This window comes from Amaranthus tricolor, chromosome 15 (genome assembly GCF_026212465.1).
Source record: "Amaranthus tricolor cultivar Red isolate AtriRed21 chromosome 15, ASM2621246v1, whole genome shotgun sequence".
Classification (NCBI taxonomy): domain Eukaryota; kingdom Viridiplantae; phylum Streptophyta; class Magnoliopsida; order Caryophyllales; family Amaranthaceae; genus Amaranthus; species Amaranthus tricolor.
The window spans coordinates 2,900,219-3,044,397 of record NC_080061.1 but is presented as its reverse complement, the minus strand read 5'-3'; the positions used below and the strand labels follow the sequence as shown (position 1 = coordinate 3,044,397).

The 144,179-nt window shown below is 31.8% G+C and overlaps 14 protein-coding genes, 1 non-coding gene and 2 pseudogenes across 22 annotated transcripts in view; 7 read left to right on the top strand and 10 right to left on the bottom strand.

Moving 5' to 3' along the window:
• Window positions 1-4,152, top strand: part of LOC130800612 (histone-lysine N-methyltransferase, H3 lysine-9 specific SUVH6-like) — a 6,665-nt gene extending 2,513 nt beyond the window's left edge. The window contains exons 2-3 of the mRNA XM_057664154.1: window positions 1-2,030; window positions 3,763-4,152. The exon at window positions 1-2,030 is cut by the window's left edge and continues 277 nt beyond it. Of these exons, the coding sequence (XP_057520137.1) occupies window positions 1-2,004 (2,004 nt within the window). The 3' untranslated portion in view covers window positions 2,005-2,030; window positions 3,763-4,152. The remainder of the gene's footprint in view (window positions 2,031-3,762) is intronic.
• Window positions 4,153-6,267: 2,115 nt separating this feature from the next.
• LOC130801394 (expansin-like B1) lies at window positions 6,268-8,843 on the top strand. Its single transcript, XM_057665236.1, has 4 exons — window positions 6,268-6,462; window positions 6,850-6,962; window positions 7,652-7,963; window positions 8,508-8,843. Exons 1-4 carry the CDS (start codon window positions 6,330-6,332, stop codon window positions 8,715-8,717), a joined length of 768 nt encoding a protein of 255 aa, XP_057521219.1. The 5' UTR covers window positions 6,268-6,329; the 3' UTR covers window positions 8,718-8,843.
• Window positions 8,844-16,201: 7,358 nt separating this feature from the next.
• On the top strand, window positions 16,202-17,365 carry LOC130801774 (uncharacterized). The gene is made up of 2 exons (XM_057665651.1): window positions 16,202-16,487; window positions 17,028-17,365. Exons 1-2 carry the CDS (start codon window positions 16,202-16,204, stop codon window positions 17,363-17,365), a joined length of 624 nt encoding a protein of 207 aa, XP_057521634.1.
• Window positions 17,366-25,932: 8,567 nt separating this feature from the next.
• Window positions 25,933-27,956, bottom strand: LOC130801773 (expansin-like B1). The gene is made up of 5 exons (XM_057665650.1): window positions 27,815-27,956; window positions 27,205-27,311; window positions 26,602-26,910; window positions 26,391-26,450; window positions 25,933-26,136 (listed from the first exon to the last, which is right to left on the bottom strand). The coding sequence occupies exons 1-5, from the start codon at window positions 27,954-27,956 to the stop codon at window positions 25,933-25,935; spliced, it is 822 nt and encodes a 273-aa protein (XP_057521633.1).
• Window positions 27,957-30,109: 2,153 nt separating this feature from the next.
• LOC130801323 (expansin-like B1) lies at window positions 30,110-33,534 on the bottom strand. The gene is made up of 4 exons (XM_057665150.1): window positions 33,318-33,534; window positions 32,782-32,888; window positions 31,354-31,665; window positions 30,110-30,548 (listed from the first exon to the last, which is right to left on the bottom strand). Exons 1-4 carry the CDS (start codon window positions 33,451-33,453, stop codon window positions 30,345-30,347), a joined length of 759 nt encoding a protein of 252 aa, XP_057521133.1. The 5' UTR covers window positions 33,454-33,534; the 3' UTR covers window positions 30,110-30,344.
• Window positions 33,535-36,759: 3,225 nt separating this feature from the next.
• On the bottom strand, window positions 36,760-60,806 carry LOC130801373 (ATP-dependent Clp protease proteolytic subunit-related protein 4, chloroplastic). Of its 3 annotated transcripts, XR_009039577.1 has the most exons (9): window positions 60,387-60,805; window positions 58,540-58,743; window positions 57,199-57,254; window positions 56,724-56,850; window positions 56,507-56,584; window positions 54,154-54,267; window positions 53,930-54,042; window positions 37,050-37,188; window positions 36,760-36,959 (listed from the first exon to the last, which is right to left on the bottom strand). XR_009039577.1 is itself a non-coding variant. In XM_057665214.1 (8 exons), the coding sequence occupies exons 1-7, from the start codon at window positions 60,636-60,638 to the stop codon at window positions 53,971-53,973; spliced, it is 903 nt and encodes a 300-aa protein (XP_057521197.1). In that variant the 5' UTR covers window positions 60,639-60,805; the 3' UTR covers window positions 36,760-37,188; window positions 53,930-53,970. The 3 variants fall into 3 exon arrangements, 2 of the variants coding, with proteins under 2 accessions (XP_057521197.1, XP_057521198.1); XM_057665214.1 differs by having other exon boundaries at window positions 36,760-37,188; XM_057665215.1 differs by lacking the exons at window positions 36,760-36,959; window positions 37,050-37,188 and having other exon boundaries at window positions 53,736-54,042; window positions 60,387-60,806.
• A 3,022-nt stretch (window positions 60,807-63,828) lies between these two features.
• LOC130801604 (light-harvesting complex-like protein 3 isotype 2, chloroplastic) lies at window positions 63,829-67,003 on the top strand. The gene is made up of 3 exons (XM_057665481.1): window positions 63,829-64,423; window positions 66,137-66,274; window positions 66,376-67,003. Exons 1-3 carry the CDS (start codon window positions 63,985-63,987, stop codon window positions 66,624-66,626), a joined length of 828 nt encoding a protein of 275 aa, XP_057521464.1. The 5' UTR covers window positions 63,829-63,984; the 3' UTR covers window positions 66,627-67,003.
• Window positions 67,004-67,133: 130 nt separating this feature from the next.
• LOC130801605 (subtilisin-like protease SBT2.5) lies at window positions 67,134-71,825 on the bottom strand. Its single transcript, XM_057665482.1, has 9 exons — window positions 71,666-71,825; window positions 71,180-71,330; window positions 70,275-70,681; window positions 70,012-70,107; window positions 69,655-69,724; window positions 69,244-69,526; window positions 68,819-69,147; window positions 68,482-68,749; window positions 67,134-68,083 (listed from the first exon to the last, which is right to left on the bottom strand). Exons 1-9 carry the CDS (start codon window positions 71,803-71,805, stop codon window positions 67,392-67,394), a joined length of 2,436 nt encoding a protein of 811 aa, XP_057521465.1. The 5' UTR covers window positions 71,806-71,825; the 3' UTR covers window positions 67,134-67,391.
• A 1,335-nt stretch (window positions 71,826-73,160) lies between these two features.
• On the bottom strand, window positions 73,161-75,806 carry LOC130801772 (delta(7)-sterol-C5(6)-desaturase-like; annotated as a pseudogene).
• Window positions 75,689-77,474, top strand: LOC130801327 (trihelix transcription factor ASIL1-like). Its single transcript, XM_057665156.1, has one exon. The coding sequence runs from the start codon at window positions 75,966-75,968 to the stop codon at window positions 77,013-77,015; it is 1,050 nt and encodes a 349-aa protein (XP_057521139.1). The 5' UTR covers window positions 75,689-75,965; the 3' UTR covers window positions 77,016-77,474.
• Window positions 77,475-78,347: 873 nt separating this feature from the next.
• Window positions 78,348-78,463, top strand: LOC130801979 (U5 spliceosomal RNA). The gene has a single exon (XR_009039700.1). It is a non-coding gene; the product is annotated as a U5 spliceosomal RNA (small nuclear RNA).
• Window positions 78,464-79,248: 785 nt separating this feature from the next.
• Window positions 79,249-82,410, bottom strand: LOC130801328 (uncharacterized). Of its 2 annotated transcripts, none has more exons than XM_057665157.1 (5): window positions 81,715-82,410; window positions 80,963-81,061; window positions 80,243-80,287; window positions 79,923-80,060; window positions 79,249-79,807 (listed from the first exon to the last, which is right to left on the bottom strand). In XM_057665157.1, exons 1-5 carry the CDS (start codon window positions 82,102-82,104, stop codon window positions 79,451-79,453), a joined length of 1,029 nt encoding a protein of 342 aa, XP_057521140.1. In that variant the 5' UTR covers window positions 82,105-82,410; the 3' UTR covers window positions 79,249-79,450. The 2 variants fall into 2 exon arrangements, with proteins under 2 accessions (XP_057521140.1, XP_057521141.1); XM_057665158.1 differs by having other exon boundaries at window positions 81,720-82,059.
• A 26,144-nt stretch (window positions 82,411-108,554) lies between these two features.
• On the top strand, window positions 108,555-112,853 carry LOC130801397 (calcineurin B-like protein 1). 2 transcript variants are annotated; one of them, XM_057665239.1, is made up of 9 exons: window positions 108,555-108,825; window positions 109,617-109,755; window positions 110,574-110,656; window positions 110,956-111,015; window positions 111,107-111,215; window positions 111,315-111,367; window positions 111,789-111,869; window positions 111,966-112,078; window positions 112,170-112,853. In XM_057665239.1, exons 2-9 carry the CDS (start codon window positions 109,674-109,676, stop codon window positions 112,231-112,233), a joined length of 645 nt encoding a protein of 214 aa, XP_057521222.1. In that variant the 5' UTR covers window positions 108,555-108,825; window positions 109,617-109,673; the 3' UTR covers window positions 112,234-112,853. The 2 variants fall into 2 exon arrangements, with proteins under 2 accessions (XP_057521222.1, XP_057521221.1); XM_057665238.1 differs by having other exon boundaries at window positions 109,590-109,755.
• Window positions 112,854-113,460: 607 nt separating this feature from the next.
• LOC130801771 (UDP-glycosyltransferase 91C1-like) lies at window positions 113,461-114,879 on the bottom strand. Its single transcript, XM_057665649.1, has one exon. It carries the CDS (start codon window positions 114,877-114,879, stop codon window positions 113,461-113,463), a length of 1,419 nt encoding a protein of 472 aa, XP_057521632.1.
• A 1,815-nt stretch (window positions 114,880-116,694) lies between these two features.
• On the bottom strand, window positions 116,695-118,494 carry LOC130801521 (UDP-glycosyltransferase 91C1-like). Its single transcript, XM_057665389.1, has one exon. It carries the CDS (start codon window positions 118,418-118,420, stop codon window positions 117,002-117,004), a length of 1,419 nt encoding a protein of 472 aa, XP_057521372.1. The 5' UTR covers window positions 118,421-118,494; the 3' UTR covers window positions 116,695-117,001.
• A 3,067-nt stretch (window positions 118,495-121,561) lies between these two features.
• On the bottom strand, window positions 121,562-130,411 carry LOC130801770 (protein DETOXIFICATION 33-like; annotated as a pseudogene).
• A 1,790-nt stretch (window positions 130,412-132,201) lies between these two features.
• LOC130801749 (uncharacterized) lies at window positions 132,202-140,406 on the bottom strand. Of its 4 annotated transcripts, none has more exons than XM_057665631.1 (4): window positions 140,309-140,406; window positions 138,419-138,847; window positions 138,193-138,300; window positions 132,202-132,688 (listed from the first exon to the last, which is right to left on the bottom strand). In XM_057665631.1, the coding sequence occupies exons 1-3, from the start codon at window positions 140,363-140,365 to the stop codon at window positions 138,220-138,222; spliced, it is 567 nt and encodes a 188-aa protein (XP_057521614.1). In that variant the 5' UTR covers window positions 140,366-140,406; the 3' UTR covers window positions 132,202-132,688; window positions 138,193-138,219. The 4 variants fall into 4 exon arrangements, with proteins under 4 accessions (XP_057521614.1, XP_057521613.1, XP_057521615.1 ...); XM_057665630.1 differs by lacking the exon at window positions 132,202-132,688 and adding an exon at window positions 133,151-134,784; XM_057665632.1 differs by lacking the exon at window positions 132,202-132,688 and adding an exon at window positions 133,151-134,784 and having other exon boundaries at window positions 138,211-138,300.
• Window positions 140,407-144,179: the final 3,773 nt, after the last annotated feature.

Here is a 144,179-nt window from a genome sequence, read left to right as displayed (position 1 = left end):
CTTTCTGGTCAAGAGTGTAAAGCACCTAGACTTGCTGAAACACAGGACATACAATTGGGTCAACGTGAAACCGATTTCACCATCCAAGCTGTTGTGACCGATGCAATTCAGAATGGAGGACAGCCGATCCAACATGATACTGTTTTTGGAAAAGTTGGGGACTTTGGAGAAGACCCTCTTAGATCACAGGAAGGTGCTTTTGCACAGACAACTATGCAAGCACCTTTGTTGAATAAATCATCGAAGATCAAAGGAAAAAACGGGAACTTTGAAGATAACGATGATGAACAAGAAAAGGGGAAGGAACAGTCAGAAAATAATAGAAAAGGGAGCACATCGGTCGTTAAGGATAAAAAGAAGAAGAAGAAATCAATTGAATTTTCTCATACTGACATGAAACTGTTTGAAGGTAGTCTTGCAGGTGCTAAAAAAGAAAGAAGCTCGCATCGTCGTAAAGTAAGGGATACGCTACGCTTATTTCATGGTGTACATAGAAAGCTAGTGCAAGCTGATGAAACAAAGACTAAGGGCCGAGTGGATTCTAGCATTAAGCTAATTGCTGCGGCAAAGATCCTTAAGGATAATGATAGATATGTCAATACAAAAAAAATATTGGGGCCAGTCCCTGGGGTTGAAGTAGGTGATCTTTTCAATTATCGTTTAGAACTTACAATTATCGGGCTTCATAGGCAAATTCAAAGGGGTATAGATTTTATAAACCAAGATGGAAAACTTCTTGCAATAAGTATCGTGGATTCTGGGCGTTATGATAATGGTAAGATTGATTCTGATATACTGATATATACTGGTCAAGGGGGAAATTTAGCTGGTGGATGCAAGCTGTTGGAAGATCAGAAGCTTGAAGACGGGAATCTTGCTTTGAAGAATAGTATCGAAAAGAGGAATTTGGTTAGGGTTATTCGAGGGTTCAAAGAGAGGAAGCAGATCGATTGGAAACGTACAACAACTGCAACATATTTTTACGATGGATTGTTTACTGTTGAAAGGTATTGGCTTGATCTCGGGCCTCATGGGAAGTGGATGTTTAAGTTTGAGCTGAGAAGAGCTCCGGATCAGCCAGAACAACTGATGAAAATGGTAAAGCAAGGAAAGAAAGCGAAGAAAGCAAGGAAATCTAAGAAACGGGAAACTCATAATATGGATGATATTTCAAAAGGCAAAGAGAAAGCTCCGATTTGTGCTGTTAATACCATTGATGATGAGAAAAACCCGCCATTTACATATATTACCGAAGTTATGTACCCTGATTGGTGTCGGCCTATGCCTCCTACGGGTTGTGTCTGTAAAGACGGTTGTTCAGATTCAAAGCATTGTGCCTGTGCCATCAAGAATGGAGGGGAGATCCCATACAACTATAGTGGGGCAATTGTTGAAGAAAAGTCCCTTGTGTATGAATGTGGGCCCTTCTGCAAGTGTCCTCCGACTTGTCACAATAGGGTTAGCCAACATGGTATCAAACTTCCTCTTGAGATTTTCAAGACTAAATCGAAGGGGTGGGGTCTCAGATGTCGTACTTCTATTGCATCTGGTAGCTTTGTATGCGAGTATATCGGAGAGCTCCTTGATGACAATGAAGCCGAACAAAGAACCGACAATGATGGATATTTATTTGATATTGGGCAAAATTACACTGATTTTACTCTTCGTGAAGGGCTTTCGGCACTTATACCTGACATGGCGCCTAGTTGTACCGATGTGGTAGAAAATGTCGGTTTTACCCTTGATGCAGCAAAGTATGCTAATGTTGGAAGGTTCGTCAACCATAGCTGTTCTCCGAACCTTATTGCGCAGAATGTGCTTTATGATCACGAGGACAAGAGAGTTCCTCATATAATGTTTTTTGCAGCACAAAATATACCTCCTCTACAAGAGCTTACTTATCATTACAATTATGAGATAGATCATGTTGTTGATTCTAAAGGGAATATCAAGAAAAAGAGTTGCTACTGTGGCTCAAGTGATTGCACCGGAAGAATGTATTAATAAAACTTGAGCAGATCTCCATTCAAGTAAGTCTTTCCTCCATAATTTTTCTATAAAATTTTACTAGCATGTTAGCGTTCTTGTGTTTCTGATCGACAACCTAGTTCCTCTAGGAATGTAAATATGAGGTGAAGCTCTTGTAGAATTTTGGGGGTCAAGGAAGCTTCTTATTAGCTTGCTTGCTGGGGTATAAAAGCTTAAAATTTCTCTTTGTATATAGTTGTATTTGTTCTGAACAACATGTGTCTTTTTCCTTTTCATTGGTTGGGATGTAATTTGAAAACATTGCGAGTGGGGTAGTTGGGGTGCTTTGAGGACGAGTTGGCTATTTAGCATCGTGTGATTAAGAGAATGTGTATCTTCAAGAGAATGTTCATTTCTAAGTCCTAGCCATTGCAATCGAAATCTTCGAATGGAAACGGTTGCAATTGGTAAAGATGGCCGTTTTGGAACATCAAGGCTAAGAATAAGTTTCAACGGGAGCAAAGAATTATATGGGTAAGAATGATAGAAATGGCCTTTGAAGCAAGACCTGTCGCAAGGGTCAAGGCGAAGAATTGTATGTTTAGTGTTGCTAAGTAGGTCCTAAGAAATTCAGCAAGACTGATAAATGTTGGGCATTTATGAAAGATCTTATTGACAAGATAGGTGTACTGCATGCATATGTCGGGTTTGATTTGTCGAGGAACCAACTCAATTAAAAGCTTAAGCTGATGGTTGAGACCCCAGAATATGTTATATATTCTAACACGCTCCCTCACACAAGAGCCCTTTGGGCTAGAAGTGTAGATGCGCAGAGGCGCTGAATATTTTCGCTTTAAATGAAGGGTGGTTGATATTGGAACCCGTGACCTCTTGTCACGTTGGCTTCTGATACCATGTCAAGGAACCATCTCAACCAAAAGCTTAAGCTTATGGTTGAGGCCTCAGGATATATTATATACTCTAACACGATTTACGGCTACATTTTAAATGATAGGAGAACTTGTAATGAAGACCTTTAGAAGTATGTTGGAGTTGCAGATACTAGTTACAGCTGCTGCTTGGTTTGAGTTGTATTGGTAAGGTGGTATAGAGTCGTGATGACTAGACGTAGGCTAAAGAATACTTGGATGGAGCGAGTTACAAATGTTAAAAAGAGAATGAGTTTGTTGGATTATACAACACTTGATAGAACTGAATACTGACCACAGTTGTTGAATTCATAGTTCAGGTAGACAACCCGTCGTTTAGGATATTAACTTCGGGAACTACAATCGAAAACATGTGAATTGGTTAGACTATATATTTTTAGATTAATTTCGCCCCTACTCCCTAGTGTCTTCATTGGCTATTGATTAGATATAAAGCTGAGATGAGTACTCCTTTGTTTCCTTAAGATTGCTCCTCGGGGTGTTTGCACAACACCCAAAAAATTGAGACAGTGGGTAGTTAGCGGGGGTACTGTAGGTGGGGTCTTGTCCTTTAGTGGAATAACTATAGATTTTAATATAACATCCCATCAAAAAAATATATACTCTTGTATTAAAAAGAAATATATTGTAGGTTTTAGCGAGAGTATGTATTATAATTTATAGGTGGGGTCATGTGGGGTGGACCAAATTAGTATATGGAGCAAAAGTAGTGGGCAGACTGTTGAGCGAGCGTAGAACTTTTTACTTGCTGTATATTGGCTATTTTTATCGATTCTATTCGTAGAAAATATGATTGTTAAATCTGCAAAAGGCAGTGCTCATCTCTTTCTTGTAATGAATGCAGGTAATTGAATTATGAAATTCTACACAAATAACAAAATTGGGAGTACGTCGATTCCCCAAGAGAGCTTCTAATGAAAGAAAATTCCGTTTTGCTTTATGATGGCTCCTTCGGCTGAAGCGAGGAGGAAGCTTTTCTTCTTGAATCTATACCTTTGATTAGTCGTTTACTCTTTTCGGTTTTGTAGAATGTGCATTGAGATAGTATTAAGTCGACTTTTGTCATCGACTCGTCGTTCTTGAGATCAGTTTAATCTTTACGTTTCATAGATTTAGTTCATTGAGATTAGAATAGCAGCTTCTTCTGTGATAGAAAATATTTATCCAAATTTAATTTTAGCCTGTAAAATAATAATATTCATTATAACATTACACATTTTAAAAATAATGAATTAAAAAAATAAAATAATTATATAAATTCATCTATCTTAAAATAAAACGGTCTGCTAGTTGAATAAATAAATAAATACTGTTCCCCTGAGAATTTCAAACCGCGTAATGGCCACTTTTAACTGTTTAACAATATCATTAAGTGAGGTTCTGGAAGCTAGAATTGTCTGTAAGACGACACTAGAAGCAATAACATTAACTCGTGGTAGGCCCAATTAACAAGTGTTACTACTTGTGTATATTGGTTGCCACTGTTTTTCCAATCTTGAAATTTGCTTTTTTAGAATTCATCTTTTCATTTTTATTTGTTATATGGAGTATTTAACTTTTTAAAAATATTTTACCCTTTAATTTTTAATTTGTTTTCTGAATCACATCTAATTCTTATTTTAATTGATATATTTAACATTAATATGTAAAGGATATGTGAAGACTGAAGTATACATACTTTTGAAGCTATAAACATCAACTTAAATTTTTGGTTGAATTAATTAGTTTTTGATATGCATGATTTTTTATGAATATAACATGTTAAATTATTATCCATTTGAGATTTTGTTAAATTTAATATATAGAATTTTACTATGTACTTTTTATAATTTTTTGTAAAACAAATTCATAAATATTAAGTCTCAAACACATATTTTAAAAACCGTAAAAAAATAAGTAAAACAAATAAAAACATAAAAAAGGAACGGAGAGATAACGGTAATTATGAGGTATAAGATCATAGTGATTGATTAAAGAATGGGATAGCTAGCTTGTATTAAACTAGGCTTTTTAATTGGGGTGTTTGACATTGCTTCTTTGTTACGTGTGTTGTATAGTTGTATAGATTCTATAAAGTTTTGTTTTAATTGTTTGTTTATATCTAAGTAAATCTCACAATTTGTTAATTATAGTAAAAGTTAAGAGTTACTTATTCTTGAAGTTTAAGAAATGGATTTAACTTGCTACTTTTACTTTTTTATCATACAAGTTTTATATATTAGAAGTTATAAACATTATATAATTAGTTTATGATGTATTTTTTTAAAAAAATTATTTGATTTTATTCTAAGATCGCTTTTTAAAAAATAGTAAAAAGTACTCCTAATAGGACAGGAAAAAAGAAAAATAAAATCATTTCATCAATTCTAGTAGTCTTCCTTATTATTTGTTTATAAGGGAGGTAAATTTATCCATTTATTTTAATTCATTCTATTTTTCACTTTATTTTTGTGAATTTAATTGAGCTATAATGCCAAATTTTCAATTGTTTTATGAAGGATTTATAAAATTATATGTATTTCAAGAAAGTATAAAAACTAATTTGTAACTATGGGAAATTAAAAAAGATATTTTCCAAACATTTTGTTTTGGAGCAAAAAATTTTCAGTAATAGTATTACCTTTGATTAACATATTTTCAACAATTAGTTTAAAATTTTCAGTAATAGTAATTCTAGGAGAACGTCGGAGGAACAGATTAAAAGTGACATGTATGAACTTCACCTCTCTAAGGACCTGATCAGGAATAGGGTTCGTTGGCGGCGCCTTATCCACGTCTTAGATTACATAACCCGTCCTTTTTACCCATCATCTGTTATTGTTCATTGCCTTTAATTATCGCTCTTTACCTCCTTCTTTACTTTTATCTTTATTTTTAGTTATTTGTACGTATTCTATTTATTCTTTTTGTAAGTTGTAAGTTTCTCTCTCTTTGAAAACCTTAAGACTCTTTTACCGCACTCTCCTCTATGAGTATGAGTTGCTGTCGTTCTACCCTCCCCAGAACCCGATCATAATTCTCAATGAGGAAAATACACCGGGTATGATGATGATGATGCAACTCAATATATAGTTGAATAATTGAATAACCAAATACTTTTAATAAAGGGAAAAAGTGATTATGATATTGTTCCTTTATTAAACACATCCCCAAATAAAAACAATATACAGTCATTTCTCTTTAAATTTGTTATATCGTAAATTTTTCAATAGCAAATTCAAAAAATAAATAAATACCTGAAAAAGAAACTAAACTGGCTCACTCAATTATGGACCTTTTAGTCATAAAAAACATGAAATACTCCACTAGGCACCAGCAAAATGCATTATAAATATAGGTTCCAAAAGTTACTACCTCAGAATAACCCCCCATATCTACACTTTCTTTATTCATTCAATTTCCACACAATTTATGGATTCCTTCCTTAAAAATGCTCCTTTTTTTCTCTTAATATTTTTTCCTGCATTGATATATTGCTTAGAAGATCCCATTTTCCACTCCAAGGCAACCTTTTATTATGCTACTGATGGCCTTGGAACACCAAGTATACTTGCTCATTAATATATATATATATCTTACTTTTTTGTTTATAATATTTATTTTCCAATTTTCTTAAAGTCATGTTTAAATTCAAAATGTCATATTTATGTTTCTCTTTTCTCGTATAAAATTTTCTAAATATTATAAATATAATGGAACATAAAGAGTATTTATGTTTTTTTATTTACGTTATAGTTTATACTTTTTATTATTTGATTTTTTTTGGGGAATTTTTATTAAGTAATTGTCGTTATTTTTTCTGTCATATTTTGTACGTTTCTTTGTTTTGTTATGTATTTTCCATTTATTAGTTGACTAATAATTGTATTATAAGATTTAAATGACCATTAATTAAGTTTATTGATGATTATTATTTATGTGTGAAAATTAGAGGGTGGGTGTGGATATGGTGAATATGGAAGGACTATCAATGATGGAGATGTAGCTGTAGTTGCTGCTACAAAACTCTTCAAGGGTGGCGTTAGTTGTGGTGCATGCTACAAGGTATGTAGTCTTCTTTAATTTCCTAATAAAATTAGCTAGGTTTATATATAAATATTATTGCAAATACATGCATGTTATTAGTTACTCCATATTAATTATTCATATGATAATATAATTAATTTAAAATTATGTAAAAATATTACACGTTAATTAGTATTGTAATAATTGCGTAAATATTTTTTCTTAAGCTTTTCATATACAAACCTTGTAATAATTGCATTTAATTTATTTTTCGCAAATAAACATCTAAAAAAATACTTCAATATGATTAAGTGCTATAATAATACTCTCAATAGTCTCTCATGTTTCTAATTAATAATAGCGGATACAAGTATACAACTGAGTTTCGTGTCTGCAACTAGGACTCTAACATTGAAAAATTAAAAGTTTGTAAAAGGAGGTTCTAAGAATTAAATTTAAGACCGACAATGTATATATATTATTATTCTCTCATTTTTTAACCAAGTGAGTTACGTACGTAATTTCTTTGAACATAAGTGTATTGTTAATAATCTTATATTACTTATTGGATATGAACTCGTCGAAATAGATCATAAAAATTAAGTATCTTATAGGGTCTTTGAATTGAAAAAAATAATTTTTTTATATTATATTATATTTTTTAAAAAAATTTTAATTATTGAATTATATTTATATTTGAGTCATGGATCCGCCACTGTTTGTTATAGGTAAAGTGCAAGGAGGTAGAATGCAACGGAGAAGGAGTGGTGGTGGTGGTGACAGATTACGGCGTATCGGACGGCGAAACAGATTTTATACTAAGCACTCATGCATTCAACAAAATGGCTACGGAAGGTGCAGAGAAGCAATTGAGAGATTATGGGAAAGTTCAAATACAATACCAAAGAACCTCTTGTCAATATCCCGGTAAAACACTAACAGTTCAGGTTGTTGAACATAGTCATTATCCTTCCTATTTGGCTTTCCGGTTTTTGTACCTGGCTGGTAATGCTGATATCACTGCTGTTGAATTGTTTGAGGTAATACCCTTTTTTTTTTCCTTTTAATAAATAAATATGCATAAATTACATGCATGTTTGGTTATATTTAATGTAAAAATAGCATGCAAAAGTTTTAAATTTATGGTTAAGCTTATAGCGTAAAATAAGGCTGTATTATATATTTTTTAAAATATTATAATTAGGTATTAAGAAGGATATAAGTAAACATTTAAGATATTGAAAGTAAACATTAAGGTTAAGTTATAGTAAGTAAGCATTAAGAATAATGTAAATAGGCATTAAGAATACGGTAAGTAGCCATTAATCTTTAATGGATTGGACTTGAGATATGTCTGTATCAAAGTGACGATCTCTCAAGAGACTGGCCGTCTATTTAGAGTTTCATTATAAAACCTATAAAGTTAATCTTAAAGTTATAATCAATAAAAAAATAATAAAAATGTTAAATACTCTATCACGAGCTGGTAAGTGGTATGAATTAAAGTCTCTTAAATTAAATTAGTTAATATAAAGTAATTTCTTATCAATAATTTTAGAGAATTAATTTAAAAATGTGATACAGGAAGAAAGCCTAGGATGGAGGACATGCAGGAGAGCATATGGAGCAGTTTGGGACATGATAAATCCACCAAAGGGTCCTTTAACAGTGAGGTTCTTCTTAGATGGAAGTTCTGCTTACAAAGTTAGAGCTCGATGGGTTTTGCTGCCTAATCTTATCCCTGCTTCCTGGCTCCCTGGATCTGCTTATGATACTTCCATTCAACTCCATTAATTAATTAATTAATTATGTACTCAATTAATTTATTAATTAATTAATATTATGTACTCTATCAATTTGTTGGATCTCTCTAATTAATTAATTAATTAATTATGATCAATGAAGCATTATATATTTTGTTTGGAATAATCTGTCTTTGCTTGCTACGTACTTGTGAGTGCAAATGCAAACAATCGAAAGTTTTTTTATTACGAATAGACCGGAAAAGTAAACTAGGTGAAAATTAAATATATTAGCTAAATTAACCTTAAATTTGAATTTATCACAAAATCATACTTCACATAACTTATTTTTCTATATATTTTTTCCTATATTACCTATGATAAAATACTCCCTCCTATTCATCTTAAGCGTTTTATTTACTTTATGCTCTTTATCCAATGCACTTATATTCAATCCTTAATATATTTAATTATGCATAATTAAAAATTTTAAAAAGTTGATATTAATAAAATTTACATTAAAACAAATCAAACAAGATCCAACATAACTATTTTTAACTTAAAATTAATAATAAAATATAATTTAAAAATGATGGATAAATAGTTACCCAAAACATCCTATAATGTAGAGTAGATATATCAAAATTTTAAACTGCCGCCACACTAGAAGTGTAGAAGTGGCCCGGTTTGTGTCAAAATTAAATGATGATGATGATTAATGGATAAGCATGTGCATATTATTTATCATCAAAGAACAAATCATTTTCTAAATAAATGCAATAAAAAGTTTCCACCAGCTTATGCTTTGACTTGATTCGGCCATGTCGTTATTTATTTTTAGCCCTAGAGTGAAATATAAAGAATCCAATAAAAAATAATATAATATTAGTTTTGTCTTTTATTGTTGATATTTTAACTATTTTATAAAAAAGCTCTAACAATTCATATTACATCGCAAAAATGTAAATTGTACTTAAATTTAATTTATGTTAATATCAATTTTAATTTGTACATAAGAATATATTTTTTGAGCCCTAAAAAATTTAAAACTAAACTCGAGCGGTAATTCGCTTTGTTTTTGCTAATCGAGAGTCATTGACTTAATTCAAACACTCTTGTGGACTTTTAATTTGTTACTGCAAGTGCACTCAATATCAAATACAAAGAAACAAATTAAAGAGAGTAAATAGTAATTTATATATCTCTTATATTGGTTATATATTTTTTTAATATTTTTATTTGAGTTTGTAGATGAAAATGTAATAAATGGGTATAACTAAAGAGTAGGTTATATGACCAAATTTATGGAGGAGCCTAGGCATTCGAAACCCATGCATAGGCCCGCTGTAGTAATCACCGTTGAAAATCATGAACACATGCTGAGATACGGGAGGATTAGTTTACCGTCCTTCCTGTTTGGCTCTGCAGGACAATTAATTAAAAATTTAATCCCCTGATTTATAATTTGTCAAGAGTCAATTACTGGTGGAAGTCTGTCTTTGTTATCTTACCAAGTTATGCAGTAAGATCACTTGAGAAGATGGTTGTGCCTGTAAAATGCAATTAGGAGCTAGCAGGGCCCGAAATTCTTCCGGCGACCTACTCCAACGCCCAAGTCAGTATCAGTCTGAAACAAATTGCCAAATAGGTCTTTCCAGGAGCACAATGGCTACAAGGTGGATTACTACTTAGGACTTATTTAGACGTAAAGTCTTTATGATAATCTAACAAATGCTCTTTTCAAAATTAATTGTAATTACTCTCTTAGATTTATGATTGTGCTATCAATATTCTTCTGAAAATCAATGTGAGTCTTTGAGATTTAGTTGTAATAACTCTTTAGCAAGAAATTACTTAGATTTCTTTGTATGTCTCTTAATAGTAGAAATTAGTTACCGCATTTATGTGCTCCTTTAAAGGTATTTATAGCCTATCATTGTGCATGTAGAACATTTCTTCTGTTATTTCATCAATCTCCAAAATTCCCTTACATGCCACTATTATTGTTCTTAACGTGTCAAGTTCTCCTTTACTTTGGTTATTTTTCCTTTATTTTATATGACACTCCTTGCTTCTTTTATTAATACGTGTCCCACTAGCTTGTAATAATCTTCAAAAATGGACAAGTGTCTTCCAATTGCATGTGACCTTCCAATGTACTAATACTCTAAATGCAAAGCTTCTACAATTTTTCCAGATAAATATTGCCAGATCTCCTTTTAATCTCATGAATTTCTCCCAAATTAACGTTAATTTAACCCTTCCAGATAACTTTCTGCCATAATTACTTGTGAGTAATATTTTGCAAATACAACCGTCATCAAAAAAACATTCAACTTTTATATATATATATATATATATATATATATATATATATATATATATATATATATATATATATATATATATATATATATATATATATATATATATATATATATATATTATATCACCATAGCCACAGGCTCCAGCTAGTAAATAGCACCATAGAGCAAGCGAAGTCAAAAGATAAAAATTAAGAATGTCAAATAAAATATTACCTTCAATTCGCCACTAATGTCCCATTTGCTTTTTGGACATTATTTATCTCTTACTCTTAATTTGTATTTTATTATTAATCTATAACTTAAAACATAGTCAAATGAGATCTTGTTTGATTCGTCTCAATGTAAAGAGAGATAGTAATAATTAATTAAGTCAAGGCAATGAATTAATACGAATTTATAGTAAAGAAATTTGGTAATAGTACATTGTTAAATAGATGGACTTGCTACTTCTAATTTCCACTTATTGTTTGAGGTGTTTAAACTGCATTACACTTACCTTAAGCATGGACAAATGCACGTACAAAGATGTTTTTCTAGGGTTATTTGGCAAAGGATTGTTAAAGTGTTACAATAAAGTTTAAAGGCTAGGGTTATAATTTAAAAGGTGGTGGATCAACACATCTAGAACGAGGATGATATGTTTTAGGAAATTGAATTTATGATAATGTATGATTTGTTGTGTGAAAGTTGTTTAGACACTGTTTGAAAAAATAGCTTATTCGGTGATTTTAGTTTATTCACAAGTAGATAATTAGGTGGTTAAATCATCTAGTCTTATTGTTTGGTAAATTTGTTGGTTGGAATATATATCTTATATTTATCTGAATTAATAAATTCTTTTGACACAAACTCCTACTAAAAATGTGATCAAAATCTGGTGATTAAATCATTTGGTAAAACCTGCTAGTCAAATCAATCATTTCAATCAACAATTTGCAGTTTGACAAACCTCAAATAGTGTAATTAGCTTATGAAAACTTGTAATACGTAAAGTAATGCATAGCTTGAAAAATATAATATAATATTCATGTTTTCGTCCATTCTTCCATCAATGCAAATTAAAGAAAATCAATTTTTATTTTTTCATTTTCACTTGAATTTTTTTTTATTTTAGAAAACTAGTTTACAAAAAAAGTTTTCTTTCAAAGCAAACACTTTTAAACGAAATACATAACAGCTTGTAAATTATATAATAGTTTGAGCAAGTACTTTCTATACGTTTCGTTTTATTTGTTATATCTGCCTTTTGCTCAACTTTCGAAATGCATAATAGCTTATAAATTAAATTGTCAAAGTTTCGATGATCGCAAATAGTAATTATAAGTCTATAATAGTATAATATAAAGTAGTTTATAATTTTATAATAATCTAATAATACATAGATTAATAGATAATATAATAGTTTATTTTAGGTTTGAGTATTGTCATGATACTGTTTTTTAATTAATTTATTTATTTATTAATTAAAAATCATATTACTAAAATACCCCTTGACCTTTCCGGATTGACTTTGACTTTTGGTCAATGGGCTTTCTGCTGGACTTCCCATCTTCCTTGGAAGGCTCATGGCATCTTACCTTCAGAATACTTAACTTCCCTGTCATCTATCTTCTTTGGCCATCCTCCTTTTTAGTTGAATAACTGCCCACCACCTTCCACTCTTCAGTCATGCTTGGCTCTCCTTGTTTCAAGGAGAATAACTGTCCACTTTTCCCATGGCCAGTCCACCTCCCATTACTCCCACTACTCCCATGATCTTCCACCTTTCCTCTCTGAAGTAACTTCCCCCTTCAATATTATAAATAGGGACAACCATCAGAGGGGAAGAGACATCAAAAACAGCTTTTCCTAGTATCCTTGCTTACACTACTTCCTCAAGCCTTCCCAACCACTAGCACTAGAACAAGCAATCTCAATCCCGACCTTCCTTCTTGCATTCATTCTACAATCTGTCATTCATTAATTTCCGATTTACGTTCTAACTTGAGCGTCGGAGGGGTTTTCCGGGAGATCACCCCCCGGACAAGGCTAACGTTATCTTGCAGGAATTCAGGTCACCTCCTATCATAAGTCGCTTCTCTTGATCACACTTCTACTTGTCTCCAGGTATTTCAAGCGTATCCCACTTCCTCGTTTCATCACCGAAACAGTTTGGCGCCGTCTGTGGGGAACTATACAAAAAGTCATGGCTCCCAAGAAGAACCCGACTCAAACCGCCACCGTGCATAGCACAGACACAGACACTTCAGCGGGTCACGCTAATAATCAAGCCGTGACTCGCCGTGATCTGGACATGCTAGCGCGAAATCTCACGGCCGCGTTCTCTGAACAACTCCGCGCCGTCATAAACAATACCCCTACTCAACAACGGGTACTGGAAGACATGGCGAACCAAATAAAGAACTTAGAGGAACGAATCGAGCCCCGTCAAGAGATACCAAAATCTCATGAATCTCAAGACGGGAACTCGAGGACTTCCCATTCCAGTAGACGCAATAAAAATAGGCGGGAAAGGTCCAAAACTTACCCGCACCATAGCAAGACAGATACACGAGATGGCGAATCCAAAACCGCCACTCCAGATGCCCGAACCTTCATAGAGAGCAAAAAGCGAAAGACGTCTGAGAGCGTCCAATCCCTGGTAGATAAAAGAAGGGAGGAAAGGAAAAAGGCACAACTCGCCGGGTCTAGCCGTCCCCTCACTCCCACCTCCATGCCGCGGAATGAGGACGACAAGAGTGTCCTTCCCGAAGAGCCCATATCATTAGTCTCTCCCCTGGCCAGAGAGATACTGAATACTCCCAATCCCGGGAAAATAAAGGTACCAAACATGGCTGCTTTCGATGGCACGTCATGTCCGCAGGAACATTTGACGGCGTATAAGAATCTTATGTTGTTGTACACCACCAACTCATCGTTATGGTGTAAGTTCTTTCCAACTACTCTTACAGGAGTAGCTTTGACATGGTACACCTCCCTTCCCGGAGGAAGCATCCACAACTTTGCCCAACTAGAGGGCAAGTTCCTAGGCCACTTCATAGCCTCAAGAAGGCAGGAGAAATCAAACTTCCACCTGCTTAGTGTCACTCAATTGGAAGGAGAATCCATATCCTCATATCTTAAGAAGTTCCATGAGGCAGTGCTGGAAGTGACTGATTTGGAGGAGTCGGTTGCCCTGAACGCCCTAATCAACGGAATGAAGGCCCAGCGGCTGAAGTTCCAGTTGGTTGAAAGTCAAGTAAAGACGTATGCAGAGGCCATGAAACAATGCCAAAGTTATGTCACGGCGTCAGAGATATGTCAAGCACATGATCCAAAAAGGCGAAAATTTGAGAAAAAAGATGATGGGCCCCCCCGTCAATCCTCACGAAGCAGGAAGGAGCATTCTTCGAGGAGAGAGAAGATTTACATGCCGCGTCATCCTACGCCGCCGTCTGATATGGGACCTCCACGAGCTCGACCCGTATATGTTACAGAAGGAGAAACTAGGACGCGGAATCTGGGAGATGGAGGAAACGACCCCTTATTCAATCGAAACAGGAGGGACATTTTCTTCGCTGTTCGAGATCAATTGCCAGCTCCACCTCCAGTTACCACCCCCTCTGATAGGCGCAACTATAATCTGTGGTGTGATTATCACAAAGAGCACGGCCATACTCTGGCACAATGTCGCGAACTAAAGCGCATCTTGCATCAGTTGGCTAATGAGGGAAAACTGTCCAGGTTCCTCAACAGGAGAGATTATGATGCTGGAAGAGAAGGGGAAAGGAGGCCATGGCAACAGAAACGCCGATCCCCCAAGCCAAACGAAGCAAGACGCGAAAGTTCCGACACTCAAGGAACGATCAACATGATTTTTGGGGGATACACTGAGGAATATCCCACTATCCGCGCGGCAAAAAACAGCGTCCACACTTTGCTGAAAGGACCTCCCATGGCCACATCTAAGGGACCGGTCATGAAATTCGATGCCACGACCTCCCAACCGCTGCAACAACCCCATACCGATCCCCTGGTGGTCTCTCTCAAAATTGGGCAAATGAAAGTCAGACGGGTGCTGGTAGATACGGGAAGCACGGCTGATCTTATTACAATGGAGTGCTTAAGAAAAATGAAGTTCGAGGAAAAGCACTTACAACCCCTAGACAAACCACTGATTGGGTTTGGAGGGAGTCAGGTCATTCCGTTGGGCACGATCATTCTCCCCGTACGGGTAGGGGAAAGAAGTGAAAGCCGGACTATGCCCATACGGTTCACAGTGGTAGATCTCAACTTCCCCTACAATGCTATCATGGGGCTCCCACTCATTAATAAGATCAAGGTTGCAATCTTTCCCCATCAACTCTTGTTGCAGTTCGAGACAGATAATGGAAAAGTTGGCATTCTCAAGGGAGACCAAGTGACGGCTCGCCAATGCCTCGTCAACACCTTGAAGCGCGGGTCCTCTGAGACACGAGCAAAAAGAAAAAGGGAAGAAAATGTCCCAGCTGTCATGAGCGTGTACATGGAAAATCTCAGCACGCATGAAAGGCCTCGCCCCATAGAACGATACGAGGAAGTAGACATGTTCGAAGGGAAACAGATCAAGGTAGGGAAAGATCTTCCTAGCACAGTCAAACAGGACATAGTGGCCACCATTGCTGAGTTCCGCGACGTCTTTGCTTTTTGCACGGAAGAAATGCCTGGCATCCCTACCAGTGTCGCGTGTCATAAACTTGACATCAAACCAGGCTATAAACCCATAAAACAAAAGCTACGACATCAAGGAAGAGAGCGGACTGAGGCCGCCAAAGAGGAAGTCGAGAAGTTGTTGAGAGCCGGATTTATTAAAGAATGCAAGTATTCTGAGTGGCTATCCAACGTTGTCCTGGTAAAAAAACCAAATGGCAAGTGGAGGATGTGCGTCGACTTCACGGACCTGAATAAGGCGTGCCCTAAAGACGATTACCCACTTCCAAAGATAGATCGTCTGGTGGATTCTACAGCAGGCCATGCATTATTAAGCTTCATGGATGCCAATGCCGGCTATCATCAGATTCCGTTGGCAATTGAAGACCAACCTCACACGGCCTTCATTACCAGCATGGGAGTCTATTGCTACAAGGTTATGCCCTTCGGATTAAAAAACGCGGGGGCAACTTATCAAAGGATGGTCAACAAGGTTTTCCAATCTCAGATTGGACGGAATTTAGAAGTATATGTAGACGACATGATCACAAAAAGCAAACAAGCAAGTCAGCACGCCGCAGACTTACGAGAGACGTTCCTTACCCTTCGAAAGCACCAAATGAAACTCAATCCTGACAAGTGTGTGTTCGGAGTTACCGGAGGGAAATGCCTGGGCTTCCTGGTAGACGAGCGAGGCATTGAGGCAAATCCCGATAAAATCCGGGCTATACAAAACATGAGATCTCCCACCTCAGTAAAAGAAGTACAAAAGCTCACGGGGTGCCTGGCTGCTCTTGGAAGATTTCTTTCCAAGTCCGCGGATAAATGTTTACCCTTCTTTAAAACAATAAAACAACAGAAGTTCGAGTGGACAGCAGAAGCAGAAGAGTCCTTCCGCCAACTTAAAGAGCACCTGTCCACCTTGCCAAAACTAGTTTCGCCCATCAAAGGGGAGAAGCTAGTCCTATATGTCTCTGTCTCCGAATATTCGTTATCCGGAGTACTGGTTGCGGAAAGAGAAAAGAAACAGCTTCCTATATACTACATAAGTCATGCATTCCGTGGCTCGGAGGGAAACTACGGTGAAGTCGAAAAAGTCATATTCGCAATCATCATGGCAAGCAGGAAATTGAAGCCCTACTTTCAATCCCACCAGATCATCGTCCGGACTGATCAACCTTTGAAAAAGATTCTGGAAGGAAAAAACAAATCAAGCCGCGTCACAGATTGGGCAAACCAGCTGGCGGATTTCGGCATCGAATATGAGCCTCGAACGGCAATCAAAGCCCAAGCTCTGGCTGACTTCATTGCTGAAAGCACTCTCCCCTATCATCCTGAACCCAATCAGGAATGGAAGTTGTATGTAGATGGGTCCTCTACCCAATCAGCAAGTGGTGCTGGACTCCTCATTGTGTCTTCCGCCGGGGTCCGTATGGAAAGGGCGGTCAGGTTTGAGTTCGCAGCATCCAACAACGAAGCCGAATATGAAGCATTATTGATGGGACTGAGAATTTGCTACGAAACGGGAGCCAAAAAATTATCCGCCTTCTCCGACTCCCAATTGATTGTTGGACAAGTGAACGGGAATTTGTTCAAAAATTCGACAAGTTCACGTTGGAGCACATTCCAAGATCCCAGAACGCCCAAGCTGATTCCTTGGCCAAGCTTGCCAGCTCAGCAGAAACATCCGCGGCTCGAGATATAATCTGGGAAGTACTTCCTAACCCCAGCATCAACTTCATGGTCGATACCATCGACAGATCAGAAACATGGGTGGAGCCATACATCGAATATTTGCGGAGTCAGACACTTCCCCAAGATGAATGTCAGGCCAAAATGCTCCGGAAGAAAGCCAGATGGTTCGAATTCCACGAAGGAACGCTCTACAAGAAGTCATATACACACCCCCTCCTGAAATGCGTATCCCCTGAAGAAGGAAACTATATCCTCCGCGAAATACACGAAGGGGGATGCGGTATACACCAAGGAGTACGGACTGTCATTGGGAAAGTCCTTAGAAGTGGATATTATTGGCCCTCACTCCGAGAAGACGCGGAGTATTTGATCAAAAGATGTCCTGAATGTCAGTACCACTCAAAGATAGGAAGGAAGCCATCTAATTACTTGACCGCCATGCAAGCCGTCCTGCCTTTCGACAGATGGGGCATGGACCTCCTTGGCCCCTTCCCTCCGGCAAAAGGGCAACGCAAATTCATCATTGTGGCCATTGATTATTTCACAAAGTATGTGGAAGCGAAAGCCCTTAGTTCAATCACGGACAAACAAGTCTGTCAGTTTATATGGAGGAATATCATCACAAAGTACGGCATCCCCCGGGTGATCGTAACAGATAATGGAAGGCAATTCGTCAGTAAGAACACCATCGAGTACTGCAACAAGTTTAACATCCAAATCAGATTCAGTTCAGTATCCAGGCCGCAAACTAATGGTCAAGTAGAATCCGCAAACAAAGAGATCCTGAATGGCATTAAGAAGAAGATAGAGGGGGTCAAAGGTAATTGGGATGAAGAACTACCAGGCGTCTTATGGGCAAGTCGAACGACCATCAAGGACGCAACGGGGCATACACCTTTCTCTTTAGTATACGGATCTGAAGCCGTGCTCCCAGTCGAAATAGGCGTACCCTCTACAAGGGTCACCTACTACTCACACGACGAAAATGAGGAAGGAAAAAGAGTAAACTTAGATCTGCTGCCAGAGACAAGAGGAAACGCAATGCTGAGATCAATAGCACAAAAACAAAAGATGATCCGTAGCTTTAACCGTCATGTCAAAACCAGACGTATTCAAATTGGTGATTTAGTCCTCCGAAAAGTAGAAGCTACGGGAAAGATCGTGGAGAAAGGAAAGTTAGGGGCCAACTGGGACGGACCTTTCAGAGTCACCCAAATCGTCAAACCAGGAACTTTCGAACTAGAAGACATGAAAGGAAAAAACTACCCCGTCCATGGAATGGAGACCACTTAAAGAAATTCTTCATTTAATAAAATTTGCAAGGGGCAATCAGTTACTAGTATCAGTGTTAGCAACATCAGTTACTAGTATCAGTGTTAGCAACATCAATCCGCGACTACAGTCCTTCCGCAACATAATTGCGTTGTAATTCAAAATTACTTCAATCATCGCTTGTATCCTTAACAATCATTAATAAACAGGTTCTATTTTCAGATTGTCCGGCTCTTATGTTCGCAAATGTTTGGTAAAATTCTTTTGCAAATCTTATTAAATCAATAATATCCATAAGTCGGACCCTTGAGAGGGGGCCCATCATCAAATCATTTTGTCACTAACGAACTTGCTATAATTCGGACCCTTAGAATAGGGTTCCAAAACCAAAAATCATTTGAAGCATTCACCATCTGTTCGTAGCATCGACAAGTCGGACCCCCAGTTTGGGGTAACTAGAGTTCAAAATATTCTAAGTTTTTTACGATGATGTTTCCCAACCGGGACATCGATAAGTCGGACCCCCAGTTTGGGGTCCCTATTGTTCAAAATATTCTAAGTTTTTTACTATGACGCTACCCAACCGAGACATCGATAAGTCGGACCCCCAGTTTGGGGTCCCTGAGTTCAAAAGAAAATCCCAGGTCTCCAACTAAGGTAACCCGCAACCGGAACATCTACAAGACGAACCCCCTTACTGGGGTCTAAAGGCTGAAAATATTTCAAGTACAAATTTCCTTGATGACGTCTGCGCGTGACATCGAAAAATCACGTCCTCCAAGTATTATTTCGCAGCCTCAAAAGAGAGAAGCCACGGCTCAACGTATAAAAGCATGGATACCACGAATAAACTCCATAATCAGGAATATATACATCAAATATTCAAAATACAGAGTTGAATGTTTACAAAAATCAAAATTACAAAATTACAAGATCATACATCCGCCAAAAAAGCCTCGACGTCTTGATCCGGCGGCAGAGGAGGCTCGATCCTTCCCTCTTCAAGACTGGCGGTGAAGCTTACATAATCTTCAACGTTAAACGGCTCCACCCCGATCTCGGACAGCTCTCGGGACAAGCCCTGGAGGTTCCTACCTTCGTCAATAATAAGATTCGATAAATCAAGGCACAAAACCTCCAGGTTGGAGAGCGTCAAGTTTTCCGGGACATCTGACGCCGGAGGAGAAGAGAAAGCCAGCTGATCCAAGTCTAGGCATAGAGCCTCCCTCTCAGCCTCAGCATTCATCTTTTCGGACCAGGCTCTCCTTTCATCCGCATCCCAAGCAGCGTCGACCAGTACCGCCGACTCCCCGTCCAAGACAGGAGCAAGGTTGGACAAGGCTTCACTTCCCTTCTGATCAGCAGTTTGCTGAAGAGATGTAAAGTCCATGCCCAACTCTGCGGCAGCCAAACGATACTTTTCGTCGCTGATCAGGGTTCCGGCTCTCACCATCTCCGCCGTCAGATCTCCAAGGAACTTCGACGCTTCCGGCTCATCCGAAAGAAGCCAATCTCGAGCCATCCGGGCCTTCCTGGTTAGACACAATTTATACACTTTGGCCGCGGATAGAATCATCTTGAAGTGGGCTGAATCAGTCGATACTTGCTGCATAAGTTGCTGGTTCTGATGAACGAGCTTGGCATGGGTATCCATCAGCAAGCCGACTTCATGGCCGAGGCTCGCAGACCAGGTGGAAGCAGCATCTAAGTTCTCGATGGTCTGGTCCAGCTGCTTCCTTGCCCTTTCCCGCCATTGTTCGGTCCTGACCAAGCGCTCTTTCAGCTCGGAACACTTGGCCAGTTTCTCTTTTAGGCCCGGCAGGTCCTCCCGCAATTTTGATATCTCGTCATTCAGCTCCTCACAGCGGGAGGTAAGGGCGGCAATGGTTTCCTGGTCCGCGGCACTTTGACGGTTTGCGTCGAGCTCGAAAGCCAACCGTATGAATGCCTGCAAAGAAACGACAATGGATGAAGTCCGGAGACCAAGTAATAACACTACTAAGCATAAAAAAGTCATTATCTCTGCCGCCGAAGCTTGTGCCTGACGCACCCTGTCACGGGGGGGCATGGATTCTAGTAGGTCGACGTCCACCTTGCTGATTAAGTTGGACGTCGCCCTGTTAAAACGAACAACTAAGCCCTTATGCCCCAACTCCGGAAAGGGTGTCTCGTGTCGAAAAGGAAAAACTTCCCGACGACGATAAACCTCCGCGAATTGTGATGAGGGAGCCGCGGAAGACTCCCCCACCTTCTCCTTCCCCTTCTTTGAAGATGGCCGTAGAGAGTCCGAAGGGGGAGACGCCTCCTCCTCAACCGACCCTATGCGGAGAGGTACGGCCGTAGGGATCGCACCCACAGAGGGCCGCTTGGCCGAGCTCTCCTTGCGGGAAGAAGAATCCCGCTTCCTCTTCTTCTTCCCACTCTTTTTCACCCCCCTTGTCTGTGGAGGAATCACCCTCTCAGATTCATCGGGGATGTGAACTTGTTTTCTCTCTTCGAGAAGTCGGAGAGCCTCTTGCTCTGAGGGCACGTCCTCCAGACCCTTCTCTACAGTCGCCGAGTCCTACAAAAGAAAAAGTTAGGAAGAATCAACAGGGATCTTTCATAACGAAGAATTTTGTGAAGTTATACCTTCGGAGGAAGGGGAAGAGGCTTATCCTCGGGTCGTTGTATGGCCCCTTGAGCAAGTCTTAGAACGCTGAATTTCTTCATCAGCTCTGTACTCTTTGCTCGAAGATTCTCCTTGGCTATCCCTGTAAAAATCGCGAGTTAGAAGCAGTTAAACATATCATAGGAAAGAAAAGGAAGAAACCCGGCCATTCTTACTCCGATCGATAGCCAAGCTGATGCCGAATGATGAGAGGAGGTTCTCGTTCTCCAACTCAGGGCGACCAGGTATCCAATTAAGTTGGACGTTCATTGGTTTCCTTCCCAACTGAACGTCCATCTTTGCGTACTCTATGATCACCGCGTCACTAAAAGAACACTGCGGGATCCCATTATTAAAACCCGTGAGGTTGGGTTTAATGTCAAAAGAGGTCTTGATGTTCCATCCCTCTGAATTATACAAAAATGCAAATTTCGTCCTATACCCCTTCTGGTTATCGGGGAGGTCTTGGACTATCTTCAGTCCTCGACGGTGTGTAAAAGTAATCCAGCCACAGCCGTATGATTGCGAATTACATAGGCGGGCTCTAAATATGTATCTAAAAGCTGTGAGTGTTGGTGGCACGGCCAAAACTTTGCATAGGATCAAAAAGGCCACCATACAACCCCAGGCGTTTGGGTATAACTCGGGCACTGAAATGTTCAAAAACTCTAACACCTCCCTAAAAAACGGGTGAAGAGGAAATCTGAGCCCTAATTCAAAAGAAGGAAAGTATACTGCTATACAATGTGGGGGAGGAAACCTAACGGTGTCATAATTCCCCGGGGTAATAATGTTTATATTATCCTTCAAACCCCACTTTTGAGAGATGGCCTCCCGGCGGTTGTCTAGATCCCTTTTGGTCTGTAAATCAATGAAGTAATTTAGGGGCCCGCCGTTTGGAATGTAGAATGGAGGAGGAACTGGCGCTGCACTCTCCCTTCCGGAAGACTCGGCTGATCCTTCAAAGTTTTCCATATCTACATACAATAACCCTTCTAGGTCAGGATTTATTCGCGGCAAGTAATTTGGAATGAAAGCAACGCTCACTTCCCAAGGAGCAGTTTTTATAATTTCCGGAGGGTATATAGGGGATACAGACGACTCATCCCCATCTTTTATTGGTTCATAATGAGGGGTAATTCTCACCGAACTACTTTCATCCGAGTCATTCATTGGTAACCCCTTTTTATTAAGACGCCTAGGTACTATCAAAAGAGTTTCCGGCAAGTTAGTAGGGTTGGTGTCTGAGTTAGCTATAGTCTCTTGAGTAGCCGCGACGTCCATGTTAAAAATAAAGTAGTAGTCGAAACTTGTAAAGAATAGAGACTAAATTCATAAACAAATTCAAAGTTCTAGACTAACATTCAAGAACAGTTTGAAGAATAACTTGAAGAAATTCGAAAAATCTGGGAAAAGTTTGAATACCTTGAAGAAATTTGATGATTTGTCAGAAATTTGATGAAGATCTGTCAGAAACTTTGAAGATCTTCAAAAGATTTGTCAGAAGTTTGAAGAAGGGATGAAGATTGTCCGAGCGTTTCTCTACTTTCTCTTTCTCGCAATTTGAAGATTTGAAGAAGTTAATGAAGATTAGGTGAAATGGAACTATTCCAACTACCCTATTTATAGCAGCAATAAATGCTTCACTTGGGACTTGAGCATTCGAACGAAAGGATGGAATTCCGGAGGAAAACTGGGAAGTCGATAAGTCGGGGAAAACATACTTTTTAAGTGTTTAGTGATGACCGTGAAGTCTATTAGTCGGACCCTGGTTGAAAGGGTGTGTTGCGAAATTTTTCTAAGTGTTAACTCTTGAATATAGCTGGAAGGTCGAAAAGTCGGACCCCCAATTAGAGAGGAACGTCATAAATATGTTTGAATGTCAAAGCCATCCAACCTGTGGGTCGACAAGTTAGACCCCCAGGGAGGGAGGAGCAGATAATTATTCAAGTCCTTTAGCGCTCGAATATGTCCGGAGAGTCGATAAGTCGGACCCTAAACTGAACCTCCAGAAAGGAAAATCATTTTAAGTATAGAGATTACCCATTCTTCCGTCCGACTTATGGACACGGCGGGTAAAATGTGATGGAAGGAAATATAAAAATATCTCAAGGGAGAAGGAAATCCGTGTGATCGATAAGTCGGACTCCTTGGTGCACCCAGTCATAATATAAAGAGAAGTCCCATATTTCTGTATGATTAAAGACACGGGTCTGCGAGCTGGTTCCTCGTCATAAAAGAGGAGGGGTGAAAAGTAAAGTGGCTGATTCCCATATTTATCCGTGTGGTCGATAAGTCGGACCCCCAAATGACCCTAATCCAAGTAAAAAATTCTAAGTATAGAACCTCTCATGTGTATCCGTAGGATTGAAGATGCGAGTTATGGGGCTCATTCCGTATCATGCTGGAATAAAGAGGGCTGCTTGGACCAAGTACTGAACATTTTTAAAGATATCCGTGTGGTCGATAAGTCGGACCCCCAGGGGGTCCTTCTCTTTCTCAAAATATTCTAAGTATTGAAGAGGGATTCTCGTGCTGAACTTACGAGTGAAGATGCAAACTATTAGTTCGCGGCATAGTTCAACCATAGGGGTAAAAATATCTTGAGAAGAATGCAATGCCGCGTCATTACTAGGAATCTGATTCGTAAAAACCCTTGGCGTTACGCGGCATCGGTTCAAAACAGACAGTTGATTTAGTCCGCATAGTCGATAAGTCGGACCCTCCTTGGGTGTTTTGTTGAGAACCTGATTTCTGCGATATCAGTGAAAGCAAAGGTCGAGACAAGATGTCGCGGAATCTAGATCCCACAGTCACTATTTCGCTGTTGTAATATAACGCGTCTGGGGCTACTCCGCGGCATACTTCAAGCCGCGGCTTCACATTCCCGTTTGGCCCATGTTCAATATGTTCTTACCTGACAAGCTTAAAAGGTCATATCTTTTTCATTATAACTCAGAATTCAGCGCAAGGACTGTCGATTCAAAGCTTGCAAACTCAATTTTTAAGATCCTTAAGGAGATTCGCCAGGGCACCTGTTTTTCCGCATAAAGGAGGATGTTTCTAGTCGTTGTGGTTCTCCCCTCACATCACCCTTCATGCGTGGGGCTAAATGTCATGATACTGTTTTTTAATTAATTAATTTATTTATTAATTAAAAATCATACTACTAAAATACCCCTTGACCTTTCCGGATTGACTTTGACTTTTGGTCAATGGGCTTTCTGCTGGACTTCCCATCTTCCTTGGAAGGCTCATGGCATCTTACCTTCAGAATACTTAACTTCCCTGTCATCTATCTTCTTTGGCCATCCTCCTTTTTAGTTGAATAACTGCCCACCACCTTCCACTCTTCAGTCATGCTTGGCTCTCCTTGTTTCAAGGAGAATAACTGTCCACTTTTCCCATGGCCAGTCCACCTCCCATTACTCCCACTACTCCCATGATCTTCCACCTTTCCTCTCTGAAGTAACTTCCCCCTTCAATATTATAAATAGGGACAACCATCAGAGGGGAAGGGACATCAAAAACAGCTTTTCCTAGTATCCTTGCTTACACTACTTCCTCAAGCCTTCCCAACCACTAGCACTAGAACAAGCAATCTCAATCCCGACCTTCCTTCTTGCATTCATTCTACAATCTGTCATTCATTAATTTCCGATTTACGTTCTAACTTGAGCGTCGGAGGGGTTTTCCGGGAGATCACCCCCCGGACAAGGCTAACGTTATCTTGCAGGAATTCAGGTCACCTCCTATCATAAGTCGCTTCTCTTGATCACACTTCTACTTGTCTCCAGGTATTTCAAGCGTATCCCACTTCCTCGTTTCATCACCGAAACAAGTATTTACCATCATAATAACTATAAGTTAAGCTAGTTCGATTTTTAGACCATTCTATTTTCGCCTGAAGTATTTATTATCACTAATAATAATAAGTGTATAATATTCTAATATTAAATTTAGATTAATTTCATAAACTTAATTCAATTGTACATTGTTTGAGACATTAGAGTTTTTTCAATACTTGACTTGGTGTGAAACACAAATTGAACTTACACTTTTTACTTGAGTTTGAATTTAGTCAATGACTTAATTGTTAATTTTTAAAATTTTAGTTCGAATAAACTTAATTTCAAATTTATTAATAATATAAAATACAAATTTATCAAAAAAAAGGGTTAGTGTTGATCTAGAGTTGAACGACGAATCAAGTCGGAGAAGGATCAGGTCAGAGAATTAGGTTATTTGCAGTTCACCTCTGCTTTGACTTTGACTCGAACTCAAATTATGTATTTAGGACTCGGATTTTTTTGTTTCTCAAAATTTGATCGAATCCAATTAGATTTCTCGGATTGAGTCATACCATGTCGAATTCGGACTAAATTATCATTCCAATGAGAAAGGAAATTAAAAGAAACGCAAAAGATAGTAAATACATATCAATACATACGTACGTAGTTTATACCAATCAAGCATGCAGTATATAGTACTACATTTTACATGGCCCCAACTTTATTCGTTACAAGAAATTACAATAATCTTAGTACACGTACATGTAAACATAATAATAATTATAATTATAATAACAATATATATAATTTTGGGACCAAATTAAACAGAAATAATAGTAAAAAGGAGTATTATTTAAAGGATAATTAAGAAAGATGAATGGAGGTTTCAAGGGCCAGACCAGCTTTCCAGTAAGCTGGGATGACATTTGAAGCAACCATCCATTTTCCTTCGGAGCTACCACCACCACAAGCATAGAATCTTAGAGTTAGCTGCCCTTTTGGTGGGTTTTCTATGTCCCATACGGCGCCGTACGCCCTCTTGCATGGCTTCCATTCTTGGCTTGCCTCCTTGCAAATGTGAATTAGTGAATAAATAGTATATTACTCATTGATCTATCTCCAATATAACCATGAAAAAATAAAAATTATTAAAGAACCAAATAATTTAAACTCTAGTATATATTGTAAATTATGTGAATTTGGTCTATAATTTGAAAGGACGACCTAGCTAGCTGTTAAGAAATTAAATCAACTCAATTAAAATTTTAAGCTAATAGTTAAAACTTCGGAATATGTTATACACTCTAACATGCCCTTCATACAAGAGCCCTTTGAGCGAGAAGTGTGAATGCAAGAGACTCTTTTAATACTTTGTGATTCCACTTGAAATATAATTAGGGATAGTAAGAGTTGAAACTGTGACATTTTTATTATATTGGCTCTGATACCATATTAAGAAATCATTTCAATTAAAAACTTAATATGTTAATTAATTATGTGTTATATATTATAACACTAGCTAGCTATGCATACCTCGTATATCTCAACGGCAGTGATATCGTACATTCCACCTTGGTATAAGAAGACCAAGGCTAAGTAATGCGGGAAATAACTATGTTCATGAACCTTAACCATGACATTTTTGTCAGGATAATTGCATGAAATCCTCTCATATTCTACATCTACATATTCACAATCAAGCATTTCCATCTCTTTTCCTGGTTTTGCCATTTTTGCATATGCTTTTGCACTTAGTATGAAATCTGCCTCATACGTAAATGCATGGTCTGTTGCCACTACCTTCACTCCCTCTTCACTACAATCCGGCCCCTTGCATTTCACCTGCATAATTAAAACCTACATGTTACATTTTTGGGTGTTTGCTTAAATAGTTTATCAGAAAATTTTAGCTTATTTTGACACATAAATAGTTGGGTGGTTAATAAATTATTTAGCTAATATTTAGAAAATTTTAGCTAGTTAAGTCAATCACTTTAATCAGCTATATATTTTTTAAAATATTTTTTTTGCCAAACTATATTAAGTAGTTGAAGTATAAGATATATTAATAAATATTTAATCGTAAATTGTTATAATTAGACATAATAAATTAAAAAAACATGCAGTATTAATTACCTGATAACAAGCACCACAGCATGTTCCATTTCTATAAAGGTGAGAGACCGCCGTAACATGCCCTTCATTTACTGTTTTACCATAAAGACCATATCCACATGCTCCCACTATTTGGGCACAACACAAAAAAGCAAATATTATTCCACCATAAAATAAAATATAATAAATAAAACTCAATTCCTTAAGAGAAACAATAAAAATAATGTTGAATATCTTAAGTTAAAAGTTTCATAGCCTTTTTTTTCATCTAATTATTATTCATATTTGTATTATTGTCATTAATTATCATGTATTTATTAGTTAGAATTATATTGTATAATTTTCATGGTATATTTCTTTGTGTCATACTCTAATTTTAGTAACATAATTTTATTATAGTAACTCCTTGGTGTTAGGCATGTATCATTGGGATATTCCTTTGTATGTTAGACATGTGTCATGGCCTTCTTGTAGCTATATATATGTAGTCTCTTTAATCAAAGTAAATTGTACTAAATAATTATTTATATTTTTTATATGGTATTAGAGTAAATTTATTTAATTTATTTAATTTAATTTATAAAAAATATGTATAATACGTATGGCCACTGGTATTTTTCATATAACTTACCTCGAAACGCTTTGGCATACGGGCTGCCATAGTAGGTTGCTTTTGGCTCATAATCTTCGGTAGAGTAACATAATGTTGGTAAGAAAATGTTTGCTATGGCTAATAAAATGACACAATATTGATTAAGGGTAGATATTGTCATTTTTCTCATAAAGCAATGACTAAATTTTGATATTTTACTAAAGAATATAATAATTTACTTGAACCAAGAATTTATTTTGTTGTTGAATGAGAAACTTAAGACTATGCTTCAAATATTTATAAGAGGGTTGAAGATTTTTGGTAAGTTAACTTTTTGATCCACTAAATGGTAAAGGTGCACCACTAATTTAACGTTTTGCTACATGTATTAATGGAGAGTATGACAAATAATTTCTTTAAAAATTTAAAATAAAAAGAAGAGAAATTATTATTATTATTATTATTAGAGTATATAAGATATTATAGGGTCTCAACTATTAGCTTAAGCTAATGGTGGGATGTAACTTCATGATAAGCGCACTATACACTCCTTTATATATGTCCTTCACACGAGAGTCCCTTAGGCAAGAAATGTGGATACAAAAATGCCCTTCTCATTCACAATGTTAAATATTCCCCTTGAGATAATGATGAGAATGTGAACGAATCCAGGACCCTTTTATTACATTTGCTTTTGATATAATGTTAAAGAATTCCAACTGAAGCAAAAGTTAAACTGATGATTGACGGCGCAATATGTGTTATATCTATACTAGGCCGTGTGAATAAAGTTGGATAAGTGATCCGAAACATACAAATTGGATGTCTGATATCCAAACATTGGCATTTTCACTATTACTATTACTACTACGCTTAGTTTTACATAGGACCCCAAACCTTTCAAGATGGATCTGTGTGTGAAAAGCAAATAACAACATCAAATGAAAATGTAGAAAGTATATATACATATATATATATATATATATATATATATATATATATATATATATATATATATATAAATAAAGAATCAAATAAAACCACGCAATAAGCTAAATGTTGTTATTCTAATTATTGGAACAACCCACTATAAGTACTTTGCTAAAGTCAATACTAAAATGGTTTGGTAATTCTAACATGTGTAAACATATGATCGAACAAAAATCATGTGTAATCCTATTTTTTTACTTTTAAATTGTAATTATACCTATCAACTTGTCAAAGAGAAATTGAAAAGAAAACTTAAAGTCAACGCCAAAAAATTGAGTTTAAACTTTAAAGGCCCAAAATAATTTTTTAAGGTCTTATCCAATTACATAATTAAGAAATTATTGTAATAGGCCTTCAAGGCAAAATAAGAGTTAAATAAAGCACTTGATAATAAAACTAATAATATATTTAAAAGAGTTAATTAAGAAAGCAAAAATAAAACACAAATTAAAGACGGTTTCATCGTGAGACGTGTCTATAATTGAGTTAAATAGCCTAATAATAAATTTTTTTTACATAATAGACCTTTTATATTAACTCGTCTCACGGTAAGACTGTGTGTCATAGTAATATTGTTTGAGGGTTAAATGACCGACAGATTACTGGTCTGACCAATTTGACCAAAGCCCAAGACTTACGATAACCGGTAACCCATATGGAATAATAATGCTAATCAGGTACCTTCCCATACCATCTTAAGAGACTGTGAATATACGAAGCTTTTCTATAACCTCACATCAATCACTTTCGCAATCTTTTTTATTTCATTTTTTCTTTTTTAAGACAGTACTGGATAAGTAACTGTTTTTTTTTTTTTTTTTTTTTTTTTTTTTTTTATGCTTATCGTTAGTCGAATATCCATCACTCTGAACAACAAAATCCAATAAACTTGACCACTCCTTACTCTTCTCACATAATATAAATATTAACTTTGTTTCATTTCAAAGACCGAAACAAGCACTCTATAAAACTACAAAATATTTTTACAATTATGTTAAAGAATTGAGTATTATTTTAATAGGTAAAATAGATTATTTATCATTATAACTATTATTGATAGTATTATTTTTCTATTTTGAATATAATCTTATTTTAATTTGTTTTAAATAAATCAATCTATTTTAGATATGTTTGTCTTCATATTGACGGTATATAGGTCCATTTGTAGTTTTTAAGATATAAAATCTTGTAAACTCCATGTAAATACGAAAATTATTCAACGTAAGTTTGAAAACATTTGTCACATCCACATGCACGTACAAAAGTTGTTAAATATCACAGTAATAAGATTCAAATTACCTACTATAATTTATCAAATTAACCAAAAAAAATAAATCTAATCACAAAAATTACAACTAATAATTGTTATTAATTGAAATATGGAGTACATAATATGAAATCTTATTTAATCATGAAACTAAACAAGAGAAGAGATAATTGATGTAGAGATAATCACAAAGAACTAAATGTTCTTAGATAAATACGTATTATCGTCCACAATGTGACAATGATTTGGACCAAGATAATATAATATTAGAGTGGATAATAATATAATAATAATAATAATAATTAACAGTAATTAGAGTGTAATGGCAAGCTCATAATTGACTCCAGCTTCCCAATAAGCAGGGATTAGATTAGGTGATTCAACCCAAGTAGCATCATTAACGTCGCCTGTGGCACTAAATAAGAACCTTATTCGAAGATCTCCTCTTGGAGGATTTTCCATGTCCCAAACTGCTCCGAATGGCTTTCTCATGGGCCTCCATTCCTTACAATCTTCCTGTATTTTGCCAAACAAAATTTCTTAAGAAGTCCCAGTCCATATTTGAGCCCAATAGATAATTTACTCACGTAAGATGGAGTATTTGTTGTGGCCCATAATTTGACTCGGAGGTCTCAACCATAAGCTTAAAATTTTCGCAATTAGAGACGGTCTCTCCGAGAGACATATTAGATATATGGGGTTAAATGGTCCAATTAATGAAAATTAAAGAGAAAATGAAATATGGGTTCTTATTTTAAGGTATTTTTGAGAGACAGTCTCTCACAAGAGTAGTTTTAAATTTTTGGTTGAGTTGGTTTCTTAACATAGTATCAAAGTCAATGTGATAAGATGTCATATGTTTGAATTTTATTCATCTCGTTTAAAGTAGAACATTTAGTATCATGTATGATGATTGTTAGTTGACTAGTTTGATTAGCTAAAGTATGACTAAATTGCTAGATGTTAAGTCAACTATTATGAATATATATAGTTTGTAAAAATTAATTGTTTGATGTTGGCTATTTATCAAAGAAAAAAGTAGATTAAAAAGTTAAAAGCTAATAAAAAATCTACAATATTACTCATTGTAACTTTCTAAAATTGAATTAAAAAGCAGTTTTCATTTGGCTTAAAAACCATTTACCAAAACTCGAGTTTTACTTCAATTGGAGAGCAAGTATTACTTTTTAGGAATGATCTTAAGTTCGATTCTCAACTACTTCAAATTTTACCAATTTTTTTTACTGTTTGACTAATCAAAAAGCCATTTATCACACGTAATAATATGTAAAATATAAGAAAGGTGAAATTGGGTAAAAACCTGCCAAATTTGAGCACCAACAACATCATATAAACCAGGAGGATAGATAATGATAATGGCAAAGTAGTGAGGATATTTGGTGCCAGGATGAACACTATATATCATATTTGATCCACGAAATGTACAAGCTACCCTTTTGTATTCAATGTTAACCACACCATAAGAGAGAAGTTCTGCTTCAAAACCGGGTCGGGCCATCTTAGAATAAGCTCGGGCCGTAAATAGGAAATCAACCCAATCACCCACCCCAAAATCTGTTGCCACCACCACCACTCCTTCATCTGTGCATATTGATCCTGCTTTGCACCTTACCTAATTCACCCAATCATAAATAATTAATATAGATGAATATCATATATTATTATGATCATCATTTTAATATTTTTAGAAAATGTGGACCAAATAAATAAGTATAATAGGATAATCTAGGTTTAGTATTGTCTAGGTAATGATCTGAGTTTTTTAATTAAAATTTTTATTAATATTAAATTGCGTAAAATACTTATAATATAGAAAAGATAGACAATCAATTTGGTTTAATTTTGCAAGCAATTTTCAAAATTTTCAAAACTTTACGTTAAAAATCAATAATTATGTTAATCGAGTTATGACCAATGCAAAAGCTCTTAAACCTATTAACACTAATTCATTATTGAAACCGTCTCATCATGAGACGATCTCAATTGGATCAACCGAAAGTTTTTTTAAAAAAACTGTTCTTTGTACAATTTAAAATTTTATTGTTTTTCATTTTTTTTTTCTAATGGGCTGCTTGTATGGACTTGTCTCGCAATGAAATGGTCTCATACAAGACTTGCAGACCTATTAAATCTACTTAAAATATTAATGTTAAATTAGGTATATTGTCCAGTGCAACTTCAATATATTAATGCAAACTAAGTTACTACATTTATATTTTTTTAAGAGTTTGTCCCCTTTAATGTAAATAATACGATAGTTTTTAGGTAAAAACAAGCATTTTACAATGAATAACAAGCACATTTTTTTATTGGGTTATAGATTAGATAGGCTGAAAAAAAAAAATTAGTAAAAATCGGGCTTATATTTTTCATGGAAAAAAGTTATACATGTTTAATATGAGATCACAAGATTCGATTATCTAAAAAATACATAATTACAATAGAGTTTTGTTCATTAAATATCAAACAGAATGACATACATTAAATATTTATATTATAATTAACTCATATATATATATATATATATATATATATATATATATATATATATATATATATATATATATATATATATATATATATATATATATATATATATATATATATATATATATATATATATATATATATATATATACTTTTTGTCCCTTTGAAATTAATATTAATAATAAAAGTCACATATTGTAAGGATAATGTCACTATGAGTAGTAGTAGTAGAAGTATATACCTGATAGCAAGCTCCACATCCAGTTCCATTCCTGTAAGGCCTGTGGACTCCAGCTACATACCCATCATTCACAGTTCTTCCATATTCCCCATATCCACATGATCCAGCTGAAAAACAAAATTAAGACATATTTTATGCTCTTTGCCATTCAACTAATTAAGTAAACAATATTGCATAGTAATTAAGTTGACCATAAGAATAAGTCTATCTAATTTCCTTGATGAACCACAGTAAAAATAACATATTAATTAAACTAGGACACCCATGATACTTAATTTCTTGAAACTAAGTGGCAATTGGTACTTTTTTGAGAAGTTGAATATAATATTAATATAATAATATCTACAATTTTATTCTTACAACCGGCAAGAAAAAACACGTTTTTGATATTAATCCGTTGCTATAAAATTTTAAAATATTTAATATTCACGTGTTTAGAATTTATAGAAAATTATTTTAATATACACGACATTAAATCTAGTTGAGATGTTAGATTTTAAACTTTAATAACAAATAAAATAAGTAAAAGTACGTACTTGGATTGCCTAAGCAATCGGGACTACCATAATAAGTGGCTCGAGAGCAAATAAAGTCTTGACCATAGCAAACAACTAACTCAAGGATCATTATCATAAGATGCACTATATTTTTGTAATTAAGAGTAAAACCCATATTTTTAAGCTTGATTAGGGTTGTTAAAAAGGAACAAACAATAAGCTAAAGAGATAAATCAAAAGGAAATATTGATGAGAAATGAAGCTTCAAAGCCTAGATATTTATAGAAGATTATTATTTGTGAATAATAATCATATAAAAAGAAAACCTTTTGCCTCCACTATTGTGACAGGCATATATAAAAAAGCTTTTTATTATTAACAATTTAGCAATGAACCAATTGAATTAAAATAATATACTCCTATTAGCTTTTTTAATAATGAAGTTATTGGTAATTAAACTTTTTCTTAAACTAAATAAAGCATTCCATGTAGAACTTTTTAGTGCTCGCACTTACCCATTTATTATGATATAATTTGATAAAGATGATGTTAATATTCCTACATTATTAAACACAAGTACAACACCTTTTTAATAGTGTTCATTTTTGTCATATCTAAGTCATCACACATGAGATAAAAGATAAAAACTAACTTGTGATGATCCAACCTTTAGAAATACTCTGTCTTCCTCTTATTTTACACCACTTTTATTTTAATTTATTTTAATTCATTCTACTAATTTTACCCAATTTTTATTTTTAGCAATTATCTCACTCTCCTTCTTTTATTCTCACCCATAAACTTATACTCTCTCTAGCTCCAGCTTAGCCACTTTTTTCTATCGTACACTTGTTTTATTTATAATTCTTCAACTTAATTTTCATTGTCGCTAAATTTCACCTATTTTGCAATAGGTGCAAAATAAAAGGGACATGGAAAGTAATACTTTCTGCACACGAGCATCATTTTCTTTTTGATATTATTCATCGAGTTTCTTTTTATTTATATTTTATTATTAATTTATATATTAAAATATAGACCGTAAATCTTATTTAACTCGTTTTGATATAAATTTTATTACTCCCTCTGTTTTCTACTGTTCTTCCCGTTTTGAATAATTTACTTTTGAGAGAGAAATTTGATAAGATTTTTAAGACATATATAAATGATAAAAATATAAAATACATTCATGTGAGATCTCGTTAGATTCGTTTTAATATATACTTTTTTATTATTTATTTTTTTATAATTTTTTATGATATGTATTTAGAGATATTAAAGCTTAAAATTTACTTTGAAAATTGTGTAAAAAGTAAACGGGAAGAACAAAAAAAGAACGAAGGGACTAATATAAGATAGTTTAAATTTGTGTTTGTCTATATAAATTTTGTTGCATAAGCTAACTGTTAAGATGATATTTGATAAAAATGGAGTAATAGTTAGTCTGTGCATGAGTTAAAAAGCTAATGGTCATAGGAAAATCATTTACAAAATATTTTTTATTGATTATTTAACAAATTAAAAAAAGCAAACTAAAAGGTCATTTGAGGAAAACGTCCTATAATATGCACTTTATTATCTATACTTGTCAAATTTACAATATTTGTTAAGGTTTTTTCTTCTTCTGAAGTAAATCAAATTAAAATAATTGTACAAATAGCTTAAGTTAAAGAATAATGAAAGTAACACATCCGAAAGTGTTTTAATATCAAAATAAATAGAAGAAACAAATTTCATTTAGGTCAATTATAAAGGAAAATACTCCTTATAGTAGTAGCCATCCACTAATACTAAGATTGCGTAAGGAATTAGTTATATGCTTTCCCAAAACCCAATTTGCTACAAAGATAATGATTGCTTCCACTTAAACAATTAATGATAAGAGCCATTAGCCAACCTTTGGCACTCTCAAATTTCTCTTTCTATTTAGTTAAGAATTGAACCTCTTATTTTATAATGTAATGAAGTCTCTTTTAATTAGTGTCTTTAATGATGTAGGTTTTGGAGAATACTACCTTATCATTCTTCTTATAGGGTTAATCCATAATCCTTCCATAACAATTACTCAATTTGCTCCATTTGCAAATGGTAGAGCGACTAAGAATCACTATAGCAAATTAAAATAGTGAAGTATTTATAAATTAAATAAGATAAAATATAAAAAGTGAAAGTAATATTATATTTAAAAATTCATTATGACATCTTAAAAGAAAAATGAAACAGATTTGTTGGAATTTGAATAGAGGGAATATTATTTCTAGTTGGTATTAGTTGTCATATATCCTGTTTTCACGTTACCAAATGCACTATTTTAATTTTTAATTGCACATAAATAAAATTTATAATTAAGTTGATACTATAAAAATATGCTCGAGATATCACTTCAATAAAATACTAATATAAAATAAAATTATTTAATGAATAATAGTTACTATGCAAGTGTATCAACTAATACCAACCAAAATTAGTATTATGAGTTGAGCGATAGTGATTTGTGATTATATCATTTTCATTTCTGAGAGTTAACTACTATATATTGTTGTTTGCTGCAGAATGAAATGTTAGGTTTCGGTAGAATGCAGAGTAAGAAGGTAATAAGTTTTACGATAAGTTATATTTAGGCTAACATTATATTGCCTTCTTACAGAGAGAAAATAGTGAATAGACTGAATCATCAAGAGACATTAGTTGTATTGTTAAAAAAAAATTTCTTTATGAATTTCCTACCATTAATGCTTCGTATGGCATTGATAACTCTCTAAACAAAAATTATTGACCATAACACTTGAAGTGAATGGAAGACCTGAAAAAATCGTTATCAAGTCAAAATTGGGTTAGGTACCAGTCAATCTTGAGCAGCCATTTGGAAACGATATTTAACCACGTACTAATCACAAATTCACAATAGCATATCATATAATTTAAATTCTTATTAATGTTGTAAGTAAAATAAATAAATCTCAAATAGCATACTTTATTGGACTCTAATTTAAAACATTGATTTACAACTAAGAATCAATTTCAAACATTTCACCTTTCATTACTTGAGGCTTCGATTTTGAGTGTTCCAAGTTTCCCCTTTCTTACTTAGTATTGTGCCCAAATGTGAAAGCGAATTAAGCCTCTATGGATTGGTCACTATATGAAGAATAAAAAGAAGAAAAAAAAAATGCAATCAAAGCATCATCCTTGCGCTAATAACATCAGAGCCCCACCATGACAATTAAGTAGCTAGCTTATTAGTTATTATGCCGAGCTAGGAAGTTTGTTAAAAATGCATTATAAGATATTTCTTCCAGTTAGTTTCTAATTTTGTAGTTATCTATATCTTAGACAATCCTCAGCATCCAATGGACAAAATATTCGATATCTATCAACTTCAAGTAAAATTTTCATACTTGATATCAAGTACTCCAACAATTCTATGATAATACGAATATGACATATTGCCACTTCAAACTCGAATCTTATGGTATTAGGGTTTTATGTGAAGCTCCGTTCATTGAGATTTGATTGTCACATTTAGATGCGACTAAAAAATCGCATGGATGTTGTATACATGTACAAAAGCAATAGTATCATATCCAATGGTCATGTGCAAGAAGAAGATCAATGAATCAAAATTTATCACAATATCCAATTTAGTAAAGGGATTATCTTCATTCACCTATTAGATTTAACCTGCAACAGAAAATATACATGATCTAGGCAGCAACTTCCTTTTCAGAAGTACATATTACACGATTATACCCAGTCACTGTTTGAACATACCGCTTTTGTTATCAAGTCATTGAAATCCTGTATAGATGCTCCGGTCCGCTTCATTATGATCAGAGACTACATAAAAGGATTCATGTCTTCCCACGAATAGCTGAAACTTGATAGTAGAAACAAGCTCCTACGGGGGTGCCTGCATGTCAATTTCATAATCACAATGTATAAGAGGTTTACTGTGTAAGCATGAATACAGTAACCAGAAAATGAGAGGTGAACATGCATACAGCTTTACTCTATTTTCTCTGGAAAAGATCATCAATGGAATTTGATTTAGTGGAGGACAGAAGTCGAAAGGGGGATTATACCGGATACTTTCTGATGCAAAGCAAATTATGAATATGAGAATTCTTATGTAATCCTTCCAGAAGAAGGGCCCTTATCATTACCACTAACTAGCAAAAGAATTACATAAGTCACAAATAAGCGACGTGGGAGTACTACACAGCGTGAATGCTTTTGTCCAAGGGAAGAGTGTACAAATAGCTTTCTCAAGGTTGTTATGAACCCTAAAGGCAACTGCAAATACCCAAAACAGACACGCGCACACGAGAAGTCACAATCAATGTCAACTAAAAATGAAAGGTTCATGATGTAGAGCACTATTAAGCATTAACCAGAACGAGTTTAGATAAATCCAGATGTCTCTTATAACCTCATGACCAAGATGCATATTACAGACACAAAGTGGGACGGCAATTTGGTCATAAAGACATAGAACTTCCTCCCTTTTCCAGAATTTGCTGAAGCTGCCACTTGGAGAAAATTAAGCACATAGTTCATCTTAGCAAAAATCAACGGGCGAAAGTTTACAGAAACTAGCCTAAATATCTCTATCACAAGAGATCAGCACATATTAATGGTAGGACAGAAATTCCAAAAAGGAAAAAGTTTTTAATGGTGAGGACCACAAAAAAGCAGAGAGCATTGCAAATTAGATTTTGCCATGAATCCTCTTAATCATAACAAGAGCACCAACCAGCACTTCCATCCAGCAACCAGGAAAAGTTATCCAGTTGCCTTGAACACCTAGGATAATCTTTAACAAAACCAAGTATATAATGTGAAAGAAACCAACGTCATTGACAAGTGGAAGAGCTACATACTTCCTCAGGGAAAACACGGATGAAACGCTTGTGGCATTATGAGGCTTTGCCATCTAGCATGTGACCTTTTCCTCTAGCCATCATTTAAAAACTTTTGGCAATTACTCGAGACACTGATGTCAATAGCAATACATGAGTATCGAAACACTTGGCATGCCAAAAAAATAAAGGAACACAAGAAATGCTAAAGGCAAACCAAATTCTCAAACAATAGTCTAAAGTCTAAGACCCTATTGATGGCTAACCATGCTATATAACCCCTGCAACTCTAATAGATTGCTTCTATATCAAACACTTAAAATTCCTGAAAAACTCTACGAGATACAACTAAATATTTTAAAGGGTAATGAGTATTGAAAGGGTACATATGGGCATTAAGAGAGTACTTTCACCTATAACCAAACTTGGAACCAAAGTTGTCATTATATACACCATATTATCATGTGAAGTTCACACGAGAACTATCCTTAACATGAGAATATGAGAAAGAGATCTTAACATCTCTTTTTCAGTAAAAAGTACTTATTTTTATTTCACAAGTAAACCCTTTTAACATTGGTTCATGAATAATAGTTTTTTAACACAAGTAAATCTTTAAAAAAGTAATTAAACCTTTTTTAGCAGAATCAAACCTTTATAATTTATATGTTAAAACAAATTAATGCATGTATATTATTTATCATTTATTCCACGACCGAAAAACAAAAAAAATCAGTCCCTTTCTAAGTTTTTCCCTACAAGTAATGCTAAAAAAAAAAAAAGACAAGTAAACCCTTTTAACATTGGTTCATGCATAATAGTTTTTTAACACAATTAAATCTTTAAAAAAGTAATTACATCTTTTTTAGCAGAATCAAACCTTTATAATTTATATGTTAAAACAAATTAATGCATGTATATTGTTTATCATTTATTCCACGACCGAAAAAAAAAAATCAGTCCCCTTCTAAGTTTTTGCCTACAAGTAATGCTAACAAAAAAAACAAGTAAACCCTTTTAACATTGGTTCATGCATAATAGTTTTTTAACACAAGTCAATCTTTAGAAAAGTAATTAAACCTTTTTTAGCAGAATCAAACCTTTATAATTTATATGTTAAAACAAATTAATGCATGTATATTGTTTATCATTTATTCCACGACCGAAAAACAAAAAAAGTCAGTCCCCTTCTAAGTTTTTGCCTACAAGTAATGCTAACAAAAAAGACAAGTAAACCCTTTTAACATTGGTTCATGAATAATAGTTTTTTAACACAAGTCAATCTTTAGAAAAGTAATTAAACCTTTTTTAGCAGAATCAAACCTTTAAAATTTATAAGTTAAAACAAATTAATGCATGTATATTGTTTACCACTTATTCCACGACCGAAAAACAAAAAAAATCAGTCCCCTTCTAAGTTTTTCCCTACAAGTAATGCTAAAAAAAAAAAAAGACAAGTAAACCCTTTTAACATTGGTTCATGCATTATAGTTTTTTAACACAATTAAATCTTTAAAAAAGTAATTAAATCTTTTTTAGCAGAATCAAACCTTTATAATTTATATGTTAAAACAAATTAATGCATGTATATTGTTTATCATTTATTCCACGACCGAAAAACAAAAAAAATCAGTCCCCTTCTAAGTTTTTGCCTACAAGTAATGCTAACAAAAAAGACAAGTAAACCCTTTTAACATTAGTTCATGAATAATAGTTTTTTAACACAAGTCAATCTTTAGAAAAGTAATTAAACCTTTTTTAGCAGAATCAAACCTTTATAATTTATATGTTAAAACAAATTAATGCATGTATATTGTTTATCATTTATTCCACGACCGAAAAACAAAACAAATCAGTCCCCTTCTAAGTTTTTGCCTACAAGTAATGCTAACAAAAAAGACAAGTAAACCATTTTAACATTGGTTCATGAATAATAGTTTTTTAACACAAGTCAATCTTTAAAAAAGTAATTAAACCTTTTTTAGCAGAATCAAACCTTTATAATTTATATGTTAAAACAAATTAATGCATGTATATTGTTTATCATTTATTCCACGACCGAAAAACAAAAAAAAAATCAGTCCCCTTCTAAGTTTTTGCCTACAAGTAATGCTAAAAAAAAAAGACAAGTAAACCCTTTTAACATTGGTTCATGAATAATAGTTTTTTAACACAAGTCAATCTTTAGAAAAGTAATTAAACCTTTTTTAGCAGAATCAAACCTTTAAAATTTATAAGTTAAAACAAATTAATGCATGTATAATGTTTATCACTTATTCCACGACCGAAAAACAAAAAAAATCAGTCCCCTTCTAAGTTTTTCCCTACAAGTAATGCTAAAAAAAAAAAAAAGACAAGTAAACCCTTTTAACATTGGTTCATGCATAATAGTTTTTTAACACAATTAAATCTTTAAAAAAGTAATTAAATTTGTTTTAGCAGAATCAAACCTTTATAATTTATATGTTAAAACAAATTAATGCATGTATATTGTTTATCATTTATTCCACGACCGAAAAAAAAATATCAGTCCCCTTCTAAGTTTTTGCCTACAAGTAATGCTAACAAAAAAGACAACTAAACCCTTTTAACATTAGTTCATGAATAATAGTTTTTTAACACAAGTCAATCTTTAGAAAAGTAATTAAACCTTTTTTAGCAGAATCAAACCTTTATAATTTATATGTTAAAACAAATTAATGCATGTATATTGTTTATCATTTATTCCACGACCGAAAAACAAAAAAAATCAGTCCCCTTCTAAGTTTTTGCCTACAAGTAATGCTAACAAAAAAGACAAGTAAACCCTTTTAACATTGGTTCATGAATAATAGTTTTTTAACACAAGTCAATCTTTAAAAAAGTAATTAAACCTTTTTTAGCAGAATCAAACCTTTATAATTTATATGTTAAAACAAATTAATGCATGTATATAGTTTATCATTTATTCCACGACCGAAAAACAAAAAAAAATCAGTCCCCTTCTAAGTTTTTGCCTACAAGTAATGCTAAAAAAAAAAAGACAAGTAAACCCTTTTAACATTGGTTCATGCATAATAGTTTTTTAACACAATTAAATCTTTAAAAAAGTAATTAAACCTTTTTTAGCAGAATCAAACCTTTATAATTTATATGTTAAAACAAATTGATGCATGTATATTGTTTATCATTTATTCCACGACCGAAAAAAAAAAAGTCAGTCCCCTTCTAAGTTTTTGCCTACAAGTAATGCTAACAAAAAAGACAAGTAAACCCTTTTAACATTGGTTCATGAATAATAGTTTTTTAACACAAGTCAATCTTTAGAAAAGTAATTAAACCTTTTTTAGCAGAATCAAACCTTTAAAATTTATAAGTTAAAACAAATTAATGCATGTATATTGTTTACCACTTATTCCACGACCGAAAAACAAAAAAAATCAGTCCCCTTCTAAGTTTTTCCCTACAAGTAATGCTAAAAAAAAAAAAAGACAAGTAAACCCTTTTAACATTGGTTCATGCATAATAGTTTTTTAACACAATTAAATCTTTAAAAAAGTAATTAAATCTTTTTTAGCAGAATCAAACCTTTATAATTTATATGTTAAAACAAATTAATGCATGTATATTGTTTATCATTTATTCCACGACCGAAAAAAAAAAATCAGTCCCCTTCTAAGTTTTTGCCTACAAGTAATGCTAACAAAAAAGACAAGTAAACCCTTTTAACATTAGTTCATGAATAATAGTTTTTTAACACAAGTCAATCTTTAGAAAAGTAATTAAACCTTTTTTAGCAGAATCAAACCTTTATAATTTATATGTTAAAACAAATTAATGCATGTATATTGTTTATCATTTATTCCACGACCGAAAAACAAAAAAAAAAATCAGTCCCCTTCTAAGTTTTTGCCTACAAGTAATGCTAAAAAAAAAAGACAAGTAAACCCTTTTAACATTGGTTCATGCATAATAGTTTTTTAACACAATTAAATCTTTAAAAAAGTAATTAAACCTTTTTTAGCAGAATCAAACCTTTATAATTTATATGTTAAAACAAATTAATGCATGTATATTGTTTATCATTTATTCCACGACCGAAAAAAAAAAAGTCAGTCCCCTTCTAAGTTTTTGCCTACAAGTAATGCTAACAAAAAAGACAAGTAAACCCTTTTAACATTGGTTCATGAATAATAGTTTTTTAACACAAGTCAATCTTTAGAAAAGTAATTAAACCTTTTTTAGCAGAATCAAACCTTTAAAATTTATAAGTTAAAACAAATTAATGCATGTATAATGTTTATCACTTATTCCACGATCGAAAAACAAAAAAAATCAGTCCCCTTCTAAGTTTTTCCCTACAAGTAATGCTAAAAAAAAAAAAAGACAAGTAAACCCTTTTAACATTGGTTCATGCATAATAGTTTTTTAACACAATTAAATCTTTAAAAAAGTAATTAAATCTGTTTTAGCAGAATCAAACCTTTATAATTTATATGTTAAAACAAATTAATGCATGTATATTGTTTATCATTTATTCCACGACCGAAAAAAAAATATCAGTCCCCTTCTAAGTTTTTGCCTACAAGTAATGCTAACAAAAAAGACAACTAAACCCTTTTAACATTAGTTCATGAATAATAGTTTTTTAACACAAGTCAATCTTTAGAAAAGTAATTAAACCTTTTTTAGCAGAATCAAACCTTTATAATTTATATGTTAAAACAAATTAATGCATGTATATTGTTTATCATTTATTCCACGACCGAAAAACAAAAAAAATCAGTCCCCTTCTAAGTTTTTGTCTACAAGTAATGCTAACAAAAAAGACAAGTAAACCCTTTTAACATTGGTTCATGAATAATAGTTTTTTAACACAAGTCAATCTTTAAAAAAGTAATTAAACCTTTTTTAGCAGAATCAAACCTTTATAATTTATATGTTAAAACAAATTAATGCATGTATATAGTTTATCATTTATTCCACGACCGAAAAACAAAAAAAAATCAGTCCCCTTCTAAGTTTTTGCCTACAAGTAATGCTAAAAAAAAAAAGACAAGTAAACCCTTTTAACATTGGTTCATGCATAATAGTTTTTTAACACAATTAAATCTTTAAAAAAGTAATTAAACCTTTTTTAGCAGAATCAAACCTTTATAATTTATATGTTAAAACAAATTGATGCATGTATATTGTTTATCATTTATTCCACGACCGAAAAAAAAAAAGTCAGTCCCCTTCTAAGTTTTTGCCTACAAGTAATGCTAACAAAAAAGACAAGTAAACCCTTTTAACATTGGTTCATGAATAATAGTTTTTTAACACAAGTCAATCTTTAGAAAAGTAATTAAACCTTTTTTAGCAGAATCAAACCTTTAAAATTTATAAGTTAAAACAAATTAATGCATGTATATTGTTTACCACTTATTCCACGACCGAAAAACAAAAAAAATCAGTCCCCTTCTAAGTTTTTCCCTACAAGTAATGCTAAAAAAAAAAAAAGACAAGTAAACCCTTTTAACATTGGTTCATGCATAATAGTTTTTTAACACAATTAAATCTTTAAAAAAGTAATTAAATCTTTTTTAGCAGAATCAAACCTTTATAATTTATATGTTAAAACAAATTAATGCATGTATATTGTTTATCATTTATTCCACGACCGAAAAAAAAAATCAGTCCCCTTCTAAGTTTTTGCCTACAAGTAATGCTAACAAAAAAGACAACTAAACCCTTTTAACATTAGTTCATGAATAATAGTTTTTTAACACAAGTCAATCTTTAAAAAAGTAATTAAACCTTTTTTAGCAGAATCAAACCTTTATAATTTATATGTTAAAACAAATTAATGCATGTATATTGTTTATCATTTATTCCACGACCGAAAAACAAAAAAAAAATCAGTCCCCTTCTAAGTTTTTGCCTACAAGTAATGCTAAAAAAAAAAGACAAGTAAACCCTTTTAACATTGGTTCATGCATAATAGTTTTTTAACACAATTAAATCTTTAAAAAAGTAATTAAACCTTTTTTAGCAGAATCAAACCTTTATAATTTATATGTTAAAACAAATTAATGCATGTATATTGTTTATCATTTATTCCACGACCGAAAAAAAAAAAGTCAGTCCCCTTCTAAGTTTTTGCCTACAAGTAATGCTAACAAAAAAGACAAGTAAACCCTTTTAACATTGGTTCATGAATAATAGTTTTTTAACACAAGTCAATCTTTAGAAAAGTAATTAAACCTTTTTTAGCAGAATCAAACCTTTAAAATTTATAAGTTAAAACAAATTAATGCATGTATATTGTTTATCATTTATTCCACGACCGAAAAACAAAAAAAATCAGTCCCCTTCTAAGTTTTTCCCTACAAGTAATGCTAACAAAAAAGACAAGTAAACCCTTTTAACATTGGTTTATGAATAATAGTTTTTTAACACAAGTCAATCTTTAAAAAAGTAATTAAACCTTTTTTAGCAGAATCAAACCTTTATAATTTATATGTTAAAACAAATTAATGCATGTATATTGTTTATCATTTATTCCACGACCGAAAAAAAAATATCAGTCCCCTTCTAAGTTTTTGCCTACAAGTAATGCTAACAAAAAAGACAACTAAACCCTTTTAACATTAGTTCATGAATAATAGTTTTTTAACACAAGTCAATCTTTAGAAAAGTAATTAAACCTTTTTTAGCAGAATCAAACCTTTATAATTTATATGTTAAAACAAATTAATGCATGTATATTGTTTATCATTTATTCCACGACCGAAAAACAAAAAAAATCAGTCCCCTTCTAAGTTTTTGCCTACAAGTAATGCTAACAAAAAAGACAAGTAAACCCTTTTAACATTGGTTCATGAATAATAGTTTTTTAACACAAGTCAATCTTTAAAAAAGTAATTAAACCTTTTTTAGCAGAACCAAACCTTTATAATTTATATGTTAAAACAAATTAATGCATGTATATTGTTTATCATTTATTCCACGACCGAAAAACAAAAAAAAATCAGTCCCCTTCTAAGTTTTTGCCTACAAGTAATGCTAAAAAAAAAAAGACAAGTAAACCCTTTTAACATTGGTTCATGCATAATAGTTTTTTAACACAATTAAATCTTTAAAAAAGTAATTAAACCTTTTTTAGCAGAATCAAACCTTTATAATTTATATGTTAAAACAAATTGATGCATGTATATTGTTTATCATTTATTCCACGACCGAAAAAAAAAAAGTCAGTCCCCTTCTAAGTTTTTGCCTACAAGTAATGCTAACAAAAAAGACAAGTAAACCCTTTTAACATTGGTTCATGAATAATAGTTTTTTAACACAAGTCAATCTTTAGAAAAGTAATTAAACCTTTTTTAGCAGAATCAAACCTTTAAAATTTATAAGTTAAAACAAATTAATGCATGTATATTGTTTACCACTTATTCCACGACCGAAAAACAAAAAAAATCAGTCCCCTTCTAAGTTTTTCCCTACAAGTAATGCTAAAAAAAAAAAAAGACAAGTAAACCCTTTTAACATTGGTTCATGCATTATAGTTTTTTAACACAATTAAATCTTTAAAAAAGTAATTAAATCTTTTTTAGCAGAATCAAACCTTTATAATTTATATGTTAAAACAAATTAATGCATGTATATTGTTTATCATTTATTCCACGACCGAAAAACAAAAAAAATCAGTCCCCTTCTAAGTTTTTGCCTACAAGTAATGCTAACAAAAAAGACAAGTAAACCCTTTTAACATTAGTTCATGAATAATAGTTTTTTAACACAAGTCAATCTTTAGAAAAGTAATTAAACCTTTTTTAGCAGAATCAAACCTTTATAATTTATATGTTAAAACAAATTAATGCATGTATATTGTTTATCATTTATTCCACGACCGAAAAACAAAACAAATCAGTCCCCTTCTAAGTTTTTGCCTACAAGTAATGCTAACAAAAAAGACAAGTAAACCCTTTTAACATTGGTTCATGAATAATAGTTTTTTAACACAAGTCAATCTTTAAAAAAGTAATTAAACCTTTTTTAGCAGAATCAAACCTTTATAATTTATATGTTAAAACAAATTAATGCATGTATATTGTTTATCATTTATTCCACGACCGAAAAACAAAAAAAAAAATCAGTCCCCTTCTAAGTTTTTGCCTACAAGTAATGCTAAAAAAAAAAGACAAGTAAACCCTTTTAACATTGGTTCATGCATAATAGTTTTTTAACACAATTAAATCTTTAAAAAAGTAATTAAACCTTTTTTAGCAGAATCAAACCTTTATAATTTATATGTTAAAACAAATTAATGCATGTATATTGTTTATCATTTATTCCACGACCGAAAAAAAAAAAGTCAGTCCCCTTCTAAGTTTTTGCCTACAAGTAATGCTAACAAAAAAGACAAGTAAACCCTTTTAACATTGGTTCATGAATAATAGTTTTTTAACACAAGTCAATCTTTAGAAAAGTAATTAAACCTTTTTTAGCAGAATCAAACCTTTAAAATTTATAAGTTAAAACAAATTAATGCATGTATAATGTTTATCACTTATTCCACGATCGAAAAACAAAAAAAATCAGTCCCCTTCTAAGTTTTTCCCTACAAGTAATGCTAAAAAAAAAAAAAGACAAGTAAACCCTTTTAACATTGGTTCATGCATAATAGTTTTTTAACACAATTAAATCTTTAAAAAAGTAATTAAATCTGTTTTAGCAGAATCAAACCTTTATAATTTATATGTTAAAACAAATTAATGCATGTATATTGTTTATCATTTATTCCACGACCGAAAAAAAAATATCAGTCCCCTTCTAAGTTTTTGCCTACAAGTAATGCTAACAAAAAAGACAACTAAACCCTTTTAACATTAGTTCATGAATAATAGTTTTTTAACACAAGTCAATCTTTAGAAAAGTAATTAAACCTTTTTTAGCAGAATCAAACCTTTATAATTTATATGTTAAAACAAATTAATGCATGTATATTGTTTATCATTTATTCCACGACCGAAAAACAAAAAAAATCAGTCCCCTTCTAAGTTTTTGTCTACAAGTAATGCTAACAAAAAAGACAAGTAAACCCTTTTAACATTGGTTCATGAATAATAGTTTTTTAACACAAGTCAATCTTTAAAAAAGTAATTAAACCTTTTTTAGCAGAATCAAACCTTTATAATTTATATGTTAAAACAAATTAATGCATGTATATAGTTTATCATTTATTCCACGACCGAAAAACAAAAAAAAATCAGTCCCCTTCTAAGTTTTTGCCTACAAGTAATGCTAAAAAAAAAAAGACAAGTAAACCCTTTTAACATTGGTTCATGCATAATAGTTTTTTAACACAATTAAATCTTTAAAAAAGTAATTAAACCTTTTTTAGCAGAATCAAACCTTTATAATTTATATGTTAAAACAAATTGATGCATGTATATTGTTTATCATTTATTCCACGACCGAAAAAAAAAAAGTCAGTCCCCTTCTAAGTTTTTGCCTACAAGTAATGCTAACAAAAAAGACAAGTAAACCCTTTTAACATTGGTTCATGAATAATAGTTTTTTAACACAAGTCAATCTTTAGAAAAGTAATTAAACCTTTTTTAGCAGAATCAAACCTTTAAAATTTATAAGTTAAAACAAATTAATGCATGTATATTGTTTACCACTTATTCCACGACCGAAAAACAAAAAAAATCAGTCCCCTTCTAAGTTTTTCCCTACAAGTAATGCTAAAAAAAAAAAAAGACAAGTAAACCCTTTTAACATTGGTTCATGCATAATAGTTTTTTAACACAATTAAATCTTTAAAAAAGTAATTAAATCTTTTTTAGCAGAATCAAACCTTTATAATTTATATGTTAAAACAAATTAATGCATGTATATTGTTTATCATTTATTCCACGACCGAAAAAAAAAAATCAGTCCCCTTCTAAGTTTTTGCCTACAAGTAATGCTAACAAAAAAGACAAGTAAACCCTTTTAACATTAGTTCATGAATAATAGTTTTTTAACACAAGTCAATCTTTAGAAAAGTAATTAAACCTTTTTTAGCAGAATCAAACCTTTATAATTTATATGTTAAAACAAATTAATGCATGTATATTGTTTATCATTTATTCCACGACCGAAAAACAAAAAAAATCAGTCCCCTTCTAAGTTTTTGCCTACAAGTAATGCTAACAAAAAAGACAAGTAAACCCTTTTAACATTGGTTCATGAATAATAGTTTTTTAACACAAGTCAATCTTTAAAAAAGTAATTAAACCTTTTTTAGCAGAATCAAACCTTTATAATTTATATGTTAAAACAAATTAATGCATGTATATTGTTTATCATTTATTCCACGACCGAAAAACAAAAAAAAAATCAGTCCCCTTCTAAGTTTTTGCCTACAAGTAATGCTAAAAAAAAAAGACAAGTAAACCCTTTTAACATTGGTTCATGCATAATAGTTTTTTAACACAATTAAATCTTTAAAAAAGTAATTAAACCTTTTTTAGCAGAATCAAACCTTTATAATTTATATGTTAAAACAAATTAATGCATGTATATTGTTTATCATTTATTCCACGACCGAAAAAAAAAAAGTCAGTCCCCTTCTAAGTTTTTGCCTACAAGTAATGCTAACAAAAAAGACAAGTAAACCCTTTTAACATTGGTTCATGAATAATAGTTTTTTAACACAAGTCAATCTTTAGAAAAGTAATTAAACCTTTTTTAGCAGAATCAAACCTTTAAAATTTATAAGTTAAAACAAATTAATGCATGTATATTGTTTATCATTTATTCCACGACCGAAAAACAAAAAAAATCAGTCCCCTTCTAAGTTTTTCCCTACAAGTAATGCTAACAAAAAAGACAAGTAAACCCTTTTAACATTGGTTTATGAATAATAGTTTTTTAACACAAGTCAATCTTTAAAAAAGTAATTAAACCTTTTTTAGCAGAATCAAACCTTTATAATTTATATGTTAAAACAAATTAATGCATGTATATTGTTTATCATTTATTCCACGACCGAAAAAAAAATATCAGTCCCCTTCTAAGTTTTTGCCTACAAGTAATGCTAACAAAAAAGACAACTAAACCCTTTTAACATTAGTTCATGAATAATAGTTTTTTAACACAAGTCAATCTTTAGAAAAGTAATTAAACCTTTTTTAGCAGAATCAAACCTTTATAATTTATATGTTAAAACAAATTAATGCATGTATATTGTTTATCATTTATTCCACGACCGAAAAACAAAAAAAATCAGTCCCCTTCTAAGTTTTTGCCTACAAGTAATGCTAACAAAAAAGACAAGTAAACCCTTTTAACATTGGTTCATGAATAATAGTTTTTTAACACAAGTCAATCTTTAAAAAAGTAATTAAACCTTTTTTAGCAGAACCAAACCTTTATAATTTATATGTTAAAACAAATTAATGCATGTATATTGTTTATCATTTATTCCACGACCGAAAAACAAAAAAAAATCAGTCCCCTTCTAAGTTTTTGCCTACAAGTAATGCTAAAAAAAAAAAGACAAGTAAACCCTTTTAACATTGGTTCATGCATAATAGTTTTTTAACACAATTAAATCTTTAAAAAAGTAATTAAACCTTTTTTAGCAGAATCAAACCTTTATAATTTATATGTTAAAACAAATTGATGCATGTATATTGTTTATCATTTATTCCACGACCGAAAAAAAAAAAGTCAGTCCCCTTCTAAGTTTTTGCCTACAAGTAATGCTAACAAAAAAGACAAGTAAACCCTTTTAACATTGGTTCATGAATAATAGTTTTTTAACACAAGTCAATCTTTAGAAAAGTAATTAAACCTTTTTTACCAGAATCAAACCTTTAAAATTTATAAGTTAAAACAAATTAATGCATGTATATTGTTTACCACTTATTCCACGACCGAAAAACAAAAAAAATCAGTCCCCTTCTAAGTTTTTCCCTACAAGTAATGCTAAAAAAAAAAAAAGACAAGTAAACCCTTTTAACATTGGTTCATGCATTATAGTTTTTTAACACAATTAAATCTTTAAAAAAGTAATTAAATCTTTTTTAGCAGAATCAAACCTTTATAATTTATATGTTAAAACAAATTAATGCATGTATATTGTTTATCATTTATTCCACGACCGAAAAACAAAAAAAATCAGTCCCCTTCTAAGTTTTTGCCTACAAGTAATGCTAACAAAAAAGACAAGTAAACCCTTTTAACATTAGTTCATGAATAATAGTTTTTTAACACAAGTCAATCTTTAGAAAAGTAATTAAACCTTTTTTAGCAGAATCAAACCTTTATAATTTATATGTTAAAACAAATTAATGCATGTATATTGTTTATCATTTATTCCACGACCGAAAAACAAAACAAATCAGTCCCCTTCTAAGTTTTTGCCTACAAGTAATGCTAACAAAAAAGACAAGTAAACCCTTTTAACATTGGTTCATGAATAATAGTTTTTTAACACAAGTCAATCTTTAAAAAAGTAATTAAACCTTTTTTAGCAGAATCAAACCTTTATAATTTATATGTTAAAACAAATTAATGCATGTATATTGTTTATCATTTATTCCACGACCGAAAAACAAAAAAAAAAATCAGTCCCCTTCTAAGTTTTTGCCTACAAGTAATGCTAAAAAAAAAAGACAAGTAAACCCTTTTAACATTGGTTCATGCATAATAGTTTTTTAACACAATTAAATCTTTAAAAAAGTAATTAAACCTTTTTTAGCAGAATCAAACCTTTATAATTTATATGTTAAAACAAATTAATGCATGTATATTGTTTATCATTTATTCCACGACCGAAAAAAAAAAAGTCAGTCCCCTTCTAAGTTTTTGCCTACAAGTAATGCTAACAAAAAAGACAAGTAAACCCTTTTAACATTGGTTCATGAATAATAGTTTTTTAACACAAGTCAATCTTTAGAAAAGTAATTAAACCTTTTTTAGCAGAATCAAACCTTTAAAATTTATAAGTTAAAACAAATTAATGCATGTATAATGTTTATCACTTATTCCACGATCGAAAAACAAAAAAAATCAGTCCCCTTCTAAGTTTTTCCCTACAAGTAATGCTAAAAAAAAAAAAAGACAAGTAAACCCTTTTAACATTGGTTCATGCATAATAGTTTTTTAACACAATTAAATCTTTAAAAAAGTAATTAAATCTGTTTTAGCAGAATCAAACCTTTATAATTTATATGTTAAAACAAATTAATGCATGTATATTGTTTATCATTTATTCCACGACCGAAAAAAAAATATCAGTCCCCTTCTAAGTTTTTGCCTACAAGTAATGCTAACAAAAAAGACAACTAAACCCTTTTAACATTAGTTCATGAATAATAGTTTTTTAACACAAGTCAATCTTTAGAAAAGTAATTAAACCTTTTTTAGCAGAATCAAACCTTTATAATTTATATGTTAAAACAAATTAATGCATGTATATTGTTTATCATTTATTCCACGACCGAAAAACAAAAAAAATCAGTCCCCTTCTAAGTTTTTGTCTACAAGTAATGCTAACAAAAAAGACAAGTAAACCCTTTTAACATTGGTTCATGAATAATAGTTTTTTAACACAAGTCAATCTTTAAAAAAGTAATTAAACCTTTTTTAGCAGAATCAAACCTTTATAATTTATATGTTAAAACAAATTAATGCATGTATATAGTTTATCATTTATTCCACGACCGAAAAACAAAAAAAAATCAGTCCCCTTCTAAGTTTTTGCCTACAAGTAATGCTAAAAAAAAAAAGACAAGTAAACCCTTTTAACATTGGTTCATGCATAATAGTTTTTTAACACAATTAAATCTTTAAAAAAGTAATTAAACCTTTTTTAGCAGAATCAAACCTTTATAATTTATATGTTAAAACAAATTGATGCATGTATATTGTTTATCATTTATTCCACGACCGAAAAAAAAAAAGTCAGTCCCCTTCTAAGTTTTTGCCTACAAGTAATGCTAACAAAAAAGACAAGTAAACCCTTTTAACATTGGTTCATGAATAATAGTTTTTTAACACAAGTCAATCTTTAGAAAAGTAATTAAACCTTTTTTAGCAGAATCAAACCTTTAAAATTTATAAGTTAAAACAAATTAATGCATGTATATTGTTTACCACTTATTCCACGACCGAAAAACAAAAAAAATCAGTCCCCTTCTAAGTTTTTCCCTACAAGTAATGCTAAAAAAAAAAAAAGACAAGTAAACCCTTTTAACATTGGTTCATGCATAATAGTTTTTTAACACAATTAAATCTTTAAAAAAGTAATTAAATCTTTTTTAGCAGAATCAAACCTTTATAATTTATATGTTAAAACAAATTAATGCATGTATATTGTTTATCATTTATTCCACGACCGAAAAAAAAAATCAGTCCCCTTCTAAGTTTTTGCCTACAAGTAATGCTAACAAAAAAGACAACTAAACCCTTTTAACATTAGTTCATGAATAATAGTTTTTTAACACAAGTCAATCTTTAGAAAAGTAATTAAACCTTTTTTAGCAGAATCAAACCTTTATAATTTATATGTTAAAACAAATTAATGCATGTATATTGTTTATCATTTATTCCACGACCGAAAAACAAAAAAAATCAGTCCCCTTCTAAGTTTTTGCCTACAAGTAATGCTAACAAAAAAGACAAGTAAACCCTTTTAACATTGGTTCATGAATAATAGTTTTTTAACACAAGTCAATCTTTAAAAAAGTAATTAAACCTTTTTTAGCAGAATCAAACCTTTATAATTTATATGTTAAAACAAATTAATGCATGTATATTGTTTATCATTTATTCCACGACCGAAAAACAAAAAAAAAATCAGTCCCCTTCTAAGTTTTTGCCTACAAGTAATGCTAAAAAAAAAAGACAAGTAAACCCTTTTAACATTGGTTCATGCATAATAGTTTTTTAACACAATTAAATCTTTAAAAAAGTAATTAAACCTTTTTTAGCAGAATCAAACCTTTATAATTTATATGTTAAAACAAATTAATGCATGTATATTGTTTATCATTTATTCCACGACCGAAAAAAAAAAAGTCAGTCCCCTTCTAAGTTTTTGCCTACAAGTAATGCTAACAAAAAAGACAAGTAAACCCTTTTAACATTGGTTCATGAATAATAGTTTTTTAACACAAGTCAATCTTTAGAAAAGTAATTAAACCTTTTTTAGCAGAATCAAACCTTTAAAATTTATAAGTTAAAACAAATTAATGCATGTATATTGTTTATCATTTATTCCACGACCGAAAAACAAAAAAAATCAGTCCCCTTCTAAGTTTTTCCCTACAAGTAATGCTAACAAAAAAGACAAGTAAACCCTTTTAACATTGGTTTATGAATAATAGTTTTTTAACACAAGTCAATCTTTAAAAAAGTAATTAAACCTTTTTTAGCAGAATCAAACCTTTATAATTTATATGTTAAAACAAATTAATGCATGTATATTGTTTATCATTTATTCCACGACCGAAAAACAAAAAAAATCAGTCCCCTTCTAAGTTTTTGCCTACAAGTAATGCTAACAAAAAAGACAAAATGCACACACCCCCCCCCCCCCCCAAAAAAAAAAAAAAACAAAAAAACGATAACAATTGGGGACTGCTCAAGGAAGTTTATAGCCAATCTCTTTACAATAGAATATATGTGTTGTTCACCTTTGTTGTACACATTACAGCATACGCTGTGGAAAGGATTTTAAATAATTTTACATAACTAGGAAAAAGCTTTGAAGCAAAAACAGCTACCCTGCTACTAATCAAAGATTTGAATAAGAGAAACTATTGAAGCGCTTACCTGAATTCGTCATGTCCACCTATTATAGGTTTTCCACAAATTTAAATAAACTGCGCTTTCTTCAAGTCTGCTACAACTCCCTTGTCCTCTGGGCTCTTTTCGTTGTAGAGAACCTTTGCAGTGAAAAGAATGCAATTGTATGTGACAATTAGTTTCCTCGTCAAAAAATCCGGAGATGATATAGTCTCAGGGATAACAAGAACTGTTATTGTAGATAAGACTACCTTATCAATGATCCCATATTCAACAGCTTCACTAGGGCTGAAATATTTTGGGCGTCGGATGTCAGCTTCAATCACTTCGGGAGGCTTACCAATGTGTCTTGAAAACAGTTTGACCTTATAAGAAAGACGAATAGCCATATTAAACCTAAATTCTAAGGGTGATAGGTTTCCAATCAACAAACAATATAGAAAATACTACAGATTATAAGGCTAATGAGAATCCTGCGTTGCTAGAGTGTAGCAGCATACAAGCGAAACAAATTATAGATGCAAAAAAATTGCGTTTTTCGCATACAAGAGAGCATATGTACATCCAGTCACCAAAATCATAATATTTGTTAGAATAATGAAACATGAAAAGGGTGAAAATGTCATCTATAAAGAATGAAAGAGTTAAACGCCCATATACTTAACTACTCTGACTCGGACAAGGGTACGGTACATATCTGTGTGTCAGACACGTAACAATTAGAATAACAAGACACCGAGATCCTGTCCGAGAGTTAGACATGGGTGTGGGGACACAACAATTAGCTTATTTTGACAGTTACTACTTTCTCCTATCATTTAATCTAACAAATATATAACATTCTTTAAATAAGTATTTTAGTCATGCTGGCCTAAGTAACTTCAAAAGATACAAGGCCCAAGTCCTCACATGTGACATAGACATACCCTTAGCCATACTTTATCTTTTATGTGTGGATGTTTTCTCTCTTATCCTCTTTTTCTTAGATCTCTAATGGTGGTAGCAAATTTTTTTTCTACTTAATATGTCGTGCTTAATTGGCCACCCCAAGAGTCCGGCATGGATTCTATACCCATATCAATGTCGGACATGTCGACCGGATTATGAGCCCTAAACTTTTGTGTCAAAGCAACTAAAATTACCTCTGTTGCTGAGACATGAAACTATAATAGGAAGCCCATGGGATATTAAAATTTTGAGAGCACAGCTCTTGCTTGGGGGAGAGAGGGACGAGAGCAAGCAAATAGTCAGGAACTCTGGACTCATTAGGATTGACAAGGGTGGGTAGACAATCATCTGAGAGAAATGCAGCCAAACGTCATTATCTCCATATACGAACTAATAGGATAAGGAGTCAAGAATTTTGTAAATCATGTGCACTTCTTATTTATGTGAAGCTATGAATGATAACCTATAGAATCCAGCAGACAAACTTTTTCTATACCCAATGCTACTAAGGGCTCCTACGAATGAAATAAAATGAGGTTGTTAAGTTATGTAACAACCGCTCTATAAAGGATTTTGAGCCTACCAAACCATAAAACCCCGAAGTAACCGCCATTATAAGTTGTCTAACATATTAGCCATTGTTATCTTTGCTTAAAATGTATTAGGTTCTAAAAGGTCTATTATAAGCTTTAATTTAAATGTATAATCTGAAAACCATGAATTGCTGTGATAAAAGACTTTTTTCAAGTTAACAATTCACATTGCGATGTCCGTAAAACGATTTGTAACACCATGACATGCCGCTTCTGCGACATTGCAATTTGCAACCGCTATCGCAATCGTAACGAGATCCAAAATTATTTTCAATGCAGCCCGCCTAGTCACGGTTTGGAGGTCAGATTTACACAACCTTACACTTGTAATAGAAAAAAGGTTATTTCAGATTGACCCCTAATTGCAAACATCATCTACAAAATAACAATCACACATATTTAAGAATCACTTTACTATAGTTTATTATAACCCAAAACCAAAAAAACCATAATGGTTGGCCCCATCGAGAATGGACACAAAATCCAGGAAACTACCTTTGACACTTGATGAATCAAAGGTTACGTGAACATTGAGAACACAACTAACAGTAGAATGGGAACTACACAGAAAATGGGTCCAATACTGCCCAAATAAATAAGATTAGACTTTAACTGTTTTTTGTTATTTCTGTTCTTCAAAATCCCAACATCCTCATTTGCCCACTAGTACTCTGCCTTTGATCATTTGTCTTCCCCCACGTCTTTTCAAGAAGAACACATGGAGGCATATAGTTGTGCACACAACAAAAAGAGAGAACATGCGCTAGTCAATGCTTCTCCAACAAGCACAAGCAGAACCACACAAGACCTACCAATGCCAGGCCAGTTATAGTTATTCGCATTAATAGTTCACATTAATACAATCACCTTTTGACCCTTCAATGTCATTTCCCTTCCTTAGGTCGGAGCCTAGAGACCAAAACATTCACATAATACCCTAAAATTCAGCAGTGACTATCTATAAGATGCTGAACAGTAACGAAGATATGAATCATATAAACTGTATCCATTTCTGCGATTCAAACTGTAACAAAAAGGAAAGGCATGGAATCCAGAATATTACCAATTCTGCCTTTACATTCGTGACTTCCTTCCTAGCAAGCTCAACATCAGTTGCTTGGCCTTGAAACCTAGCAATTGGCTGCAGGAATAACAAAAAAAGCACTCTAATTTCATCAGAACTTTCTATGCACATAATTAAATTTCAAAATTATCTAGTCTAACAAGATTTTAACAAAGGCATAGAGAACAGCAATAAGCAGTCACAAGCTAATATTGACCTGTTTCATCATAATAGTAGAAGATGGCAGAGCTGCACGATTTCCCTTTGCACCAGCAGCCAAAAGCAAGGCTGCCTCTCCCCAGGCATTACCAACGCAGAGAGTAAAAATAGGAGGCTTGACATACCTGTGTGAGAATGAGAACTCAACATAAACAGAAGCCACACTCGAGAACAATTTATCTGATTTTGTATGCATAAAGAAGCATAAGAAAAAGTGTTGCTAACATAACACTTCTCGAAACAACTCTACATCTAAGGATAGCTTTGTACAATCTTTATAATTAGGGGTGGTTATTGAATAAAGCATCTGCTTCACAGTGACGTGTAAATTCTGATTTAAAAATCCTTAAGAAACTCAATAGCAGCATGACAAAATCAGGCAACTCTTGGTGACTGAATTTGAAACTGCATAAATAATCAGCATTCAGCACTATATAGTGAACACATTTAATGAAAAGGACATGAAAGATAACCTCATAACATCATATATTGCAAACGCCTCTGTTTCATAACCCAACTTCTCACCACCCTGAAACAGAAAGAGGTGAGACAAAATATTGATCAGAAGAATTCATTGGTACATAGATGTGAAACTGAAAGTCTACCAGAGTCCAGAAGTAATGTAGGTTTTAGTATAACGGTGAAACTTTCAGAAGTATCATGATAAGAACTAGACTTCTATTTGGTTATATCTACAAGAAATGTGTCCATTGATCATACGAAACAAACACATGGAATGAACATCGCCCTAAGTGCAAAAATGTGTTAACGGTCACGACGTTGATGCGGTAACGGGGATGATGCGGCTGTCGTATAGCCTAAACCATACAATATCACTTGGAACGGCCTAAAACCCTTTTTTTACACGTTTATGATGCATCGATAAAATTGAAAACCTTAACAATACGACTGTTACGATATGACCTTTTTTTTTCATTGTAACACTATTATTGGCAGAGACAGCACTTTTACTGGATTGTTGCCTTTTTCATAGATTGGTCGTAGTTGTAGAAGACTTTAAAGTCACATATTTATGCCCCTACATCAAATGAGTATTGTCTCAGAGCTTTGTATTGATAATCACATTTATAAAAATTGCGTTATATTTTGATCATCATCAAATTTTTTTTTAATTAGCTTATTCAATAAATTTAGTTTATAATTCATCCAAGTCCACAATTATAAAATCGTCCACTTCTTAAATGAATCCACACTCTATCTCTCTCAAGCAAGTCGGCAACAAAATCATCATTTTATTCCCCAATGCCATTAAGTGACTCCCACCTATGCGGGGTACACTAACCTATGCCCTTGTAAGTAATAACAAAGAGGTTGTTTTAGACAAATATTATTTGCAACTTCATACAAATGTAAAGTGTAAATAATTTAATGAGTTATCTTAATATATTATATTGTATTGCAAAACCAAATAATTATAAAACTTTGACGCCATCAAGAATAGGAAAAAAAAACAGGCACCAAAATAGAGACCTAATTCTCAAGCCTAAATTCAAAAACCTATTCTCCTAACTGTACGTCGGCCATGACTGAATGAAAGAAAAGGCAGCATAAATGTGATCACAAATTATCCTTTAATTTAACCACAGGGTGGAAAGAGAGGGTACATAACATAATTTTCTCTCTAAGTCTCTATTATTAATGATTTTTCTAGTTGATATTTGACTTGGTCCAAATATTATTGCAGCTTTATCCTACAGTTGATAAGCAACTCAAAGAATAAATTCTAAAGCAAGTTGGACAAAAGGAGGCATCATTAACATAATGTGATCAACAAACAAGAAGAGAAAACTCACCTTTGTTGTGCCAGTAGAGTTTACGTAAAGATAAATTGGTTTCTCCTCATCCTCATATTGAAGATAAAGAAATTCTGCAAGTATAAGCTCAGTAACAGAAGGTACAAGAGACATGCCCAAATAAACTATACGATTCTTGTACAAGTAAGAAGCCAAATCTGGTGGTGGTTGCTCCCAAGCACTTCCTCTAGAAAAAGGTATGACCTGTCATTTATAAAAAAAACATGGGTATATACATCACTTATAAACTGACTTTACTGTATAAATGATAAAAGCTAGAAAGAAGTAGCCTCATTTATCCAACAACAAACTAAAAAGTATAAGAAAGACATAGGGATATTTCTCTTGATTAGTAAACACAAAAGATGGATACATCTTCATCAATAGGCGCACCACCATTGTATCCACCCAAGGGCAGCATAGTTATGAAATGAAGATAAAACCTACAACATACACTCAAAAGTGAAAACAACAAGCAACAAAATATTTTTCTGGGGCCTATGAAAGAAACTAAAAGGGTGGCAGGATGAAGAATGTAGTCCAACATTTGTAAGTCTATAATATTTCTGAATAAAAAGTGTAGTAAGAGTAAGGGGAAATAATTGATAAATTATAATAAAATCAATGAGAACACCGAATAGAACACAAAAATTGGTTCCACAAAAATGTTCATCGAATCAATACAATCAAAATTCTCGTAATTCAAGGATATGTCCTCGAGTTAGAACATCCTTTTGGTTTAGGGTACAACTCATCTCCATAATTTCAATCATTTTTCTCACATTGTTTGTTTTATAATTATCATCTTTGCCCCAAAATACACAATAAAAGTTTTTTAGAAAGTTTAAAGCCCAGGAAAGTTTGGTGACCATCTCCTTGGGCCTTAACAGAAAAGAAATTATATGGGGCACTTTGTATAATGTTTTTTATGCTAAGTACTTTTTAAACTTCTTCTCACGATATTTTCATCATCCAAGAATTTTGTCACTCCTTGAAGCACTCTTCACTAGTTATCACTCATTTAAACTTCAAAATTCCCGGAGTAGTTTCTCTATTAAAACTTTGATCTATAAAAAATTAAAATGCAGCTCTCTTGAATTTTTTCCTAGCGTAACTAATTTCAGTTCTGTACAACCAAAGTTCTATAGTTCATTTTGTTTCGGACTATAGCATATTAGAGCAAAGTGGTTCAATAAACATGTACACTTCTTATTCATGTGATGCACTAGATGACAACGGTGCACTCAAGGGTCAACCAGAAATTGAAAACAATCTCTTTGTTTAGTTTAACACTTCTTAAACAATTAGCTGAAGCTAATTTAGTGGTGAAGAAATTTGAACCCCACATCACCTAGGACCAATGATTAGTGCTTCAAGATTGGTCTTGAACACTTGTGATCAAAACAGAACCAATGCTAATCAAGATTCAACAATTCAAAGCAATAAAGAACAATCTAAAGCACACACAACGATTGAACGTGCCAATTCCAAATTTACCACTTATTAATACTCTTCTTTGCTTAGCTTAGCAGGAGATGTAATTAAGGGCCAAAGTCTGGCATTGGGCAGCGTGATGTGATTTTATCATAATCTATATCATCTGTAATATGAAATTGGAAATATTACACCAAAATCACAGATAATTTAAATTTACATTATAAACATCAAAAAAAGGAAACCTCGAGATTGATAATGGCCAACCTCCAATCAAAACGATATTCACTACATAGATATTAGATAAGAAAAACACAACAAATAATAACGACAATAGTTTAACAAAAAAACGCTATCAATTAAATAGAACAAGGAAAAAATTAAAATCTAGAAGAGGAAGTTAAGAGGTATACCATAGTGACAACGCCGCGTATAGGACGAGAAGTAGACGAGGAAATAGAAAGAGGTCGGATTTTATGTCCGGAGAAGTCGCTATTAACGCTTCCACCAATGAATGGAGATAGAAAATTAGTGGAAAGAGATGCGCGAGAAGAAGAGGAGAATGCACAGGGCGAGATATTCCTATTTGACTTGGAGTGAAGTGAAGGAGAAGAAGAGCGTATTCGTGTGGTGAGGAACGAAGAAGACGCCATTGTTGCAGTCATTGTTGAGCAGACGTGAGAGCTTACTCTTACTCGGGATGAAATGGAATGTAGTGTTGAAAAACTTGAGAATGGAAGTAGAATGAATAAGATAGGAGAAGGAGAATCCGACCCACCGAAACCGGAGAAAGACTAGGTCCGTACAAAATGGGATTGCGGTGGAGTTATGGGAGTTATAAGTCAAGACTCAATTCATATATCAAGTTAGGGCCTTATGTGGTGCATTACTATATTTTTTGAAATGTAAATTTATCAAATTCAATCATAAAATCTTCCATTTCTATTGTACTCCATAATTTACTCTCTATTTTGTGCTAAATTGTAATGTAGATTAGAGTTTAATGTCGAAAATTGGTTGGAAAGCAATTTTAGTGATGAGATTTACTGGAAAAAGAAATATTATTATTTTAAAAATAGTGCGCTAATTAAAAAAGTTATTGTTATAACTTTTTTTAACTAAGGATTGAGTTTCTTGTGGCTGTGGGAGACGTTTTTTCACAAAGACCATCCCTTATAATAGTTGTTGATTAGAATCCTAATTTAACAAACTGATTTTCTTTACTAGTTTGATCAATTGATTTTGAATACGTTGTTATGAACAACTTGTACAAAAGTAATTTATTCATACCAAGTTGTTTCAACTACTTAATTATTCAAACACTAGCTTTAAATGGTTTGACCACCAAACATCTATTTGCGTCTAAATAAACTGAAATTGCACAATAAGTTATAAGGCTGACCCTTAGATTTTAGGGGCCTAGGGCGAAAACAATATTTTATGGGCCCTAATTATATGAGTCAAAAATGTAGATTAACAAATACAAAATTTATAATATCATAAAATATTACACACCTTTACATCTTAAGTACACAATCAATTTTCATGTATATTCATAAAATATTTACATTTATTAATTGATTGCGTAAATTATAATAGTATAAACACAATTATCATACATATAACCATACAAAAAGATAATGAAATGCTAAATTCAACCCTAAAAATTGCTCAAACTACATGCCTTATTTGTAATTCTTCATTTGTTTAAGATTTTTTCTCTAAATATTGCAATTTGGGAACTTATTTCCCATTCTATGCCAATCGAAAAATTATTTCTTATGAAATCGTCCACATAGAATGGGTTAAGAAAAGTTTTTTTTCACTTTTTTTCCAAACAACTATCTTAAAAAAATATTTTAGATAGTTGTTTTATCTAGCAAAATTAAAGAAAAAGATCCATTCTACATGGAGAGTACCTAGATGCAAAGTGGGAAATATGCTCCCAAATTGCAATATTTGGGAAAAAGATTCTTTGTTTAAGGAATATACTTTCTTAATTTTCTTATATTCTTTTCTAGGTATAAAAATTTAATTTTATAAATCTTTTTAAATGCATAACCTAATTTAACTTCAAATTAATTTTAAAAAAATAAAGTCTGATATAATCAGTTTTAACCCTTTTATATTAAGGAAAATTTGTTCAAAATAATCCCAACTATCACCCGTTGGTCAAAATTAATCTCAACTATCAATTATTTTTTAATAATCCCAACTATTGTCATAATTTGTTGACAACATATCCCCCTTGTTACCGACTGCAACAGGTAACCAAAGTGAACAGGACCCATCCCCTCCATCTATTTAAATCCTTCTTTTTCTTCCCCTTTACTCCTACCTCCATCGATGAACCCTAAATCCTCAAAAAATCAAATTGAAACTAATCCTCCAAAATCTTTAAATTTCTGCAAACTATGATATTAATCCCCCAAAACTAATGAATTCAGCTTGTTCTTCTAAGTTTTCAAACCCCAACCCCAAATCTAGGAGTCCAATTCATAGAGGAAGCTTGACAAGCTACCATGGTCTTCCTGCGCAACTGAGGATTGCCAAACGAGGTACTAGGCCGAAAAACAAATTCTATGGTTGTGCTAGTTGGCCTGTAAGTGCTCAAAATTCTGAAAATTTTTCAATTTGATTTTTCACCATAAATAAAGCATACCTGATAGTTTCTTTCTATGGTTATGCTAGGATACCAACTATAAGCTTTTTAAGTGGGAAGATCATGTTGAAAAATCAACTAATGGGATCGACAAGCATGAACAATTAGAAGTTGAAATTGGAGCTTTAGTTGACAAAATTCAGAAATTAAAGCATAAGAAGAGGACTATGAAAGAGGTTGTTATATCACTTAAAGTTGAAAATGCAAAGCTCAATGACACAGTGAAGGCCTTAGAAATTATGCTTGTGTTCTCATAGTTCATCTGTTTTGTGATTGTATTTCTTCTTACTTAGCATTGTACAAATATGTTCAATGTAATTGATTTTGCCCTTACAATCGTAGTTCATGGATTTAAACATATTAGCTACCCTTACAATCACTATAGAATTACATTAGATAGAAACTAAACATCCTTCAATCTTAATGAAATTGATTCTTGAATAGTGCAAATCTTCAACATTGACCTTGATCTTGAATTTACCCCAAAATCAAAATTTAGCAGTAAATTTGTCAAATACACCAGCCTAAACCGAAAAAAGGGCAAAATCAACAACAAAAACCATCCAAAGCCAACAGATTACACAAAAGTTTAAGTAAAATGCAATTGAATTAAGAAGGGGGAAATGACATTACCATTGAAGAACTACAATTGAGCAGCGCCATTCAATTCCTGACCTTTAAATGGTCTTCTTCACCACCGAAACCTTCTTCTCGCCTTAGGATTTGAATTTTGATTTTGGGAAAGGATTTGGGCGTGCAGTTATGAGGGCATTAATAGGGATAGTTGAGTGAGTTATGAAATGAAGGGGATGAGTTAAGTTTGAAGAGTTAAGTAAAAAAAATAAGTTAAATTCATGGTTACCTGTTGCAGCCGGTAACAAGAGGGTGGGGTATGTTTTCAACAAATTATGACAATAGTTAGGATTATTAAAAAATAATTAATAGTTGGGATTAATTTTGGCTAACGGGTGATAGTTAGAATTATTTTGAGCAAATTTTCCTTATATTAATCAATTTGACAAAATTATTAATTTTTTTTTAAAAAAACAAAATTATTAGTTTTTCATTTATTATTTTTTAACTTTTTTATCACTTATACTCCATCACATGATAAAATAATATATTCCAACCATAACAAATTAATATATTCTCATTTCATTATATTTGCAATTGACAATACGTTTTTACCAACATAACAATGATGGGCCCCTACAATAAAAAAGTGTATTGTTTCGTGCCTCAATCTCCATATTTCCCACTTCTATCCATGATTTCCTTCCAATGAACCCATGCTCTAAGCAGGATCATCATCCTCACACTATACTCTCTTCGTATTCTCCCATTTCACGATGAAAATGGCCTTACTTTCATCTTCATCAACCCCAATTAAATTCCCCACTCTATCTCCTCTCCTTTCCAAATCCCATCACCCTAGCCAAAAACTTAATCTTTTTCTTCTCCCTGATGGAAACCCCAGAAAAACCCACCTTCCAGTTTTCCCTCTTAGAGTCTCTACTTCTGATAATGGAGCCGGGATTGTAGCTTCATCTACTGTCACTGTTGTTTCTGAGGAGAAAGTTCTGGAAACTTCCCCATCTGAGGAAAAAGTTGGTGAGAATTCTTCACTGAAAGTGGATAAAAATGAGGTGGAGGAAGATGTTACTCCTGTTAAAGCTTCTAGTGAAGAAGTGAAGAAATTCCAGGATCCAAAATGGGTTAATGGGACTTGGGATTTAAAACAGTTTGAGAAAAATGGTAGTACTGATTGGGATGCTGTTATTGATGCTGGTTAGTTCTTGAATTTTCAGTTATTTACATTTTTAGATCTTAAGTTTAAATCTTTTTTAGTTTCTTGTTACTTTAAGGCTGTTGTTGGAAATTTTAACTTTGATTTTGCATCTGCCATTGAAGGTTTACTTGATTAATTTTGATTGAGGAGGTTTTAATTTTATACATGTTCATCCGTTTTCGACCATAGTCAAGGTAGATATTTGTCTAGGGCTCAAGTTAGAAAGGGCACTTATATTTGAAAATTATAATTAGCGAAGTAGATACTTAAAAATTTGCTATTTATGATTATTTTTTTATCAATTAAAAATTATATGACACATTTGCATATCTGCATTTATAATTATAATTACAGTATGTAGGGTTCGTGTTTGTTATTGTTATTTTTTCAAATACCTGTTTAGCCTAGGGCCATAAAATACCAGAACCGCGCTGTCAGACTGTTACATCTGTTACATGGACAATATTGGCATGCACATTGTTGGAATGTTATGGAAACCTTGGATTAGCTATATAGTTAGTGTAATAGATCTAAATTACTGATATTCTTGACACTGGCACACCTATTTGAACATATTGATTTTATACTAGTGAACTTTGTTTTAGGCTTCTGAAGTCTGACTCTGATGAAAATAAGTAATCCCCGTGTCTCTCTGACATCGCTACTGATCCTAACATGTTAGGAGGGAAATGTCAATGTCAGTATCGATCTCTGTAACGAGGGAAATATCAATGTCAGTAGCAATCTCGGATAAAGGAGTAGTTGTTTATATGAGAATGCAGATGGTCTTGTCTATTGATTTGGTTGATGTAACACTGTGTTTATAGGATATCATGCTAAAACAAATGAACGGCCTTGTTTGGTTGTTGTATTAAATGGCGAGATGATAATGAAAATTTAATGTAATTTAGCTAAAAAAATTTTGACAAAAGTTTTTGATCATGCTTTTCATACTCTTTAAGTATTCTTTTTCTTCGCAAATTCCATTCTTGTTCACTACCACTTGTAAAGGTCGTATTAAATTGTAGCGGAAAATTATAAAGAAAAACACATGTTTGAGGGTGATCCTTCCATTACCACGAGAATTACGTAAAACTAAAATTCATTATCATTACCACTAATTGATACTAATAATCAAAGGCTTTGTAATTTATTTTGGAAGACCAACAACAATGTTCATTACCCCAATGTTCCGTTACCCCAATGCCAAGTGGCTTCTGCCTAGTTGGGCATTCTCATCCTTGTTGCAGAAAATCTGTGCACTTGAAATGCAAAATTGAGGAGTCCTTCACTCCTTCTGAAGTGTCATCTCTGAGTAGAGGTGTTCATTCGGCTCATCGGGTTGATTTCGGGTCACGTCTTTTGGGTCGGTTCAAAATTGGGTTGTTTGTTCACATTGATTCTTACATAATTTTAAATTCATATGAATGTCAGGTCAAGACGGGTTTGGTTATAAGGTCGGGTAAACTTCGAGTTATCGAGTTTATTTTGAACACCTATATCTCTGAGAATGAATTGTCTAATGGGCTAATAAGCACTAACCACTTATGTAGTGATTTTTCTGTTGTGGTATGAGAAAGTTTCCGGTTTCTTATGTCTTTCTCGTCTGAAAGTCTTGATCAATTTTTTTGCTTCAGTTTCTTTCAAATGACATCAAATAGCTTCTCAATTTCGAAATGATTAGTTACTCGGTTCTTTGATACGCTTATCAGAGGCGAGGAGGAGGCAATGGCTCCAAACCTACCCAGAATCAACCAGTAATGACGAATCTATAGTTTTCGACACTTCGATTATTCCATGGTGGGCATGGATGAAGAGATTCCACCTTCCTGAAGCTGAACTTCTTAATGGTTTGTCTCCACATTTTGCACACAAATAATGCTTGGTTGTATGACAGCTGAACTCATTTAAATTGATTTTTGTTGTGTTTCGTGTTGTTTTGGGTTGGTAGGTCGTGCTGCAATGGTCGGGTTCTTCATGGCTTACTTTGTCGACAGCTTGACTGGTGTCGGACTTGTCGACCAAATGAGCAACTTCTTCTGCAAAACCTTGTTATTTATCGCTGTTCTAGGGGTGCTGCTTATCCGAAAGAATGAAGATCTAGATAACTTAAAGAAGCTACTTGACGAGACAACTTTGTATGACAAGCAATGGCAAGCAACATGGCAAGAAGAGAGCAACTCCACATCTAAGAAAGATTAACCCGTCTAGCTTATCAGATTTTTTTGATCAAGAAATGGTTTTGTTTGTAAGGTAAGGGATAGCATTCATCAAATATTGTATCCATGAAGACTTGGTTAGCCCTTTATTAATATTATTACTTCGTGCTAAACTAGTTTGTTATAATCTGAAACCAAAATAATATATCTTTATTTAACAATTTGGAAATTGAAGCACCTACCATGGTCATGGCATCAACCCAACATCCTGCACAATGTCAGGGTCTAGGAGGAGGAAACGGACAAATCATAATACCAATAATTTGATTTCTTAAAATTGTTAAAAATAATAGCTACTTTGTTCCTTATTTTTTGTTTTGGATTATAATAAACTACAGTGAAATAACTCATTAAATCATATGCATTTTTATTTATGTGAAGTTGCTCATGGTGTTTGCTATCAAGGGTTATTTGGAGGGGTAAATTCTGTACACTCGATCTCCTAATCTCCACCGGGAGCCACTTAATGGGGTTGGATAACAGAATGCTGCTGTAAAAATAATATGCATTTTCTAGAAACGTGTATACATCAAGTTTAACGACACAAAAGATTGAGTACAACAACTACAGGTTCCAACAAGATCGACGATTGATCAGCTAAAAATTTCAGATTCTAAGAAGCAATCAAACACTCAAGCAAAATTCAAATTTTGTTGATAGAAAAAGTATGAGCCTAATTTTCTTATTCAAACGTGATGATCTTATAGAATGGCGTTTTTTAATGCATTGAGCCACTGATAAGAGGAGATCAATCCCCTAGAACACTACTTGCAAGGACAGTGATTGGAACTCTAGCAAAGTGCCCCTTGTTCCCTCGCAGTATCATCTCACCAAAGCTATAATTACTCGTTGCATCCGTTGCTTCCACCACGAGCTTCAGCTTACGAGTAGCATTGTGACTGATAGTAAAAGCTTTCGGTGTTACCTTCACTCTCACACCCACCGGTGCCCTCACCATGATATTGTATGTCTCGGTTTCCTCGCCTACATTTGTCACCACCCTTACAACTTTCCTCGAACCCACCAAGTTTGAGATTGTTACAGTAGGAGCATTCAGATCTGAGCACCACCCTCCTCCTTTCTTGGTAGGACACCCGACTCCTACAGCCCGTCTCACAGACTCATCGTCAACCCCAGGGACAGCGCAAAGAAACTGTACGTAATCCTTGAATTTGGAGATGAAAACGATACCAGGGTCGACAGCACGAGCTGGGTTAATTGATCCGGCTCCAAAATCAAATGGGGTGGCTTCTATCAACTGGTTGGTCTTTTGTGCCATTATGGGACTGCCAGCATTGTCAGCTACATCTGTTGTTGTCATCAATGCTGATATTATAGCAGAAGGCTTCCAGTTGGGATGTTTATGTTTGATCAAAGCAGCAACGCCAGCTACATGAGGCGTGGCCATGCTTGTACCCGATACAAGCGCAAAACTTTGCCCTGAAAGCATGAAACAGCAACATACATGAGTGATGAATAGAGGTGTTCAACAGGCTGGGTCGGGTCATGTCAAATGTTAAACGGGTCAGGATAGGTCAAAGCCCGTTTAAATCCAACCCTACTTTGACCCGTTTTTTAAAAGTTCATAAAATAGTTTTTTATTTTATTTTATGCCCCGTTGGGTCGACTCACCTATCTATATAATAATATCATATAAAAAAAGTGGTAAAATTTTTTTCGCAACAAGCTCCTATAATTATCCGGCCCGGCCCTTTACAGGCCCGTTAAAGACCCAACCTGCTAATGACCCGTTAAAAAGTGACTCGACCCTTTACAATAGTTTGGTACGCGATGAAATGGTAAAAGTACAAAACCATTCATATACTTGGTGAAAGTACCTTTCACATAACGATCTCCCTCGCTGTTAGGACTCCAGGCAGCCCAAATAGAAGAACCTGGAGCCATGACGGTTGGCTTCAAAACATCAGCTGTTTGTAGAAGTGCATTGTTCACATCAGGTCCTCTCGATGAGTAGGACGCAACAATCGGAGCTTGTCCTGTGTATATCGCTTGCCTGCCATCCAATATTCGGCCAGTGGCACCGAATGCAAGCACTCTTCCTGTTCTACCTCTAAACGTTCTCGAGTTGTAGTACTGCCAAAGAGCCTGCATACGAAAAATGAACACATCAAACTTACACAAGATGGGTTTAACAGATTAACTAATTATACATACCGTGGAAGCTTGTATATTGTTTAGCACGATTCCAGGCATCTCCATAGTCACAGTCGTACCCTTGACTTCTTCCGAACCTAAATCAGGGTCCATAGTCATGATAAATCCAGCAGCTCCTGCTCTACGCATTGTTTCCGAGACTTTAACTATGTTTGCAGAGTCAAACTCAAAATCATAGGTGTAAGTGCAAATGATAAGTTTCCCGCGAACCAAAGATAGGATAAAGGCATCGGGATTTTGGCAACTTTCAAGGAGGCCAACGCTGGCGTTGTGTCTACTGACATCTGCTGCTGCAGCAATCGGAAAAAGTGCTACGCCTGGCGTTGGAGCTGTAAAATACAAATGCTATAAAGTTAGAAAAATGAAGAAAAATAGCTAAATTTGTAATTAAAAATAACAAATGAAATGAATCGAGTCTTATTTACGTGCAAGTCCCAAGCCGGACAGGTTGTGTCCATCGCCTAATACTATGGTATTGTTGTATTTTCGATCAGTGATGGATGCAGCAACCGTTGTAATCCATGGACTGAAAGAAAGAATGGAACTCGAAGAAGGACCGCCATTTCCAGCAGCTTGAATTACAACAACACCAGCTTTTGTAGCAAACAATAGCTCCATTTCTAGAACATTAAGGAAGGCTGAAGGCCCAGGTGGAACACTCGATGGCCCGACAGAGAGGCTTAATATATCTACTCCATCTTCAACGGCCTAACAGGAAAACAATATACATGACTGCCTTTAGACATTGTTAGATATTTCTTTCCATCCTCGTTTTCGTATTGAGAAGGTATAAACTGAAAGTATTCAGTTATTCAAACTCCATTTGGTAAACAAACCTGATCAACAGCGGCTACAACATCCGACATATAGCCCCCAAACGTGTAAAGAGCCTTGTAGACAGCAATGCTAACAAAAAAGGGACGGTGAACTGATTTCAGTTAAAAGAAATGTAGGCATCCTAATTTTAGGTAATGGGTTGTTAAGTTAAGCTGGACTTATTGTAAATGCTAGCATATTATCGGAAAAATACGATATGTACACACTTCATAAGCCAAAGAGATACCATCCCAAAACCATATGGAAATGGGAAGAAGGGCTCCAATAATTTATGAAGTGTGTACACCATCTTTAATTGTCGATGTGGGACAAACCATCTCAACATGGATTTCTAATGCAATGGTTGAATGTCTCACCTAGCTCCGGGGGCCATGCCGCTAGCGTTTCCATAATTGAAACCATTGACAATGACCGGTATATCATAGTTTCCGGCTGCTGTTGATGCTGTATGGCTATCAAATAGAATCAACAAAAGGGCATCAATAATTTCAGAAATCAGATAGATTGCTGAGTACATTATAGGTCTATTTACCAACTGATATCAAAGCATTGATTATAATGCAATTTGATCATGATTTAAGGCCAAAATTAATGCTGAAATTACCATTATGTGACTTGCCTTCCATGACCATCAGCATCATAAGGGGAAGCATAATCTCGTGTAGCATTGAAATCGCCAGCAGCAATCGCAGCACGCGCAAAATACTGTGCACCAACTATCTTCCCATTGCAGGCTGTAGGGGAAAACATCTCACCTGTGGCACATTTTCCTTTAAACTTGCTAGTATAATCAGCTTCCTTGATTCTTAAGGATGGCAAATTAGCAAAACTTGGGTGGTTCGGATTAATCCCTGTGTCGATCATGCCTATAACGATCCCTGCACCGGAGAGCCTCGCACCACCCAAAGTTGGCCAAACACCAGTAGGAATACCCAGATAATCAGGTGTATGAGTTGTCAGTTTCTTCATCTTTATATCTTTATGTATAGCCCTAACTCCTCTGGCATTCCTCAGAGTTTCAACAGCCTGCAAGCAAATATTGATCGTCAGTTTTTGATAGAGGAGAATTTAGGCTCGGGTCTGCCTAAGCCATGGTCTAAGTCATTTGAAAAAAAACATCAATATTGAAGTGTGTAACACATGACACAAAAAAATGACACTCAAGTTGGTTCGATACACATGTATTTACGAGGGTTCAGCCCACCTTATACTAGTATCCATGGCCGTCGATTAGCAAGGGCAAAGCCAGGACCACAAATTTTTTAGGGCTCAAAAAACCTATGTTTATATATATGAGTAATATTAATTTGAATTAAATTTAGATATAATTTATATTTTTTCGCTAAGTAAAATGAGTGATTTATGCTTTTTTATAAAGTAGTTTAAATATTAACAATAGACGAGATGTCTCTGAGTAAATATATATCCTGAGCCCCTGAGGCTACATCCATCAACTTAATATATATATACTATGATTGTATTGTTAAGAATGAATAACTAGAATAACTAACAAATTTGATTTACCTTTTTGGATGTGACATGGATGGCAAATCCATTGAGCAAATGACTATAACTGTAGAGCTTTGTGTATGACCCTGAATCCAACACGGTCTCTAACAAAACATCATGCTGTTTACCTATCATTTCTTTATGTACAACTATGTCATCATAATTCCTGCAAAGGATGAAACAAACAACATCAAAAAACACAATCATACGCTCATTTAATTAATGGTACTTAATGGTGGTAATATAAATGAATTTTAGTGTTAATTTTGTTTAGATGTGCTACGTCATTCCTATGATAATAAAAATCCCATCCTCAAACTTATTTTTCCTTCAAAGTTTTTTATTAACCGCTTAAAAATTTTGTGAAGTAAAATATAACTGGATTAGTTAATACCAATATATTTTCAACTGACTATAAACCTCGTCAATTGCAATATATTTTCATTAGCATTTCTAATATTTAATACCAATAACCAAACAAGCTGTTAAGTTCATCGGTACCTGAAGCTTCCTTGATAAGTACTCTTTGAAACAAAAGAATCATTCTCCATAAGAACCATGAAGACTTTGGCATGCACAATCAAAAGATTCAACATGTGACAACAACATAATAGAATAAAAAAAGCTAGATTAAGTTGCATTTTTGTATATCAAGAATAATGGCAAATAATAATGAATGTTATATATGTTTAGAAGATATTATTTTTATCAAATTTCAAGGACTACAAAAGAAGGATCATAGTAACACCCATTATATAGTTGAATCAGGAGGATGAAATGCTTGATCAATTAGGTAAGCAGGAAGGATTCACATGCTTGTTTGCATCAAAATCAGTCATCCATGCATCCTGCATTTCTCACCCACTTCCTTTCTTACTCTTTCTTCAAGTCTAACTATGTGTAAATGTATGTATGTTCAGCTTGGATGTGCTTTAAGACAACTCCTACATATCCTTGAGTTAACTCTTACATAAAGAAGTAGGCTTATGTAGCCTGTCTCAAACTCTAATATGGTTGTTAAAAATCATTCACACCTTTATGTACTAACCAATAATTTATTCCCGTTTGGTCATTTTGACCAGTCTTCAAAAGCCCGTGTTAAATAAATACAACAATAATGTCAGAAGTTTAATCCCAAAAGATTGTGATTGCAATTGTGGCAGTGGTTGTCGTAATGTGATAATAGGATGATGCGATTATCATACTGTCAAATATCGAGCAAAATTATATGTGGCCTAAAATATTTTTTTTTTTGTTTTTTATATATTTAGTGTTGCAAAATTAGACCCAACAAGGAAAAGGAAGAATGAGAAGAATAAAGGCTTATGACACTTGTAATGTAAGAAGGTCAACAATGTGTCTTGAGCACCTAGCAGGCCAGCAAGCCCCATTGCCTCACTAACACTTGCTTCTCCGAGCCTGCCTTATGCTCTCATGATCACTCTCCGGATGATTTAATACCTCACACTCTATTAAAGAACCTCTTTTATTTTACAAAATATCTTTTTAAATAGTTGACTTATTTAACTAGCTGATCCATTTTTTCCCTATTTTTCAACGACTTTTGGCTTGTTGGTCCTTTTTTCCTATATTAAATAATCAACAAATAATACGTAATTTTATAAATTATCTCCCTACACAGTTGACTTATTTGGTAAATTAAAAGCCAACATTTTGAGGTGGTCAAATAAGCCAATCAAAAAGCCATAGTCAACAATCATTTGCCAAACAACCCCATAAAAACTAATAAACAGTGTTACAAATTTACCTTATTATATATATATATATATGTGTGTGTCACAAACTAACTTTTAAATGTCTTATTTACCTCTATTTTATTCATATGCTATACTAGAATCTCAATAACTCTTATATTTTGTTATTATTTAAATACAACAATAGTGTTTTATAATAAATCAGTCATTTTCTTAAAATTTATACCAAAATTAAAATAGTATAAATATTTTAGAAGCAACAAAAAAATAAAAAAATAATCTTAATTACCTGCAAAAGGAGAAAGGCTAGTTTTCTTGTTATAAGAGTGATGAATTGCATGAATATATTTGTAGATTGGTTTAATTTGATGCATATATGGATGTATCCAATAAGTCCAAAAATCTATGATGGCCACATAGATAAGTGTAGAAAACACATTAAGTTACCAAACCAACATCACTTATTCTTGTATAACATCTTGTCCATCATGTTTCAGCCAAGTATTCCAAAAGTGTAAGGAATAGTGCTCCTAATGCTAATAATAGTATAATACCATTGATTCCTTTATTTGCTTTATCAATTCTCTCCTTGTAACAACATTTTCTGTGATTTTGTATCAGTAAACAAGTCAATATATTAATTCTTTAAAATTTAATATATCCAATTTATAACTTTTTTTTGTTAGTTTAAAGTCTAAGTTAGTACTGATTTCGTCCTTTTAAAATTGCTATTATACTAACATGTTTTGAAAAGAAATATTACTATCTATATCAATTTCAAAAAAACGTAGTAGTAGATTGTTGTATCAACAAAAATTGAATATGAGTGTATGACGATGTTAATATGTTATCATATGTATGTGAACTAGATAGTAGATAGTAGATAGTAAATAAAAATAAGGAAGAATTTACAAACAGACTTTCATCACGCTTAGTTTGCTCTATTTTTCATTTTAATCAATTTTCTAATGAATTTGCTTCATTTTAATTTTTGGATATGGTCTGACCATTTTTTTTTAAAAATTATCAATGGTACCCCTAAGTTTTTTCGATGATTAATGGTACTCTCGTGTTATTGAGCGTTTTACAACCGTAACTATTTCTAATTTTTTCCATCCAAAATCGTCAAAAGTTGTTCACTTTTTTTTCTTTTATTTTTTTAATATTTTAAATTGAAAAATCAACGAAAAAAGAAAAAAAAATTAATGGTTTAGGATGATTTAGAACGGAAAAAATTAAAAAGGTTACAGTTGTAAAACGCTTGATAATACGAGAGTACTATTAATAATTGAAAAAACCTAGATGTACAATTAATAAAGTGTAAAAACTTAAGGGTACCATTGATAATTTTTCCTTTTTTTAATATATAAAAAAGCTATAAAAGTGAAGAAGACATGCCTTTAGAAGAGTAAAAGTAGTGTTTCCAAAAGTTGAGGCAAATAAGTAGGCTTGTAAATGCAAAGACAAGACAAGACAAGACCTCCACAAACACAATTTCTGAACCATGACTGAAAGAAGTGAGGCACCAATTCTCGTATAATTTGTGGCATGAATACCTCGTTATAATATGTTGATTCCTCTAACAAAAGCTTTAAATTATAAGATTACTCTTTATTCATTGCTTCAATTTTTTTATAGGATTGAAAATTATTGGGTGATGGATTAACTTAATTTGGACTTAGGAGCAAACTATGTTCTATGTACATCTTAATGTGTTGTATGAATCCTATTTATATTTGAAAAACCTACTTTGTCACTAAAATACATATATATATTTTAATAAGGTTGAGTATAAGAACAAGTAATGTTTTCTATATTATTTCAGTTTTATTTGATTATTTTAAAGATAACTTTTTTATTCACAGTAATGTTAAAATTAAGGTTATTTTCAAATTATTTATTTTATGAATTGTGACTTATCTCTATCAAAGCATGTATAATTCATTTGTAGAAAGGCTTTTGCCTTTAATTTTTGCAGCTTTCCTTTTTTTTTTTCTCTTAATTTACGTACATCTAAAAAAATCTAATAGATTATTATTCTATCCATTAATCTATTTTCTCAAAATATTATATTAAATTATCATTAAATTATGCATTCAAATTATTCATTACCCTATTTTCTCAAATTATTTTAATTAAATTACTCATTCAAATTCAATATGCTTATTTCGCTGGGGCAAAAATAGATTTATGGTTTTTTGATTTTGAATATATATTATACTATATTAAAATGACTAAATTAAATTAAATTATTGGGAAATTTTACGTGGTGACCCTGAGCTTTTGGCTTTTTTATAAATATTTTTTTTAAATCCACATGGTGATCTTGAGGTTTCAACTTTTCCATGTGGTAGACAAAATTTAATTTTTTTGTTAAATTAAGTATTTATTTCAATGAGTTTCGAAATATGTGGTCAATTAGGGTGATCACGATCTTTGTTTTTTGGAAAAAATATCATTAAGTTGGGTAAAAAAAATATAAAGTTAATAATAAAAACTTTCCTTTTGTCTACCACATGAAAAAAATTAGAAGCTTAAAGTCACCATGTTGATTAAAAAAAATTTATCAAGCATGAGAAAGCCAAAAATTCGAGATTATTACATGAAATTCCTCTAATTTATATGTTTTTCTTGTATTTTATATAAAATTACACATGGTGTTTACTACTAAAAATAAATCGAAAATAATATTTTTATTAGTGTTAAATCTCATAAGAATAATGTTACATTACATCTTGGACCTTTAAACAACACCCTAAATAAAAGCCACTTGATTGCATTAGTGAATGGATATTCAAAATACAACCCTAAACAAAAATGTGGTTGGTCAAAAAAAAAAAAAAAAAAAAAAGGTTAAAGGTGGTAAGCCAACCAAACCCAAATGACGGTGGCAAGACCATACAATAACAAGCAACAACTACTTCCATTTAGTATCCTCCACCCACCCTCCCCTTATCCTGCGCACGTTATCATCTCCCCCACCCACCACCCCCTAACCCCATGGCCAATCATCCTTCTCTCTCTCCTCCTTATTTACTTTTCAAACCCATCATCTTCTTTCTTTCTCTCTCCTCTTTTTACCCATTATGGCTTCCGCTTCTCCCTCCGACAACCCCTATCCGGCAACCAATAACCCTAATCCAAATCCTAGTCCACCTACCACCCGCAAGTTTCCGGCTCCATGTTGGACTCAAGATGAAACGCTAGCGTTGATCAATGTTTATCAAGACAAATGGTATTCTCTTCGCCGCCGTAATCTTCGTACTGCTGATTGGGAAGCTGTTGCGGATGAGGTGAATCGTCGTTGCCCTAATCAAGATACGCCCAAATCTTCTGCTCAGTGTCGTCATAAAATGGAGAAGCTACGAAAACGGTATCGGGCTGAAAAGCAGCGGATCGGCTCTCTTCCTCCTCATATTAGTTATAATAACAGGTTCTTCCCTCCTTCTTCTTGGGTGTTTTTTGATCTTATGGATACTATGGAAATTGGACCGGTTTCCAGGTCTGGATCTGTATCTGGGGTTGTACCTGTTAGTATTAATGGTAACAATTCTAATGATGTTAATTTATTGAAAGATGGAGATAAATTGAGTATGATTCAGAATGGAGATTTTGTGGAGGAGGAGAAACAGGAAAAAAATGATTTAGGGAAGTACTTTGATGAGATTTTGATGGGTATGGGTAAACGGGTTGGGAGTAGTAGTGGGAGTAGTTCAATGAAGCTTAAGTTGAAGAATCCGAATCATAATCATAATGATAGATACATTGATGAGAATGATGAAGGATATAATAATGATTATAACAAATCTGGTAGAAATATTGTTTCTGGGTTGATGAAGAGGAAATTTGACAATGGTGGTGGTGGTAGATACGGGAAGGATTGGTCATCATCGAAAATGAAGGGAGTTGATGCGGTGGTGGAGGAGATGGCGGCGTCCATAAAGCTATTGGCGGAAGGAATGGTGAGGATGGAGACAATGAAATTAGAAATGATGCAAGATATTGAGAGGAAAAGGATGGAAATGGAGATGAAAAAGAATGAGATGATGCTTGAATCTCAACATAATATCATTAATGCATTCATTCAAGGATTGAAGAAGCATAATAAGAAGGTTAAAGTTAATCAACAACAATGAACTTAAGATCAATATTAAGAATTAAAGATCAATCAATCAAATCAATTAAAGATCAATTATGGTTCTTGTGATAGGGTTTGATTCTCACGGCTACACCAAGAATTCATTTATGTAAGGGATTATTCAGCCTTATCCCGATGTAAAAAAAATGTAAGAAGTTGTATGTTTTTAAGTGGTTTTTAAGAATAATGTAGTGTAGTTGATAGTAGTATATAGATTGATGAGTGAATTGAGTAAAAATGCTTGTTGGAAACCAATTTTTGGTTGGAAGTTAATGAGTATTGTTTAGTTCAACTTTCATCTTATGGCTTTGGTTTGGTACTAAGTTAACAAGGTTGTGGCTTTTTAAACTACTAAGCAATGTAAAATTTTTAGTTTAGAGAATGAACTATTGCCTATTGGGTGATGTTTATGGTTTGTAGTACTTACTATTTTGGGAATTGATGAAATTTCATTGTATTGAGTAGCATTAATCGATTTGTTTTGGTTTATGTAGTCGATCTCATATTGTCCGCTATATGAGGAAGATAATGTAGTAACTTTGAAAACATGAGCTCAGGCCGACCGGAGTCTTGTAAAATTAAGTAAAAGATTTGGATTTTGGTAGCAACATATATAATCAAAGAAGATTCTCTTATTCAACTCTTAACGGCAAGCTTCAAACAAATTTCAAGGTAATAGCCTTTTTAAAATTTAAACAAATTTTTTCGTATAATATTACAATTACAATATAATCATGTGGGAATAGGAATTTGTGAGAATTTACGAGACTTTTAAATGTTAAAAGAAAGATAAAAAGTGAAAGTGTCACCTTCAAATACTACCCTTTAGATAAATAAAGACTCAAACTTTGTTTTGAAATAAAGTCTTATTTCCTCCCTCAAATCCCTCGGTCATAGGACTGGCAAAAGCTGACCCGACCTGCTAACCTGATCTGAAACCGACTCGAAATTAGCGGGTTTGGGTTTAGATTTTTTACCCAATTAATTAAATGGGTCAACTCGACCTGATCTGTTTATTAAATGGGTTAGGTTCAGGTTGAATATTTAAACCCGAAAAAAACCTGTTTAACCCATTTATTAAATTTAAGACAGATCAACATTTGCCAAATACTTCGTAAAACTAAGATAATACCAATTACCATGTATTGAGGGATTTGTCAGCTGAAGATGACTTTCAATAAGAACGGAAGTTGTCCCACATCGGCTAAGGGATTTGTCAGCTGAAGATGACTTTCAATAACAAAGGAAGTTGTCCCACATCGGCTATGAAAGATACTAATAAAAGAAAAATCCTTTAAATCACTTCCACAGATCTCATACCAACTTACGCAGCCACGCCGTGAGCACAAAGCGAACTATTCTCTCGCCTTTTACTAAAGAATATCTTGTGCTCGCTGCATTAAGTGGCATACGTTTATTTTTGGAGGAAGCCTTTAATTAAGGTTAAATGGGTCAAATGACCTGAAATATATGAATTTAATGACCTAAAAAAAAAGTAGGTTAAATGGGTCATTAGCAGGTTGATCCGATCTGCTACAGATTAGGTCGGGGTTTCAATTTTTGACCCATTAATTAAATGGGTCAGGTTCAGGTTAAGGGTTTATTGACCCATTTATATATGATTCGAACCTGAAAATGACCCAACCCGACCTGTTTGACACCCCTACTAGTCAGTCATGCCAAACATCCCCTAATAGTTATATAGTAGGGTCATAGTATTTACCCCCAATTAATAAATTTTATATATTTTAAAGTATTGAGATTTTAACTTTAAATACTTTGTATAGTATTATTTTTAATTGACAGTTTTGGTGGTATTTTGAACAATGAGCAACACTTTAGAGTATAAAAGGTTAAATATTTTAATATTTAGGGGTATACATGATTAAATAGTAATTAGGGGTATTTAAAGTAGCCGTTTAAAATATAACAAAGGATGCTGTCATTAATATACAAATATTGAAATATTTAGAAATAATCAATAGTTGTAGGTATTATTATTCACTGTATATGGACAATAAATGAAATTATTGAGAAAAAAATTTCCAATTAAATATCACTATTTTTTTCATTGTGAAGCAGCTTCTTTTTTGCCATTAAACATTTCATTGGCTTTATTTTTCCAAATTTTCATTTATTTTAAAGTTCCCTCTTCAATCAAAACAACAATTATTATAAGCAACTACCTAGTCGGACTAATGACAAAGATATTCAAACTCTGGTTCCAAGGATTAAACAATGCTACCAACATCAACCAAACAATAATAATAACAACCAAAAACAAATTGGAATCATAGCTGAGGATCTCTGTCCAATGTTTGCCCAAAGGTAAAAAAGAACATAAAACTTTACCTATTTGGCTTTTAACCAGTAAAACTATTTGTGGAAGGATGAAATAACTGAGAAATTAAGAGGAATAATTATTACAAAAAACTATAATCTATGTGTAAGATCTTCATTACTATCAGTTTTGATTCTCTGGATTGAAATCGGAACCGGTTTTTTCAAGACAGAAACATTAACATTGTTCCAAACATCTGGCATTGTCGGCAGCTTCGCAATTTTCTCGGAAATAACCATATCCTCCGGAAGAACAGACCCGAACACTGTATAAGCCTTTCTCCATTCGACATGGTTGGCTAAGCTTATGAAAAACTCTGGACCAGACCCTACCCATGCAACTGCACCTCTCTTGATAGTTCGACACACTTCAGCAGGCACCTGCCGGAAAGGTGTGCCTCCTGCTTCAAGTGTTCCTTGGATCAATGCATATGGGGGGCCGAAAGAAGCCTGGATAACAAATGATTCACGATGCACTTCACTCATTTCGCTTATACTGTCAATTAACGACATATAATTGAGAACGTAAAGAAAATTTCCACCAATGAATATAAGTATAACTCACATCGTTTATGTGGTTTCCCTTTAAGTCCCAAGAATCCCCTCGGTCTTCTGCTCGGTAAAATTGGCAGCCAGCACAGTGGCCAAGCGTCAGTAACTCAAGAATGTACAGTACCGAATATGGAGCAGAATCTGGGTAAAGCTGCACCAAACTCAGACTGTCAGAAAAAGATGTGTCTGACGCATTCCCGTTAAGGACAAGAGACGAATCACATCAGACCTTGAAACTAAACTAAGAAAAGACGAGAAAGATTTCAACTTTTTGAATAATTCAAGTTCAGCCGATCAGCTTTACGGCTGAACTCACAAATCAGAAGTACTTACTTTTATGTGAAGGGTACCATGCTCTGTCTCCAAACCAATAATTCCCTACAGGAAAATAGAGTGAGCAAACGAGTACAATGAAAGCGAGGCAACAAGAAATAACAGGGCAACAAAAATTGCTTCAAGGAAACAATAGACTATATTTCGTGCTAAAAATAGTTCTAGGGCAAGTACAGGGCATGATCCAAATTTAACCCGAAGAAACACTCACAAAAAAGCAAAATATCAGTTGCCTTGGTGTATCTCATAATATTACTCCCTCCGTTTCACAAACGAAAAAAGAGCACCAAGGTCGTCCTACTAAAGTTAATGAATAAACGAAAAATGGGAAACACTTCACGCCCTGCAGACGAGGACGAGAATTCTATGCATATCAAGTAGTCTATACTTCACACAAAGCTCACATGAGAGATATAAAGCTTTGTATGCATCAGTCAAAACATGAGTCAGCTAGTTGTAGGTTACTCTCAAAGCAGTATACGAGTAGAGCTGTTGAGGTTATATTCAAACAGTCATCATCGTCATCTTACCCAGTGTTTTCCGCCCATAGAAATTATGATCAGGGTCTGGGAAGGAAAGGAAGGCGGCAATTCAAACCCATAAAAAAGAGCGCGGCCAAAGAGTTCCTCGACTCGAAAAAGAATAAGGTATGCTAATTGAGAAGTTTGCACACCTATTATGTAAAGGTGAGAAAGAATGTGTATCCAGCATATTATGTACCTCTCCTTTGCCAAATACAAGACCAGATGTCCACATAACGTTGCTTCCCGCATCTTGACGCTGAGGAGCCAATGTGTCCTTCTGCTTCTTCAACCAACACTGAAACAGCAGAAGTCACCATAAATAGTTGAAACATCCTTGGTAACTAATTATCATTTTTGAGCATGTGCAAGGTGTCAAACCATACAAGGAACAAAAATTAAGGGCCTTAAATATTGGTTTATGTTAGTTTACATTATGTTATCTTTAGTATAATTACTTGATTTAGGCCCCAAATTTACAAAATAAATGTAAAACAAGCATGCCTCAAATTTATTAGAAGTTTTTGCTCCACCACTGTCATTTCAGTTAGGAAAATACTGGTAAGTGGTAAAATCAGCAAACATGAAACAATTTGTCTTAAAATGCAAACACACTTTGCATAACCAACTACTCAAATAAAAAGCAATTCACAAATTCAACTGAAACAATCACAATTCAAGGAAAAAAAAAATCCCATTTGGGAAACACCCATTTCACAGTTCATATTCTTACTTCAGTGAATTTCATCATCTTCATCATCACATCACATAGAAAAGAAACAAGCTTTATAGTTTATACAATAACTCTCAAACTCAACCCAAACATTCACAATACATATACCCATTTCACCAAATACCCACAAGAAAAAGCTGATAAATAAACATCCAATCAAACCAATTCACTGATTCAGTCAACGAATATTCAATCAACAATAAAATGATGAAGCTAACCTCACCAAATTTCGATCCACAAGCTTGACGATCACCACAAAAGACCCAAGTATCGCACAAACAGGGCCCATTTTTACCACTACACATTGCCTTACAAGATTTACAACACTCTTCCGCAGAATTAAACTTATGGTCTGTACCCCACTTAACTGCAGAACCCCAGAGCTCCAAATTTGGGATCCCTTTACAACACTCACCCACATTTTCCCTCTCTAAATTACTCCCATCATTCTCATCTACTGTTAATTTATTAAAATCAGTGATTGAATTGCTGGGTTTAAGTACAACTGAGATAACTACATAGACTAAAGTACAAGCTAATAAACCCAGTAAAATGATACCCACAGAGAGCCAGTTACCCGCGTTTGAGTTGATTGAGCGGCGACCCATTTGAGATTTGATAGTGAATTGCAAAACCCAGTAGTAAACTATTGTTGGGGATTTGATCTATTGTGGCAAATTCTAGAGTTCATATACCTAAATCACGGTTTTCCAATGCAATTGCACGAATAAAGTTTGGGAAAACACATTGGATTTGAAGAATTTGTGAACGGAAATGAATAATCTGGTTGGGTTATTAGCGAGAAATTAGTGGAGGTAAAAAGATTGAAGCTTTATTTGGGAGAAATTACAGTCGCTGTTTCACTTGCAAGAGAGTGCGTAACCATTACGTTTGTTCGTCGTGATCGCGAGAGTTTGAAAATTGCCTAAATAAATAAATAAATAAATAAAATATATTAATAATCCAATCTTTTACTACATATGCTGATAATAAACTAAAGTTAAAGGTTGAATTATTATAAAATAAAATGTTATGGTCCTAGCAAACTAAAGGCAAATATTAGATTATTAAAAATAATCTAAAGATGAGATTATTCACAGCAGATGGGTGAAATATTGATTATCAATATCAAGTTATCCTAAGTTAAAAGGAAAAGGGATTTACCAATTGTAACTTGTAATCGGTAATTTGCAACAAAGGTCCATTCGCTATAAAAACTTTGCAGAAATTGGATTATTTTTCAAAATGTGAGATTATTAGTAAAGAATGAGTGATAAGTAGGATTTTTTAGGATAATTTTTCCTTGTCTAAATTATAACGAAGTTCTTAGTAAATAACGATGATTTACAAAGTTAACAAATCACCCTAATATAGTAGAATTTAATAAGATGGGAGGTTTGTAATTTTAATTTATCTTATTATTTAATTTTATTTATATATTTTACTATTTTTTTTGTCTTTGTGCGATAATTAATTAAGAATTTATGTTCTCAAATAGAGTAATTGCTTTATTTGCAGAGACAGACGTACGTAGTGACGTTGATATAAATTCTTCTCAAAATGCACATTGTTGATACATGTATCTTTATGTTAAACCTTAGAGAGATAAGGAGGAAATAGAATGAGTAAAAGTTAGAAGATGAACATGTTTTTATTCATCGGTGTGGTTTTTTTTACATTGGTGAACTTCTATATTTTCAGACAAGTTCATCTACAATTATATTAAATGCATTCACATTAGGGTAAATTCATTAATTACCTTTCACACTATATTTCAACACTCCCCATTGAATGCATTCTAATTATGTAAAAAAAAATATTATTATAATATTTCTATTTAATACTGCCTCGTTAAAAACCTTGTCAGGAAAAATCCAATGGGATAAAAACCTGAATGAAGGGAAAAAGAGTGCACTGAATACAAGTTGCTCGAATCTCTTTGATGGAAGGGACTTTGTAAACAGATCTACAAGATTTTCACTTGATTGAATTTGTTTGACTTTTATTATTTTATACTTCTGGAGGTCATGTGCAAAGAAAAGTTTTGGTGCTATGTGTTTGGTTCTATCCCTTTTATGAAGCCTTCACTAACTTGTTCAATACAACCGGTATTATCTTCAAAAATTACAGTTGGAGAATTTATTATCGAGTTTATCCCACATTCTTCTTGAATGTGACCAATTACTGACCTTAACCAAACACATCCTCTACTTGTTTCATAAAGGGCGATCAATTCTGCATGGTTTGATGATGTAGCTGTCAGTGTCTGTTTCGTGGATCTCCAAGATATTGCGGTACCTCCATATGTGAATACATATCCATTTTGTGATTTAGCCTTATGGGGATCTGATAAGTATCCAGCATCTACATATCCAACAAGAGTAGCATCTTGCTTTGATCGATAAAATAGTCCAAGATCCATCTTGCTTTGATCGATAAAATAGTCCAAGATCTTTAGTTCCTCGAAGGTAGCGTAACAAATGTTTTATCCCACTTCAATGTCTCTTTGTTGGTGAATTGCTATATCTAGCTAATAAATTAACAGCGAAAGCAATATCAGGTCTTGTATTATTAGCTAGATACATCAGAGCTCCAATTGCGCTTAAATATGGCACTTCAGGGCCAAGAATCTCTTCATCTTCTTCACAAGGTCGAAATGGATCATCTTTTGGTTTTAATGATCGCACTATCATTAGAGAGCTCAGCGGATGAGCTTTGTCCATATGAAATCTTTTTAGAACCTTTTCTGTATAGTTGGATTGATGCACAAAGATTCCACCCCTTAAGTGCCCTATTTCTAATCCAAGGCAAAATTTTGTTTTCCCAAGATCTTTCATTTCAAATTTTTTTATCAAGGTATTTTGCAGTTTGTTCAAGCTCTTTGGGAGTTTCAATGACATTTAAATCATCAACATAAACTGCAATTATAGAAAATCCTGATTGAGTCCGTTTAATAAATACACAAGGACTGATTTGATCATTTTTGAATCCTTCTTTCAGAAGATATTCACTAAGACGGTTGTACCACATTCTTCCAGATTGTTTTAGTTCATAAAGTGACCTTTTCAGCTTTATGGAAAACATTTTTCGTGATTTGTGGTTTTCTGGCAACTTAAGTCCTTCGGGTACTTTCATATAAATGTCTGTATCAAGTGAACCATATAAATATGCAGTCACAACATCTATAAGTCGCATTTGCAAACTGTTTGAGACAGTTAGACTTATCAAGAATCTTAGTGTAGTCGCATCTACTACTGGAGAATACGTTTCTTCATAATCAATCCCTGGTCTTTGGAAAAAACCTTTTGCTACAAGTTGTGCCTTATATCTAATCACTTCATCTTTCTCATTTCTTTTTCTTACAAACACCTATTTATAGCCGACCGGTTTTATACCATTTGGTGTTTGGGTAATTTGTCAAAAAACTTCTTGTTTCTCAAGTGACTTTAATTCCGCTTGAATAGCATCTTTCCATTTTGTCCAATCATTTCTACGCCGACATTTTTGTATCGTTCTTAGTTCTATATCATTTTCATCAAGTGTTATTTCGGTGGCGATTGAATGAGCAAGTGTGTCATTAACAATAACATTCTTTCGATTTATTTACCTTTTAGTTAAAATGTAATTAATCGAAATTTCATTGTTACCTTTTATATCATTATTTTCTTCTTCTCTGAGATTTTCATCTTCATCTTCAAAACTTGTTTCTTTACAATTCATTGAAGAAGTAATATTGATAACATTTGCCATTTCATTCAACCTTTTGGATTTTCTTTATTTCAAATCCTTTGAACCAAGTGGTCTTCCACGCTTCCGGCGTGCAATAGATTCATTTTCAGTAGTTTTGTTATCAATGAAAATTTCAATTCGTGCCGGAATATTTGCCGCAGGAATATATGATTTTGCCACTTGTTTTGTTTCTATGAATGCATCAGGTAATCTGTTTGCAATACATTGATTATGGACAATTTTTCTAACTTCTTGTTCAGAAGCATTCGTTTTTGGATCATATATTTTCAAATGCATTGCATTCCATGTGAGATCTATTTCCTTCTTATTTGGGTCCACTTTCTCTCCCCTTAAGGATGGGAATATTATCTCATTAAAATGACAATCTGCAAATTTAACATTAAATAATCACCAGTCATTGGTTCTAAATATTTGATAATTGATGGCATTCAAATCCAACATAAATTCTTATCCTTATTTGTGGACCCATTTTTGTACGTTGGAGTGGTGCAATAGGCACGTATACTGCACATCTAAATATTTTCAAGTGTGATATTTTTAGTTTTTGACCATGCACTAATTTTTGTGGTGAATATTTATGATAAGCACTTGGTCTCAATCTTATCAATGACGATGTATGTATTATTGGATGGCCCCACGTAGATGATGGCAATTTCGACCTCATTCCAGACCATTTTGAGTATGAACATGAGCTACTGGATGTTCTACGTCACTTCCAATTGACGTACAATAATCATTAAAAGTTTGAGATGTAAATTCTCCGGCATTGTCAAGCCTTATTCGCTTAATTGTATAATCTGGAAATTGATTTCTCAATCGAATGATTTGAGCAAGTAATTTCGCAAATGCCACATTTCTAGTTTGTAGGAGTTTCTTCATATATCTCCATGACTTCTTTCTAGAAATATATAAATGGCCCAAAAGCAGGATTAATTGGCCCACATATATCTCCATGACTCCTTTCTAGAAATTTAGGAGTTTCAGTAGCAAGTAATTCGCTTAACTGGTCTAACCATCGTGTTGAGGCATCAATCAATACCACAAAATATCTAAATGGCCCAGAAGCAGGATTAATTGGCCCACATATATCTCCATGACTTCTTTCAAGAAATTTAGGAGTTTCAGTAGCAATTTTATTTAAAGATGGTCTAATTATCAATTTGCCCTGTGAGCATGTAGAACATGATAATTCATTTGGTTGAGGAATTCTCATTTTCTTCATTGGATGCCCTATTGAATTTTCAATAATTTTTTGCATCATTCCCACACCAGAATGACCCAATCGGACATGCCATAAATTCATCATTTATTTATTATCTAACTTTTGGTTAGACACCATGTTTATCTCAACTGGTTTTATATTAATGCAATATAATCCCGATGAGTATGCTGGTAATTTTTTATGAATGCTTTTCTTGCCGCATTTTTCAGATGTGATGCATAAATATTCAGTATGATTTTCGGTCAATGTTTCCAAATGATAACCATTTTGGCGTACATCTTTGAAACTTATGAGATTTCGTCGAGATTTACTCGAATATAAAGCATCATTAATTACTAGTTTTGTCCCATAAGGAAGTATTATTTGAGCTTTTCCATATCCTTCTATTAGTTTAGTAGTTCCAGGGATTGTGATGACATCTGCTTTCACCATTTTCAACTCAGAAAGTATTCTTTGTGCTTTAGGATAGTGTAAGTTGTTCCACTATTTAGGAGGCATTAACATTTGAATCCATTTTAAAACTGACTCATATCTTCATATTAAACAAATAGATAGTTAAAATAAAATTTCATTAACATTAGATGATATTGCGTATAAAAAGGAGATTGCGTATAAAAAGGAAATACAACTAAATAAGCACCACAACATTGTTAAGAAAAATTCAAATATCTTCGCCATATTCTTTATCATTTTCATCGCCATCTAAATAGAAGTCTGAAAGGTCAAGATTAGGCATTGACGTGCTTGCTTTATTATAAGGATCAACATTAGGCATTGAGGTGCTTGCTTCATTAAAGTTTGCTTCCACACCTTTTCCCTTTTTCTTTTGGGAAGCTAGATATAGCTCCACCAAATGTTTGGCAGTACGACATGTACGTGGTCAATGCCCTGTCATGCCACATTTGTAACAAATACTTTCTTTTTCTTCTTGATGGCTATTTTTATTGTGATATCCAATTTGTTTTCCCCTTTGAGAATTATATTATAATGACCATTTTGACAATTTTGGGGAAAGTGACCTCTACCGAATCCTTGAAACTTTCTACCATGTCTATTAAAATTTCCACGACCTTGTCCTCGTCCTTTTCCTTGGAAATTTCCGCGTCCTCTACCACGGTTACTATAATTTCCACGGCCTTTATTTTCAACGGCATGTGCTTCAGGCACATGTGTTTTAGTAAAGTGTGTCTCACGGATAGTTTGAGATCCAATAAGTCTCATATTATGATTTTTCCAAACAAGATCATTATGTTGTTCAGCCGGTGAGAGTATTACACTCAGATCTGAATATCGTTTGAAATTTCTTTCCCTATATTGTTTTTGCAGAATAATGTTTGATGGATGAAAAGTAGATAATGTGAGTTCAATCATTTCTGCATCAGTCACCGGGTGCTCATAATATTTCAACATTCATGCAATTCGGTATAATGTTGAATTGTACTCACTGAGAGTCTTAAAATCAGAAAATCTTAAATTCTTCCACTTATGGCTAGCCTGGGGAAGAAGCACCATTTTGTGGTGATTAAATCTTTCAACAAGAGATTCCCACAATGTTTTGAGATCTTTTATAAATAAAAATTCAGATTTAAGGCTATCATGAATATGATGCCTCAGGAGGACTAAGGCTATTCAGATTTAAGGCTATCATAAATATGATGCCTCAAGAGGACTAAGGCTTTGACCTTTCTTAATTTGTAGCTACCTTTATTTTGGTAGCTTCAGTTCCATCTATTGGATCCTTTTTTTTTTACTTCCAATACAGTATGTTCAAGTCTTGGAGCTTCTAAGTTCATGATGGCATCTTCTTTCCATTCTAAGAATTTTTGTCCAGTTAAGTCTAATATGTTGAATAATCTTTTCGTAATTTCTGCCATACTTGCTACATAATATATAATTTTTTTGTAAGTATATGACAATGCAATAATTTTTATATTTTCATAATAATAAACCATTTAGAAAAATTATGATGTTTTAATTTCATGATCTTCTCCCCCTTGGTTTATTATTATGAATTTGTTGTAGATAATAAATTTAGGAATAAATCAAGAGCAAGAGAATTAACAACAATAATAATAATAAGGAGAAGAACGAAAAAAAAATTAAAGACAATAAATGCTAAAGAGGGTAAAAAAAAATAGCATATACATAATATATTAATATAATTTAACAAACAAAAGAAAATATGACAAAGAAAATCATGTGCATTTTGTTTCTTCTTCTTCAAAATAAATAACTTCTTCATAATTATTATAATTTCTAATGCTACAAGAAGGACCACCAAACCCATAATTAAGGAGATATATAATTTGAGTTTGACAAAATTTTTTTCAAATCTAAAAGTATGGGAAGAGGGAGAAGATGAATTGTTTTTGTGATGGGGGTACATTGTCGGTGGAAGGAAGAAGGAGAAAAAAGGTTTTTGATGTAAAGAGTAAAGTTGAAAGGATAAGGGGTATGTGGTAAAAAAATTAAGGTAATCCGATTTTATAGAGGGTTATCCCAAATTGTACAATATATCGTATTATTTATGTATACTTAAAAAAAATACATAAAGTAAAAGGTAAATAAAAAAAATGCACATGGATATAAATGCAAATACTGCAAATAAAAAAATTGCTAACCGTCCATTTAGGCGGTAAAAGAAAAACAATTAGGCAGCCATATAGGCGGTTTAAGAGTAACAAAAGAAATAAATAATACTAAATGGACGGTAAAAAAAAATGAACCAGCCATATAGGCGGTATAAAATAATAAAAAAAGTAATAAAGTGTCCTTGTCATCCGTAAAGGTGACGTATTGTCCAATAAATTATTTTATGGGTTATTTATCTTGCAACGTTTAGTACTTGTTTCTCCCTCATTATCTTTGGTTCTTTTATTACTTGGTGAGGGTTTATTTTCAGTTGATGTTGTTGGAGCATTATTAGTTGGTTGTGTTGATGAATTATTTGTTGGTCGTACTGGTGTAATATTAGTCGGTGGAGCTAGTGGATTATTAGTTGGTCGTACATGTGAATTACGAGTTGGTGGTACTAGTGGACCATTAGTATTATTGGGATTATTATGTCGGAGCTGATTTAAATCAGTCCTTGCTGGGTTAGTAATGAAGGGTATGGAATTATGCTCAATTATAAAATATAAAAATGTGTTACAAACACCTTGGATGACGATGTTGATAACATTTGATTGTTGGTCCATTTGTGGGTACCGATGAAGAAAATTGCTTAATTAGGTTTTAAAAATATTACCTTCTTGATTACTAAGGGTAGAGCTGGTGCTGATAACGTGTTAAAACTTAGAGAGATAAGGAGGAAATAGAATGAGTAAAAGTTAGAAGATGGAAATGTTTTTACTCATTGGTGTGGTTTTTTTACATTGATAAACTTTCATATTTATAGGCAAGTTCATCTACAATTATTTTGAATGCATTCACATTAGGGTAAATTCATTAATTACCTTTCACACTATATTCATTAATTACCTTTCACACTATATTCAACACTTTATGCATTATTTGTATTTATTTTTACTTAAGTGTCAACCATTTGGCAAATCACAAATTTTTGTATGAGACGGTCTCACCGTGAGTTATGTTTCATACTTGGATTAAATAGTTCAACTGTTCAATAATAGAAACTTTTAGTTCGTAGGCTTCTAATTTTAAGGTCGTCTCATCGTGAGACCATCTGATACAATAATTTTATAGCTTTTTGACCAACCAGCCAATAAATTAAAATCCAAAAACTAATTAAAAACCAACACAAAAGCAACTGCAAGTCTGCGAAACACCTCATATAACAGTTTTGCTACTAGGAATACTATCTATTAAAATCTATGTTAGGGTAGGCTAACGAATGCGGAAGCGTGAGCCTAAAGGTAGCACGAAAGGTTGATGACCATGACTTGAAGGTGCACTAATGAACTATGGTTATATGCAAGTATTAAGGTGATTTAAGCAATAAAAAGCACAACAATCATTAACACCAAGATTTAAGGTGGTTCACCATTAATGAGGCTACATCCACCATCTTAGGCTAATGTATCATTATGTAGTTAAAGGATAGAGGAGCTTGAAAGCTCATTACAACGTTGAAGGAATTACATCAATGGAGAATAGTGTGTGTGAGCATTACATGGAGTAGAAAATTAAAAGAGTGTATGGTAAGGATAATGGGAGAATTGAGCTCTTGGCTTGGCTCTACACTATACAATAAATAAAATTTGAATAAAATAAGATTATTTAACAACTTAATTTCAAAAATAAGTTTCGTGAAAACTTAATTCCCAAAATAAGCGTCCGTACATTCAAACCTAGCCTTGGGGTAAGTCGTTGTTGCTAACAACGAAACACAAAAAAAAAAATTAAAAGTCATAAGTCGATGTTACTAACAGCGACTTAGGGAGTTGACCAGTCAACTCCTTAAGTCGCTGTTAGTAACAACGACTTTAAGGTTAACTGATCAACTCCTTAATCTCGTAGGTTGGAATGAGGAAGTAACTGAGAACTGAAAACTTAAAATTCATTAAGTCGCTGTTACTAACAGCGACTTAAAAAAAAAAAATTTTAAGTCGTTGTTAGTAACAGCGACTTACTCCAATGCTAGGTTTGGATGTATGGACGCTTATTTTGAAAATTAAGTTTTCACGAAGCTTATTTTTAGAATTAAATTATTAAAACATCTTATTTTATTCAAATTTTCATACAATAAAGCACTACACATATAGATAAGCCAATGGGGAACCTGGGAAGCTAAGACAAAATTAGAATTCAGAAGCAAGCAAATAGCAGGTGCTAGGCTGTTTTTGACACCTCTTTCTAGCTTCCCTATGGTCTCCTTTATGCTCCCATAGCTTCATCTAGCTTGTGTGTACTACATTGCCTTATATGTCAACGATAAACCCATGTGAACACACTTCATACACTTGTTTTATGCACACAATGAGAGTGTGTACTACATCATAAATTAGAGTGTCCATTACTACTAAAAATAGTACATGTTTAAGGTCTAGTAATTATGATTTGTTACTTTAACCTTTAAGACTAAACTCTTCTACACAAGACTCAAGTCACACACTCTTTGAATCTATAACATTAAATGTCATTGATTTGTAAATCAATAGCAAAATAACCACCAAAGCAATTAGCATGCGTATTGATTTCATTCTTGCTATTAATGAATAGATTGTTTAGTAATAATAGAACAATTTGATACGATACTAGCTGTAACTAGCTTAAATTGATGGTTGAATCTTTTAAATATATTTTTTTAATTATAGGACAGACTGAGGAAAGCGGACGGATAACGAGATTTGATATCAGAACCTTATTGGAAAAAGACAATACTTGCTCCAATCGAGACTGTGGATATGTTATAAATATTATTCCTTTTGTTTCATTTCAAATGTCACATTTGCGTTTTACACGTTTGTTAATGCACTAAATTCGATACTTAACAACAATAATTAAGTATAATTAAAAATTATAAAAACTAGATATATAATAAGTTTTATGTTGAGACGAATCAAATAAGATCTCGTTTAACTATGTTTTAATAAAATAATTAAAAATAAAATATAAATTAAGAGTGATTAATAAATAGTAACCCAAAAATAAAGGGGACATTTAAAAATAACCGATAGAGTATATCCACAAGGTAGATAGGTGGTAATAATGTAAAAGTCACTAAAGAAAAAGTTGGTATTGAATTTAAATTTAGAATATGGCCAACCTTTATTTCAGGCATTTTAAATTATCAACCAAAATATCAATAAATTTTGGTGTTTGAGGACTATATATTACTTACCAAGAACTAAATTTTATTTGAGTATTAATTCATTTCCTGGACTAAATTGCATTCATTTTTACCTTCCTAGCAAACAGTACCCAAAAAATGCTAAAGTTTTTTTCTTCCTTAATACTTGTTTCCCTTTTAATAAATTTTTCAGCACAAACAAAAGGTAAACTAATCAATTTCATCTGTAGTATAGGGAAAATTAAATTTTAAAAATTCCACTTTTTGCTCGTTGTCTTTTAAAAATTCCACCTTTCAATTATTTTTTAAAATCCAATCTTTATACTGCGTTTTCTTTTAAAAATCTGACCTTTTGGTTCTTAATTTGTTTACTGCTGAATTTTAAAAGTAATTTAATGAGGTCAGTACTTTAAAAGAAAACGCAATATAAAGGTCGGATTTTTAAAAATAATTGATAAGTGGGATTTTTAAAAGACAACGAGCAAAAGGTGGGATTTTTAAAATTAAATTTTCCGTAGTATAATATGTTATATTATATTTTTTTGCTTTTGTTTTCTTAATCTTCCCCATTTCTAATTAGCACGTATTCTGAAATTGGTACGTATTCAAACTAGTCCTTTATCCAATCTCTAGAGTTTGCCCTATCGATCAAAAAATATTTTGAGTCTGGAAGAGTAATAACATAAAAATATATAAAAATATAAATCTATAATTATGTACATTGGTTGTTTAAGCTAGTTGTTTTATTGTAAATCGTAATTTTATATTTGTTTTAATCAAGTGTTTTTTTTAAAAAAAATAATTATATTGTTTGGTGGTCAGATGGAAACTCTTGTGCGTACTGTGTAGCAAATCCAAATGCCTCAGGTGAATTGGTACAAAACAAGTTAGATTTTTGTTGTGGTCAAATTCCAGAATCATGTGCTCTAATACAACCAGGACAACAATGTTACGTCCCTGATGATCTAAAAAAGACTGCGTCTTATGTCTTCAATGACTGGTTTGTTGGGGGTTCTGAATGCAATTTTGAGGGTGCTGAAATTATGGTTTATCAAGATCCAAGTAAGTTTTTCTTTTTGATTATAGGGTAGATGGACAGAAAAGATAAGCGCAACGTGAGAATTGATTATGAATCTGTTTGACAAATGGTTTTTGGTCGAGCTATTGGCTGGTTTGACCAACTTGAAACATTGTTAAATGATAAGCCAATTGTTATTGTGTTGATGAAAGTGTTTGGTAAAAACTAACTTTTAGTTTTAGTTGTGGGCTGTTTATTAAAAAAAACAGGTAAAAAGTTAAAAGTTAAAAACCAACTAAAAACTATTTTAATGATGATTTAGTAAAAACAGATTTTTTTTTATTTTAACTTAAAAATCAACTTTTTGATTAGCTTATCATTACTAAACAATTTTGTTGTTTGATATAGAGGTGATTTAGTCTATTATTAGAAGCATCATTTAATAAATATATGGTGAACGTTAATTATATTATTTAATGTTTTTGTGATAGGTCATGGTGATTGTCATTTCAATTGTCGTCCTTGGTGAAGGTGTGCCAACATGATGTATCTTTGAGAAGAGCAAAATTTCAATAAGGTTAATTGTAACATTTGTTCAAGCAAATCATGCTGCTTTATGTTGGTAATTGGTAATGAAAGATTATAATCTTTTTATTACTTTTATCATTTTAGCATTTAACATCTCTCTTTTTTTCTAACTTAAATTATATTTTATGGTAACACTTTGTGCATTTAATGTTTAATATTTTTTTGGTTTAAATTTGATATCCACGTTTATTTGCATTTATTTACATGATTTATACTCATTTATGATGGTCAATGTTACTGATTTTGTGTTTTATTTGAAATATTTAGGCTACATTAGTCATTTTGGTTATTTTTTTAAAGTGGTTTTTAATCGTTTTATTTTAAGCATAATATGGTTTTACTAATGACGAAGTTTAGTAAGCTGATTTTGACTCAAGTGAATAAATTAGACAAGAAAAAGAGCAAAAGAGTTGAAGAGTGTTCAAAATGCAAAAGTTTAGAGATGAGATTTGATACATGTACACTTTTGATTATAACTTTTAATAGAAACATTGTATTTAGCAAGCTAGTGGCGTTGAAAACTAAACTGCAAGAGTTTTCAAACGATATATGATATGCTCAAATACGACACCCAAGCAAGATATAGCGAGCGTTTAAAGTTTGTTGCGATTTTCATGCACACAGAAAAAGCCAACTCGGCTCAGAAAAAAAGCCATATCAGCGTTATTCTCTTAACAAGCAGGTTACGAAGGCAGTTTTAGCCGACTCAACTTTCTCTGAAAAGGCATTTTTCGCCTGTAGCTTTAGATTTATTTTATCATTAGATTTTATTAATTAGTGAATTATTAAGTTAATAAGGGTAGCTTGTTAGTTGTTACCCAAGTTAGTACTTTTTCTTTTTAAGAACAAGTTTAATCTTTTTAAGTACAAGTTTAATCTAGATTAGGATTTCAAGTAAGTCTATCTCTTTTGGTTATTTTTGTTTTCTAGTCTTTCATTTTAAACTCTAATTTTTATTGAAGCACTCTTTTTATATTTCATCCTTCTCATAAAAAGATTTCTAAGTAAGACTTAAAAGAAATTGTAAGATGTAAAATTCTCATTTTAACTTTAAAATAGGATAACTTAAACATTAAAATTGATATTAAAAACTTTGAAGTTAACTTTTTAAGTCTTGAAATTAATACACAAAAATTTGGACGAGACGGACTCATTATGAGACCGTCAATTTAGGTCGGCCCAATTCGCGCATTTAACAGCATCACTTACTTTTCTTCTTTTTTTCATTTTCTGGGCATTTAACAATTTTGACCTTAAAGGTATCAGTTTTGACGTAAAGTAAAACTTAAACAGATCAATTAAAATAAAAAATTTCAATTTGGACCTATAAATGACCAATTTTTACGTTCAACTGATCGATTTTTACCTAAATATGGTTCTGTTTTTACAATTTCAGAATGAAGTTTGATAAAATGGTACTCCCTCCGTTCTTTTTTTATCTTCCACATTACTATAACGGGTAGTTTCAAAAGTTCTTCTACTTTAGAATACTTTCTATTTTTAGAAAGTTTTTATCCCACTTTTACCCCTTAAAATCCCCCTTTTCTTTTAATGTACCCCTTTTCTTTTATTTATAATTATTTTCTCTCTCATACTTTCAATACAATCATTACTTCACAAAACTATTTAATTAAAATAATACTCACTACAACCTCATACTTCCAATACAATCATTACTTCACGCTACTATTTAATTAAAATAATATCCACTACAACCCAAAGATTCTATCTTTCTTAATATGTGTGAAAAACCCAAAGTGGAAGATCAAAAAAGAACGGATGGAGTATTATTCTATCATTATATGGATGAATTTCAAACAACAAATGAATGGTCAAGAAAACTATCAAGTACTCTTATTCAATGCATACATGATGGTTTAATGGAACATAAGAGTACTTGTACTCTTTAATTATCGATCAATAATAGTGATATTGCTCTTTCCTCAACATTTTGAAAGTGATTAATTATAATTAGTTACAACTTATAAAAAAATTCAATTTTAACCTTAAATGTATCAATATAATCTTAAATAGATCGATATAGAGCGCATATTGAGAAAAATTATAATTTGGGCTGATTGGGCTATCCGTCTTATATTGAGACGGTCTTGTCCAAGAAATTAATATATCAAAATATTTTTAAAAAATTGGGCGTAGGCGAATTACACGTGGCTAGCATTTGGGTAGATGGGTCACCGAAAAGAAGTCGTTGACGCAGATTATGGGCCTAGGCAAATAATTACAAAATACTAGTTTGGGCCTATTTAAAAAAAGCATAGCATAATGTTACAGATAAAAATTTAAACACCGTGAACTCAATCCAAAATAGACCACATCATGCTAATGCGGATCATATTCACAACTAGCGGGTCCAACTCAAAGTTTCATTATTAAATTAACAACCAAGAAAATAGTTATTACAAGCAATTCTAATTCAATTCAAATAAATTACATCACCATACACAATATATCTCACTTATAAAAATCATAATTAAAATTTGTAGAGAATAAAAGATGAGGAATCATATTCTTATAGTCGTTGAAATTCAAATAAAATACTAATTACTCCTATACATCTATCTATCTATTAAATTATAAAACATACTTTCTCCTATTCACCTTAGGTGTCCCATTTACTTTTGAGACACTATTCATCTATCACTCTTAAATTGCATTTTATTATTAATCCTATAAGTTAAAACATAGTCATGTAAGATCTTATTTGATTTGTTTTGATGTAAAGATTATTAATATCAACTTTTTATAATTTTTAATTATACATAACTCGATATATTAAGGATTGAATAAATGTATTGGATAGAGTGCATAAAGTAAATAAGACACTTAAAACGAATACGAGGGAGTATAATAGTGCAAAGCAACTCAAGTAAAAAAATAGAGTACCTTAATATTTTAATGAAAGGAAGACCGAATAATTAAAGTATTGTTGAAAGAAGGGGCGGCATACAACAGACAAAAAGAATAAAATAACATTTTAATCTACAAGCAAATTAAAGTGTGGCAGCTAATTAATTCACATAATCTATTTTTTCTATTTCTTTAAGGAAAGATTAACTTATTATAATTACAATAATAGTTAATTAATACATTAAATATGGATTAGACAACGTTAATCACATGAACGTGTCTGCCGGTAAATGTGATCAGAATTTGGTCTTCCCATGGCCCATGGGCATGCAAAGATAGACCAACAAAAACGGATGAGATTTAGCAAAAGTAAAATCAATCCTTTATTCTTTTCTTGAGGAGGAAACTTCTTTATGTTATTTGCAGGGTCAATATAATGTTACTTTTTGTTTTTTTTAAAAAAAAAAATTTATTGGATCATCATCATATACAATTTAAACTGAAAAATTCTACATGTCATTTTTACGGAGCTCTATTTGATGGAAGAATTTTGTTGCTTGTTGGCTTATGTGATAAATTAAATTATCTAATCTGTCATTTTTATCCCTTCTAAAAATTAAATAAATTGAGTGTTTACCATTATTTAAAACAGAATATATTAAAGGATTTTATGTTAGATCGAACTATATTAGATAAATTATTATTAATTTGACTTTATAATTATACTTGACGATTTGAATAGTTGAATATTGAAGAATAAGATCTGCGTGTGTCCGTGTGTAGTTGCTTCATTTTTACTCAAAAATAAATTGGTTAATAGGATCTAATTTACAACTTTCATCTATGATTGCTCGTTAGAAAAAAAAAATTACTTCTATAATACATTTTTTAATTAATCTATACGGAGTATTTTTCTTTTGCTATATTTTAATTTAGTAAAAAGTATATTTTTAATTTTACAAATCTTGTACACTTACCCATTTATTCCTCTATTTTATTCTCTTATAATTTCTTCTATTATCATGATTTATACTAAACAATAAATAATAAAAAATTTTATTTAAGCCTAACAATTTTAAAGGGACCTTAATTATGAGGTGGCATAAAGTTTTATAAATAAGCTACTCTTAAATTGAGACATTGAACTTGAATTAGTTGCGCAATTGTTAAAGGGAGACAACACGTTACATACTTGCATCATTCTCCATAACAACTACTACTTTTCTTTTATTTATATTCAATATATTATTTTGTTTATTTATATCTTAATTAACTTATACAAAAATAAAATTTATAAAAAATTAAATTTATACAAATATGCAATTAGATGTTGTAATAATGCAAGATCTTATTTCATATCTATTAACTTTAATATATTAAATAAGTTAAAAAACTAAATATTTATAATAATATTAATGTAATAAGTATTTCAGAACAAAAAGAGTATGAATAACTAACTTTTTCTATAGGCAAACGTCTTTACTATTTTGGTGTTGACGATTTGAGAATCTACTATAGCACCTTATATAATGTCAACGCCTGAGTATCTTATTGTCAAAGCTATTGACACAGGCTTATAAATAAGGGATGACAATTTGATAATCTACTTTATCCCCAATTTGAGTCAATCTTATCTAAAAATAGTCTCTTTGTCTTTAAAAGATATATTACACTTTTTTTATTTAAGGGTTGGATGAAAGAAGAGGAGAGTTAGATAAGGTTCGATTTAAAGACATTTTTTAAGAAATGCGATATTTTACTTCAACTGAAACAAGATTTGATTCTCTTTATAATAGACTTAGAATATAACATACTTTATCAAAAGTTAAAAAAAATATAAAAAGTGTATGAATAAAAAAAAAAAATACATATTTCTATTAAACTAAGCTAAACTTAAAATAATTATAAAAACACTCAAGTTTGTTTGTCAATGAAACAAACTTAGTTGAATGGATTAATGGCCATAACATAGCAGTTATGGGAAATATTTGAAAAAATAATCTTAGCTGGTACATAAAGAAATTGCATGATTGATATTGATACACGAATGCAAAATAATAAAATAAATTTATACTTTACATGACAAAAATACGTATTATTTGAAGAGACAATTTGAATGGATCAAAATGTTAAAATGTAAATTTGACGAATCTTCATGTAGGCAGAAAGGGGTCTACTTCTATAATTTTTTAGGTCATTATACAATATCAAAATGTTATGATTATTAGCATTTCCTAATTTTTTTTTGTCTGAATAATAATAACATTATTCCCTTTTAACTTATGATAAAAAATTTTCCACTATATGTAGTTAAATAGTGTATTTTCTCTGTTTTTATTGATTTGAATGTTGCATCATCCACATTTTGTACTCTTCAATGTTTGCCTTGTATTTTTTTTTATAGGATAGATTGAGGAAAAGATAGAGCATTGTGAAAATTAATCACATAATATTATTTGAAAAAGATATTATTTGATTCAACTAAGATAAAATTCAATTTTTATTTACCCTGCATCTTTAATAATGCTATATTGATATAAGTCATAAAATTAAAGCTCAATATTTTGTTATATAAATAATACAACTTAAGTATATTTACACACTAACAATTCAATAATTATTCTTGTATTATTATACTACTAAAAAATTAGGGTAAAATAATGCTACAATGTGTTGTTAAAATCAAATAAGATATAGTGACATACAAAAGAAACACACTCATCATCATCATCCTACCCAGTATATCTCGCTCATAGAAGAACTATGAATAGGGTCTGGGGAGGAAAGAACGGCGGCAACTCATACCCATAAAGGAGAACTCGGCAAAAGAAGTACCCAGCTCGAGAAACACACTCGTATATTGTAAAAACTCAAGGAAAGATTCAAATCAAAAGTAAAAATAATAATTTCACATATACTTGTCATTTTCATAATTTATTCATACTATTATTTTTTTTAAAGTCATACATGTATTGAGAGTAAATATTTATGGGAAAAATAAAAATCAAACTAATAATTTTCTTTTGTTCGACATATATTACTATTTCATACTTCTATGTCCCACCATTTAGTCCTGTGCGCTTTTCATTTAGATACTAAAAAGGTAAGTGTAGTGAATTAAAGTAGTGACATATTTAAAAATAAGAGAAAATATAGAGAGTAAAAGTGGTCGGGTCACAGTTTAAAGTAAAAATTAATTTAATTAATTAGAAGGAACTAAAATAGAAAATATAGCAAATTTATTATCATTATTTTCGTTTGATTTTTTTTTTAATGTTTAGCTCAAGTCAATTTATTTATTAATAATTCTAGAAAAAGCTCTTATCTTTTTTTTGCTTTTCTCTTTCAATTATTTATCATGACTATGAAATTCGTGGGAAAAGAAGCAAGAATATATTGTAAAATCAATCTGCCAAGTGTCAAGTGTAGCTCCTTGATTAATAATTCTAATTAAATTTATAATTATTATAATATATATTATTATCATACTTTTCTAACACTCGTATGGTGATGGTCATACATCCTGCATTAAATTATCAACTTGACATAAAATGCGAACTATTGTCCAATGTCCATGTGGCAGGTATGTATATTAAGTTAACTAGTCCACAATGAAACATCAGTCATAACATTTTTGTAAGATTTTTCTACATAATAGCATTCAGTTTATGCCTTATCTAATTGCCGCAGCATTTTCAGTTAAATTCTTGTCAATTTCCGTTTAATTCGTCTCAATGCAAAGATTATTATATCAAATTTTTATAATTTTTAATCATGCACAATTAATAATATTAAAGATTAAAATGTTACATCGGTATATGTGAAAAAGGTAAATGAGATAAATAACGTGAATAAGAGAGAGTAATTGATAAAATAATTCTTAAACAGCAGTTTAGGAATTGGAACCATAGCCAATTTACTCTTTTATTTAGTTAATAAATTTAACCCCTCTAACATACGATTCAAGATCCGCCATTAGTCAAAATCACCCAACTCATAAGTCGTAGTTACTATCGCTTTTGTTGAAATGTCTTCTAAACCCTAATGCACCCTAACGTCTAAACGGATATTCGAGATCCTTATAGATATGCTTAGATCTTGATTCACTTGGTATTATAATGATTTGGTTTGACCTAAAAAGTCAATTATTATTTTATTGTTATCCTTGTGAATTAATAATTATTTATACATAATATGTAAAGAAATTGTAAAAATTCTTTTAAAGGTTTTAAACAATCAAACATTTAAACTTGTAAAAAATTAGCTTCATTAGTTACCAAGAGTCCAAGATTGTAAACTCTAAATTGGGGTATCTAGATTAGAAGTTCAAATTTGATCTAATTAAAAAGATATTAAATATAATTGAATTCAACCTAAAATAACATGAAAATAAAAATAAAATTAAATTATCAAGATTGTTACATACGTGAAAATTAGAATTGATCTAATCTAAAATATCATGTCCAATACACGATCGTGTAAAATTGCTACTTCACGGTGAATCTTGTTGGAGGAGATGGAGTTGTGTAGCTTCACATGGGTTAGGTCTTTTGGATGATAACGACCTATCAAATTTGATGGTTTATACTAAAAATATATCAGTTCATCTTGTATGAAATCGTCTTATTATAAAATAGGTTTATATAATTTAGTCTATTTTTCTAAGATAATTGATCGCTTTAAGATTGCTAATGATGACTTTAACGTTATAAGTAATCACTTTAAAACAATAAATATATACTAAACTAACTCAATATAAATAGTTTAACTATAAAATCGTTTCATTTGAAAATATGAAATATGTGAAAATATATAGGAAAATGCTAAATAGTAGTAACTTAGTAAGTAATGAAAGTGACAGAGAATAATGCTAAAACAATACATGAGCATTTGCCAAGTACTCATGCTTAATTAGGATGGTTGAATTTGGGGATTGATTGAATCTTAATATTTTAGGGCAAGTGGCACATATGAAATATGGCTATGTGACTATGTTAGAGGAACAAGAATAATAATACCAGATACCTCTGTATATATTTCATTTCAATTATTATCTTGGAAAGTTAAAGAAATTCAACAACCACCCTTTAATTACTCTTTGTTTAAAGCCTAATGTCATTTCAATGAGCCCATAATGAAAATGATGCAAAACAAAATGATTAAGTCTTTAGCTTATCTAGAATTAACAATATTAATTTCTTTATTCTAAAAAGTAACAATATACTTTTTTTTTTAGTTAAAAAGTAACAATATACTACTACTTCATATGTTTTGAATTTTAGAATTTTTTTTAATGTCCATTTCATAATTTATTTAAGTCCCTCCGATCCAGCTAATTTGATGGAAATTAATTTTTATTTTAATTAGAGTAAATATTACTTTGCCATGTAAGATTATGTACGTTCGATTCTTACATAATCTTTCTTTTCACAGTTAAATTGTAACCTAAAAAAAACTTTTTAGTTTGACAGAAAATATTTATTAGTTTTATAACAAAAAATTCATTAAAATATTTATTTCCTTAATTAATTACTTTTTTTAATAATTAATAAAGTTTCTATGCTTATTATCTACGCCTTATTTGATTTCATATTACTATTACCTTTATGCCTTATGGTATGAATTTGACAACAAACATAGTCGGCAATCACTAAAGGGCAAAAATTACATGTAAATGGAACATGCCTTGGTCGGTTAGCAACACCAAGAAAGTAAGCCAAACCCAAAAATACTGGGACCTATTGGTGCTCTAAAGTAATTTTGTTAAAAAAAGATTGTTTTTCATAATAAAAATGTATTAAAAGAATTCATATTTTTATATTTTAAGTGGTTAATTAATTTTATGGGAAGCAATCCGAATTCACCCAAATTTATTGTTTAAACTTTTTAGTTGATATAGTCTCGATAAAAAGTTATCAGAAATAGATAAAAAATGAAGCAGAATTATATAAAAATTTATAAACGTTGTAACTCTATATTAATATTAGCGCAAATGTAGAATTATAAGTTAGCCTAATTATTGACAACTTTTTCTTTCACTCTTATAACAAGCATTTGATTTTTATTACCCACAAAAATATTATTATAATAAAAGCGCTTGTAAATAAGTGTGAATAAAATAAAATAAGGCGGTATGAAAACTCAATCCCATGTCATATAGTATAGTGTAGTAATGTGACGTCATATTATATAATTATACATTATCAACATACTCTTTTAAGTAATTAAAGAATAACTTATAATTTAATTAAAAATAATATAGATCATTTTTAAAAATATAGTTCCATATTTTGGATAAGCTTGTATTTTAAACGTAAATAAACGACACTAAAATAAGCAAACTTATCAATAAGGTTAAACAATCGAATTTAAGACAAGTTTTCTTAAATTGTTCATTCAGATGTTGTAGAGCCATTTTCTTCATTCAATTATGGCTCAACCCTGCACTACAAGTCTACAATTATTGTTATGTTTTTTTTTTTTTTTTTTTTTTTTTTTTTTTTTTTTTTTTTTTTGTGTATTTCAATTTTTAGATGCAATTTTTCGTTAGCCGATGGTATAACATTTCATATAAAAATCACTAATTGAGTTTAAAGTTAACACTATGAATTCAGTATGTATTTTTCAAATTTTAAAGGTAAATATTTAAGCTCCAGTTCAAAAATCGGATAGATGATACTTAAATGTATAATATAGACTTTTTTGTCAAAGTCAAAAAATCAACTCGATAATAAATTTGAAATAATAGCGAGAATCTAAAAATTTTGTATATACTTTTGGTATAAAAAAATCTTAATATGTTGTATAAATTATACTTTATTTTTGAAATTTGGGTATACTTTCTCAGTTCTAAAGTATTTGTTACATTACGATTATTTATTTATTGTTTAAACTTTTATATTTTACAGTTAATGTGTAAGAAAAAATCAATCGTTTAATCACAAATTTTCATAATATTAACTTTTTATAATTTTTAAATATATATATTAATACATAAATAATAAAAATAACATATTAAATTATATAAAAAGTTAAATATAGTAATATAATTAATGAAATGAGGAAAGTAAAACATAGTTTTACGCTACAATGTGGAAGTCTATATACTCCTACTATATACACTAGTTGACATTAAAAAGTATAAGCTTAAGACTTGCTTGCTCAGTCCATAAAATTTGTTTCACTTTCTTTTTACGATGTCCTATTAAATTTACTTTATTTTTATTTTTAATCATGTCTTACTCTCTTTTAATTATCATCTAAAAATTTAACTTATATTTTTTGTCTTATTTACACATTTTTTCTTTTTTCCCATTTTTTTAATTTCCGATTAATTACCTTTAGCAAAATTCGTGGGTAATAATTTTATATTATTTGCTGCATATAATGTCATAGATCATGAATTTATGAACATCAGAGCTGTCGCAGACTCAAATTGCTACAAAATGTCAAACCGATGAAGTAGGTGCCTTAATTAAAAGTTTGGAGTACATGTACAATAATTTTGATGCATACCATTAAATTCAAAAGCGTTGACTCCCTTATTTCTTTCTAAAATTAATGAAGAAGGTATTATTTCGAACAAATCCAATTATATCCATCCATAATCCGTTAACAAATAACTAAAAACTTTTTTTTTTTTATTGAAATATCTAAAATTTTCCTCCTAATATAAATTAAATTTATAATATTATTATTATTGTACCCCATTCCTGAACGTCCTCTTTACTGCACTCTTCAGTCTTCACATTCTACTGTAGCTAGTTATGTATCCTAAACTTATATTCCTTGGTCTCTAAGTCTGAGTTTGATGCACATAATGTGCACCAAATTTATACAAAACTAACTCATAAACAAGAGATTTATTTCTTCCTTTTAAAAGTTGGACAATAGTTTAAGTTTCATGATATTTCTCCTTAATTCATAATTGCGTTAAATTTTTGATATTTTGACGATATTAATACATACGAAGTTTTAACACAATAATACTTTAAAGTAAAAATTTATTCTTATTTATAAAACTAATTGAATTCTATATTTAAACATTAACACAAGTACTCAAATCCGAATAACATATTTAAAATCTGGCAAGGTGCCACACATAACACTAGTGGAAAGTGAAAGCTCATGTGCACCCTTCTACTTCTTGATTATGAACATAATAAGATTTTATGCTATAGTAGACTAGTAGTAGTAAATAGAGAAACCATGTGCTTGAAAGAGGTTTCAAATAAAATAGTATCTAAATTAATACTTCTATTTCCTTTTAAGATTTTTGGTAGTCCTAGTTTGTAGAAACTTAACTGTCAGTACAATTCCATTATCATTATTGAGGTTGTTGAACGATGTAATCATGTAAACCGATTAATTAGGAGAGTATTAGCCCTGCTACTATCTTGGTCCCCTCTGCTCTTCTAGTCCCCACCCTCGTCTCCACCAATAATTCAAGTTGCAATATTTCGGATAAGGAAAAAAAGGAAAGGGCAGGGCAGGGCGGGGCGGGAGCACGGTGGGGCGGAGCGAGGTAGGGGCGACGTGTGGTGTTCCACTCCAAATGGTGTTGCTCGCTTTATGTCGGGAATTAAAAAGCTTTTGATATTATTATGACATAAATTGTCTGTTATTAATGAGGAGTTTTGTCTAGAGTTGTTCATTTGGGCGTTCAGGTGAGTTTCGGTTATAATGCCTCATTCCAATTTAATTTCTATTTTTGAGTCTGTAACTATTTAGACAATTTGATTTTGAATTTGATATAAAAGTTATTTCGAATGAATTCAAGTTTTACTCAATTTTGATAATTATATAATCAATTTTGGACATTTACCATATTAATGAGGGGGATCACCCTAATGATCATTTGGTGTAACGATTTTTTATTGATACGTGATAGGTTATATTTGCTTTCCTTCTTACATAGTGATCGATTGACCATTTCATAATCATTTTTTCATTCAACCTTATAGTTCGCTTATTAATACTGATTAATTATTAGTGATATTTTCTATTTTTTATTTATAGGATAAGGATACACTGAAAAAAGATAATTATCAAATAAGAATAAAAACTTAAGATTACTTATGGAAATTAAATATGAGACTTACTCTAATTAAGATAACGACTCGATTCTCAATCATATCTTCTAATTTCATTGTAAATTAATTTTGTTGTAAATTAATTTTATTGACTAAATCAAATTAATAAAGATTGACGAATACTATCATAGACTAGGCAAAGTATAATTTGATTTCATAATGATTTTTCACGTTGCAATATATTTTTACCTTTAAAAGCAACCTTAAAAACTTGTATTTTTTTCATTTAAATTTTTATCACTGACACATCCTTAAATAAAAAATTTCAATAATTGATTTAACCTATAATATTTAACCCTTATATCTTAAAGTATATTAATTTACCATGAATATTTTAAATTACTTTCATGAAACATAATTTTAATTGTTTTTAAGATTTGAAAATTAAGAAATTTCTATTATAAACTATAAGTCTAAAGTAAATAAAAAATGTAAATGTATCTTATTTAGAGACTTATTTTATATATATATCATTTTCTTTTTTTAAATAAACTCAATATATATAATAGGAAATTCCTAGTATTTGAAAAATCACGGTTTCTCCAAAATTCAAAAATGACTTGATTTTATTTCTTATACTCCATAATAATGGGTGATATATATCTACAACAATATAAGTTTAATATGGCAAATAATAAGACTAATATATTTCCTGTTTTAAATAAGGAAAAAAAATACATATAGCCTTTAAAATACTTGATCTTTACAAAAAGCTAAAAATAAAAATATCAAATATTAATGACATTATTAATAGGCAAATAATTTGATAATAATTTTCAATATTTTTACCATTGGGGATCATGTTGTTCCTTTAATACTAATATTAATAATAATAATAATAATTAATAATCCTTTGAAACGTGGATTAACAATCACGTTTCAAAATTACTCAACAGCATTTAATATAAAAACATGGGTTTAAAAAATGATATGGAATCTTTGAAGCAAGTAGGTAGTCAATATTCATATTATTCTTGAAATAGTCTATAAATCCATATAAATCTTTATTTTCCCCGAAAGAATTTTGGAGAATTTTCAAGAATATTCCCTTCAAAAAGTAACCAAAGAATTAAAGAAATTTCTACCATCTATTCTCAACCCAAATTCCAAAAAGCCCCTTAACACGCAGTCAACACCAATTCACGTGAACTTTCATACCTAATTAAATTTAATTAACTAGTATGTTATGTCTTACTAAATTTGTCTGGCTTTTCCTTTTTGATTTGTTACAAAATATTATATTTTAATTAGTCAAAAGTGTCAAAAAGTATTTAATAAATTTTTTTTCCTAAAAAGTATCTAATAAAAAAAATTTTGCTAAAAAATAACTAACAAAATTTTTTTCTTTCCAAAAAGTATCAAGTAACGTTTTCCTTCAGTTAACCGTTGAATATAACGGTTGACTGGTCAAAATCGTAAATTCTTCCTCCTCGTCTTCAATTTCTTTTCCAATTTAACTTCTTTGAGTAAAAAGTAGAGGAAGAAGACAGTGAGGAAATTAAATTAGAAAAAAAATTGAAGATGAGGAAGAAGAATTTTTAATTTTGACCCGTCAACCATTATATTTGACGGTCAATTAAAGGAAAACGTGAATTGATACTCTTTGGAAAAGAAAAAATTTTGTTAGGTATTTTTTGACATAACTTTTTTATTAGGTACTTTTTGTAAATTTTTTTATTAGGTAATTTTTGACACTTTTTCCTTTTAATTATTTTAATTTTTGATCATTATCAATATTTTTTAAGTATAAGAGACTTTTTTGCTGCACTTTTCTTTATGGATATGAGTTGTTGCCGTTCTTCTCTCCATAGACCCTGCTCATTATTTTTTTAATAGGTCGCATACACTAAATTTGATGACGATGATCAATTTTTAAAATTTTTAATTTATCTACACATTTTTCTTTTTTTTGTAAAATAAATACTACTTTTTCCACTTTTATTAATTTTTTCACCAATTCCTTTCGGAGCAAAATTGGCTAGACAAAGAGATTATAAAATGCTTACTTAATATATTTGTTTGTGAAATGCTATCAACTCACAAATCTCATACTCCATTGTATATCATAAATCATAAATAAATAAAAAAAATTCAAAAACTAACCACTAAATTGCATTTATTTGTCAAAATTCATAAACTACCGATCTAAATTTTATTTATTTGTCAAAAATAACTACTAAAATACATTTGTATGTTAAAATCTGTCTGTGGATAAATTTTCTTAAAAATGTATTTAAATAAGTAGTTTTAAAAAAGAAACAATTAATTTTTTAAAGAAAGGGAATTTTGAATTTTATGATTTCACCGTGTCCGTGAGATACTTCTAATAGATGGGTTGAATAGTTAACTAACACAATTATTAACATATAAGCTTCTTGTTTTGAAGTGGTTCTTATTAAAAGACAATCTTTTTATTTTTTCAAAAATTTTTGTTAGTCGCGATCTCTTTGAGAGACCATTTCTAATTGGGTCGGCTCATTATATATTTTTAAAAATATTATAAGTAGACATTGAGAATAATGTAAATACACATTTAAGATATTGAAAATAGACATTAAAAATACGATATGTAAACATTAAAAATAATACAAGTAAACTTTAAGAATACGATAAATAGGTATTAACTTTTAATGGGATACATTACTTCTCTAATAAAAAGATGTTCTCTCAATAAACTTTATCCGTGATTTCTCGAGGAAAAATAATTTCCAAAAGTAGGGCCCATATTTTTGTCTATAAAGGGGTCCTGACTTCCCTTTTGTAACTTTGTTCTACAATTTCACGAGTCAAAAATTTTCTCTCTCCAAAAACTATTTCCAAAGGTTTGTTTATTCTCGCTCTAAACACAAATTTACTACCGTCGATCTTTCCCCGACCTTAAATCTCTCCTCTTCATTAGTAAGAAATATTTTTGTAAAAAAGATTACAAATCCAGAAAATTAGGGTCGATATTACTTCTCTCTCTACTCTTGTTTGTAGCTTTTCGAAATCGTTTACTCTCATTTGCCGGCGGTGATTTCCGGAGGATTACTTTTTCTTGTAAGTATATTTTTGTTTTTTTCATTTTATAATTTTTTTTAAAGATTTACTTTATTATCATTTCATGGGTTTTTTTGATGTATAACTTATATACCGTTGAAATATTGAAGTTAGAGTATGTAACTGGGATTTTGAAATATGGGTTTATCAATCAATTTGATTTCATTTATGATATGGGTTAAATTTATTTTGCAAGAAAGATTGTGTAGTCTATGCTTTAGGTTATCTTGAAATTTTGGGTATGTAGTTTGATTTTCATGATTGGATAATTGAAGCTTTGGATAATGGGGATTTATGGGTTTCTTAAATTTTTGGTGTGATATTATTGATGAAGACTGCATTTATTGATGAAATTTGATACTTATTTTTTGTCTGGGTTCTAAAAAATTTTGATTTTGAAATTGTATTTTTTTTATTGATAACTATGATAATTGATAAGATTCTTTATTGGATAAAGAAATATAAGTAACATGGAATTTCTTTAAAAATTATGAAAAAGATAGCTGGTTGGCTGGTCATTGGTAGTTCACTTATATTGACAATAATTTTGGTCTAAAGTTTTGTACTCTTATTGAAAGTGCTTTCCCATAATGTATTGAATTGAGTATTATAGGGTACTAATTATTTATCTCATTTTTTTTATTATTTTTTGAAAAAAATATATAACTATTTTTAGCTGTTTATTTTTAGAAAATGGGTTTTTTTTGGGTTCACTGATTAGTTTTTGCATCTATGTGTTTGGAATTTTGTATGAAATTTGCAAGGTTAAGATGGTTTTACTGGTGATGTAGTAAACAAAAGAGAGCCTCAGAGCTTGTTCAAGTGGGTGGGTTTCTTTCTCGTAAAGAATGGGGTGTTTTCATTCTACTGCAAGTAGTAGGCAATGTCCTGGACATGAAGACCCTGTCTTTCTAGCTTCTGAAACTGCTTGTAAGATTCTATATCTATGTTTTTAATCAATACTTTTGATTAATTTTAGCTCATATCTTGTTTGAATTGATAATATTCCCTCCATCTTGTCGATTTTGCTTGGTTTAGTGTTGGAAAATAGCCACATGTGATCCCACGTCGAACAATTTGAGAGATGTTAGACTAACATATATACTTGATAGACTACTCCTCCTAATATCAATTGGTTTTATGATGAAACTTCATTATGTTTGTGTGTAGTCAAACTCTCCTCTTATGCGGATCCTGTGGTGTACAAGCCCGATAGCAAATTTATCATTTAGAATATAAATTGCTGACCAAATTGCTCAAAGAGATGGAATGAGTAACTATAAATTAGCATGCTAAATTTGATGGGTACAATTAGGTGTTGGGATTTGGGAAGGTTATGTTCTTCCTGTTGACAGTATTTTGTGCATGATGCATTGTTGCTAAGCCTTGTTTTGATATTTGATGTTTTTTCCTCCAGCATACTCCACCATCTTCCTGAGTTTTTGTCGGTCCAGATATCGCTTTCTTTAATTTTCATCTATATATTTTTATCTCCCTTTTGATACCATCCAAACAATTAAAATTCCGGGTCTTTTTCTACCAGCGACTAACTACTCTCGTTAGTATTTGTGTCAATCTTGTAAGTAGAAAACTTAGGGGATGGATGAGTAGTTATATGAAGGGGAGCTATCAGGAATATTGGCAGAAAATACTTAAACATTATGTAGCTGTATGAGTCAAATGAATGATATCTTATATTTTGTTATATTCAATGTTGAAGCACTAATATTCCAATTTTCTTTTTCCAGTTAGTGTTAGTGAAGTTGAAGCCTTGTTCGAATTGTTCAAAAGCATAAGCAGCTCTGTGATAGATGATGGGTTGATAAGCAAGGTATTGTTTATTACAATTTTCCCGTTGTGCTTTCATGCCCCATTGAGTCAATTTAACTCTCATTTCTTGTGGCTTTTTTAATGCTTGGCCTGTGAAATTGTTTTAGAACAGAATTGATAGCTTAGACCCGACCCAAATTCCCGATTATGAGGCCGAAAGTTTCTTGATTGGCATATAGTGACAGATCTAGGATGGCTTGAATTAGTGGTGTTCTTTTCTTTTATTTGTTTTGGTGGATAGGGGAGGTGGTCCGCTTTCATTCTATATTCTAAATCTTTTTTGATAATTGGTGTGCGCAGGAGGAATTTCAATTAGCTTTATTCAAGAACAAAAAGAAAGAAAATTTGTTTGCTAATCGGGTATGTTGATAACGCTGCTTTATATTAAGGTCATGAGTAAAAGTTCAGTTTAGGTTTCTGTCAATTAATTCAATGTATCTCTTGAATACAGATTTTTGATTTGTTTGATGTTAAACGGAAAGGAGTAGTCGACTTTGATGACTTTGTTAGAGTGTTGAATGTCTTCCATCCTAATGCTTCTCAAGAAGACAAGATCGACTGTAAGTCTCTGATATATAAGACATCTACATATTGTATATGTTCATCCAAAAGTGTGGTTATGTATATCTAATGATAAGCATTTCGATCTTCTATTGCAGTCACGTTTAGGCTTTATGACCTGGATGGCACAGGGTTCATTGAGCGCCATGAGGTATAGTGTTTTTTTTTCATCCCGTATCACATCATATTTTCACAAATTATCGTTTCATCTTTAATTAATCTCTGGTGTTAGGTCGTAGTCTTTTGCTTTAGCTATACATTTATTGGACCTTGCCTTTCGTGTGTGTGTCCGAAAAGTTGTACAATATGTTTGCTGCTGTTAGCTCTTAGCCAGACAATTTTTTGACAAGTAGTTATCAAATGGTATATTATTACTTCTTATGGTGATGGTTGTCTCCGTACTTTGGGGCTGAGGTATGGATCTTGACAAGTAGTTAGCTTTTATGTTGGTATGTTTATTAGATGTTCAATCATTGCTAGGACGTTGGTCTAGTTGCTCTTTAGTGTTTTTTGTTCTATCTTTTCCTGTTATGTGCCTGATCATCATTTTTTGGATGATTGTATATGTGCAGGTCAGACAAATGTTGATTGCGATTTTATGTGAATCAGAACTGAAGTTGGCAGATGAAACGATTGAAATTATACTCGATAAGGTAAGCATCAACTCTGCTACTTTTAGCTTGTCCTTAAACGACGTTTATTGCATATTTCATTCATAGTTCGGATATTAACCTAGCAAATTTGAACAGACATTTCAAGAAGCTGATGTAAATCAAGATGGAAAGATTGATAGATCCGAATGGCATCAATTTGTCTCGAAAAACCCTTCGTTATTGAAAATAATGACGCTTCAATACCTCAGGTACATACTCAAGATCCATACTAAGTTATACACCCTGAAAAATCGAGGAAAAAAGTAGGCTGATTCCATTCATTCATTGAAACGCATGCAGGGATATCACGACAACATTCCCGAGTTTTGTCTTCCATTCGGAAGTTGATGAAATTGCCACTTAAGAAGCTGATAAAGCCGTTAGCAGCCCTATTATGTTCAATAATGGGGGCGGAATTTGCACATATAGCTAGTTATCCCCTTATTTTTTCCCTGCCTAGACTAATGTTTTCCCAAACCATTGAGAAGAGTTGAGATGTTCTGAAACGTAGCCAGTCGATATGTTTTTTACCGTTAGTAAGTCGATTATGTGCTCTGGAATACAAGTTTTAGTTTCTCAGATTTCAAGGAAGAAAAACAACTATTCTATCTCAAAACAAAACAAAAAAGAATTCAATGAAGAGCAAATTTTTTTCTATCATTTGCATTTCAGAATTTATTTGGTCTTTGATACGAATATATTTGTACTGTAATTAAGTGATCGTTTGCGATTAAGGCTATCGGTTTGTCGAATTAGTATATTCATGTTTACTTACCAGCGAGAATAATCAGGCCGGTTTAATTCTTTGAATTTTTGTATTGAGCTGAATTCACCAATTCCATTGGGGCAGCAAGTAAATGATGCAGTTGTGCATACTGGGTACACAATTGATATGCTCCTATTACTAGTAGTACTCTTATTGTATACTGAAACTTGGTAAATATTCATTGCAATAGTAAAGTCATAATGATACACTTTTGTGTACATTATTATAACTATATTTATATTTATACAACTTGTATGAGATGGTTTTACAGTGAGACATGCCTCATACTTAAATTAAATAGCTCAATAATAGAAACTTTTAACTTATGGACTTTTTGTTTTGAGGTCGTTTTACCGTGAGACAGTTTCATACAAGACAGACTGTTATATTTATATTATTTACAAAATAAATTTATAATTAGGCTAAGCCCTAAGGTAGAACCCTTGGCTCCTTCTGTCCATAAGATATTACAACATTATATAATGACACCATTGATAAGAAAAAGATAAGTCTTTAGATAAGTCTTTATTAAATTGTGTAAATATGATTGAAAGTTTAAGAACATGACAAAAGACATGTGAATATAAATTAAATATAGTGAAGGTGACACATTACCTAAAATGGTAATGTTGCAAGTTAAAGAGGCAGACTTAAATAGAAATTATAATAGAGAGAGTTTTGAATTTTTAGTTATTTATTGTTTTATGCGATTGGACACCTTGTACCGTCTAAATCAAATTTCTTATTCCTCATGACAAGAACATTGACTACATACTATTTGCTACATATTCATAAAGATTGGTTTATTTGTAGTTCTATTCAACATTATCTAGATCCATTTCTTAGAAATTCAAGAACCCTATTCATATATCCTTCCTGGTGCAGCTTCTGATCACCAAAAACTGCTGCAGCCTTCATAGCTTCAACCCTAATCTTTTGTGCTTCATCTCCAAGCATGGCTTGTTTCAGTGCACAAGCTATGTCTTCTCTTGTAAACGACCCGTCTTCTCTTCTTTCTACTTCAATCCCCAAACCTTTTTCTACCATCATCCTTGCATTCAACCCTTGATCAACAATACAAGGCAACAATATAAGACTATGTCCATGTTGTAATATCTCTATAATTGACCCCCACCCTGAATGGAACAAAGACCCTCTAACTGATGGGTGAGCTAGTATTTTCAACTGTGGGACCCACCCAATGCACACAATCCCTTTCCCTGATGTTCTAGTCCCAAATCCTGATGGCAAAGATTCCAAATCATCCATAGCCCAAGTGGGTTTTCTTAGACCCCATATGAATGGCACTTCAGCCAATTCTAGCCCATAAGCAATCTCATATACTTCATCTTTTCTAAGCTTATACTCACTCCCAAATCCTACATAAACAACTGATCTTCTACTCTGTTGATCAAGCCATTTGAACACTTCATCCCATTTTCCATCCATACATTGATCTCCCTCATGTGGCTCGACTGGTGGGAGCAGGCCTACCGGCACAACAGGCTTGCGAACCAGCTTCTGATAAAGCTCGATGGAGTCCTTTTCGAACTCCCTACAGCTGCGTACAGCAACAGCATCACACCCTTTTAGAACATTTGCAATCCGCTCAGCATCAGATATCCCTGATGGGTCTTTTCTATAGAATCCAACATGAAATCTTGCTGCTTCATACCCATGAAATACCACAGAAGGGTCTAAAATTCCACCCCAAGGAGGCAGTTTTGTCAAACAATCTGGTGTAGGTCTAACTTTCATGTACCCATCTTCTGAAAGATACTCTACTGGACCCACAAAACAGAGCATGGTAGCTGTATAAACAGAAAAATGCATCAGCCGGGCGCGACAGTTCTTAGCAACATCAGGCATCCAGTATGATATAATGTCACAGATTATCCAATCAGGGGACTGGCTCATTACAAAGCTCTGAATTGGGTCATGAAGATGATCATAAGCCAGTTTTAGGTGTGGAATCTGATCAAATTCGACGTCGACAGTAGCTTCAGCTTGCTGGGGCAGATACCCATCAGGAATTTTAGGCATAGGGAGAGTAATGTATTGAAAATGGGAAGCTAATTCAGATGGGATTTTAGGGAGCCTGTTAATGTTTCTTGGGGTTGATATGTATGAAACTTTTACACCCTTTTTGGCTAGGGATGCAGCAAACTGGTAGAAAGGGATCATATGACCAAATGCTAACCATGGAACCATTACTATGTGAAGGTCTTTAGTGTCTTTAGCCATGGAACCATTAAATTGTGATGCCATGGAACCTTAAGAGAATATATGTTAATGTTTACAACTTAACATAGTTTATGGGACATGTTTGTGATGGTGAAAGAAGCATTGAATTTCCAAAAGATATGTGTACTTCCCTCATGCTGTGCCGCCTACAACAGTATTGTGTGTCAATTGCTCACATAGCCTACTACATATAGTACATACTTGCATACGTGTACACTATTAGGAAGGTTTATCCGATATCGATGAATTCAAGATGATGTGTAACTTAAGTCACTGGAGCTCTTTCTTTCATTGTCATATGGTTTTTGGACGGTACCTCTTTGGCTTACGGAGAGTGTACTCTTTGTGTTTCAATGATAATATGCTGACATTCACAATAAATCCAGACTAATTTAACATCAACGGCTCAACGTTAAAAATAGATATTGAGTCATACATCTCATAATTTAACATCAACGGCTCAACGTTAAAAATAGATATTGAGTCATACGTCTCAAAATCTGCATGGTAAAAATAAGAAAATTAATAAACATGTATCAAATCTAATTCCAAATTAGTGCAAGCACAAATTCGTGCAAACTCGGTCTAAAGCAAACTTATGCTTATCACTTACGGTTGTTGGATCCAACGATAGATTCTCCCTCAATATAATTTTTAGAATATAATATTTATGGATCAATCGAAACAAACATTTTGTTTTTACAAGGCTAATTAAATTGTATCCAATACTCTAAATACTCTAATTCAGCCTACATGAATGTTGTTTACTAAGTTTATGATTTGTTTGGTTGTGAGATTTACCATTTGAAGAGATAATATACGATAATTTACGATAATGAAAAATATGAAAAAAAAGTTTTATGATCGAAATTTTATTATCATGTGAATAACATAATGTATTTCAAATAAATTACGGTATAATTTATTTTCATTATTGCTACTTGGTAACAAATGAATTGTTAGGGTAATGATTAATGACATATTTTATTTTGATTCACTTAGCTAAATCAATAATTTTCACCTCTACTTTCATCTTCAAACTTACTACTCCCTTCATCTTACTCAATTTGATTAATATGTCATTTTGGCTTTTTTTTTTATTTTACGTCATTTTCATTTTTAGAAATGACATCATTAATTTATTTTAGTTTCATTCATGTATTAAAATTGTGTTTTAAATTTATTCATACGATTCAATCCATCTTTGTTTATCATTAAATATCTAATTTTTTATTGAAATCAACTTATTTTATATTTGATGCTAAATTGCTAGTTAAGGGGACGGAGTAGTATAGTTTGTAATGAGAAACTTCCCTAATCTATAAATTAAACTTTAAGAATTAAACTTATTTTTTTTATTTTTTATTTTACAAAAGAATTAAACTTCAAGAATGTAATTCGCAAATTATTCTTATACTTATGAAATAGGATTTTTGAATTTTAATCTTGATTAATCCATCATGATTCATATTTCCTAATTATTCCATTCAATTCACTGAAACATTTACATTTTGACACTATTTATTTATTACTCTTAATTTATATTTTATTCTTAATCTATAAATTAGAACATAGTCAAGTGAGATTTTATTTGATTCATCTCAATGCAAAGATTATTAATAACCACTTTTTATAATATTTAGTAAGAGATTTTAAGCATTAAATAAGTGCATTGAATAGGGTGAAAAAGCAAATACACCATTTTCAGTGAATTGGAGGGAGTATTAACTTTTATAATTTCTTTTTTTGAATAATAACTTTTATAATTTCTTAGAAACTCATAATTAGAGTTAGTTGACATTCAAGTTGGCGTTATATTTTGCAAAAAAGTAAATAAAAAGAACAAACGAGAACAGTTGAGTATTCCTCTATCCCACTTACATATCTCCCTTATTATTTTACTCAAATGGAAACAACTTTAATCCGTCCTTATTATTTTAATCAAACGGAAACATAACTTTGAAACGGAAGTAACATTATCTTTAGCTCTAATTTGCAAAATAACAATAACAAACAATAACTAAAGATTGGCTTCACCAAGCTACATCTTGTGAACCCCAAACCATAAGACCAAGGAATCAAACATTTGTACCATCAAACAAAAGTTTTCTTCTTAGTAGCTTCATTTATTGGTATTGGCTCCACTTTCCCTAAGAAATTCAATTAACTCACTAATGTAACATTCCATATGCAACTTCTGATCACCAAAGATTTTAGCAGCCTTCATAGCTTGAGCCTTAATCTTATTAGCCTCATCACCAATCATAGCTTTCTTCAATGCAAAAGCTATATCATCTCTAGTGTATGACCCATCTTCCCTTCTATCTACTTCAATCCCCAAACCCTTCTCTACTATAAACCTTGCATTAATCCCTTGATCAATTATAAAGGGCAACAATATAAGACTATGCCCATGTTGTAAGGTCTCTATGATTGAACCCCAACCAGAATGAAACATAGAGCTCCCAATTGCTGGATGTGCTAGAATCTTCAATTGTGGGACCCACCCAAGACACACAATCCCTTTCTCTGATGTTCTAGTCACAAACCCGGATGGCAAAGTTTCCGCATCACTCATAGCCCAAGTGGGTTTTCTCAGAGCCCATATGAATGGCAATTGAGCGAGCTCAAGTCCATACGCGATCTCATAAACTTCGGTTTTGGTTAGTTTATACTCGCTCCCAAATCCTACATAGATAACTGATCTAGGACTCTGTTCATCTAGCCATTTAAACACATTGTGCCATTTTCCATCCATATTTTCTCCTTCAATTGGTGGGAGTAGGCCCACAGGAACAACAGGCTTGTTAATTAGTCTTTGATAAAGATCCAAGTATTCGCCTTCGAATTCCCTACAAGTTCGAAAACCGACTACATCACAACCTTCTAGAACTTTAGCCACCCTTTCAGCATCTGATATCCCTGATGCATTCTTACTATATGCACCAGCATGAAACCCGGGTGCTTCGTGGGCCTGAAAAGCTAATGATGGTGGGAAAATTTCACCCCATGGAGGTGGAATTGTTAGACTTTCAGGTGTTGACCTAATCTTCTTCTGCCCTTCCTCTTTAAGGTACTCTGGTGGGCCCATAAAACACATAAAATTTGTTGTATAAACAGAGAAAAACATCAGTTTTACATTACATTCCTTAGCAACTTCAGGTAACCAGTGTCCTAAAGTATCAGCCACAATCCAATCAGGTGATTGGCTTAGTATAAAGTTCTTGACGGATTTGTTTAAAAGATCGAACGACAGTTTTAAGTATTGGATCTCGTCGAACTCTAAGTCGACAGTGGCCTCGCCTCCTTGAGGTAGGCCACCATTTGGGACTATTGGTAATGGAAGGCGTATATATTCTACTAGGTGTCCTAATTCAGAAGGGATGGTAGGAAGCCTAGAAATGTTTTTTGGGGTTGTTATGTATGAGACTCTTACACCCTTTTTGGCTAGGGCTATAGCAAATTGGTAGAATGGGATCATATGGCCAAAGGCGGACCATGGAAGCATTACTATGTGAAGACCTCTTGTATCTCTAGCCATTGATATTTAGTAGAACTATATTTTTGTGAAATAGGAAGCTAGGTTTGATGGGTAGTTTGATAGTGAACTTCCTATTGTTTGTTGACTACTGATAAATTTCAGCTTGTGCACTTGACCTATATAAGAGAAGAATCAAATGCACACAAATCCGATAAGGTTTTATTTTAAAATTGATGGGTATTAGGAGGAGTAACCCATTAAGTATATATGTTAGACAACTTTTATCTTTTTTTTTATGTAGGATGAAATAATATGGATTATTTTCTACGATTACACATTTTATTTCCCCATGCTATTAAGTAACTCAGTCTAAGATAGGGTTGAGGGTTGAATGTATGCAATTTTACTTTTGTTAATTACTTTCTCTGATTTTTAATAGTTGTTAGAATGGATATATTTAACCTAATAGTTTACCTAATTATAGAGTAGTGTTTTGAACAAATTAAAACACTAGTTTAGAAAAATATCACTGCTCAATAGAGTAACAATTTGGATAGCAGTGTTTAATATCACATATAATAATTTCATAATGTTATAATTTGTAACATACCAAAATTAATAGTATTATTTTTAAATTTTTATCTATATTTTTTTAACAAATTATATTCCAACCGCTATCGTAATTAGATAACTGCTATTTTTATTGAATAGTAATATTATACGCATGAACTAATTAGATGATAAAGTATCTGATTAACAGCTACAATAGACTTACTACCCCTAAAGCTATCTAAACGACATGTAGACCCTAGGAGTTTATTTTCTAATACTTCTATAAATTACTTTTATTCTCCCATTATTTATTATTATTTTATCAATGTGATTTGGGTATTTATTTTAATCCATATAAGTTCAAATCTTATTTATATTAGTTTAGCATGGAAGAACAAAGCCTAATTCCAAAAGATTATTCCTTGCATTTCACAAAATTTGCAGATGCAGATTTTTCTTTTTAAGCTGGTTTATTAAATTTACCCTATTTTTTAATTTGTCATAATTAATATACTTTTTTTTATACATTTAAAATAAATTTTCATTTCATCTACACATTTCTCGCACTAAACCATAATATTTATTTTTATTACATTTTTTTCATGATTTGTACATTAAAAATCTCTATAAAGTAAATTTAATAAGACAGAATAAGTACTTACATACGCTATTAAGCACTAACGTACATGTGCCACAAAAGTTACAATAGGTGATGATTTAGTGGTCCTTTGATCGAAGGCGGTAGGTATTTTTTGCTATGAATTACGCTGCCTATATATTTTTCATACTTGAGGCAGTTATTTTTTAAGGTTGATATATGAGACTTTCTACTTAAAGAGTTTTGAGGTAAGCTTTTTATCTGTTTATGGAAATATATCACTTTTTTAGAAATGATATTTTCCATTTTTGCTAAACCCAACAACGTATATGATTGTTTTAAAGAAATTCAAGTTTCTATATTTTTCAACGTATATATGAAAGATAAAGGACCAAATCTTTTAAGAACAAAGATGTTTAAACTAGCCTCAATATTAAATTACGTAGTAGGAGTATTATATGTCAACTGTTTCGTGATACATACAAAGTTGTTAGAAAAATACCATAATTTTTGAAATTATACAAAGCCTTTAAAAATTTGTCAATTTTTATTCCGTCTTTAAAAAAAATTGTTTAAACGGGCAACTTAGTGTGTTGGAGTAGTTAGCTGTCTAGATGTACTGCCTACATAACCTTAATTAAAAAAACTACATAAAAAAAGGAAACAATATGTTGAATTAGGCTGGACTTATTGTGAATGCCAGCATATTAACGGGGGACACAAGTGCACACACTTCATAAGCTAAGGAGATATATACCATCCCAAAACCATATGGCAATGGGAAGAAGGTCTCTAATAACTTATAAAGCGTCCACACCATTTTCAATTTATCGATATGGGATAACTCATCCCAACTGTTGAATTAGGCTGGACTTATTGTGAATGCCAGCATATTAACGGGGGACACAAGTGCACACACTACATAATCCAAAGAGATATATACCATCCCAAAACCATATGGCAATGGGAAGAAAGTCTCTAATAACTTATAAAGCGTGCACACCATTTTCAATTTATCGATGTGGGATAACTCATCCCAACACAATATTTATATTTCTCCATTATTTTCTCATTTTGTATCAATTGCCATGCTACATAATAAACAAAAATATTTTTCCACTTCTAAAGAAAATTAACAGAATTATGGTAGTGACTCAAAGTTGGATTTATAAGCTGCTCTGATGCACTATAAAGTATAAATGGCAACATCCTACACTAGAAAATTCCAAATAATAACGATTATTTATAAATAAATACAAAAAGATAAAATACATGATATTAAAATAAATAAAATATGAAAAAAATTAAAAATAAAAATCTCAAAAGCCCTCCTATAAAAGAATGATTTGTTAAACTAGAGTTAGAAAAAATAAATATTCTCACTTTGGTGTTCAATGTAAAATATTTTCTAAACTGGTGTTGTAGGTATGAGGACTGAGGAGCTATGTCTTTTGGTTTGGAAACTTCAAACCTCTAGAGCTATACTTTTTTATATATCTCAAATTGGTGTTCTTGTAAGAACCTATATTTTTTAAAAATTGAGAGATTTTAAGACTTTGATTTTTTAAAAATTCATATCTCTAACCCAAAGATAAATTGATAATACAAATAATTACAACTAACAGTAGTTGCTAATGAGAAAATACATTTTTAAATATACATTATTTATTAATGCACATTCTCCATTATTACTCTGAATATCAATGCACAAGCTTATAGCAATTAATTCATGGTGAGAAATCCAATTCAATGAAAGTCAATGTTACACTTTTCTTTTTTTTTTTTTTTAAGTGATCTATAATTTTGTGTTTTTGTAATTATTACAATACAAGTATGATCGTACGAGGTTGTCATATATGAGTCTTTTACATTACATTATTGTACGCTATACTTCTTTTTGGTAAGTTATTTAAAAAAACTCTAAACAAAGTATATGATGAAAAAAGTAAAAATAATAATCTAAATACATCGAAATTTTATTGGGTTATCTAATTATTTTAGTTTCATTATGTGAGACTTGCAATAATTTTAGTATTCTTTGCAACACCTCCCTATCTTAATACATCATATGATCCAAAGTAATTCAAGAACTTGATTTTTAAATATTTTCCTGCTTTTGTTATATCCAAAGTTAAAGGTTTGAAATCTGCAAATAAGAAAATATAGCTCCTTAACTGTACGAACACTAGTTTGGAAATTATTTTTCATCGAACATTATAGTGGGAATTTTTATTTTTTCTAACTCTATGTTAGCAAATCATTCTCTATAAAATGGGAACACAAAAGGATAATTTACTACTTTTATTTTAAATAATCGTTATTTGCCTATACATTTTCCATCCTACGCTAATGCTTTGCAAATTTTATTACATCATGAGTTTTGTTACAACATGGATTGTAGTGTAAATTTTTAAGAAATGTATCATGTTATTCACATAGTAATGAAATGTCCCATCATTAAAAGAACAATTATGAGCATTAAACTTGTCAAGTGATTTTCGTATCAAAATTACACAAACATTTCATTACCATTTTAAATATTTAATACCAGTATCAAACTTAACGTCAAGAGTTAGGAATAATAAAATAGTGGAAAATATTTTTAAAAAAGTGATAATTACAAGTGATATGCATAGAGAAAAGTAAAAACTTAATTCTTTCTTCCAATTTGTGAGGCTAGTAACTATGATTAGCACAATAGTTTGTAAACAAATTCCACTTAGCATTCCTCCCCAAACGCCCTGCACTTAAATATTATCGGTAAAATATTAATCAAAAATTACTAAAATAAAAAACTTAATTAAGTACACAATATTTTTTTAAAAAAGATTTATTACCATAGCTCCTAAACCAAGTTTGAATCCAAGTATTATGCCAGGCGGCAGCCCAAAGATATAGTAGCATCCGATGTTGATGTATGCAATAAGTGCTTGCCATCCAGCTCCAATTGCAACCCCTAAATCCAATCATCCAATAAGTTCAACGAGCCAGAAATTAGGTTTAATTTCAAAAGATTCTGATCCGCTATACAATAAGAAATTAGGTTTAACGACTTGAAACAAAATGATATTATGTGTGCGATTTTTCACATGAACGACCCGGATGCAAAGTATTTGATTTTTTGATAATTTAAGACATAATAGGTACAAGGATCAATCAAATACAACCTTTGTTATTAGAATTCAGCAGATGATTGGACCCTTTAAATTCCACGTAGATAGAAACCGCTTATGTCATGTTTGGTCATTGATACTAAATAATGACAGTAATGAGAATAATTTATAGTGCAAATTTTCATAAAATGTACTGTGTAGTTGCCATGGTGGTGAAATTTTCAAAAAAGGTTTTTATCCCCTACTTTTTACACCACATCTTTAAATGACAATGCGTTGCTATGATTTGTTGTGAAGAAATAAGATGATTGAAATACAATTTACATTGATTTTCCATATTACCAGTCCTACCATTAAATACCGATGATCAAACTGGTTGTTAATGGAACAGAGATAATTGAATAGGTTGATGAACTAATTAGCTGATAGAACTGGTTGAAGGCTATTGAGAAGAACAGTTAAGGCCAAGAACACAGCTAATCTTGTAGTTTCTTTACCCACAGGAATACTTGATGTGAAAAGGTATGGGAACCATTCCTTTGTTGTAAGTACTAGGATAACTGCTACCAATCCTATTGCCACCGATGTTATGGAAACCACCCACACTGATATCTTGGCTTGTTTGTGATTACCAGCTCCCAGCTCGTTCGATTCTCGAACACTGAAAGGAATCAAACAAGATCGATAATTTATGATTTTAACATTTCACACAAATGTGGTGGTAATATTGCTGCAATGCAAGGAGAGTTACCTAATGCCTGCATTGAAACCAATTGCTACCATTGCATCCCAACCATCTATGTTCATGCTGCATGGTTAATTTTTGAGTTGATAAGCAAAGATATAAACACTTATATCAAACCATTTGGACAAGGGGCAACAAAGAATCAAGTACTCATGTATATATGACTAGGGTACATGTCCAAGATTTATACTCAGGGAACGAAGATACTGAGCATGTTAAACATGTTCGATCACACAAGGCTTCAAAAAATTAGAAGTATCAATATTCAATCACGTAATATATGTTAAGTGTATACAAATTCAAAATTGATAGAAAAATTATCTTAATTTTAAGACTTTAAAGGATTTTTTTTTTAATTTTTGTTCCGCCTCTGGTTGTACTAAATTATTTTTTAAAAATTGATGAATTTAGCTGAAAATGTTATTTTAAAACGTCGAGAATAACATATTAGTCTAGTAGTTGAATGTTTTTTCTTTGACCCTTATGATAGAAATTCAATTCTTATCGGTATCAGAAAAATCAATTTATCCTCCTATAGTCCTATCTCCTCTCTTGCCTGTAACCCGTAGATAATTCTCCAATCATACCTTGGAATAAAAAAAAGTCAAAGCATTAACTCTAAAGCAAGCATTCATATGAGAGTATCGATTATTAGACCCGTTCTACATGATAGGTTCGGGCTAGGGTAGGACCCACTAGTTAATGATCGGACAATAATCTCTGATTAATCACCGTAATTTGTAAATAATCACAAAAAGACAAAAAAAATAATACTAAAATAAATAAAAACCAAAAAGAATAAATTAAAATCACAAAACTCTCATCTTATCACTTTCTACCATATAAGGGTGATTTGTTAACTCACAAATTACAGTTATTTACTAAGACTTTCTCAATGATCGGATAGGCTAGGCTAGACAAGAGTCTAATGGATTTTGCTAGGTTAATGTTGAGAATTATGATGGTGTAGACCATGGTTAGATGTGGAAGATGTCAAGTGCAGGATGTTAAGCTAATGTGATCATCAGAAGAAGCTCAAGTGATCAACAGCTATTACACTTATGAAGCAGTAGCCCTCACGTGCTATATCAGGCTATCAGCTCTCTTTATTAGTTAGTTAGGATGTTAGTTTGTTATAAACCAATGTTAGTTTGTTATAACTAACGCTTGTTCAGTTAGTGTAGTTAGCTATCTCATAGCCGTATATATAGGCTTGTATTCTGTTTCCTATGTATGTATGTTGTTGATTAAGACACGCGGTAATAAAATTCTGTAAATAGCATAATTAATGTATAATTTAAATATTATAAATGATAATCTCAATGGAATTATTAATATTTTTTCAATTTAATTATTATATATGATAGTTAGAGCTGTTCAAAAGTGACCCGACCCGAAAATCCGATTCGAAATCGAAAGTAAACCGACCCGAAAATGTGTTCCTTTTTTAGGTTTATCGAACCGACATTACCCGACCCGAAGCTATACCCAAACCGGTTGACAACCGAAAATGGGAAAACTAAACCCGAGCTGTAATCGATTATTCTAACCAACACGTAACTGTTAATCGAGATTACCCGAATTTAATAATGACCGATCCGAGTCATATTCGACCCGAATCATGCTCAAAACCGAACTCGATCCGGCTAAAACCAACTTAACCCGAACGAAGTTTAGATCGAACTGCTGTAAACCTGAACTAGTTTTTTACATAGAAGTATGATTGACTCATATTCAATCATCTTATTAGTTTTTCTAATAAAGTTATAAATATTTTAATAAAATAAATTTTATAAATACATGGTTTCATATATTTAGAGTTAATAATCAATGGTCAATGTTTATTTAACTACTTTTAATTGAATTATATGAAAATTAATAGAAGTTTATAATTTTAAGGGATATTATCAATGGTACCCATGTACTATAGAAAAATAACAATGGTACCCGAGTGTATTTCAGTGGTACCCCCAAGTATATGCTAATTATGACACTATTAATCATTTTTCCGTTAAATGCCCGTTAAATCTCGAATTTGACCTAACCATAGTTAGTTTCTTCTTCTTCCCTTTCCCTTTTCTTCTTCCTGCTCTCCTTCCATGGCTGCTTCAAGTTTCAGAGACATTCAAGAAGCTCAAACTGGGATTCTTCCTTTTCCTTTAAGTGTTGTTGAAATGTCGGAGCTCCGGCATCTTCATCTGGGTGGGAACTATTTTTCCGGTGAGATTCCGGTGGAGTATGGTAGATGGGAAAAACTTGAGTATCTTGCTGTGTCTGGTAATGAACTTCAAGGTAACATTTCTGCAGAGATTGGGAATTTGAGTTCACTTAAGGAGCTTTATATTGGGTACTATAATGGATATTCAGGTGGGATTCCTCTAGAAATTAAAAATTTGACTGAATTAGTGCGTTTTGATGGTGCTAATTGTGGGTTATCTAGAGAAATTCCAAAAGAATTAGGGAAACTTCAAAAACTTGATACTTTATTTCTACAAGTAAATACACTTTCTGGGTCACTTCCTTCTGAATTAGGGTCATTAAGTAGTTTGAAATCCATGGATTTGTCTAATAATTTGTTGTCTGGTAAGATTCCTGAGTCCTTTTCTCTCCTTAAAAATTTGACCCTTTTGAATTTTTTTAGAAACAAATTACACGGGGGTATTCCCGAGTTTATTGGAGATTTGCCTTTATTGGAAGTTCTTCAGTTATGGGAGAATAATTTTACCGGGAGTGTGCCTGAAAAGTTGGAGAGTAATGGAAACTTACAGCTTCTAGACCTTTCTTCTAATAAACTTACTGGAAGTTTACCTTCATATCTTTGTAATGGAGGAAAGCTTCAAATTCTGATTACATTAGAAAATTTCTTGCTTGGTCCAATTCCTGAGAGTTTAGGAAGCTGTAAATCTCTTGTAAGGATTAGAATGGGGGAGAATTTCTTAAATGGATCTATTCCTAAGGGTTTGTTTGGTCTTCCTAAACTTACCCAAGTTGAGCTTCAAGATAATCTTTTAAATGGGGATTTCCCAGAAACAGATAATCCATGGATTTGTCTAATAATTTGTTGTCTGGTGAAATCCCACCTGAGATTAGCCAATGTAAGTTGCTTACATTTGTTGATCTTCTTGAATGTCTCTGAAACTTGAAGCAGCCATGGAAAGAGAGCAGGAAAAAGAAAAGAAAAAGGAAAGAAGAAGAAACTAACTATGGTTAGGTCAAATTCGAGATTTAACGGGCATTTAACGGAAAAATGATTAATAGTGTCACGGTTGTAATTAGCATATACTTGGGGGGTACCACTGAAATACACTGGGGTACCATTGATTTTCCGGTCAAACAAGTAAAAGTAACAATATAATAATAATCACTAATTGATTTGCATCTTCATTATTTTGCTTTAAGTAAAGCAACCTTATCATCTATTAAAAAATGACTAACAACTTAATCTGATACTGACTCGACCAATAGTAATTAGTAATTCGCAATTCGTAGCCGAATTCTACTTGAAAAATACCCGAACCCGATCTGTACCCGGTAAAACCGAAGCAATTATTAACCGATTACAACCCGAGATCGATTGAAACTCGACACGTACTTACATCGACACCGAACTGATGCTAACCCGATATCTCGAATAACCGATCTTCAACCGAACCGTGACTAACCGACCCGACCTGAGTATGACCCGTCGCAACATGCATCCAAAATATAACCGATGCGAAATACAACCGAATCGAATAACACCCATCCGAAACCGACCCGATTACCCGAATGAACACCTCTAAATTGATTATAAATTGATATGTGGGGATTAAAATAATTTTTGTAGTAAAAATGGGGCGGGTTGGACTGGGCCAGAACGGACCTTAAAAGCTCCCGATTTTAATATAAAGGGCCCTTATTCGGTCTGCCCATATTTACTTAAGTCCAGCCCAACCCTTATTCGGCCCATTAAACACCCCTAGCCCAAACCCGTTTCCAAAATTCTAACATATATTAAGGTAAAATGAATTAAACATCTTTATATGATTGATCGAGTGTAAGCTTTGGACATAAGCCGTTGAGAGGTCTACAAGTATAGACAGCCTTAATGATAAATAGTTGAAACAAATCAATAAAATTGACTTAAAGAGTGATAGTTCGTTACCAGATTGCTAGAGCATCAATCGGCAGCAGAGGGTTGGGAAGACGACCAGTGATCACCACTATAAGCATCATGTACCAAAACTCCAAGCTGCAATATTAAGTAATAGATTCAAAGTAAGAATTATTGATTCAGTATCCCGCATAAGATAGAGTCCGAAAGGAGGATTCACAATAGACAAATCATATCTGTGCCCCACCAAGTAGCAATATCAAGTAATAAGATCATTAAATCATTGTAATTCTTATAATGATAGAAAAATTTTGCATAACTTCAATATACGGCCTTAAAATATCAAGAATCACACTGATATTTAATGTGAAATAACAAATACGTCGTACGTACCACAACATAACAGCAGAAGCTAAGGAGAGCTTAACAAATTTCCACAAATCCTGGAAAATCCACCCCAAGCACCATCAGATTTTGTGACGAAAATATATACAAGTTGTCCGATCACATTAAGCCACCAAGAAGTGTTGAGCATGATTGCTGCTCCGATCCTACTAATCCCCGTTCCAACTTCAGGATAAATAGCCAACTCAATACTCCATGTAATACCAGAACAATGGCTGATATCCAAGCCATGACCCGAACTCTACCCTGTGCTTGTAAGAACTTTTGTATTGGAAAGTTCATTGCGTACGGAAATATTTAGGGTATCATCCATAATTCAAATTTCCCTGCTCTTCAAATTTGCATTAATAGTATATGTGATATATCACTAATATGCTAAAGTGAATTTAGTTATTATAAAATATATAACAGCTCGTCTTTTATGAGACCGTTTCACTATGAGACGGACCTATATAATTAGCTTATTTATTATAATTGATCAATTAAAAAGGTAAGTGATCAAATCAACATACTATATGTACATGATTCAGCTCAATGGAGATGGTCTCATTTAAAAATTGATAAATGTAAATATGTTATAGGATTTAACCATTAGTTTAGTAAATATTTTTTTAATTGCTGTTTTTTTATTAGCTTTTGGCTTGTGTTTTTTTGGTTAGTTGAACAACAAAAAATTTGTTTTTTTGACTTTGTGAACAATTATTTTTCTAATAATCGATCAATATCTAAGAACAAATTCACCAAACATTTTCACTACAACTTGCTTATCAGATAGCAAATCAGTCAATACTTAAGTTACAGCTAGTCAAATCAGCCAACAATTCTTACTAACAGTCACTAGGTCCTCGACAGTTTCTATGTATTATAATTGAATATATAATTGAATATATAGAAAAAGGTGAAGTTTTATACTGACCAGTGACCAGCAGCACGAGATATTTCTTCAGTCTCTCCAAAAAGTTGAAGAACAGGGGAAGAATATAAATATAATGTGGTGTAAGAACAAGAGCAGAGGTTAGTAAGATAACCCAAGATCTTTGCATGTATATCCCTAACATTCTCAGTTTCCCTGCACCATACGCTTGTCCACAAAGTGTCTCTAATGCACTTTCCATTCCCAGCTGTATTTCAACATCAAATTTAAAGAATTACACAACATAACTTTTTATCGTATTTGATTTGATAGAAAATATTTTGATTCGGAATTCGAATTCGTGTCGAGGTCTAAATCTCCAATCTCTTACTCTAAATAAATACACTTTTGTAAACTAAAATTATTCCGTAAAAATTACAAATACGGTACTTATTGGAATATAACTTATAGAGAAAAATGTTGAGTAAATCTTAAATGGTTTTTTATAAATTTAAAATGCCACAAGTTATAACGATTTGAAAACAGCTATTTGTACAACTATACTCTAAGTAATTACTACTTTACTAAATAAGGACATTTTTTGTAGTGTTATACCATCATTAAACAACTACTTAAACTACTACGGTGAACACAATTAATATTATATGCATGAGGCATTTTTAAGCATTGGAAATGTATGTATGATGTTCAATGTTACTCAAGATGAAGTGCGATTTCTTATAGAAGTACAAAATGACACTTATAATATGTAACATTCTCTGTTATGAGTGGATTCAATAGGATCTTGGAGTTATAGTCATCCTTAAACGAAATACAATTATAATAACATGTTGAATTAAATTCTATCAACAATGGGAAGTAAATCGGCCAATAAATTGACTTAAAAAGTAATGAAAGAGGAATTTATTCCTTATATTTCTTTTTGGCTATGTTCCAAATTTTTCTTAAAAGTTTTTATGTAAAGGTTTAACTTATATATTTCATATCATTTACAATTCTACGTATCTTTTACTTATTATAAAATATGTACATTTTTACCGTTTATAATTTACTCACTTTTTACTATTTTAATATTTGAATTGAACTTATTATTAATACCAGCATATATATACGAGGAACACGAGGTGCACACACTTTATAGGCCAAGTAGATTACATCCCAAAGTTTTATGACAATGAAAGGAAAGGCTCCAAAGTTTTACGTGTACACCATCTTTAATTCATTAATGTGAAATAAATCATTCTAATATAGATAGTTGGAGCTATTTTACGCCAGCATAGTGAATATCCTTGTTCTTTCAAAACATTTTCCTTTTAAAAAAAAGGTATGTTTTGTCTACTGAGACAATTAAATGAACAAGCCAAAAGAAGCATATGCGTAACGTGAAAAAAGAGAAAATGAAGCGGCATACCATGACACCATAACTAAGACCACTAAAGACGGAGTTCCCGACGGAACACGCAGCCAATTCCAGGTCGCCGATGAACCCACAAAAGGTTTGAGTTAATGCACCTAATGAGTATTGACATAGTGCTGTAAATATTGCTGGCCATGCTATTTTCCATAGTTTCTTTGACTCACTACTAATCTCTTTTCTTAGCTCCCATTTTTGCTTCTTGTACTTTTTCTTTTTTCCTTCTCTTGGGAATCGTCTCTCGCTGAAATAAGTTGAGTTTGAATTCTTAAACTATTAGGTAATAATATATGTATTTAGGGTATATGTAATTTTGTCATATTTGTAGTAGGAGTTTTTTATGTAAGTAGGGTTTTTCCTATTGTGTATATATAACCCTCTTATTCATAAATGAAAGGCAGCCACTTTTGTCCTCTTAATTCTCTCTTTAACAAAAACAATGTTTGTCTAATACTCCTTTCATTCCCATGATCTGAAAATTGGATGAAATTTAGTAAAAAGTAAAATTAAATTGAAAATAACACAAAACAATAAGTGAATGATAAAAATAAATGAATGAGATAAATATAAAGAATAAATTTGTGGATGAAATTTTTTTTAAAAAAATAGGGTTACTGTCAAAAAGAAAAATAGTGCAAAATAAATGAAATAAACTAAAATAAAAAGGAGTGCAAATTAAAAGAGACAAAGGAAGTATGTGCTATGCACCCTATTAAAAAACACAAATCCGGGTTGTAGATTGATAATTTGCAAGGAATTATAAGATGGACTTGGGAAATATTTGAAATTTTAGATCTATTTTCAAAGTTCCATTTTTTTATTTATCAATTGAAAGTAACTTCACACCTACCTAACTATTCTCAAAAGTATGATAGTGGTAGAACTCAAAACCCATTGTACTCTTAGACAACTTGGAAAAACAAATGAGGTATTTCGGGTTTCTTTGAATTTCTTATTAGCTATTCAAGAAAATATTACTATTAGTAGAAAATATATATCAAAAATTTGAAATTGCAATTTGATATGAACAATTATTGCATATAAAAACAACATTAATATTACAGAAATAAACTTTTCTAGACTAATTAAATCAATCTTAATATGTAAAAATAAAAATAAATTCTATGGAGAAAATAATTATTTAAAAATGGAATTTATGAATTAGATTGAAAGAATAAATATATGAAAAGGGAAGAGGTTATAAATTCTTACATGGCGGCTTCAGTTGAGTTGGTTGAACAGTAGAGAAGAGAGTAGTCTAGCTCGTACAAACATGATGAATTGTTAGGAATATAGAATATTTTCCCAAAAATCATATTAATCATATGCTTCATTATAGGAATTATTTTTGTATGCATATCTTTTGGGATGTTTTTGTAATTATCTCAATCTTTTCCATATTGAGAACTTTTGTATACAATATAATATAATTGGAGTAATACAATGAAGACAAGCAAGGATTAACTATGAATAATCCCAATTTCAAGGGGTATTTTTTTAGATTAAATCTGGTAAGCGAATGACTTACTATAGCAAGTTTTATTTTTTTAATAAAAAAGATAAATTAAAATAAAATATTGAAAAATATGTTAAAAATGTTTTTAAAAAATTTTATGTTCTTTTTTATGTAAATTTTCAAAACTTTAATCTAATTTCAAATTAATTTTCAGCTTACTATTTTGGTGAATTACCTATTATACTAGCTCATCAAATTACCCAAGTTTACTTTAGGCAAATACCCCCTAAATTTCGGATTATTCATAGTTAGTCAATAGGTGGGATTATTGTAGGAAAATCATGAAAATGTTGTATTATAGATAATTTTTCCTAAATTTTAAACTAATAAATTACATTAACTATTAAAAAACCTAGTAATGAATAAATTTGACTCAATTATTTTCATCAAAATAAATGACTTATCCAATGTGAATAATTTTTTTTTTATTATAGTGGACTTTTTATGTTACTCCAAAAGTTTTATTTTCTGGGTTATATTTGCATTTATCCCAACTTTAAAAGCGTAATTTTTTTTTTGCGAAAAGGTAAGTAGTATTAGAACAGAAAAAACTGTACAAGAGTACTAGAACATACAATAGGAACATCAACCACCCTTGGTCTTAGTGACTTTAATAGCATCATTCTCTAACCCTAAAGCCACCTTCTAGGAAGGGTTCAAAAGGGAAGAGCAATCATGTGCTAGCCACTAAGAGAGCACATCACCAACCAAAAACAACTAGCTTAAGACAGATACAAACCAGTTTTTATCAGTACAAGATACTTTCTTAGGCATTACACTAACAATTCGCCAGTAAACCTCTTTAGTGACTCTCTCAATAGTGCTTTGGTGACTTGCTATGCATTTCCGCCAGACTGCAGCATTCCTTTGCTTCCAAATGTTGTACATTAGAGCAGCATAGGTGCACTGGATCACTCTCCTTCGAAACCTGCCATTACATGGTTTTTGCAGCCAAGTACTGAGCTAGGTCAAGTCCGCTATTGAGACATTAATCCCAATTTGGTCCTCCAACATTTTCCTGCAGGTAGAGGCATAAGGACAAGTAATGAAAATATGTTCACAAGTTTCAAGCTCCTGTTCACACAGAGGACAAAGCTCATCTGTTTGAATCTGCATCTTTTTCAGCCTGTCCTTTGTCTGGACTCTCCTCCACATATTGTTTAATAAAAATTATATATTAAAATTTTTTATATTAAAATAAATACAATAAAATCTCAAATACATATATTTTAATTGCTATATATCTATAAAAAATATTAAGTACAAAGTACTCTCTTGATAAAAACATTTTACACTAATTCTTTATTGAGATCGTCTCATGGTAAGACGACTTCAATTGAATCAATCAAAACTATTAAAAAAATTGCTTTTTGTATAAGAGTAAATTAAAATTTTATTATTTTTAATAATTTTTAGTAATAAATTGCTTATATAAACTCATCTTACCACATATATTAGTTGGTGATGTAATTAATAAAAGTTGTGAAACTACTCGCAGAAAAGTTGTGAATTAATTAGCAGAAACTTACTCAAAATTGGGCTTAGGACTTAGGACTTAGGAATACACCTCGTATACCCACGTGCAAAATGTTACCAAAACCCATGTGGAATAGTGTAACGGAATCTAATCTGCCCAAGGTCCGAAGAAAAACCCAATTCGGATTCAAGACGAGTAGGCTTTTGATTGAAGCAAATTGGTTTTTTCCGGAGAGTATAGCCGAGTCCCCTTTCTTAGACGTGAGGAGGTTGTCAACTCGGTGGTATAGTCTGACTGATTAAGGGATTTTTTTAGAAGCCTCAGCCGACTCTGCGGTGAGGGACTTCATGGTGCAGCCAACTCGGCTGTGTTTGTGATTCTTACGGAAATCAGTTTTTTACACTGCTTTGACGGTTACTTTTTGTGTAAATTAAGCCCATAACTTCTTTTATTGGGTAATTAGTATATAAACTCCATTTTAGGGTTAGGGCATTATGATTCACAAATTAAGAGAGATATTACAAGAGAGCCATTGTTATTTGTGAGTGTGATTCATCTTGTAAATTCTTTGCGATCATAGTGAAATTATTTGATCTCGGTGCTGGTGGACTTAGCTATCACATTGATAGTGAACCACGTTAAATCTCTTGTGTCGTTTTCTATATTGTTTTGTTTGAATTTCTTTATTGCTTCATTATTGTTCATCGATCTTACTTCCGCTGTCGCACAACAATTGGCATCAAGAGCTCAGGTTATAGTCCTTGGAGAGGTTTTTGATTGAAACAATGGCTGGAGATTCTACAATAAGAATTGAGAAATTTACCGGGAAAAATAGCTTCGGGCTATGGCAAATAATGATGAAGGCTCTATTGAAACAGTAGCAAATCTGGCGTCCGTTGGCTCCAAAGAGTACTACTGCAGGGTCGGAAGACGGACTAACTGACGGGCAATTAGTAGTAATGGAGGAAAAGGCTCATTCTACCATTTTGCTAAGTTTGGATGATCATATCATCACGGAGGTTGCTGATCAGGCTATAGCGGCGGAATTATGGTTAAAATTGGAGTCATTGTGTAACACCCCTGAATTTCCGACCCCTTAACAAAACCAAAACCGTAAAGGACGGGAGGAAATTCGAGTGTTACATAAAAGAAAAGGAAAAGACTTTAGATAAACGTTATACATTAACTTTAAAAGGGTGAGTGGAAATTTCGGCAGCATCTCTTCTAAAAATCGCACATGTGGTAGAGCAATCAGCACAATAAAACATTAAACTAATCTACGACATCATTGCCTTTAAAATCTCTCACCACGGCGGAATGATTTGTCGCCGGCTTCTTAAATCAACATGCCAAGCATGGATCGTGGTTTCAGTGTCGAAGTCTGCGTTTAAAAAGACTTAACTCCTTAAAACCATACAGAATTATAAACTACGCAGCGGAAATACAAATATACAAGGGAGGACACCAGGCCTTATAACAAAACACATACAACCAAAGTTTACAAAAGATAATAAGAGCTACAAAATCGAAAGATAGCGGTATGACACAAATTATGCTTCGCCCTCATCACTCTCCCTCAATGAAATGCAATGCAAAAGAAGCTCCAATACCTGCTACGCCTGTCTATGATCCTCCTCCTGCTCGACATTAGACCAAAGGCCAATGTGTCATAGTAGGACAATCATAGAAAGTCATCAACAATCAAACATAAACACAAACACGTACACGTCAGTAACTAGCATCAAATATAATAAGGCCAACTACGAAATAGCATTATATTATAAAAAAACATACGATGATTTCATAAGACACAAGCACAGATAGTAACCGTTTATCGGCCACTTATACTTCTTAATTTCATTACATGTTTTCCAACCCAAACCATGTGTGCTTGGATAGAATGCAGGTCTTCGCGCTCCTCTTTTCAAACATCAACTCTTGCAAAACACGTATAGTATCAACTCGACCAAGGCATTAACAAAATACCTAACACATGACCTTATAGAGTTTGTCTATCTTAAGGTAAGTGTGATCATAGTCTGTAACACCCTTGAGGTAACTTAACTTAGGCACACTTCTCACTAGCATAAACTATTCTATCAATAAGTAGATGTTCTATCAATGAGTAAATATTCTATCAAAGAGTAAACGTTCTATCAATGTGTAAGTTTTCTATCAAAGAATGAACCTTCTATCATTAAATAACTTTCGATAAATGAATAAACTTTCTATCACTGAATAACTTTCTATCAGTGGATCTTTCTCTACTTCCTGGCATAGTGACACGGCCAAGGGAGTCATCGGCCATCCGGCGCCCATGGCAAAGTATGAGCTCATGCCCCCTCCAGCTGATCCTCTCGGGTCCTACCTTCGGGAAAAACTAACACACTAGGGTACTAAACCAGTGAAAAGGCCCCCATATTGGGGTTTGCAAGGCCCGTATGGTAACACCTCGGTCAAGGGGCGGTATCGGTCATCCGGCGCCCAGTGACCCAAGCATGCTCATACCCCCCTTACGGTGGTCCCGTCGAACCTCACCTAGGGGATTACTAAATCAACCGGACATAATCCAGTTGAGTCATGCCAACTAATCATAATCCCAAGCAGTCTCGTTTTGGGATGGAGAAATCAAAGCCTCTAAGTACACCAACATCTGTGAGCTGCAAATTGTCTTTGTCTATGTAACCTCAAACTGAGGAGGAGTTGGCGTATATGTCTAGGGTCCCTTATGCCAACGCAGTTGGTTGTTTGATGTATGCTATGGTCTGTACTAGGTCGGATATTACGCACGCTGTTAGTGTTGTGAGTAGGTTTATGGCTCGACCTGGGAGAGAGCACTGGCAAGGGGTGAAAAGGATTTTTCGCTATTTGAGAGGGATGTGGATACCAGGAGGTCGATGATCGGGTATGTGTTCACTTTGGGTGGTTCTGTGGTTAGTTTGAAGTCTACACTACAGTCTTCAGTTACGTTGTGTACTACTGAAGCTGAGTACATGGCTTTGACTTCTGCAGCTAAGGAGTCGATTTGGCTCAAAGGCCTTGTAGGTGAACTGGGTATGCACAGGATTTTGCCACGGTGTATTGTGATATTTTAAGTGCCTTTTACTTAGCTCAAGACTAAGTGCACCATGATCGATCCAAACACATTGATGTCAAGTATCATTTCTTGTGTACTGACAAGAGGGTAAAGGTAAAGAAGATCGGGACCGCTGACAACCCAGCTGATTTCTTTACTAAGTATGTTCCATTTAGTAAGTTTAAACATTGCTTAGACTTGCTAAATATTGATTACTATGTGATGTAGTAGGCCCTTAGGGGCGGTGTTGGGAAGCTCCTATTGTAGGCGTGTTGGCCTTAAGGTGGAGCTTGCCCAGGACTTGTGATGTAGGTGGAGCATTATGAGTTGTTATACTTAGTGAAGAGTAATTGATGGGTCTTGGTTGGAGACTTGTCGGGATGGGTCTTGGTTGAAGACTTATCGGGATGTACGGCTTATGGATGAGCTTTGCATCGGGTTTTGGCTTGTGAGATGTTCACTATGTGTTGACGAGAATGTTTGCTGAATACGAGTTTTCGTCAAGGTGGAGATTGTTGATAATGGTGGCTCTAACTAGTAGCACCATGGTTGAAGATGAATTGGAGATGAAGGTCATGAACAGTGGGCAAAGCTGAGTAGCCTACTGATGGTGTTTGGATTCAAGACGAGTCGGCTTTTGATTGAAGCAAATTGGTTTTTTCCAGAGAGTATAGTCAAGTCGGCTTTCTTGGAAGTGAGGATGCCGCCGACTCGGCGGTATAGTCTGACAGATTACGGGATTTTTCTAGGAGCCTCAGCCGACTTAGCGGTGAGGGACTTCATGGGGCAGCTAACTCGGCTGTGTTTGCGATTCTTACGGGAATCAGTTTTTTCCACTGCTTTGAAGGTTACTTTTTGTGTAAATTAAGCCCATAACTTCTTTTATTAGGTAATTAGTATATAAACCCCATTTTAGGGTTCGGGCATTATGATTCACAAATTGAGAGAGAGATCACAAGAGAGTCATTGTTATTTGTGAGTGTGATTCATTTTGTAAATTCTTTGCGATCATAGTGAAATTATTTGATCTCGGTGCTGGTAGACGTAGCTATCACATTAATAGTGCACTACGTTAAATCTCTTGTGTCGTTTTCTTATTGTTTTGTTTGAATTTCTTTATTGTTTATCGATCTTACTTACGCTGTCGCACAACATTATTCATGACAAAAATTTGGATTTACATATCTAATTGTAAATTAAACAAATTGAAGTTGAATATATATATATAATTCTCAATTATGAAAACTATGATTTTTCATCTCATTTCTAGGCCATTAAATTTTCAGAAACGGGCCTGTCGGTGCATGATATAGAGCGCACACCAACATCTTCTCCCTGAAGAAATTATAAGGATCCGATTTCCTTTATGAAGGGCATCACTGCTCCATCCTATGCCAAATTTTTAAGAAAATATAAAATATATTTAACGTCATAATTCAAAATTAAAATATTTTTTGATTTACTATTACTATTTAAATTTGATTTATATGTTCGTTAACAACGTTAGAGTACATTAGCCAGAACCTTTAATTACTTACTTCAATTTCATCATGTAATGTTAATCATAAAATATAAGCGTAAATTGATCAATAAAATTCATTTGTGAGTAATTAAAAACTAGTTCAGTTAAGTATGCAAAAATAATTCAACTAATAATTTAATATATAACCATTAAATGAATCAAATTAATTTAAATCTTTTTATGAGGCTAAAAAACTATTCATAGATAATTAAATATTGGACGAAATTCTAATAATAAAAGATATAATCATAAGTTAGTTTGATGGTTTAAAACTTTTTATTTTTATTTTTAACGGAGTTTTGATTCTCACTAGATATTCCCCTCTTCATTTCCTTAATGAATTACTAATATACTTCAAATAATAATAATAATAATAATAATAATAATAATAATAATAATAATAATAAAAGAAAGTATTTATTAATATAAAGTAAAACAAGATATAACCTATTAAAAAAGATATACTCTATATGGTCATGAAACATGTGTTGATGAAATTTCGTTTGTTAGTCTCCACTGCAACCGAGAGGAATCAATCAACTTCACATCACTAACCTGTAATTGTACGTATACGTATACGTATACATCCAATAATGACCAAAAAGGCATTAAATGAATAAATATAATGAATAATTAAAATATAGTTAGCGTAATAATAATTATATTTATTTACCTGACAATGAATAACATAAATCCAATTTTGATCATCAACTTTAGTATAAGCACAATTTAGAACATTAAGACCTTCTTCAAGTTGTATAATATTGATAACCTTTGAAAGAGGAAATACATCATCTTCATCCTTAATCATCGCGCTAATTTCGATTTCTAATGCTTCAGATAAGTTCTTAATCTTTACATAACTTTCATTAATCGAAGGATTAGTGCTTCTAATTATCGACGCTCCAATATTATTATTATTATTATTATTATTATTATTATTATTATTATTATTATTATTATTATTATTTGGTACATAATCGGACAATAACATTGCCTTTTTTAACATTTCTCTCTTATTTTGAAGCTCCATAACATTTTTCTCCAAATCTTTTATATAATTTGTTGCCCCTTCTATAGGATCACATACTGAGGAATTTCCCTGAAATTTTCACGTGATCAGAGTATCAAAATATATCTTTATATATAATTAATATTAAAATTAAATAAATAAGTTATGTATTGTGCAATAATGATAAAATTCCTAAGAAAGAATTAATGATAAAATAATAAAAATATTTAAGAATATTATGTCTCCAAAGTAAAAACAATAATAAATTATATGAAAAAAGTACAAAATTCTTTCTTACATACAGCTTTAAGAGCTGTATATATATTCTCTTTTTAAATTTGTGCATACTTTTTAATCAAATATACTAAGAAATAACAATTTTTAAAATCCCTGAAAATGGCACTTTAGTGTATTAACATATGTTTTTGTTATGAATAACAACCAACAACTATAAACTCAAGCTAAAAATACTAAAATTAATGATTGTAATTACAAGATAGTCCGTTCGTTGTTTTTTGTACTTTCCATTTACTTTTTGCACAGTTTTTAAAGGAATTTTTGAGTTTCAATATCTCTAAATACGCATTATAAAAAATTAAAAAAATATATGATAAAAAATTATACATTAAGACAAATCTAACAAAATCTCACATGGATATATTTTATCATCTATATATTCTTGAAAATCTTATTAAATTTTTCTCTCCAAAATAGAGTATTCTAAACGGGAAGAACATTAAAAAACAGAGAAAGTATGTTATATTCTATCATGTTTCTTCATATAAGAGTTCTTTAGATTAAAGTATACAAACTAAATAACGTTAAATATTCCACTTGAAAAATTAAGTTGATGATATTTGAATGAACCTATGATCTTTCAATCACGTTGACTTTTGATATTTTTTTAAATAATCAACTCAACAAAAAGCTTAAATTGATTATTATAATTTTCAAATATGTTTTTTTAATTTATATTAACATATGTGTAATCAACATTAAATATTCAAAATAACAATGTAATTTGAAACAATAGTTGTAATAATCTAATTGAATAATACTCTCTCATATTCACCCAATGTGTCCCATTTGACTTTTCATCATTTTTTAGGTGGTCAAATGGAACCATATGTGAAAGAAAAAATATAGTGTTTTTTAAATTTTTGTAGGGGTAAAGAGGGGTTCGTAGGTATAAAGGTGTAAAAAAGCTAAGTTTAGTAGAGGTAAATCATTAAAGGTAACAAATCCAAAATAGAAATAAGACATTTAAGATGACTTGACCAAATAAGAAAATGAGACTCTTAGGATGAATAGGAGGGACTAGGGAGTATAATATTGAGAAATAATTTCCAGGATGCATATAATAAAATTAAAATAGATACGTAGAATGCAATAATAATTGTGTAAATTAATTATGACTTATTTTAAGCAATTAATATATTCAAACATAAAATAAAAAAATAGGAGTGATAATAATTGAGATAAATAAAAAGAAGCTAAGTTTCTAAATTTGGCAAAAAAAAAAAACAAAAAAATAAGTAATGAGAAGATTACTCTGACAGAGTCTCGTGGTAAGAGAGAAAAGAGAGAAGAGAAAAGTTGCTCAGACATTTCGATTTAGTTGTTGCTTGAAATGCTGATGACCCTCCATTTCTTTGAGGATAATCATCCTTTTTATAATGCAGGATCACTGTTAACAATTGTGCTGAAGTCATTTTCAATACTCTTCTAATTATCATTAACTACCTTTTGTTTTGTTAACGTATTTCAAGGCAAATTTTGAACCTCGATATCTCGTTATACGCATAATAAAAAAATTGTAAAAATTATATATTAAAATTCTTTACACCAAGACGAATCTAACAAGAACCCAAATAAATATATTTTGTCTTTAATATATACTTTAAAAATCAAATTTAAATTTCTCTCAAACAAAAACGAACGGAGGGAGTATCTTTATTTTTCACTTCATATTTTTTATATTGTGATTCCTTATATGAGAATTACTCCATTTATTCATTAGTGAAGTTTTCACAATAAATATTCACGACAATTAAGAAAATTAAAATTTTTGAGATAGTAGATATATTATTTTATTGAACAATAAATTTAATGAAAGAAAAATAAGGACCATAAATATTAAAAAAATAGTTAGTAAAAAAAATATGCAGACCACGACTATTAAAAATATATTTTTATAAAGTTAGAGGAAAACATGTAGAGACCATAAAAAATATATAAATGTTATAATAAAGGTATTAGAAGATATGTGAGGACCATAAATATTATTAAAATGAGAATGAATAAGATTATTTTATCCAAAATTTGTGATACTAATAAAAAGATTATTTATTAAAACAATATTTAAAACAACCAAAATAACAAATAAGAACTTTTTTAAGTAACAGATAAAGTACTTTATTTGACATGTAAGTTAGAGGGGTCAAGATTATTGACTATTAAAAAACTACACAAACTATTAGGAAAGACTAATTTATAGTTAAATCAAAAATTTATGGGCCGACTTGTTTTCAATTTTAACCTAAAAGTAATTAATTATGATTTTAAAGTGATTAATTTTATGTTAAATAAATATATAACATTAAATGGAACAATTATGACAAAGTGATTAATTCAAATCTTAAAGAAATAGACATTTAAGTAAAGAATTCAGACCATAAAGTGATCATTCATAACATTAAAGTGAACAACTTTAACTTGATAACTAACAAATTTAAAAATAATCAATTACAACCTTAGAATAATCGATTTAAGGTAAGGGTGCTAAATTATAAGTCATCACCTGTATAGTAATCAATAATAATTTATAATCTTAAATGATCAATTATATCTTATAAGACATCAATTTTAATTTTAAAAGTATTAATTATGATCTTAAATTGATCGATTTAGCGATCATATAATATAAAAAGTTAAAATTAGAATAATTGAGCTACTCTCCTTTAAATAGTCTCACTATAAACCATCTCTCCTAAAACTTGCTAGATAATATAAGGAGTTTAAGGTTAAATTTTGAACTTTTCGATTTTAGTTCAAAATCGAAAACGTATATTCATAGCCACAAAGCACATATCTTATTACAAATACTTTATTTGTTTTATTATGATTCCAACTGATAGAAACATGCAATATATCACAATTAGTTATAAATATTTTAGAACGAGTGTAATATTAGACAATGATGCGATTTTATACGATGATTCAAATATTGGAGGTGCTTGGTTCATGGTTTATAGCTTAATTTTATGATTTACTTTTAGTTTTTGACTTGTTGATTGGTCACTTTTAAAGCAGCTAAAAACCTGGTTTTTAAGTCAAAATAACAAATCGCTCCAGCTAGTTTTTTTTTGTTGGCTTTTGACTTATTGGTCCATTTTTCTCTAATAAACAACCAACAATTACTACTCAAAACATCTCCACAAATAACTGATTTTTTAAGTTAATAAAAACAATCAATATTTCCAATAAAACAAACAAGTCAACTAAAAAGTCAACCATCAACCTTCAACAGCAAATTGCAAAACACTTCATTATTATTGAACTGCCTATTTATTTTTAGGTTGTACCATATATTGTGTCAATTTGAATTTAGTTTATCTACAATGAGTGTACGAACATGAACCAATAATTGATTATAATTACAATTACACTTAATTAATCCGAAAAATAATAACTTGCGAAACGTATTTGCAAGGATCCGCAAATGGCGTTAAGTTTGGATTTATGTTTTACTTTTATAATGAAAAGGACGGTACAATTGCTGAATACATTGACAACTATGCAAAGAGGCTAGAGCACGTAAAACGTGGGATCACAAGTTGTGATGCTCCACATTCTCTATTTGTCAGTTATACTTATCCCCTGGTTCTAATTTAATTTCTAGAGTAAATAACTTTTTTTTAAGCTAATTCTTAAATGAGATTATTTTCATTGAATTGGTCTAATATATATATATATATTTTTTTATTTTAAAGTGATCATATAATGTTAAATTGATCACTTACAATGTTAAAATAACAATTTTTTATGATTATAGAGTGATTACTTATAACCTTAAAATAATCATTTATAATGTTAAAGTAAATAATTAAATAAATGGTAATTATATAGGCCGCCCATCTCATAGTAAGACGGTCTCATACAAGAGAAGCTGCTTTTTTTAATATTTTAAATTCAATTCTCATTACTTAGTGTTTCTTTAAAAAAAAAAGTATTCACCGAAATTTTATTTCACTATTTTTTTTACATATATTTTGGATGGATGCTCATACATTTTTATTTGTAAAAGGAGGGAAAAATAGAGTTGTATAGGTGTTGATTTAGGTTTGTGATCATGAGTATTTGATGAATGAATTTTTGCTTGGTTATTTGATTAACTTTTAAATTTTGATTTGTTTTTTAGTTAGCAATTAAATTTTTTTTTTATTAGTTAAAAATTGATTTTTAAGCCAAAATGAAAAAACTTGTTATAAACAAATTTATATTTTCACCAACTTTTAACTTATTAACTCACTTTTTTATATTAATAATCATCCAACAAGTAATATTTTATAACACAAAACACTCTTACAAAAATAATAAACAACCGGCATATCCAATTAGTTTAAAATTAAAATCGATAAAATAACTAACATTTTCGGTCAATTAATAATTTTTTTTAGTTGGGTATATAGAATTGATTTTTTTGAGATATTAATTCAATAATTTGATTTGATGAAATGCTATTTCAGAAGATTTGGTGTCGAGTTAATGTAATTAATGAAGTAGTACTATTTTAGATTTTGATTCGGATTAAATTGAATCCAAAATAATTAGCTCCAAACATAAATTACTCCCTAGTCACTTCAGAAAAAAAAGTTACTCCCTAGTCCCTATATGTCTCTAGCATTGCGGACAAATTTGAACAAATCAAAAAACATAAATAATGTGAATAAAAAATATAATTAATATATATAAAAGTGACAAAAATATATAAATAAGATAAAGATAATTATGTGAATCAAAATTTAAAAAAAATATAAATTATAATCAAAAATACAAGTAAATCAATTATCATATTTTACGAGACGAACCTAAATAGAAAGTACAAAAGAAATACTCCCTTCTATTTAGCTTACCGAGATAACATTTTAACCTTTGATATCTCAAATTATTCTTAATTAAAAATTATAAAAAGTTAATATTAATAATCTTTGTATTCAGATGAATCAAACAAGATCCCACACACACGACTATGTTTTAACTTATAGATTAAGAGTAAAATACAAATTAAGAGTGATAAGTGAATAGTGTAAAAAAATGGAACAATTAGGCTGAATAGAAGGTAATATATTATTACTTTAAATCAAACACAAGAGTAAATTATAGAACTATTAGGGACCTCCATGAGCGAAACATCATTGCT

Bases quoted from the DNA above. Each gene is read 5' to 3' on its own strand.
- LOC130801394 (XM_057665236.1), top strand. From the start codon at position 6,330: ATGGATTCCTTCCTTAAAAATGCTCCTTTTTTTCTCTTAATATTTTTT. The intron at 6,463-6,849 runs GTATACTTGCTC...TGTGAAAATTAG, and splicing joins TGATGGCCTTGGAACACCAA to AGGGTGGGTGTGGATATGGT. The intron at 6,963-7,651 runs GTATGTAGTCTT...TGTTTGTTATAG, and splicing joins GTTGTGGTGCATGCTACAAG to GTAAAGTGCAAGGAGGTAGA.
- LOC130801774 (XM_057665651.1), top strand. From the start codon at position 16,202: ATGATCACAAAAAGCAAACAAGCAAGTCAGCACGCCGCAGACTTACGA. The intron at 16,488-17,027 runs GTTTACCCTTCT...AGTTGTATGTAG, and splicing joins TTCCAAGTCCGCGGATAAAT to ATGGGTCCTCTACCCAATCA.
- LOC130801773 (XM_057665650.1), bottom strand. From the start codon at position 27,956: ATGACAATATCTACCCTTAATCAATATTGTGTCATTTTATTAGCCATA. The intron at 26,911-27,204 runs GTAATTAATACT...TTAATTATGCAG, and splicing joins GCTGTGGTGCTTGTTATCAG to GTGAAATGCAAGGGGCCGGA. The intron at 26,451-26,601 runs GTATGCATAGCT...TTATATTTCAAG, and splicing joins CTGCCGTTGAGATATACGAG to TGGAATCACAAAGTATTAAA.
- LOC130801323 (XM_057665150.1), bottom strand. From the start codon at position 33,453: ATGGGTTTTACTCTTAATTACAAAAATATAGTGCATCTTATGATAATG. The intron at 32,889-33,317 runs GTACGTACTTTT...TTTGTTTTTCAG, and splicing joins CGATTGCTTAGGCAATCCAA to CTGGATCATGTGGATATGGG. The intron at 30,549-31,353 runs GTTTTTACCCAA...GGCAAAATACAG, and splicing joins TTGGTGCTCAAATTTGGCAG to GAAGATTGTAAGGAATGGAG.
- LOC130801373 (XM_057665215.1), bottom strand. From the start codon at position 60,638: ATGACTGCAACAATGGCGTCTTCTTCGTTCCTCACCACACGAATACGC. The intron at 56,851-57,198 runs GTTATCTTTCAT...ATTCTCACACAG, and splicing joins GCAATATATGATGTTATGAG to GTATGTCAAGCCTCCTATTT. The intron at 54,268-56,506 runs GTAATATTCTGG...CTTTCTTATAAG, and splicing joins CGAATGTAAAGGCAGAATTG to GTCAAACTGTTTTCAAGACA.
- LOC130801604 (XM_057665481.1), top strand. From the start codon at position 63,985: ATGAAAATGGCCTTACTTTCATCTTCATCAACCCCAATTAAATTCCCC. The intron at 64,424-66,136 runs GTTAGTTCTTGA...TACGCTTATCAG, and splicing joins GGATGCTGTTATTGATGCTG to AGGCGAGGAGGAGGCAATGG. The intron at 66,275-66,375 runs GTTTGTCTCCAC...TTGGGTTGGTAG, and splicing joins TGAAGCTGAACTTCTTAATG to GTCGTGCTGCAATGGTCGGG.
- LOC130801605 (XM_057665482.1), bottom strand. From the start codon at position 71,805: ATGCAACTTAATCTAGCTTTTTTTATTCTATTATGTTGTTGTCACATG. The intron at 71,331-71,665 runs GTACCGATGAAC...CATCCTTTGCAG, and splicing joins ACTTATCAAGGAAGCTTCAG to GAATTATGATGACATAGTTG. The intron at 69,725-70,011 runs GTGAGACATTCA...CTTTTTTGTTAG, and splicing joins GGCATGGCCCCCGGAGCTAG to CATTGCTGTCTACAAGGCTC.
- LOC130801327 (XM_057665156.1), top strand. From the start codon at position 75,966: ATGGCTTCCGCTTCTCCCTCCGACAACCCCTATCCGGCAACCAATAAC.
- LOC130801328 (XM_057665157.1), bottom strand. From the start codon at position 82,104: ATGGGTCGCCGCTCAATCAACTCAAACGCGGGTAACTGGCTCTCTGTG. The intron at 81,062-81,714 runs GTTAGCTTCATC...CTGCTGTTTCAG, and splicing joins GTGGATCGAAATTTGGTGAG to TGTTGGTTGAAGAAGCAGAA. The intron at 79,808-79,922 runs GTGAGTTATACT...TTTGTTATCCAG, and splicing joins AGGGAAACCACATAAACGAT to GCTTCTTTCGGCCCCCCATA.
- LOC130801397 (XM_057665239.1), top strand. From the start codon at position 109,674: ATGGGGTGTTTTCATTCTACTGCAAGTAGTAGGCAATGTCCTGGACAT. The intron at 110,657-110,955 runs GTATTGTTTATT...TGGTGTGCGCAG, and splicing joins ATGATGGGTTGATAAGCAAG to GAGGAATTTCAATTAGCTTT. The intron at 111,016-111,106 runs GTATGTTGATAA...TCTTGAATACAG, and splicing joins AAAATTTGTTTGCTAATCGG to ATTTTTGATTTGTTTGATGT.
- LOC130801771 (XM_057665649.1), bottom strand. From the start codon at position 114,879: ATGGCTAAAGACACTAAAGACCTTCACATAGTAATGGTTCCATGGTTA.
- LOC130801521 (XM_057665389.1), bottom strand. From the start codon at position 118,420: ATGGCTAGAGATACAAGAGGTCTTCACATAGTAATGCTTCCATGGTCC.
- LOC130801749 (XM_057665631.1), bottom strand. From the start codon at position 140,365: ATGTCTGAGCAACTTTTCTCTTCTCTCTTTTCTCTCTTACCACGAGAC. The intron at 138,848-140,308 runs GTAATCTTCTCA...TGAAAATTTCAG, and splicing joins TACCACGAGACTCTGTCAGA to GGAAATTCCTCAGTATGTGA. The intron at 138,301-138,418 runs GTAAATAAATAT...GTACAATTACAG, and splicing joins TTTATGTTATTCATTGTCAG to GTTAGTGATGTGAAGTTGAT.